The 144,179-nt window shown below is 47.8% G+C and overlaps 1 protein-coding gene across 2 annotated transcripts; it reads right to left on the bottom strand.

The window, feature by feature from the left end:
* Positions 1 to 16,239: 16,239 nt before the first annotated feature.
* LOC119163181 (uncharacterized) lies at positions 16,240 to 97,908 on the bottom strand. 2 transcript variants are annotated; one of them, XM_075884730.1, is made up of 10 exons: positions 97,558 to 97,908; positions 96,891 to 97,104; positions 92,656 to 92,718; positions 86,628 to 86,697; positions 84,476 to 84,542; positions 72,262 to 72,421; positions 43,585 to 43,657; positions 38,235 to 38,447; positions 32,998 to 33,269; positions 16,240 to 16,896 (listed from the first exon to the last, which is right to left on the bottom strand). In XM_075884730.1, the coding sequence occupies exons 2-10, from the start codon at positions 97,098 to 97,100 to the stop codon at positions 16,519 to 16,521; spliced, it is 1,506 nt and encodes a 501-aa protein (XP_075740845.1). In that variant the 5' UTR covers positions 97,101 to 97,104; positions 97,558 to 97,908; the 3' UTR covers positions 16,240 to 16,518. The 2 variants fall into 2 exon arrangements, with proteins under 2 accessions (XP_075740845.1, XP_075740846.1); XM_075884731.1 differs by lacking the exon at positions 92,656 to 92,718.
* Positions 97,909 to 144,179: the final 46,271 nt, after the last annotated feature.

The raw sequence follows: 144,179 nt of genomic DNA on the forward strand, positions 1-144,179 counted from the left end.
TGGAGGACCAAATATAAAACCTAAGACAGTCACGATGGCTACCAATCGTACGTCCCGTTCAAACATTGCATCTAAATTCGAGATCATACAGTGGAACCCTGGAGGCTTCGGGAACAGGCGAAAGCGTTCATATCTTTCCCTTACCCTCAGCTCACTTGGCTCTCAGCCGGCCGTCTTGGCGCTCCAAGAATCTTGTCCTGCTCCATCCCTTTCTGGATACTGCTCCTATGTAGGCGGCACCACCACATGCCTCCTCGTGCATAAAGCTTACACGGCGATACCGATTGACCTCGATCTGGATCTTCCTTACGACTACTGCATGATATAAGTGCTGTCTCAGCGGAGGGGCCAACCATCAATACATATCTTAAACGTGTACTGTCCCCCTCGCCTTGCGAGGGCTTCGATTGCGCATCTCTTCCATCGGGCGCTGCGTATAGCGGCCCGACAACCACTGGTGATTGTCGGGGACTTTAATGCCCCTAGCTCTCACTGGGGTTACCACTACGAGAAGACCCGGGGCAGAGAGCTCAAGGAGCTCATTTCCTCGCTGAGCCTGACGCTTCTTACCGATCCGGCACAACCCACACGTTCCAGCAACTCGGTCACGCGAGACACATGCCCCGACCTCTCCCTCACCCGTCAAATCCGCAATGCTACATGGGAAAATTCAGGCGAAACCCTAGGCAGCGATCACTTTTTACTCCGCATTTCGTTCACACCGCGGCAGAAAATGCGCCAACACTGGGGCCAAGCCCGTCTCATCGATTGGACTCAGTTCAGAATGCAACCATTCCCCGCCGGCCTCTCCTCGACCGAATATGCAGCGTGGGCATCATACGCTCTTCATATGAAACAAGTGAACACTCGCACCCTTGCAACCTCTAATTTGACTCCTGCAATCGATCCACACCTCCTACATCTTTGGTACACTCGCCGCGGGCTCACAAGGCGCTGGAAACGCAACAAACTTAATCGGAAACTTCGCGCTCGCATTGAGGCGCTCACTGCAGAGGCGGCCGCATACTCCACACAACTATCCGATGCTAACTGGGCAGACACCTGTTCGAAGGCTGCAAACCAGATGAGCTCTAAGAGTGCGTGGCGACTCTTTAGAAGCCTTCTGGATCCCTCCACCACCAGGGGAGAAACGCAACGCCAGCTCCACCGTGTTCTGCTTGCCTTTCAGGGCACTACGGATGAACTCGCGCGAGAACTTTGTGACTGCTACATCTGCCGCACAATTGATCCCGCAGGCCCAGCATATACGTATTCCGGCGCCCCTAACACCGACCTCGACGCCCCATACACGCTTTCTGATTTACGATTTGCACTCACGAAAATGTGACGGGGCACGGCCCCTGGACGCGACGGAATCACAGTATCGCTCCTGGCAAATCTTCCCGACCAAGCACACCTCTCGCTACTCCACCTTATAAATTCAATATGGGACGGTTCTCCGCTTCCAACGGAATGGACCACATCGGTCGTGACATTCATTCCCAAATCGGCAAAGTTCGTTAGTATTGAGGCACTGAGACCCATCTCACTTACGTCTTGCGCAGGCAAACTCATGGAAACCATGGTTCGCGAACGCCTTTCCGCCTACTTGGAGGCCAGGAGGACCTTTGCCGACACGATGTTTGGCTTTCGCCCGCATCTGTCGGCGCAGGACGTCCTGCTCCAGCTTCACCACGATATCATAGAGCCGACTACTATGCGCCATAACGATAAAGCCGTGCTCGCTCTCGATCTCCGCGGGGCGTTCGACAACGTCAAACACAGCACTATACTCACTAACCTGTCTACCACAAACTGCGGGCAGAAGACTTTCAACTACATTCGCGCCTTTCTATCACATCGCACCGCTTTCATTCGCCTTAATTCTACCGAACACGGCCCGTACTTATTAGGCACGCGGGGTACACCTCAAGGGGCAGTCCTGTCTCCTTTGCTTTTTAACCTGGCGATGATGAACCTCCCCTCTCTTCTAAGCGTGGTCGAGGGAATACAACACGCACTATATGCGGACGATATCACAATCTGGACCAACACCGGCTCCTTAGCGCAAATCGAAGAACGCCTGCAAAAGGCTGTCCTTCTGGTGCACACCTACGCAGGTTCATGCGGCCTGGAGTGCTCTCCAGCTAAATCGGCTCTTCTTTCAGTCTCTCCGCTACCGCCGCCTCAAATTTTTCTTCCGTCCGGGCCCGTCCCGTCAGTGCAAAATATTCGGGTTCTTGGCCTTCACCTCACATCGTCCTTGGATCCAAAGGGCACAATAGCAGGCCTCAAACGCACCAGCGAACAGGTGAGCCGCATGATACGGCGAGTTTCTACCAAGCGCGGCGGCCTCCGCGGGTCTCAGTCCCTCTGATTGGCCCATGCGTTTGTGACCAGTCGCGTCCTCTACGCCTTGCCTTACCTTCGCCTGCGTCGTTGACACGAGCACCAGTTGGACGTCCTTCTTCGTTCAGTATACAAACGCGCTCTCGACCTACCTATTGCAACTTCCAACAGCCGATTCACGGCTTTGGGGGTACACAACACCTTTGCAGAGATGCGCGAAGCTCATCGCGTTAACCAAATCAATCGACTGTCACAGACACCTTCAGGGCGCCGTCTTCTACACAGACTTGGCCTTAACCCGATATCTGACCAAGACCCTCTGCAGCCGGTACCAGAGCTCTGGCGTCAAAAGCTATGGGTGGAACCTCTACCCCGTAATATGAACCACGACCTCCATCCTGGCCATAGACTAGCACGCGCCGCGGCCCTTCATACGCGACACTCCGATCGTCCTGGTGTTTTCTACGTGGACGTCTCGGGTCCCTCCCCCTCGGGTCACTTCACGGCTGCCGTGATTACAGAGGGCAAACACGTAGATGGCCTCTCCTTTCGAGCAGACACAGTAACGCACGCTGAAGAGGTTGCCATAGCTTTGGCCGCCTCTCACCCTGCCTCACGCACCATCCTGACGGACTCGCACTCGGCCTGTTCTCAGTACCTTCAGGGTTCCATTGCCCCGCTGGCGGCTAGCCTACTACAGGCAGCCTCTTGGCGTTTAACCCTCATCCCATTCGTATAGTCTGGAAACCTGGCCACTCGGGCCTGCCCGGCAACGAGGCGGCAAATGCCGCTGCCCGCGCTTCTCCTGTCCGGGCCGTTGCCCCTCCATGTCCCGAGACGGAATCTGGCAATACCAACCTGACGCGCTTTCGCGAAATTTTGGCTTATTACCGGGCTTCGCGCCGCCTCTACCCGGACCCCGCACGCGGTTTGGAGAAAGCGGACGAACGACTGCTACGCCGCCTGCAGACGAACATTTTTATCAGTCCGGCGGTCGCCAGGCACTTTTTGCCGAAAATTAATTGCACCTGCTCGACCTGTCATGTCCTCGCCGACACATATCACGTCGTAGCATCGTGCCCAGTTAATCCCGTTCCTTTCTCATCCCCTTTTCCTATCCCAACTAGAGAGGCTTGGGAGGAGCACCTGCTCGGCTGCTCTATCTTGGCTGCACAACGCTCCTTGGTGGAGCACGCACGGGCAGCTTCCAGCTCCACTGGCGTCCCGGATTAGGGTCTTGCCACTCTAGCACGCTGATGGACCACGTCGGCACTCTCTAGTAGACTTTTTCTGAAATATATGTTTTTTACCACCACCACCACCTTTGCCCACTTTACTTTCTTCACGCTTTACTTCATAACTGCTGGAGATGATAACTCCTATACTTACCTTGGCTTTCTCGCTTCTTCGTTTAACTGAAAGGAAAGTATCAGAAATTCGAGCGCCGTGAGGGGAAAAAAACTGACAGATCGATCCCACGTATATATACAGTGTGATCTGCCAGAATCGATGATATGCGAAGCACGAATGAGGAAGTTTGATACGTCACTTTAAATCACCAAACCATTACGAGGTGGGGATAAATTATGCCATACACGACTTCCGTGTCATAATTATAATTTTTGGAGGTGTCGTTTACCTTCGTCATCTATTCGCGTCACGTGATACCGAATGGAGTATATGTGGGCCTAGTGAAACGGCCACGAGAATGCTATGAGCGTGGTATGTTGTCATGTTCTTAAGCGACACGCGTGTCAGGATTATAATGTTTGCACCAGTCATATACATTCGTCATCCATTGACGTCACGTTACACCGAATTCGGTATATGAGGAGCTAGCGAAACGGCCTCGAGTGCATCATGAAGGGCCCAATATATTCCAACGTAACGTTGACGCGCGCGCACACTGGAGACACGAACGCTACGTTTGCAAAACGCGAGCACTCTGTATAATCTGACGCCAGGCGCGACCGGCGCGACCAGCGTCCGTTGGCGCGGCCCGACAGCCATAGAGTTTCTTAATATTCACTAGAGGGAACTCTGGCTCTAGTGTCTATGGGAGCTGCAACATATGGCGCTTCAGCGATCATGGGAATGATGGGTAGTACACACATTTGCCTAATTTTCGTACTTCTGGCCTGCTTCTGACTCCGTGTGTGTTCGTGTGGCTTGGAGCTGATTTTTCTCAAAAACATAAATCAGCAAATGTTCACCGTTTGCGCTTCACAACCTTATTCTTTTAGGTTTACCATTTTGAATCAAGTCACTAAGTTCAAAAGGGTTCGTTCTTTCTTTCAAAACAAAACCGTAACCAGCAATAAACGAAGCCGCAAGTACAATTCGCCGCCCGCAAGTACGAAGACTAGGCAAATGTGTGTACTACCCATCAGTCCCATGGTCGCTGAACGATCGCAGCGCCATAGTGCCCTCTAGTTAATCTTGAGAAACTCTATGCCGACAGCAACCGGCGCGAAATGCGACATGCTGCATTTGACGCTGACGCGTTATCCAGACAGCACTGCGTCTGCCTCTTCTTGAGACGCAGGGACGCCAGATGCGCTGAAACGCGCATGCGTCAAAGAACCGCAGCACGTCGCGCGCCTATATGGCAGGACCGGCGCTTGGCGTTGCAACGCTGGCGTGACGCAACAAAATGAACGTTGGTGCGCACGCGCGCCGCGTCACGTTGAAGTGTATTCATGCCTTGACTGTGGCATGTAATCATGTTCTCACATGACACGCATCTCATGATTATTATGTTTGTGCTAGTCACATAAATACGTCATACATTGACGTCACGTAATGCCAAATTTGGCATATTTGAAGCTAGCAAAACGGCCACGAGCGCATCATGAGAGTGGCATGTAGTCATGTTGTTTCATGACACGCATGTTGCGATTATCATGGTTGCACCAGTCACATACCATCGTCATCCATTCACGTAGCGTAATACCAACTTTGGTATATGTGACGCTAGCGAAATGACCGGGAGCGCATCATGAGCGTGGCATGTTGTCATGTTGGTACATGCCACGCATGTCATGATTTTCATGTTAGGGTATGTCGCTTGTGTTCTTGTGCAATCACGTCATACCGTACTATTTTTGCAACATGCCATGTTAACGAAACCACCGCGAAAGCAGCAATGTCATTAAATGTAAATCATGACATTCATGACATACATGTGATAATTTTCATGTTATGAGTAGTTAAACATGCGCACAATACAGTCATGTTATGCCATACCAAGTTTGGTATCGATACCATTATCCAAACGACCAGGAGAGCTAAAAGCCGTAAGCGGCTAGATAGATAGATAGATAGATAGATAGATAGATAGATAGATAGATAGATAGATAGATAGATAGATAGATAGACATGTAAAGACCGCCTAATGTGGGGTCAGAATGACGGCGGCGTAAAAACCACTGGCACTCATTCACAACCGAACTCGGGGCATGGAAGCCTGCATAAGAGTCTCCACTGTTATGCAGTTGAACACCACTTGCCATTTCTAAAGCCGGCCGTGCTAAACGCCAACTTCCTTTATTTCGAAGCAGCTCCCGTGCGAAAGAAATCGGCATTTAGATGAATAATATTGACCCTGCAGCAGTACTTGCTTATAATAGCCCATAATTTAAAATAAAGCCAAGCGTTTCTTTCAAGAGTAAGTCAAGCCAACTGTTAATGTTGGAGATATTTTCAATTTTAATACATACAAAAATAGAAGACCTTTCACACTGGCTTGTGCCACATTGGCTGTTGAAAGTATTGAGTATGATATAGTAAGTATTGTTAGGTCGGCTTCCTGAGCAATAGCAATCGACCACGTTGAGTAGGCATCCGAAGAAGACGAAGATTTAGGGACGGCTCACTGCTCTCCCATAGTTGAGTACAAAGTACTCAAAATCGTTCAACATTTTTTTTCTAAGCACACACAAAGTGATCCTGGTGACGAACAATTCGTGCACCATTTCAACCGGGACACTCGTCAATTCAACGAGACAGTCAAGGCCTACTGCTGAATACCCAGCAAGGTGTCATACATCGACTATCAATTCAAGCAGTTGCCACCAAGACGCTTTCTTGCTGCGGATGGGCGTCATCCGCGTTTTATGGGTGTCGCATTAATTGCAGAAACCCTCAAGAGTGCACTCGGTCGCGGAGACCTCGAAGCCTCCACGAAGTGGTCGACTCAGCCAGTAACTCCCGTCAATATCCGTTCACCACAAGACACCCACGACAAGAACTCTGCATATCATCATATCCCAGGAGCCCATGACAAAAATTCTACGTATCAACATACCCCAGGAGCCGCGCACCCACCCAACATAACAGACGAGTTCCCGACGATCGTCGAAACTGTGACTCCGGCGAGCCACAAGCACCCCTCACCATCATCAACAGCGCACCACTACCAGGGGGAAAGTCTGCTGGACAGCGAACACGCGTCCCTCCGTTGCGGATGTCGAGACCAAAAGCACTACATGACAGCACCACTACCCAAGTCCTCAAAGCCTGTCGAACTATGATAGTGCGTCCCTCTATTGCCGACCCCGGGACCGGAACTCCCTACGAACAAGTTAGCCGGGATCCCAATGCCGACATCCTCCCTTCAACGACGAAGGCCTGCCGGACATAACTACAATCTGCGGACTTCATCAGTGCCATCCCCGCACCCAAAAGAAAATTGACCTCTGAAATGTAAGTCCAAATCATCGCTTCCCAGTTGCAGTGGCACCTTCCTTAATGTACGAAAACTTGCTGACAAACGAATTAGATATGAAATGCATAAATCAAGATTGCAAGCGTACCTTCGTGCTAGAATAGCCCCCAAGGGTATGACACTCTCCCTCAAACCAACCGCTGCAAACCTGGACGAACACGACCAAATAACATGGAAAAATGTCCTCCTTGAGGCATCTCTTAAATTAACAGAAATCGCTCTCAATCGCAGTGATAAGCAGGTAAAGAAACTGGTTGCTATGACCAACACCATTCTCCACCACAACACTTTATCGAACTAAGAAATCACCCGGTTAACAGAATTTGAACAGAATAAGTACCAAGCCATCATGACCACAAAAATTCATAAATTCAACAGAGACCATATCACCGCAGTACAGAAAGATATAGAACACGAATACCACAGACAGAAAGGAAAACGAGAAATTTTGACAAAATCTGAAAAAAATCAGTATGAGAAATCTGGCATCTAGGACAGGCATAACAATAAAGCCCGCCGACAAAGGAGGAGCAATTGTAGTCTTTCATACAACCAACTACTTACAAGACGCATACCGCCAACTAGACGACTCAAAATTTTACGAACGCCTCCCAGGTGATCCGACAGACGAATACAAACGTATCGTATCAACAGAACTAAATTTAGAAACTGTTGGATGCAGAAAATATAACCAACACTCACCACAAACTGATGTGAGCAGCATAACCTCGTCCAGGTCGCTTCTACATCCTCCCAGAAATTCATAAACCCGGTAACCCAGGTCGACCCATCATATCAGGCATCGGTGCAATAACTGAACCAATATCAGGGTACATGGACGAACTAATAAGTCACATTCCATGCATCCTCGCGTCGTACATAAACGACACCACACATTTTCTTTGAGACATTGCAGGTTTGTGTGTGCCGAAAAACTCGTACCTGCTTACTCTTGATGTCTCTTTATTGTATACAAGTATTCCTCACGATGACGGCATAGCTGCATTACAAAACATGTACACAGACCATAGACAGTCTAACACCCCAGATTTTTCTGCCATCGCAACTTTGACGAAGATGGTCCTCGACTTTTACCAAGAGCATTTTCGACCAATCAGCGGGACCGCTATGGGCACCAAAATGGCACCCAATTATGCCAACATATTTATGAGAAAGCTAGAACTTCCTTATGGGAAAGCTGGAAGCTAGAAGTTCCTTGCACAAAGTTCCTTTAAACCACTGTTATACAGAAGATACACAGAAGACATCTTTCTTATTTGGACCCGCAGCGAGGATGAACTTCTCAGCTTTATCGACACTTACAATGCTGTACATACGAACATACACTTCACACACACCTACTCGCAAGCAACCGTAAATTTTCTTGATGTTATCATAACGATAGAAGAAGACAAGCTTTCTACAACCCTACATCGCAAACCAACGGATCGACAAAGATACCTCTATTACCCAGGAAGGAAGGAAAATAGGGGAAAAAGAACGGCAGAGAGGTTAACCAGCCTATAGGCAGCCGGTTTGCTATCCTGCGCATGGGAGAGGATCACCCACGCCACTGTAAAAAGAGTATTTCATACAGCCAGGCTCACCGGTTTAAGCGAATCTGTTCAAGAGACGCTGATTTCGACACGAGCTCACAGAGGCTAATAATTATGCTCGATAAACAAAAATACCCCCCACATGTAATTGATGACGCCGTTCAAAAAGCGAGAAAACTGAAGCGTGATGACTTACTTGTGAAGCGACCACCGCAAGAAGACCCACAACGAACAAACCTCTGCTTAACACACAGCATAAAATTTCCCAATGTAAACAAAATCCTTAAACGACAACAACATTCTGGAACAAAGTGAACGTCTGAAACGCGCATTTATATCCACTCGGCGTCGTTTACCGACGACCACGCAACCTCAAAGACACACTTGTCCATTCTCAACTCAATACCTCGCACCCTAATAATTCATGCCGACCTTGTTTAAAGTCACGATATCTTGTATGTAAAGCAATTCGAGAAACACACAAAGCAACCAGCACACAATCCAAGTTTGCGATTAACATACGAGGAAACCTAACAAGCGATTCCTCTAATGTGGTATACCTACTCGAATGTAACGTGTGCAGTATGCAGTACATCGGACAAACAGAAACACCATTTAGGATTCGCTTCAATAATCACAGAGCCCATGCGAAATCAGCCCTAAATCTACCCCTATCAGAACATCCTAATCTTCCCGACCATGCATTCGACAAACTATCAGTAACGCTCTTAGAGACGGGATTTAAATAAAACCGAGAACGTGAACAACGAGAATCATACCTTATCCACCAATTTAACACCCTCGATAGAGGAATAAATGAGAATCCGGGTACACTTGCAGCAATTAAATCATTAGAAAACAATATCGGCGATAATGAAAAAATAACTGATTGCACGGCACTGCAGCTGCGAAGCGCACTGGACAACTCAAAATAATTCCAAGTGTAACTACTCTTCTTATGTACAGCTGTCGTCTGTTTCTGTTTTTACCTCACTATCCACTGAATTGTGCCAAACATGACATGCCCAACAGGAACCCTGTTTACAGTCTGGAGGCCCCTACTGCACGCGTAATCCAGACGCGGGCAAGAATTGTCATTGCACCCGATTGCCAGCCTCTGCCGCAATACGCAGCGCCCCTCTTTCCACGACGAGGTGTCGACGGGGCAATGAGTAGTTAAAGGCTCAAACTTCTTAAAAAAGCTCTTTTTCCCCCACACCGAAGCACTAGAGCCAGGAGGCGCCGTCTGGTCGGGAGCAATGCGCTGGTAAAGGAAGGATACACAGACGGCAGACATCCTAAAGGTGAAAAGTAGAAAAGGAAGAGAGATGGAGGGGAAGGGGAAGGAAGAGTGAAAGGGGCGCCCGAGGATTCCACCTTATGTTCTCGTTTTTTCTCTTTTTTTTTCTTTTTTTCCTTCTTTTTTCTTCTCTCTCTCCCTCTCCGATTCAAGATTGTGTAAAGCTGAGCACCAACAAATTGTACCCTCAATCCTGATGAAGGTCAGACTCTAGGCCGAAACGTCGAAATAAACCACGTTGTGACCGCTCACGGAGGATCTACTTGACTACTTGCAACACTACGGCCAGCAGTGAACCACCATGCCTATATATATATATATATATATATATATATATATATATATATAAACACAGGCACCTGTGTCTAGCATTTTTGGATATTGAGGGAGCGCGATTCAAGAGGACTTGTGGGAAATACTGGGCACACTAGGTGCGGAAAATTTAGTCACAAATCTTTTAAAGGATATTTTTAAAAGTAACAAGGTAGTTATAAAGTAGGAAAGACAAGTATCCAAGCCCACAAAGGTAAAACGGGGGCTTAGGCAGGGGTGTTCTCTGTCACCCTTGTTATTCATGATTTACCTACAAGGATTTGACGCGAAATTAGAGGGAAGTGAACTTGGCTTCAACCTCTCTTTCGTCAAACAAAGAAAACTGATTGAACAGGCACTACCAGCATTGATGTACGCATAATATATAGTGCTAATGGCCGACAACAAGGAAGATTTGCAAAGTTTTATGGACATCTGCGGTAATGAGGGAGATATGTTAGATTTCAGATTCAGTGAGGAAGAATCAGCAGTCATAATTTTTAATGACAATGAAGGTGGTGAGCTTAGGATACAGGAGGTCACGCTAGAGATAACAGATAAATACAAATATCTGGGCATATGGATAAGCAATGGGACCGAGTGCCTAAGGGAACACGAAATATACGTAACGACTAAAGGTAACAGGAATGTAGCAGTGATGAAAAGTAGGGCAATGTGGAATTACAATAGGTATGATGTTGTGAGAGGAATATGGAAAGGGGTTATGGTTCTTGGTCTGACGTTCGGCAATGCGGTCTTGTGCATGAGTTCAGAAGTTCAAGCAAGATTAGAAATTAAGCAACGTGGAATAGGTAGGCTTGCTTTAGCAGCTCACGGGAATGCACCGAATCAGGGAGTGCAAGGTTATATGGGTTGGACATCATATGAGGGCAGGGAAGCTAGTAGCAAGATGAAATTTGAGAAGCGATTGAGAGAAATGGGGGAGGAGCGTTGGGCTAGGAAGGTATTCAGCTACTTGTGCATGAAGAATGTCAATAGAAAATGGTGGAAGCGAACCAGAAGATTGACGGGTAAATACTCAGAAAACAACAGGGATCAAACCAAAAATAACTATTGGTTAAAAAGAAGGCGAAGGAAACGGAGACCGACATGTGGAGAATCGGCATGATTAAGAAGACCGCACTAGAGATCTATCGAACTTTTAAGCAGGAAATCGCCAAGGAAAGAATCTATGGTAATACTCGGGGTAGTTCTCTACTGTTTGAGGCCAGGACGGGAGTATTGCGAACCAAGACATATAGAGCGAAATACGAAGGGGTAGACAGGATCTGCAGTGCATGCAGACAGGAGGAGCAAACTGCCGAACACTTGATAATGTTCTGCAAAGGGCTTCACCCTATAGTCCAGGATGATGGCGCAAAGTCTTTCAAAGCACTGGGGTTTAGGGACAGGGAGGGCAAAATAGACTTTAAGCAGGTAGAAATTACTTGAAGGAGGTTATCTGATTGGTGGCTAAAGTCTAGGCACGAGAGAAAATTAAACCCTTCATTGCAAAGTACCAGTCCTCAACTTCACTCTTTAAATGAAAAAAAATGCCGCCATATCCACGAAGTGAATGATGATGAGTGGGCAAAGCTCCGGAGGTAAACCTGGTAAACCATGAATCCTCCGTACATTTCGCCCACTCGATTTTATTGCAACGCTCCCCCTAGCGTACGTCGCCGCACTATATCGAACGATGACACGCGCCATATGGGGCATCATTCCCATTTTATAACACCTCGCATCTTTCATAATCAACTACACGTACCGCCGTCTAGTTTATAACATCTTGCATCTTTTAGACGGACGGACGGACGGATGGACGGATGGACGGTTGGACGGGTGGATGGACGGATGGACGGATGGACGGACGGACGGACGAACGGACGGATGGACGGATGGATGGACGGACGGACGGATGGACGGATGGATGGATGGACGGATGGATGGACGGACGGATGGATGGACGGACGGACGGACGGACGGACGGACGGACGGACGGATGGATGGATGGATGGATGGATGGATGGATGGATGGATGGATGGATGGATGGACGGACGGATGGACCGATGGACGGATGGATATGGCTGTACGTAATACTTAGAACTGAACGAGAGGTGGCTACATACAGGGGACGCACAGCCCACGCTTTAAGGAACTTCGCTCCTAAAAAAAAAAGATAATTGTAGTTGTTGGTTCACTAAATATTAGGGCTTGGTGGCGTTAGCCGCCGCCCAATCTAAAGCGTACAACCGCATCAATTCACCCATCCATCCATTCTTGAAAATGTTGCCACTAGATGGCGTTATGGGTTTTTTAACAGTTACTCTGGCTAGGGCAGATTAATCTGGCCCATCCGATACAAAGAGATCAGCCTCAAATCATCATCATCATCATCTAATCACCATCATCATCATTATCATCATCAGTTGACGAATAAAGAGGTTAGATGGCGGTAGTATCTTAAGAAATTCACAGCATATATACGCAGTGAATGATCATGAGTGGGGTGCAGCGTCCGTCCGTCCATGTGTCACACAGACAGACCGACAGACAGACAGACAGACAGACGCTTCGCCCAACTCATCATCATTCAATCCATGAATATGCTTTCAATTTTTCGTTTAAATGCACGCTAATAATCGACGAGACACAAAAAAATACTCACCACAAATGTGCCAGTTCTGTGAGTATCTTTCTTCTGTCCCGGCAGTTACTTCACAATGACTATTACCTCTTGCAGTTGTGTGAACTCATAAATGTTGCTGTTAATTTTAAGTAAATAATTTTTTGTAATTTCTGTTAAAACTACTTGTGCACAGACATATGTTTCTCTGAGCCTCTTCGTTTCTCAACTAAATACAAGTAAAGTGTCTTTGTTACAAAAAATGCAGTGTAATCGATTGTGAACGAAAAGTTCTAATAGATGCAAGCAAAAAAAGTCGCAGCTTTGCCGCAGAGGCGAAGCAATGGACGCAATAGCAACAAATTGGAAGGTCACGCGCAGAATGGCAAGCAGATCTAAACGTGCCCCGCGTTTCTCACGCAGGAATGACGCACTAAACATACTCGCAGGCAAAGATGAACGCGAATAAGCGTCTCAGTTGTTACTTCGCTGTGTCTGAAAAGCGCGCCCTTTTTGCTAACGGAGGCTGTGGAACAATTGCAGTGAGCTTTGTGCGCTCCGTAACTACAACAGAATCGTTCCAGTGCAAGCACAACACCAGCCAAGACGTATGATCCTCCCCAACAAGAGATAAGGGCGCGCGAGAGATTGTCTGCTACCTCCTCTCCACAGGCCTAAGTACGCGTGAGAGATGAGAGCCGCCGCTCGCTAAATGCGCCATCTAACTGATAATGCTGAAAACACAATAGTCCCCCCCCCCCAAGATGTCCGCCAACAGCTGTAAGGGGGTAGATATAAATAGCTTGCCGTTTGCATGTTGAAGGAAGTACTCTTCGGTAGCTCAGTGGTTAGCGCCTCACATACATGAGGCGGAGGTCCAACGTTCGATTTCTCGCACCCTAGTCGTCATCTGGATTTTTTTCTTTCTTGCGTTTTCATAAATATTGATACGTATACATATACGGTGCATGACATCGACGCTGACGCCGGCGGCGAAATTCAGCCGAGAGTGTCAATGTAATTGCTATTGCAATAAAAACCGGAAGTTCGGGCTGCAATTGAACGTACGGGCTTTCTACACGTTGTTAGTTGTTCTACCCCAGAGGCAAGTGAACCTTGAAACTGGTTTGAAAAAATAACCTCACACAGGCGTTATATGGGCACCGGGCACCATATCATGTGAACTGTACCTCGAATTGGTGGTCGTAAGGCGTATTCAACACCATTGGTCGCAGCATCAACAAATTGTGCAGATGCGGTTTCTACATTAATTCATGAAATTCCGGAATACGGCACAGTAGGCACTTAACTTCACATTTTGAAATTGGTGTATACATTCCAGAAGAAACTTAAACGGCCAGCGTTAGGCGCACAGACTTCCAAAATCTGATAATATGGTTGCGTGTCCACGGGCCAGCTTAGCGGGGCGTGCCTTTCAGAACGTGCAAACAGGCTTCAATTTCAGTGACACGTCCGAGCTTCGAAGGCAAAGCTGAAGAAGCCTTCACTCACTTCCGTCTCATAAGCTGCTAATTTATATATCTTCTCTACATGTCTTTCTGATTCTTTTCAATTCACTCCTGACTTCTCAATGCGCTAACCGCAGCTTTCTCCGCAATGACGAGATAAGGCACTCAGAGGAGATGTTGCGCAGTTCCCTGATGCAAAATACCCGAAATTGTATTTTTCTGTTACATTGGTGCATAACCAGATGTTGCAAGAACACAAGCATTCTCTATTTCATGGAGTGAACTTACGTGGACTGATTGTGTTTTCCAGACAGTATCGTACAACGGAGCACACCGACCTTTTATGAAAGGATCGCTCTAAATTCTACCTGTAGGTCTAACACCGCTGGCGCACTAAAATAAATGCTGCTTCAGCTCTTAGACGAAAAGTCACTAAAATTTTAAGGCATAGGGCGTGAAAAAGCAGACAAATTTGAAATGAACTTGTTTTGCAGATGTCATCAGTGAAAAAAGAAGAAAAGACTGACAAAGTACAATGTGGTGAAGATCAATGAGTACGCAAATTTGTATTGTGTTTTTAGGAGCGAAGCTCCTTAAAGCGGCAGCCGTTCGTCCCTCGTAGTCGTAGTCGCAGTGTGTAACCAGTGTTAAATTTTGACCTGCAAGGTGGTGCCAGTAGGAGATTTCTCCTGTGCTTAATTGAACAATAAAAAGTTCGAGGCATGCGCGTTAACTGAAAGCTTAATGCTCCTGTCTCTCATTCCCCATTAACAGCCATTGGCATGTACATTAAGCTCTATCTGACAAGAAAGGGTTGCTACGTTATACTCGCTTGGTGTAACCTCCTTAGTTTTAGAAAGGCTTAGCCAGCGTTGGGTCACAGTGCCATGAATACAGTGAACTAGTATATAACATGAACTCGAGGTGGTTAAAGCTGGGAAGTAGACCCGAAGCGCAAGCCGTAGGAAAGTGTGCGTGTGCCACGTCTCGTTTAGTCCTTGGAATGTCCACTGGACGGCGGTGCTTCTATATGGGGAATATATGCTGAAAAGATGCGAGATGGTGGTACTTGGAGTGTTCAATAGATGGACGAACGGACACACAGACAGATGGATCTATTTTCATCGTAATTATCCACCTTCATCGGAACTGCGGAATAACTGCAAGCAGTTTGCTGTGCTTAAGCAAGTTCAAAAACCAACTTTCCCATTGGGCAGTTAGGCCAAACTGTGCTGATAGCAGCTGTGTATTGCTGCAATGGAGAACACGCTTAAATGCTGCAATATAACGCAACTGCCACGTCACCAAGACTATGTCGTTGCAGCTGTCTTTTAGAAAATGGATGTCTTTCCATTCTTGCACAAGCACCAGCAGGGTGGCATAAACGAGAATTTAAACAATATGCAATAGTGCCCAGCTAGAGCTCATAATCTGGGGTCATATCAACACATGACAACTTTTGGTGACACCATTTCATTGTGTGTTGTAGCATCTCGCTTGTCCAGTGATGAAGCACGTACTTGCCGACATATCCTCAACTTGCTAATGAGCATGCCCGAAAGGCAATATCATTTAAAGGTGATCATCTGAGAACAGAGCACTATACTTCGATCTAAACATGTGTCTACCTTAGGGTCATGGTTGTTGTGACACTGATGCTAAATGGCGTTTGAAGAAAACCCGTCAGCTGGCATGCAACTACTGGCAAATTAGTTGACGTATTCCCGCAGAGAAACGAAAAAATGTTGACGTGTTCCCGCACAAAAGAATGAATTCTTTTCTGGCCACTACGTCTAGCGTGAAGCCTATCTTTGACACTAACCACCTCAAGCGTTGTAAAAATGGCACAACATATTAAAATGATGCAATTACAAATAATGTAAGACAGAATGCCTCATTCAAATGATGCAATGACACATCATGTAATACACAATGTTACATTTAAATGATGCAATGACAAATTATGTAAGACACAATGTCACCGTTACAAAACATGTGCTCAGCCACTTGATGGGGCAAGCCAACTTGATGAAAAAGCGTTGGCTCCAGCAACTTTTTCTGTTAGGTGATTTCTAATCTCTTGAAGCCTTCATCATCCTAAAAAATTCTGTTGTATGGACATTAAAGTCAAGTGTCCCACCGGCACATACTTCAATCTATCGAAGGGACAGTGTGGTCAATATTGGGCGAGAATGGCCCGCAGCTTTGCGCAGATGCTGTTTTCTGCAAACCCTTTCTCCTTGTCGAATTTTCCAGCATCAGCCAGAGCAGTGGTGAAACGAGTGTATGTCTCCGAGTGTAGTGCCGATTCTGCACCAGTCACCGGCAGCTTTGTTTTATAGAGTAGAGCTTGGAGAAGGAGAGGCAAGTGTTCCGGCAGCTGATAGCGTTTCTCAGGCACTAGGTCGAGGCGATCAGGCAGCGTGGTGTATGGCAGCCTGGCCACCATGATGTGGCAGTAGTCACCGAGGGCTTGGGCGTGGTTCGACAGCAGTGCGGCATATGTTGTATGGTACAGCTCGTCGACGTTGCTGTCACTCACCAGGCCTAAATCCTGTAGTGGAAAGTAGTTTATCTCAGTACAAAGCTTAAAGTTTCGGCAACAGAGGTAAGCTAACAAACTTCCACCAGACATAGCTCTTATCTGGTGAAACATTACAGCCGCCAAAGGCCAATGTAGTACGTGCACAAATCAACACAACAAATGACACATACAGATAGTGAAACAAAGAAAAGAACAGCGGACATAATTTGTGATTTCTTAACTATAGTGTAATTTTTCTTAATTAAATAAAAAATGAGACCGGATAAAAATGAATCACCCGTTAGGTTGGTGAGATCCGAGCAGAGACACTGAACCAGTACCAGCAGTACAAACTTTGGTGGTAGCTTGTACTTGGTTGCGTAGGGACCTGAGAGTGCCTCGCACATTTTGGTGGCAAATCTGGCAACGATGTGAACGAGTGCCTTACGCACTGTGAATAAGTGAGCCAATACTACCAAGAGGACATGACGACCGAGCTGCCCAATGGGGTCTTCTGCTTGACAAAAAAGGCACTCGGGTGGTATGAGAGCCACAAGGACACCTTTATGCCATAGGATCACTTCATGTCTGAAATGGGGAATGGTTTCAAAGACTCTGTAGCAAAGAGAAAGGAAGTAGAACCAACGCCATTACTACGTGCCCATATTCCAAGAGAGACGTGCACGGCATATATCGAGACTGTCTTGAAGCTCTGAAAGACTGTCAAACCTTTACATGTTTGAGGAAGACATAGTTGGCCACCTATTGAAAAAAAAAATTGCAGAGAATGTACGTCACCTCCTCATCGACAAAGAGAGCCTTCGCACCGTAACCGACGTGATACCCCAGTGCCTCACATTCGAGACCCTGAAGATGTGACGTATGACTCCCAAGTTCGGTCGCGTACCGAATGTTACCGCCGTGGCGAATGTTGACGAATATTCGCCGTCTGATCTCGCGTCGGCAATACGCGAGATCGTTGGAGGAGAGCTCACTTGACGCGTTCGCTCAACGCCGCACGAAGCTACACTCATGCCGCTTCCCTGTCACCATCACGTGCCCATTGCCACAGCAGCCATCGATGACTACAAATACAGGTGGGGCTCTTCATAAAGGCCCGGCCTGTTGCGTGCCACCGAAGCAGCGTCTCCGGCATAGTTTAGCTCACACCCGCTGCCGATCCTGCACGTCCACGGAGAAGTGCTTCCACAAGCATTGGCGCCACAGAAACCCTAACCAGGCCACAAATAACACGTTTTGTAGCCACACATCACAAGTTCGATAAAGAAATTGTTATAAAAATCACCAGTTAACTGTTTCATGCACATAACTTCATTTCTGGAAAAAAGCAGGCTTTTATAAAAAATGACGGAATCTTTTGCAGAAAATAACTTTTTTGCCATAAACGAAAATTGGCAGATACCACATACAGTGGGAATCGATGATATGCGAAGCACTATTGAGGAAGGTTGATATGTTACTCTAAGATCAGCACACTGTTACGAGGTGGAGGTAACTGATGCCGTGCATGATTTACTTGTCATGATTATCATGTTTGGATGTGTCGTTTACGCTCGTCATTTGTTTACGTCACGTGATACGAAATTTAGTATATGTGGAGCTAGCGAAACGGCCGCGAGCACGCTATGAGCGGGGTATGTTGTCATGTTCCTACATGACATGCGTGTTAGGACTATCATGTTTGGACCAGTCATATACCTTCGTCATCCATTGACGTCACGTACGTACAACCAAATTTAGCATATGTGAAGCCGGCGAAACGGCTGCAAGCACGCTATGAGCGTGGTATGTTGTCATTTTCTTAAATGACACGCTTGTCAGCATTATCGTGTTTGCACCAGTCATATACTTTCGTCATGCATTGACGTCTCGTAACACCAAATTTGGTATATGTGGAGTTAGCAAAACGGCCGCAAGCGCGTCATGAAGGGCCTATATACTCCCATGTAGCGTTGACGCGCGCGCACGCTGGGCGCAGCTACGCTACCTTAGCCAAACGCGAGCACTCTATAGTCTGACGTCAGGCGCGACCACTGCGACCAGCGTCCGTCGGCGCGGCCCGACGGCAACTGATGCGAAATGCGACATGCTTCATATCGCCCCAATCCGTTACCCAGACAACGCTGTGCCTCCCTCTTTTAGTGACGAAGGGACACCGGACGCGCTGAAACGCGCATGCGTCAAAGCAATGCAGTGTGGCGCACGCCTGTGAGTACATGGCAAGACCGGCGCCTGGCGTGCCAACGCCGACGTGACGTGACGAAATGAACGCCTACCAGCACGCGGACCGCGTGACATCGAAATGCATTGGCGCCTTGATTTGTGGTAGGTAGTCATGTTCTCACATGACACACATTTCATGATTATCATGTTTGCACAAGTCACATACCTTCGTCATCCATAGGCGTCACGTAATACAAAATTGGGCGTGCGTGAAGCTAGCGAAACGGCCGTGAGCGCATTACGAGTGCGGCATTTAGTCATGTTATTACATGACACGCATGTCATGATTATCATGTTTGGATGTGTCATTAACCTATGTCGTCCGTTCGTGTCACGTAATACTGAGTTCGACACTTCTGAAGCTAGCGAAAAGCCACGAGCGCATCATGAGCGTAGCATGTAGTCATGTTGTTACATGACACGCATCTCATGTTTATCATGTTTGCACCAGTATCATACCTTCATTATTCATTCATGTCCCTTAATATCAAATTTGGTATAAATCAAGCTAGCGAAATGGCCACCAGCGCATTATGAGCACGGCATGTAGTCATGTTGCTACATGCCACGCATCTCATGATTATCATGGTTGCACCATTCACGTACCGTAATACCAAATTTCGTATATGTGACGCTAGCGAAACGGCCAGAAGCGCATCATGAGCGTGGCATGCAGCCATGTTGCTACATGGCACGCATGTCATGATTTTCATTTTAGGGTCGGTCTCTTGTGTTCGGCGTGCAATCACGTCACACCATGCCAGTTTTGCAACATGCCGTGTGAACGAAACTACCGCAAGAGCTACAGGACCATGAAATGTAAATCATGACATTCATGACATACATGTCATGATTTTCATGTTATGACTAGTCAAATATGTTCTTCATACAGGCATGTTATGCCACACCAAGTTCAGTATTGATACCATTTTCGAAACGGCCAGGAGAGCTAAAAGTCGTAGGCGGATAGATAGATAGATAGATAGATAGATAGATAGATAGATAGATAGATAGATAGATAGATAGATAGATAGATAGATAGATAGATAGATAGATAGATAGACACACTCAAAGTCGCCGAATGTCTGTAGGAAATGCTTCGCATTTAAAAAATTGCCCATTTTAGTTTGTGGGGTGCTGACGCCCCTTGTATTGTTGTTTGCGCCGCGTGGCGCACATGTATCGCCCAAAAGCCGCATTTAGGAGTGACAACCACCGGGTACAGTGTACTAGTACACTGTACACCGGGTAATAGTTGGCGTTGTATTCGCGTTGAGTACCACTATCATCATCATGGTTGTTACAGTGGTAGCGCTGGCAGTGACCCATGGCGGAAGCAAGCCTTGGTGGCAGGTAAGAGTTGAGCTACTCTCTCCCGCGCATGGCGGTTGCCGCGAACGGTTGTCTAGCGTGGGCCTTCGGCGCGTGGCACCGCGGTTATATACCGAGGGCCTGCGCGCCGGGGGCCCTCGTGGTAAGTCAAGCATTGGCGACGCCGCCTTGAGTATGTTATTGTATGTTCATTGTGTTATGTTGTTTGTATGGTAGCGTGTTAATTACGATTGATGTAACGATTCGGCGAATGATATCATCGTTGTAAATTGGTTAAATAAACGTGTGTATGTTGTTTGGTTTGTACCGACCGCGTCTACTGTGTCCGTTCGCTCCAAGAGCGTGGCGTGGCACTCGCTCGCCGTTTAGAGCCCCCAATATATATATATATATATATATATATATATATATATATATATATATATATATATATATATATATATATATATATATATATATATATATATATATATATATATATATATATAGTTACGGGGAAGATTTATTCACTGAGAGCTGGTCTTGCTAACGGCTTAAAGAGCGCACAGTCATGCAGGCCAAGGGGAGAAGCTCGAGAGTCCAACCCACAACAACCACGTTGTCGTCTTCTTCATTTGGGTGCCAATTCAGCTGTGTCGGGGCGACAGTTCCATACACGTATCATCACCCCTGCCCGTAAGGCACCGTCTCGGTGCCTGTTAAATGAGCGAGTCGGCGTTGTAGGGCTTGAAACGAGAAACATGGAATACTTCCGTTCTGGGTGCAGCAGCTGATGAGTTTGTGGTAGCGGCAATCTTGTAGGTCACAGGTGTGACCTGACGAATTACTCGGTAGGGCTCAGCGTATCGCGATAGTAGTTTCTCGTAGAGGCCAACACGTCGAGATGGGAGCCACAGGAGAACAAGAGATCCCGCAGAAAAAACGGCATCTCTATGTCGACGGTCATAAAGAGACTTCTGTGCTGTCTGCGACGCCGATAACCGAGCATGCGCTACCGTGCGTGCCGTGAGGGCACGGGTGATTGCATCCTAAGCGTACGAGGTGGAGGATGGGTGGTCTGATGAAAGCGGTGTGTCGAAGGGCAGTAAGGGATGACGTCCGAAGAGAAGATAAAAAGGAGAGTAGCCAGCTGTTTCATGACGCGACGAGTTGTAGACGAAAGTTACGAACAGAAGAGCTATGTCCCGATCAGTGTGGTCGGTAGATACGTACATGCAAAGCATGTCCGTCAATTTGCGGTTTAGGCGCTCCGTAAGGCCGTTAGTCTGAGGGTGGTAGGATGTGGTGAAGTTGTGACGCGTAGCACAAGATTGGAGTAGATCATCAACCACACGAGATAGAAAGTAGCGACCACGGTCTGTGAGCAGGTGAGTCGGAGCGCCATGCTGGAGAATAATGTCGTACAGCAGGAAGTCAGCAAAGTCGGTTGCGCAGCTGGTTGGTAGCGCTCGAGTGATTGCATACCGAGTGGCATAGTCTGTGGCCACTGCAATCCATTTATTTCCAGTTGTAGAAATAGTAAAGGGACCTCGCAAGTCCAACCCCACTCGATAAAATGGCTCGGCTGGAACTTCAATAGGTTGAAGAAGACCGGCAGGGGGAGTCGTAGGCTTCTTTCGGCGCTGGCAGAGGTCACAAGGTGCGACGTAACGGCGAACAGAGCGGTACAGACCCTTCCAGAATACTCGTCGTCGAATGCGGTCGTAAGTTTTGAAGACTCCTAGATGTCCAGAAGTTGGAGCGTCGTGGAATCGTCGCAGAACATCCTTTCGCAGGTGATGCGGTACGATGAGTAATTGATTGATATGATTGATTGATATGTGGGGTTTAACGTCCCAAAACCACCATATGATTATGAGAGACGCCGTAGTGGAGGGCTCCGGAAATTTTGACCACCTGGGGTTTTTTAACGTGCACCCAAATCTGAGCACACGGGCCTACAACATTTCCGCCTCCACCGGAAATGCAGCCGCCGCAGCCGGGATTTGAGCCCGCGACCTGCGGGTCAGCAGCCGTGTACCTTAGCCACTAGACCACCGCGGCGGGGCGCGGTACGACGATTAAAAGTTCCGCGCCGTCGGGTTGTAAGTTGCGGCGGTACAAAACGTTGTTTTGAAGCGGGTATCTGCTAAGAGAAGGGTCAGCATAACGCGATTGAAGGCGGTTAATGATGGTGAGCAGTGATGGATCTCGGTGCTGTTCGTCAGCCACGTTCAGAAAGTCAGTGATGGCTAAAACGCAGGCATCGGATTCCAAATCAGTGGAGCTAGGTGGATCAACAGGGTGCCGGGATAAGCAGTCAGCATCGCTGTGCAGCTTTCCAGATTTGTAAACAACCGAGAACGCGTAATCCTGTAATCGAAGTGCCCATCGGCCGAGTCTTCCTGTAGGGTCCTTAAGCGTCGACAGCCAGCAAAGCGCATGATGGTCCGTGATGACTGCGAACGGACGTCTGTATAAGTACGGACGGAATTTCGCAATAGCCCAAACGAGGGCTAAGCATTCCCGCTCAGTGATGGAATAATTTTGTTCCGCTTGCGACAAAAGGCGGCTAGCGTAGGCTATCACACGGTTGGTGCCATTCTGTATCTGAGCGAGTATAGCACCAATGCCATGGCCGCTTGCATCGGTGCAAAGCTCTGTTCGAGCCGCTGGATTAAAATGAGCCAACATAGGTGGTGATGTGAGGGCGGTAATTAGCGACGCGAAGAAATGTTCTTGGTCCCTTCCCCAAGAAAAGGCCACATTCTTTTTGAGGAGATCCGTGAGGGGCCTAGCAATATCCGCGAAGTTGAAGACAAAGCGGCGGAAGTATGAGCAGAGCCCAATAAAACTTCGAACTTCTTGTGTGGAACGCGGAACCGGGAATTCTCGGACTGCACGGACATTGTCAGGGTCGGGTTGAACACCAGTGGCGTCAACAAGGTGGCCGAGTAGTTTAATCTGCCGACGTCCAAATGAGCATTTCGACGAATTCAGTTGGATACCAGCGCAACGAAAACCGTCAAGAATTGCCGAGAGACGAGACAGGTGGCTTTTGAAGGAGGGCGAGAAAACTATTACATTATCCAGATAGCAAAGGGAAGTCAACCACTTGAAACCGCGAAGAAGAGAGTCCATCATACGTTTAAAAGCAGCCGGGGCATTGCACAACCCAAAAGGCATGACCTTGAATTGGTAAAGGGCGTCGGGTGTGATGAATGCTGTCTTCTCGCGATCGCGGTCGTCGACCGAAATTTGCCAGTATCCGGATCGAAGGTCAAGGGACGAGAAATAGTTGGCGCCGTGGAGGCAGTCGAGCGCATCATTAATTCGGGGTAAAGGATAAACGTCCTTCTTGGTGATCCGATTCAGGTGGCGATAGTCGACGCAAAGGCACCAGGTGTTGTCCTTCTTTTTAACTAAGACCACGGGGGAGGCCCAAGGACTCAATGAAGGCTCAATGACGTCTTTACTCAGCATTTTCTCGACCTCCGTCTGTATTACTTGGCGCTCAGCATGTGACACGCGATAAGGGCGTTTGTGGAGTGGACTGGCGTCGCCGGTGTCGATGCGGTGGGTTACGGCATTTATGCGGCCAAGGGATGGTCGTCAACGTCAAAGATATCCAGGTAAGAAAGTAGAACACCCCGGAGCGCAGCAACTTGGGAAGGTAAGAGGTCGCTGGATATCATTTTGTCGAGGAACGCCTTATTTTGCGACGTGATGACAGGTTTCGCCATGGTCTTAGTGTCGGGTGTAAAAGAACGAATCGAACATTCAACAAGGGTGGAAAGATCGGCTAAAGTGATGCCTTGGGGAAGCACTTGGGTCGACGTAGAGAAGTTCAGAACCGGAAGTAGCACCGTGTTGTTAGCCACAACCACTATAGCATGTGGTAGTGCGATGTGGTGCGTAAGGGTCAAATCAATGAGGGGAGCTACCAGATAGTCTCCATCAGGAACGGACGGGAAAGGCGACAGAGGAATGTACATAGCAGCCTGGGGTGGTAGCCGTAGAGATACCACGGATCGTAGCCGAGTGCGACTTGGAGGAGTGAAATCGGAGCACAAAGGCAATTCGAGCAGTAAGATACCGGTAGAACAATCGATGAGGGCGGAGTGGGCGGTTAAGAAGTCAATTCCAAGGATGACGTCGTGTGGGCAAGCATCGAGGACTGCGAAGAGAACGGAAGTGTGGTGGCCAGCAACAGTAACGCGGGCAGTGCACATACCAAGCACCGATGTTCGACTTCCGTTGGCAACTCGAAAAGTAGAGAACATAGCTGGTGTGAGAACCTTTTTCAGGCGAGATCGAAGTGTAGAACTCATAACAGATACTTGGGCACCAGTGTCAATTAGAGCAGTAACGGCGTGGCCATCAACGAACACCTGAAGTAAATTACGTCTTGAATTTGTAGCCGGTTGAGGGTTTTCGTTCCGAGTCGTCAACGCAGCGCCACCTCCAGGAGCTGCACTCGTCAGTTTCCCGGGGAATGGCCAGAATAAGCCAGTGACGGAGAGCGGCGGCGTTGAGGGGAGCGTGACGGCCGACCCTGAGGTGACGGCGAGCGGCTAGACCAGTTTCTTTGGGCGACGACGTCAGCGTAGGACGGTTCGGAGCGTAGAAATGAATGGCGAGCTGAAGGGTCCAGAATATGGTCATTCGGAGAACCGGGTTGCGAATAGTGTCCATGGTCCTGACGGCGATAGACATTACGAAAGCTTGGCCGGAAATACCACCTGTTGCGGCAATGGCGGGAGATGTGCCCAACTCGAGAGCAAGAAAAGCAGATGGGTCGATCATCGTGCGTGCGCCACTCAGATGGATTTCGGTAGCGTGGTGGAAATTGAGGAGTCGAAGCTGCCGAAGCGACAAGTGGAGCAGAGTGGTGGTCAGCGTTGTGGACGGGAGTGCTCATGGGCTGCGGCATAAGTCTGGCGGGCTGGGGAACCTGGACGCCCAGGTTAGCAAACTCCTGACGTACGACGGCTTGAATAAGCGAGACTGTTGTCCAGTTGTCTTGCGCAGGGGGCTGATAGGAAGCGGGTGCCATGGCTTCCAGCTCCTGGCGAACAATCCTTGCGATATTGGCAGGAGGCGCAAGTGAACGGGGCGCTGCAGAATCCTCGCAAGACAAAGTCGCAGCAGTGTTTGGTAGTCTCGCGATGTGGTGGGTCATTCGCCTGCTTTTAGCTTGCTCAAATCGCCGGCATTCAGATATGATGGAGTCGACAGTGGTGCAGTTCTTGCACATTTGTATGTTGAAAGCATCATCAGCAATGCCTTTCAACACGTTGCTGATCTTTTCCGCCTCGGACATGTTTTTGTCAGTCTTCCGGCACAGTGCCAGTACGTCTTGGATGTACGTGACGTACGACTCCGTCGATGATTGAACACGCGACGCGAGTTCCTGCCTGGCTGCCATCTGACGAGCAACTGACCGACCGAACAAATCACGAAGCTTTTGCTTGCATGTGTCCCAGCTGGTTAATTCTTCTTCATGCGTCTCATACGAGGCGCGTGCCGTACCCCGTAGGTAGAATAGAATATTTGCCAGCATAAGCGTTTCGTCCCACCTGTAGTGCTTGCTGACAAGCTCGAATAATGCGAGCGATTCTTCGACGTCCGTGCTGTCCGTCCCGTAAAACGTGCCAGGGTCGAGAAGATGGGGGGGGGAATCACAGGTGATGGAGCCGGCGCGGATGGCGAGGCCTGAGTGCCAGTTTCAGGCATCGCGGCTGGACAAAGCTGGCGTCCACTGCAGAGTTCCAGAGCCGAGTTGTGTGAAGACCCAGCACCTTCCACCAAAAGATGTTACGGGGAAGATTTATTCACCGAGAGCTGGTCTTGCTAACGGCTTAAAGAGCGCACAGTCATGCAGGCCAACGGGAGAAGCTCGAGAGTCCAACCCACAACAACCACGTTGTCGTCTTCTTCATTTGGGTGCCAATTCAGCTGTGTCGGGGCGACAGTTCCATACACGTATCAATATATATATATATATATATATATATATATATATATATATATATATATATATATATATATATATATATATATAATGTAACGAGGGCAGTGGGCATGGAGCTCGAATATAGAAAAGGAAGAAGACTTGCTGTGATCACAGGCCTGCGTTCAGTTAGCCCATGCGCTCAATAAAATTTTCGTTCGCCGAGTCAACTCCTGCTGGTTCAACACCCCGTTTCAAGTGGTGGAAGTGCTGGGATACATCTGGTCCTCACCCTGGAACTTCGTAGCCACACACTCCAATTACCTTCTGCGATGACTGATCCGGGACCGTCTCAGGCCACCACTCCAGGTCTCGCACCCATACCAGTCTTCTGCGCTGGCGCTCTCCGGCAGCGTGACCCCCCCCATATTTGGTGGCACAGAGGACCAAGATGTGGACAACTGGATTGCCGAGTATGAACTGGTGAGCGCGTACAATAAGTGGAACGCAGCCGATAAGCTCACAAATGGGAATTTTTACCTGACCGACGTGGCGAAACTATGGTACAGGAATCATCAAAGTGATTTCAGTACCTGGTCGGAATTGGCAAAAACCCTCTCGGAAGTCTTTGGACTTCCTGCTGTCCGCCGCCTTCGTGCTGAACAGCGCTTGCGTGGCAGAGCACAGAGAACAGATGAGACTTTCACGAGCTACATCGAAGATGTGCTCTTCTTCTGCCAGCTCGTCAACCCGGCTCTGGATGAGGCAGGAAAGATAAAAAACATAATGAAAGGAATCGACGATGGTGCATTCCAAATGCTTGCTGCGAAGTGTCCCCAGAGGTCGCCGAGGTGATTCAGCTCTGCCAAAGTTATGATGAGCTAAGTAGGCAACGTGCTTCTAGACGTTGCGCTGCTTAAGACACCGCGGACCTCTCATCCTTCGACTATCGCCATGACACTGATTGATATGTGGGGTTTAACGTCTCAAAACCACTATATGATTATGAGAGACGCCGTAGTGGAGGGCTCCGGAAATTTAGACCACCTGGGGTTCTTTAACATGCACCCAAATATGAGCACACGGGCCTACAACATTTACGCCTCCATCGGAAATTCAGCCGCCGCAGCCGGGATTCGAACCCGCGCCCTGCGGGTCAGCAGCCGAGTACCTTAGCCACTAGACCACCGCGGCGGGGCGCCATGACACTGCCGACCACTCTGCTTTAATGCCACTCATAAAACAATTCATGCGCGAGGAGGTCGCCCGGCAGCTATCTATAATCACCAGAACTACCGAGCCGATGACACCCTTATTGCCTTCGCTTCGCCAGGTCATTGAATCGCAAGTTGCCGAAGCATCGCCGCCAGCTCAGGCTACATCATCTGTTACCGCACCACTAACATATGCAGCCGCTGTTGCTCGGCCACGCGCTCCATCGTCTCCGGCTAACTACGAAGCAACTCGCCACGTTTATTCGTCGATGCCACCTGCCCGCTTGTTGACTGTCCCGTCTCCGGCTGTATACGAAACAACTCGGAACGTTTATATGAAGCCGCCACCTGCATGACCGTTTCCGGTACCCTATTCAGCGACAAGTGCCCCTGCCGTCAGCCAATGGCACTCTCCGGATAATCGGCCAATATGTTTTTCATGTGGCATTCCAGGCTACATAGCTCGTCACTGCCGCCGTCGCAGCTTCCCTTCTCATGACATCGCAGGGGCCTCACACTACATGCCCACTCAGCCACGATATCCCGTTCCTGTCGATCCACCTCTAGACGTACGCACAGGTCGCCACCCATCCGGCTCAAGCCATTCGCGTTCTCCTCGTCGCAGATCTATTTCTCCAATGTTACGCCGCAACAGCCCACTGCGAGGGGAAAAACTGATGGGCGCAGTTCCGGAGGCAAGAACTGCGTTGCAGCGAAAATTTCAAGACCTAACTGCTGTCCCCCGAACAGAACTCTATATTGATGGCATTAAGGTGCACGGACTTGTTGACACTGGAGCTGCCGTATCTGTAATTAGCGAGAAACTGTGCCGAAACTTGAAGAAAGTGACCACGCAACTTACCGACCTATCTTTGCAGACAGCTACGTCCCATCATATTCACCCTTCAGCTTTGTGCACTGCACAAGTCGTCATTCAAGGTGCGATGTACGTCGTCTCATTCGTAGTTTTATTCCGTTCTTCGCATGACGTTATCCTTGGATGGGACTTTCGTCAAATTCTGCTTTGGTCGACTGTGCTCGTTCCGAACTCCCATTATCTGTGCCGTGCTATGACCCCGACGATGGCGCTTCGTGTAGAGTGTTTGCTGCTTCTGACGTTGACATTGCGCCTTTCTCAGCTGTTGTTGTCTCGGTGTCGTGTGCCTCTCCCCCGAAATCACCTGTGTTGTTTATGCCATCGGTCCCATCTGCGTGCCGTCGAAATATCATGCTTCTGTTTGCCGTCGTCGTTTTTCGCAACGGTCACGCTGCCATTTATGTGTGCAATCCCTCGGACAGCCCGTCATCCCTACTACGTGGAGAATGCCTGGGAAGATACGAACCTTACGAGTGCATTCTTCCGGCTACTATACCCGATTCTACGGTTTCGCTCCCAATTTGTGCTGTCACTCCTACCAATACGCCTAATGTTGTTCTCGACGTATTCTCGGATGCCATCGACTTTGAGCTCGCACCAACTCAGCGCAAAGAGATTATAAATCTTCTACTCCGCTTTCGCTCTTCATTCGATCGTGACCAGTCAGGCTTAGGCCGAACCTCTGCGGTCGTTCACCGTAATGACACCGGTCAACAAGCCCCGCTAAGACAGCGTCCGTACCATGTGTCATCTGCTGAACGCCGTGTCATCAACGAACAAGTGGACGACATGTTGAAACGTGGCACCATCGAGCCCTCCAACAGTCCCTGGGCTTCACCGGTAGTTCTCGTCAAGAAAAAAGACGGATCCATCTGGTTCTGCGTTGACTACCGCCGACTCAACAAGATAACGCGCAAAGACGTATACCCTCTGCCGCGCATCGATGATGCTCTGGACTGCCTACAAGGTGCAGAGTTCTTTTCTTCGATAGATTTACGCTCCGGCTACTGGCAGGTGCCCATGGCAGAGGGTGACCGCCCGAAGACGGCCTTTGTAACACCGGATGGACTATATAAATTCGCTGTTATGCCCTTTGGCCTCTGCAATGCGCCTGCCACTTTCGAAAAGATGATGGATACCATCTTTCAAGGTCTGAAATGGAAAACGTGCCTCTGTTATTTGGACGACATTGTAGTATTTTCAAGCGACTTTGCGACCCACCTCAGCCGCCTCGAGCAAGTTCTTACGTGCCTTTCCACGGCGGGACTTCAACTTAACTTGAAGAAATGCCACTTCGGCGCTCGCAAGCTTGTAATTCTCGGCCATGTAGTTTCTAAGGACGGCATTCTCCCGGACCCTACGAAACTTAATGCAGTCGCGGCGTTCCCGAAGCCAACCACCATCAAAGAGCTTCGAAGCTTCATCGGCCTATGTTCTTACCTCCGGCGCTACGTCCGCAATTTCGCCTCCATTATCGCCCCCTTGACCAATCTTCTTGCCGGAAGTTCTGATTTGTCAGCGTGGTCGCAGGCGTGTGATGATGCATATCAGGAACTCCGACGGCTCCTCACCACGCCTCGCATACTCCGACATTTCGATTCGTCTGCTCCAACGGAGCTTCATACAGACGCTAGTGGTGTCGGGCTAGGGGCCATACTGGCCCAATGCAAGGATGGCTTTGACGAGTACGTCGTTGCCTATGCCAGCCGCACCCTCAGTAAAGCCGAGAAGAATTACAGTGTAACTGAAAAGGAGTGCCTTGCCATTATTTGGGAAATCGGAAAATTTCGGCCTTATTTATATGGACGTCCGTTTGATATTGTAACAGACCATCATGCGCTTTGCTGGTTATCTTCACTAAAAGATCCTAATGGTCGGCTCGCTCGTGGGGCATTGCGGGTACAGGAGTTCTATTCCGTGTTATCTACCGTTCTGGCCGTAAGCATTCCGACGCCGATGCCCTGTCACGTTCGCCACTGGCTTCAGAGCCTGTCGGCTCGCCTATCTCCACCAGTGCTGCCTTGGCCATCAGCATTTCGGACATGCCTTCCGAGCAACGCAAAGATGCTTGGATTTCTTCTCTTTTGGACTTGTTTCTAACCGGACGCCCGCTCCAGTTTCCAGAACGCTTCGCCGTCAAGCAGGACACTTCGCTATTCGGGATAACCTGCTTTACCGCCGAAACTACAGCTCGATGGGTCGTAAGTGGTTGCTCGTCATTCCCCGACATCTGCGCTGTGACATCTGTGCCACGTTCCACGATGATCCGCAATGTGGCCACGCTGGTGTGTTAAAAACATACACTCGCTTGCAGCTGTGGTACTACTAGCACGGTATGTACCGTTTCGTTCGCCGTTACGTAAGGTCTTGCCTTACGTGCCAGCGACTCAAAATGCCCACTCAGCATGCCACAGGTGTCTTGCAGCCGTTGCCATGTCCAGCACTAGCTTTCGATCATGTCGGGATCTACCTTTACGGTCCGCTTCCCTATACTTCGAGTAGCAGCCGCTGGGTCATTGTCGCTATCGACCACCTAACGTGGTACGCTGAAACAGCTGCGTTACCTTCTGCTACCGCAAAAGACGTTGCATGTCTTATACCGCAAAACCTGGTTTTAAGGCATGGAGCACCTCGAGAGTTACTAAGCGACCGCGGCCGCGTTTTTCTCTCCGATGCCATCAAAGCGTTGTTGAGCGAGTGTCGCATCATACACCGCACTACCACAGCCTATCATCCGCAAACGAATGGGATGACAGAGCGTTTTAATCGTACACTTGGGGATATGCTGGCCAAGTACGCTTCATCCGACCAGTCAAATCGGGATAGCATACTGCCTTTTGTGACATATTCTTACAACACTGCAACGCAAAGCACCACAGGATTTTTGCCTTTCTTTCTTCTTTATGGACGCGAGCCATCATCAACAATGGATACTATTCTTCCTTATCGAGCGGACCCTTCAGAGATGACTACCGTTTCTCGAGCAGCAGCACACGCTGAAGAATGTCGGAAGCTTGCTCGTGCGTTCACGTCACATGACCAGACGCGCCAAAAACATCGCCACGACGCGTCAACAACGCCCATGAGCTTTGCTCCGAACTCACTGGTGTGGTTATGGATTCCTTCTACTCCTCCAGGACTCTCCCCCAAGCTTTCGTCCAGGTACCATGGCCCTTATCGAGTTGTACGCCAAACATCCCCTGTCAACTACCTCGTCAAGCCGCTTGATGCATCTCCGGACAAGCGCCGTCGGGGACAAGAAATCGTACACATCTCGCGGCTCAAGCCATACCATGACCCTTCTTTGTACACCTGTCCTTAGGTCGCCAGGATGGCTCCCTCATTGCCCGGGGGTGATTGTAACGAGGGCAGTGGGCATGGAACTCGAATATAGAAAAGGAAGAAGACTTGCTGTGATCGCAGGCCTGCGTTGAGTTAGCCCTTACGCTCAATAAAGCTTTCGTTCGCCGAGTCAACTTCTGCCGGTTCAACACCCCGTTTCAATATATATATATATATATATATATATATATATATATATATATATATATATATATATATATATATATATATATATATATATATATCAGGCCCACCATCTACCGCGCCTTGAGGAAGACGGCAGCCGAAAGGCAGCGAACGTTACATGCCACATTGAAGTCCGAATTAAGTAACGCCATCTCTGTCGGATTGCCGAAAGCTTCAAAATGTGCGCCATTAAAAATACGACACGCTGGGCTCACGTGTCTCAAAAGGCAAAAAAATGAAGAAAAGATGTTTACCTGAGGGGTGAACTCCGTGCTGGAAAAAGGTAAAGCAATAGCAATAAAGAGCTTTTCTTTTTGTAGAAACACTGGCGCCGGTTCTGGTGCGGAGGTCCTTGGTTGTGAGCGATAAATCATTTTGTCTGACACAAAAACCGAGAAAGATCCAAACAAAATAAATAATAAAAATTGCCGGGTCCAAGAGAGGATAATATCTAGGCGGTTTACGTGGCAAGCAGGTATTATATCACAGAGGCACACGTCGGCTTGGAAAGACAGCGAAAATAACTTCATATGCTTGAAAATGCAGAGACAAGAACTTTCATGCTATGGAGACGTCGCAGAACAGGTATGCCAGTGCACCTTATAAACGCTGTATGCTGTTACCATAGAGAAATATCAAATGGGCAAGTTTGTTACCATGCGGAAGGTTAACCCTTGCTTCAGGGAAATCGGGAATTGAGAAAAGAGGGGGCAGGAAAGAATACAAAGAGTGAAAAGGAGGATAAGAAAATGACACCGGCCAATTTTACAAGGGCGTGTCAATACAGGGGTGCCCTTTAAGCAAAGAGGGAACCGCAGAGATGCACTTCGTGTTGGCTGTAGTGTCGAAATACTCAACGTCAACTGGAGCGCCCAGTTTCCCCTTTCCTACAAAACAAATATTTCACATTCAGTTTCTTTTGTGAGACATGACCATAAAATAATGCATTGCTATGTCAGCATTTGTCTATATGCCAAGTTGTACAAGCGAATGAATAGGCGCACCTTGTGATTTCGGTAGGCCTTGTGCTTGAGCAATGCCCCATCCGACTCGATCACCAGCATCTTGACCGTAGGCGCCGTCTTGGCAGTCGAGTTGAATTGGGGACAAGAAAGCTGGGCCATGGCCATGGCCCAGTCAGGTGTGACGTGCGCCAGGTGCATGGCTGCCTCGTCCCATTCCACTCGAAAGCCCAGCTCTCGTCGCAGCAGTTCGCACAACCGGGACACCGCCGCCACGTGGGATTCACTGTCACGTGAATACACCACTTTCACCACTGCACAGTTGAGATAAAAACACACACTGAACTCCGAAACAGAAAGGTTTCCAGCTCAAAACTGACACTCATGCTTCAACCTTGTACAAACGTTGTTTTATTGCAGTAGAATTGTCGTGGTGATCTGTGTGAACATTTCCGAATATATTCTATAAGGGTGGCTAGGCAGGCTTCTTTAGTAAGTACGCATAGTTATTGGAAACAGTGCGTAAACAAGATACATGAAAGACCACACAACACAGGGCCCATGTTGTGTGGTCGTTTCCGTGTACTGTTTATGAGCTGTTTGGAATATAGTTTACAGTACCGAGCTATAGTAAGATACAATTACCTTAAAAAAAAATCCGGAGAAGCTCTGCCCAGACGGCCGAAGCGTGGCAGCTGATCGTCTCCGCGATTGAAGAAGTAGTTCCACTTATGCGTTCAGCAATCCTTTACAAATGCGGGATTAATGGTCGCCGCGATCACGATGTCGTTCCGGAGCGCGGGCCCGCGATCTACAGACTGGAGCGCCACCAGCGTACAGCACGGTATCTGCAACCACCAAAGATAAGGCGGCCTCCGTGCCGCTATGGAGACTAAGAGATGTTACTTGACTCGTACTTGACTCGTTCTTGACTCAAGACAGTCTTGCCGCTCGCCATAAATAGTTCTCGAACTTGCGGACGACTTGAAGGCAACTTAACTCGGTCGAAGTCAGGGCAAGTTTCAAGTCAGCTGTGGGGCTAGCTTGAAAGCGACTTCATGCGTTATTCCAACATGGCCACCTCTCGAATGGATGTCGCGCGGAGGGTGGCGGCTTTTGAGTTTGCTTGCCTCGCCATAAGCGTAGCATTTTCTGAGGCGCACTGCCTGCCGAAGATTCTTGGACCCGCTTTACGTGACCGAGTACATCCGATAGAGCTGTACGACGAGGAACGATTTTACGCACGATACAGATTCACGAAGAACGTCATGCGGCAACTGCTGGGTATGTTGCCGCTCCGTGAAAGTGGGGACAACCGAGGACAGCCTGTGCCTCCAGTGTTACTGCTACTGATGGCTCTCGGGTTTTACGGCGCTGGCACATTCCAAACAGTCACCGGGAATCTCGTCCACATTCCGCAGTCGACAGTTTGCCGCGCAGTAGGAAAAGTTGCGCTACTTATCGCAAAGCACCTGTGCGCAATGCCGGTGCGCTTTCCGCAGCCGGCAGCACTTTCTATACTTATGCGGGACTTTTATGAAGTGGCTCAGTTCCCTGGTGTTACAGGCTGTGTCGACTACACACACGTGCGTATTAATAGCTTCGGTGGGGACGACGCCGAAGTGTTCCACAAACGCAAAGGCAATTTCTGTTTTTTTATTAAACACGATGACAATTTCCGCCTCTTTCGGTACAAAATTTACTCAGTGCTGTGTCTGTGTGCCTCGTCTATCCTTTCGTCCTGTCTAGGGCACTTATTCTCGCTCAGAAAGACATCGCTTGTAGCACAACGCTACGTAAAATTCCGCACATATAAAAAAGAGGTGACCATATCACGGGTTTTTTTTATCCGCTTCACCATCATGCAGCGAGACACTGCTGCACTCCGCGAAACAGAATTCTGCTGAGGGCAATGTCCTGACACCCGCTTTTTCTCGTGTTTACCAAGCTCAACGAAAGGATACGAATAACATTTGTTCCCAGAACTTGTTTTTTTTTTCATATATAACTGCGACCTAGCCCACTACAGGCATGCACACAGGCGAACAGAAAGGCAAATACCATGAAAATTGCGTCAACTCGTGAGCCAGGTCAGCACAAATACATGCCAAGGCGTTCGATTGAAAAAAAAAAACGACGGAAGAAGGCAACGCGATTCTTGTTTCACCTCCAAACAAGCAACCATGGAGAAACACCCCGCATTTGGGTGGCCACTAAAACCAGCGGGCAAAGAACGCTTTACAGAAGCAACACTGCGCATGGCTGTGACGGCAGGCACCACGTGCCACTCGTTAGCCGTAAAATGGCAGGAATATGCTTGTGGCCCTTCGTTTTTATAGTTATTTTAAAACGTATGGTCTTTTTTTTGATGTAATGCATGCCTTACGCGAACAACTTCATTATTACCCTCGTTAGCAGGCGAGCAGCGAGTTTCTGCTTTGAAGCTCGTTCTTGACTTGACCAAGCAAGACAGCCTGAGCATCTATGAAACGTGAAGGCTGACTTGGGCGTTTTGAAGTCCACTGCTTGCTTCACGTCGACTTGCTCTAGTTAAGGTGAAGTCGCGAGCCAAGTAACATCTCTTTACTCCTACCCTTTTATCCCTCCTCACCCCCATCCCTTGTGAGCTACTGTTGAGGTGTCGCTGACTGAAGCAGACAGTTACTGGGCTCACTTTTCTCTTCCTTTCTCTCTTAAGAATCACTTCTCTATAGAAAGTACTGCCGGCTGCGGAAAGCGCACCAGCATTGAGCACAGGCGCTTTGCGATGAGTAACGTAACTTTTCCTACTGCGCGGCAAACTGTCGACTACGGAATGCGGACGAGATTCCCGGGGACTGTTTGGAATGTGCCAGCGCCGTAAAACCCGAGAGCCATCAGTAGCAGTAACACTGGAGGCACAGGCTGTCCTCGGTTTTCCCCACTTTCACGGAGCGGCAACATACCCAGCAGCTGCCACATGGCGTTCTTCGTGAATCTGTATCGTGCGTGGAATTGTTCCTCGTAGTACAACTCTATCGGATGTGCTCGGTCACGTAAAGTGGCTCCAAGAATCTTCGGCAGGCATTGCGCCTCAGAAAATGCTACGCTTATGGCGAAGCAAGCAATCTCAAAAGCCCCCACCCTCCGCGCGACGTCCATTCGAGAGGTGTCCATGTTGGAATAACGCGTGAAGTCGCTTTCAAGCTAGCCCCGCAGATGACTCGAAACTTGTCCTGACTTTGACCGAGCCAAGTCACCTTCAAGTCGTCCGTAAGTTCGAGAACGATGTATGTTGACCGGCAAGACTGTCTTGAGTCAAGAACGAGTCTAGTACGAGTCAAGTAACATCTCTGCATTCGTGGGTTACCCCCGTATTCTAGAACGTCCCTTCAGTCAACGCTTCACCTTCACTTGAGAAAGCCGATGGAAGCGCCATCTGTAGTAACGGCAAGTCACTGCATATAAGGAATAACCTGCTGCGATTTTTTGAGTAGCGCAGCGTCATTTTCAGCCGAACAGTGGCGCACTGCTCAACTTCGTCAAGCGAAGGGTGAAAGTCGAGTCGAGGAGCGTTTGTGATTACGGGGGTGGGAGGGTAATTGAAAGGTCGCCTTTGAAAATGAGAACAACTAAATGCACGCGCGAATGCACTGGAGTTGTGAGAGAAGCTCATGTGTTGAGATGGACCCTGGATAGCTGTGACACAAACGCACGAGCAACGCCTGCTAACTTATTGATGTTTCTTTGTGTGAAATAAATTGTCAGCAGTGAAATTGTTCTACAGATGTAACACAAAACATTGTTAAGGTGTTTAAAAAGCACCACAAGGCCATTGCGAAACGGGCAGCACAGTGACAGCGAAAGCTGGAAGAGAAGCCTTTTTGGAGCCTTTTTAACAAACTATTTGGGTAACTGCTACAAGTAAACTCTCAGGGTACCCACCACGCCATAAATAAGAATTATTGTGTGGTGGGGCAGCGCCTACTATGCCATTATTTGTCATTATTCGGAAAAGCGTGGTACCTGCTGTGCCATTGTAAGACATTTTGTGCACAAATATCTTCGATGGCGGCAGTGGTGGACAACTACGGCATCAGAATCCAGCTTTATTGTGATCTCACAACAGCTTTCACTGTAAAAGGCCTATTAAGTGAACACATTAACAGAAGCAATGATGCATTGCGCCAGCCGTATACCAACAGTAAGAACACCCCATTATGGACGCCAGTGCGAAAAGCCAATGTGGTTAGACTGCTGTTGCATTTAAAAGTGTTCATAAATGGAGCACAGCTTACAGTGCTGTTACTGGCATGCGTAGTATTTGATTTGTGTAAAATTTTGTGTGAAATTTGTTCAGTTACATGAAGTTTTTTTTGCTGTGCCACTGCCGTTGCTCGCACCTCAATATCATCCATTGCAAACGCTCCAAAGATACATACAGAAATGCTCTAAGGCAAGAACTGTCAATACTTATACGCACTTCACTTCTTTCCTTTACTGCATAATAATTTTACTTTGCATGCAGCCTAAAATACGCTGTAGTAAGGCTTGTTAGTGCATGTCCCTTATAGTTGTTTGCTAAAATTGAGGACAGTTACGCTCATTTGCAGGGCAAGTTTCAGGGCACGGTGTGGTACTCTTTATTCAGGTGGGGAAGATCAACGCTTTGGTTGATGCATGTGACTGGCGTGTTGGGACAGTTCTATTTAACCTTACCGCCGCATCATAAGCTTTCTGGAAGTTTCAGAGTTTCACGTATACTTTCCAACATCATTCAGGCGTGAGAATTTTCAAGCATAGACGTCTCGCATATCTGCAACCTAAGGGAAGAGCTTTAGATACCTTGGAGCCGAACCCTTGGAAACACGGATAGGTGACAGAAAGTTCATCTTGAAGGTCATGCCTTACCATGGCGGTCCTGTTTTTTGTTGTTTTTTGTGTTCTTTTTTTAATGCTCGTGTTTAGGAAAGCTGTTTACATTATCGGAGTTTCTGGGTAAGCCAACAATACATTGCATAAACCGCTGCCGAAAATAGGTTTGCGGTGCCCCTTTGGCTGCCCTCTGCCCCCCTCGCCCTACAATGAAAATTGAAATTGCGCCTGGAATTCACAGCACCACTGTGTTCGGGAAAAATAGCCTCCATGTGTCCCGATTTAGACACTGCATCCACCACTCACATCTGCGATTATTTTCCTTACGGGAAATATAATGTATAAGCTTAATTTTCATAATCAAAAGTACTTTTCGCGAACATTCTTATTTTTTTAGCAGTTTCACATGCCGAACAACTACTGACCAGGTGGTCCTGCATCCACTCGATACTTGCGGTACGTAGCAAGAGGTGAGGCCAGGATGAACGTCTTGTTGCGTGCCAACCTGTACCGACGCCGCACCCAAATGGCACCCAGCGCAATGAACACAGCTGCAACGAACAGCAGCGGGAGCAGCAGAAGCCACAGCAGGCGACTCCACAGGGCTTCGCCTGTCGGCTCCCCGGAACCTTCTAGAGCTGCACAAAACAAAAATTTCAGGTACACGATGATGGTGAAGATGCCTTCCAAATCAGCTAAGAAATTCTACCATGCTGCTTACTTAACACTGATTAAAAAAGAACCACGAAAACAAGCTCAAAAGAACCAATTGTAAAAAAGAAGATTTGTAAAAAAGAACAATACAAGAAGAACAACACAAGAACAGCTTACAATGTAATCCAGTGTTCCAAAACATTTACATTTATGCACGTCCGATTGGGGTTGGGCAGACAAAGAAAAGCATGAAAATTTTAGTCTGTGCTTAGAGACCCTCTGCAACATTTTTTTATGTTTCTGTAGTTTTGTCCAAAAAGATTCGAGAAAACTTTTGAAAAATATTGAAAAACTACTGGATTCAATTCTTATGATACTTTCGTATTAAAATTCGCTTCATATCCAGAATTTTGCTATTCACACAGCTCTAGTGCTTGCCCATCACGTGTTCCGAAGCAAAACGCATGAACAAAAATATTGGCCTCGCATCTTCTCAGGGTTGAATTCGAGTAAACACGTCGCAGAGGGTTCGGTTATAGCATGAATGTTGCGTATTTGGGTATGGTTTTGGAATGCTCAATTGTTATTTTTTCTTTAATATTCTTATTTATTGAAATGAGAAAAAGTGTTGCCTTTAACGTCAAGCGACAGAGAAGACGCCTTTGACTGAATCCCTAACTCGCGATCCAGTCCCCACATATACGGGGTGGCCAGTAAACAGTTGTGCAGAGCGATCAGTCGTTTTTTAAAGACGATAGTCTTTCTTGGGGACCTTCAACGCAAAAATTTTGGTCTGTCTCTCTGCCTGCCTGCCTGCCTGCCTGCCTATCTGTCTGTCTGTCTGTCTGTCTGTCTGTCTGTCTGTCTGTCTGTTCACTTATAACGGCCCCGTGTACTTGAAACGGCTGACCCCATCCGCAGCGCCCACCAATGTTGCTCAAGACTTAGCGTTCATACTTGTGCAATTGTTAAATAAAAAAGCAATTATTGCGCATGTCTGGGACACCAAACAACACGTATATATTCTGCATGTGCGTCTTTTACTAGAAAAGGCATACATAAGTAATTTCAAAGATCATAACGCTTATCATGCTGCGCTGACCATTGTTATGCCTGCGAGTACGCAGCGAACGTCCATGCCTCGGAAAAAGGAAATCTGTGTCAAGGCCAACACGCGAGCCCGCCTGACGCGATAAACAACTTAACGGCGTCATCACGCGATGGCGCCTTTCTGCTGCGCACGTGTAGTGAGTCACCTAAGCCAGGGAGCCCGTCGAGCAAGCAACCGGCGCCTTCCTGTCTGGCGGGTCTGACGCATTGCCTGGCGACGTCACTCGTCCTTGGGTGCAGCCACCTGCAGCGCAGCCTCTCCAGATTCGATGAGAAAGAATGACGCGGCCCAGCGGCGACCCCATTGGAGGAGTCAGCCCTCATGAACAGCGGCGCTTCTGGTTGGACATTTGTTTTCTGAAAGAATCCACCCGGTGCATAGAAAATAAGCCCTGCGGCGCGTCGCGAGCAGCCGTCCTATGTGAGAGCAGACATGTGTGTCGCAGTTGAGCTATGTGTTAGCAGTCCCATGTGAGAGCAGACATGTGCGTCGCAGTTGAGCTATGTGTTAGCAGTCCTATGTGAGAGCAGACATGTGTGTCGCAGTTGAGCTATGTGTTAGCCGTCCTATGTGAGAGCAGACATGTGTGTCGCAGTTGAGCTGTGTGTCAGAGTTGAGCTATGTGTTAGCAGACCCATGTGAGAGCAGACCTATGTGTTAGAGAGGAGAGCTCGGCTCTTCGGTTCTCTAAGCTGTCGGCCCCAGTGCCGAATTTGTAACGCCTCTGTATATATGCTGTACATAAACCTTGTTTAATTCACCGTCGTCTCGTCCGCTCGTCTATCGGCTCTGCGCAGAAGCAGTCGCGAGCTGAGAAACCTACGCTACCAAACTGCTGGTGACCTTCCCGGCGGAGTTCGAAGTAGTGGCGCCTTCGGGACCGTGTTGGCGTCGCCGTCTTTCGAAACAGTGGTTGCAGCGGTGAGAGTCGTGGCGCCCTTCGTAACGTCATCGGAGGCGCGCTTCGCAACACCATGCAACGCTTGCACGAAAAGGCGAGTGTTTCCAACGCTTTGCTAAGACGAGACGGTGGAGGCACCTACCCGTCACCTTGCGCTCTACCCTTTATCACCTCTGAGACGGGCTCGCGCCTGTCTCAGAGGTGATAAGGGGTAGAGCGCCACGTGCTTCGTTTTCGAGGAGAACTGCCAGATGACGCTCATGTCTCAAGTGTGACGTGACTTGAGCTCGTTCGCTTCCGCTGCACGCTCGAGGCACTCTAACGCAGCGCCTCCAGAATACCATTCACCGACTTTCTTGCGCAGAACATCGAATAAATGTTTTGTTCACTCTCTCCACACGCAAGACTATCGTCTTTTGACGTCATTTGCAGATTAACATGAAGATACGGGGCCATTTTTTTACTAGCAGATGGTGCCTGCGTCGGCCTTGCAAGGCGAAAGAGGGGAGGGGAGCGACAGTTTAGCGGGTGCCTTCCTGGGTCAGCACGAAACGCGAGCATGCGCAGTGTGGGTTTGGACGTGCGACTAAGAAATGCTTCGCATTTGAAAGAATTCACATTGGTTCTTTTTTAAGGTGCGAAGCATTTCTTTGCGAACTTCGGTGACATTGACCACATCCCTCTATCTATCTATCTAGCCACCTAGTACATTTAGCTCTCCTGGTCGTCTTCATAATGAGATTCATGCAACAATTGGTATAGCATAACATGACTGTATGAAGAGCATAAGTGACTAGTCATAACATGAAAAATTAGGACATGTATGTCATGAATGTCAAGATTTACATGTCATGGTGTGGCTGTGCTTGCGGTGGTTTCGTTCACATAACGTATTGCAAAACTGGTATGGTATGAAATGAATGCATGGCGAACATGAGTGACAGGCCCTAACGTGGAAGTCATGAAATGTATGTCATATAAGTCATAACCCATGACTGCACGCCACGCTCATGGTGCGCTCGCAGTCGTTTCGCTAGCTTCACGTACCAAAATTTCTATTACGTGACGCGAACGGACGACGAAGGTCATTGAAAGGTCCAAAAATGGTAATTGTTAAATGCGTGTCATGTAAAACATGACTACGTTCTATGCTCACAGTGCACTCACGGCCGCTTCGCAAGCTTCACATATACCAAGTTTGGTGTTACGTGACGTGAATAGATGATGAAGGTAATATGACTGGTGCAATCATCATAATGATGACACACTTGTCAAGTAACACTATGACTACACGCTACGCTTAAGGTGTGCTCATGGTCGTTTCGCTGGCTTGATATACTCGTACACAGAACTTAGTTTTACGTGACGCGAATGAATACGGATGTATATGACTGGTGCAAACATGATAATTATGATATGTGTGTAATGCAAGAACATGACTACATGCCACTCTTTTGATGTGCTTGCGGCCGCTTCGCTAGCTTCCCCTACACCAAATTCGTTATTACGTGACGCAAATGCTTGATGAAGGTATATGACTGGTGCAAACATGATAATCATGACATGCGTGTCATGTAATAATATGACTACATCCCATGTTCATGGTGCGCACACGGTTGTTTCGCTAACTTCTCAGATAACAAATATAGAATTACGTGACGCGAACGGACGAAGGTAAATGACACGCCCAAACATGATAATCATGACATGCCTGTCATATAAAAGATGACTACACGCTAGGCTCATAGCGTGCTCGCGGCCATTTCACGAGCTTCACATATACGAAATTGGGTATTACGTGACTCGAATGGACGACGAACACAAATTCCAGGCACAAAAATATAATAATTATGACATAAAAATCATGTATGGCATTGTTTAAGTCTGTCTCGTAACGTTGGGCTGATTTTATAGTTGCACATGAACCTTCCTCAGTCGTGCTTCCCATATATTCGATTCCCACTGTACGTGGTACCTGCCAATTTTTTTTCTTGACACAATTAAACGCAGTGTTACTTTGCTCCCTGTATTGAGATGGCTCCCTAATTGCCTGCGTATGGAATCAAGCATCGGAAAGTGATTGCACGACAAGGACAAAAAACAAACAAGACCTGCGCATTTCTACCGATAATGCTGTTACATGCGGCGGGCTTTAATTACACACGAAAGAAAACAAGGTAAATAGTGCTTGCAGCCATGGAAGAAGGAAAAAGAAAGGAGGAATTACTACGTCACACGAGTGAATCTAAGTGAAGCCTGCCATGCCGGCCCAACACGTGACGTCTGAGCATGCTCTAAGCTCTAGTCCTTTCGGTGGCGTTCCGCTTTCGAACCTTCTGCATGAACCGGCCGGTCTGCGCCGAACAAGCGCGTTTCGATTGAAAGCTACCGGGTGCGGCACCCCGAAATCTCGTAAAATATCGCTGCTTGCGTGATCTGACCGCAGAAGGTCATGTGTTGGGCTGACATGGCTGGCTTCAAAGAAGGTTGGCTTACCAATGTTGGCAGCGTGACGTAATGTTCCTTCCTTTCTTTTAGATGCGAAGCAGCCTTCAGAGTCCCGTGTGTAACACCGTACGTACGTGCCTGCGTACGAACGCGCCTCAATGCGTGCTGCTCACCGCAGGTGTTGGAGTGGTGCCAAGTAGGTTACGTCACAGCGGCGCGTTGCCGCCACGCTCTCCTTGCACACTTCCCTCACAGGCGCATGCTGACGTCACTCTCTCTCTCAACCCCAGCACTCTCGCCCCAGCACCCGCAGCTGCCGGCTCCTCCGTCTCCTCACAACACACTTTCCTCTCGCTTCACCCTCTACACCGCCCACACCACTCGACCGCACGTCGAGTGGAAACACTGTTCCGGCTCGTTGATCTGCGAACGCTACACCAACTTTCGCTTTAAACCATTTTTCCAGCATGCGCGTTGACACCCATTTTAACAAGGTCAATGCCGTGCGCACCGCTGCTGCTTCGCATCCTATCAGGGTTCCCTTCGGGGAGAAGGTCCAATTTTCGTCTCTTCTCCCATGCTCACAGCACTAACAACAGATCGTTCTCTACGTTTCGAACATCTTGTTAGAGCTACTGTAGATGTATCCACGTGTGCTCACCAGAGGGCAGCTCAACCACTTTGGAGTAGATGGTGATGTACTCGACACCTGGACCACACTGTAGGGGAGTTACCTGCACCATCGAGTCAAGGCAACAACAGGGCACGTGCTTTGAATTTACCGATGGTCGATTCGCCATATTGTGGTACACGTTTATCTTTCGGTATCTGCAGCACTTCATTAAGCGGATGCTCTTTCGTGCAAAAAGCTTCCTTTAGAGCTTCACATACTGAATATGACTTCACAAAACAAGGTACATAAATTTCATTCTGTAATCCTATGGCATGCACGATTCACAACATATATTCATTGGTGTTCTCTTTTTTGTGCGAAATGGTGACGCAGGTTCCAGTTAACATTTAGTCTGCTGGCACGCATCGTGTATAAGAATGTCATCGCCACCGCACTCTCCTCACCGCCGTCGATCAGTCTCCAGAGGCGACGATGAAAACAGTACGGAATATGGAATAGCGGCAATTCACGGCATGGCAAAGAATTTATATTCTCCTGAGCGGGGATTCTGAAATTGACGCTGCACTGAGCAGCGATGAGGCAGCTGGAGACGCACGCGTGAGCCCAGCTGGCTGGTAGGACGTATGGACGCCGCGTTCATGCTCGCGATAGTCGCAGCTTCAAATGATCACATTTGCGCTCATGACTCCACAGTGAATCACCCGAAGCGGCACAACGAAAACGCAAGATTGGTCTGAATATGCTCACAAACCAAGCAAAACAAAACGAAGGAAGTAGTTGCCAGGCAACCAGGCGTCACCACCAGATGGCACCACGTGCAGAAACCGCGATACTCGGGGTAGTTCTCTACTGTTTGAGGCCAGGACGGGAGTACTGCGAACCAAGACATATCGGGCCAAATACGAAGGGGTAGACACAGTATGCAGTGCGTGTGGAGAGGAAGAAGAAACTGCCGAACACTTGATAATGTTCAGTGAAGGGCTTCACCCTATCGTTCAGGATGATGGCGCAGAGTTTTTCAAAGCACTGGGGTTTAGGGACCGGGAGGGCAAAATAAACTTTAAGCGGGTAGACTTAACTAGAAGGAGGTTATCTGATTGGTGGCTAAAGTCAAGGCACGAGTGAAAATTAAACTCTTCACTGCAAAGTACGAATCCTCAAACTCACTTTTTAAGGAAAAAAATAAATATAGTTTTTGGTTCATTAGGTATTACGGCTTGGTGGCGCTAGCCATCGCCCGATCTAAAGGGTACAGCCATATCCATCCATCCATCCATCCATCCATGACAACACTAAAATTGTTAAGGTCATCGCTGCTTATTCAGCATCACTTGGCGCATGAGGCGTGACCTAAAAGTTTGCTTAACATGTCAGAATGCTGCCGATGCCTCATGGCCGGAAACGCGCCCATCAGCTTTGGGCGCTCTTTGCGCTTGAAATAGAAAATATTTTACGTAACGGATGCCAGTCACATCTTGCCTAAAACCTTATGCATGTCAAATAACTGAATGAACACCGCATCTCGAGTTTGAAATTTGGTGTCACTATTGAGTCGTGTGAGTGCACTGGCTGCAACGTTTGAGCGCACACAAAAAGCCTTCAGTCTATAAACTTCGTGTCTTTGCACGAATATATATTGAAATGGCTTTGCATTTTTCGAACTAATAGTCAGCTTGAGTTGATTAGTGCATGGAATCCGTGCTACTGACGAGGACCAACAAATATCTTATATAACTTTTCCCTGCTTTTATAAAAAAATCATTGATATATCTGCGCGGTGCTCTGCCACGCTTCAAGTCGTATTGCTCATGCTATACTTTGTGGCTTTTAAAGTCGATCTTCACTGTTCTTAAGCAAAAGTTTCAGATGCCTTAATAAATGCGACAGTTCATTATCAGCCACCTCTATACAAGGGATGCAAAAAGTCATTATCACGTGAATACGATCAAATAGGACGTCAAGATAAAGACACAAAAATTGTGATGTCTTTAATACTTGACATATTATGACTGACTACTATGACGTCATCACATGACACCGTCGTTCTGCATTGGTTTCGTAATTGTTGGCCCATGATGGAGGCGGTGCAGACAGCTTGCAGTGCCTCCGGTCCCTGAGGTAGTGCCGAACCGCGTCAGCTCCAGACAGCTCTGAGAGGGGGCCGGTGTTGCAGAAACACTTTGAGGTGTGCCAGCTTGTGCAATTCTCCTCTATTGTATTTGTTTTTAGTGCAGCCATAAATAGAATTACACGAGGTTGCAGAGAATGATTAATAGATTGGCTAAAGAGACCTGGAGTCTTCTTAGGCGAATGCACCAGAGACACTGAGGGTTTGTGTCGTTATTTAGTTGTGACTTCCAGTAGATTATTTTAGGGGTGAAGCTTCTTAAAGCCGCACCCGTTCGTCCCTCGTCGTAGTCGTAGTGCGTAACCAGTCTTACGTTGTGACCTGCAAGGTGGCGCCGGTGGGAGATTTCTCCTGTGCGTTGTTGAACAATAAAAAATTCGCAGCGTGCGCGTTAACTAAAAGCCGAATTCTCCTGTCTCTAATTCCCCATTAGCAGCGATTGACATGTACATTGAGCACTATCTGACAAGAAAGGGTTGCTACGTTATACTCGCTGGGCGTAACCTCCTTGGTTTAGAAAGGTTCAGCGAGCGTTGGGCCGCAGTGCCATAAATACAGTGAACTAGTATATACCATGAACTCGAGGTGGTTAGAGGTGGGAAGTAGACATGAAGCGCAAGCCGTAAGAAAGTGTGCGTGTGCCACCTCTCGTTTAGTCCTTGGAATGTCCGCTGGATGGCGGTGCTTCTATATGCGTAATATATGATTAAAAGATGCGAGATGGTGGTACTTGGAGTGTTGACTAGGTGGACGAACGGACACACAGACAGATGCATGGACGGATGAACGCATGGACGGACGCAGGGGCGTATGCATGGACGAACGCAGGGACGAACGCACGAATGGACGTGCGGACGCATGAACAGATGCACGCACGGATGGGCGGGTGGAAGCATTGACGGTCACACATACGGACGCACGGACGGACGGAAGCAACAACGAATGGACGGACGAATGCTTCGCCCCACGCTCCATCATTCAACCTGTGGATATGCTGCCATTATTTTCATTGTTTCGAACGTTCGTTAGCGTCTCAGTTTTTATCAGGTGATGATTACACATATGGTTTGTGTCTCTGAACGAGGCATGTTTTGCTCGAGGGTAGGAATTCTTTATAGCTTTGCCAAATTAAAACCTTGTGAGACCAACACTCAGAATCAAGTAGTTGTTTATTTAATTCAGATGTTTCCTATTATAGGCATGCACAACACATACCTTTGTAAATATTTTACGTTTTCGTGAGTGAGCGGACAAACTCCAGACTTTTTTTTTGCATTAGACAAGTACATTGGTAGGCCATCAAGCATTCTCGGCCTATCACCCGCTCAAAGTTTCGGAATATTCCGCTGGGACATGACACGAACACTTCCGATTCTCTTGTTGTCGGAGGTGTTGAAATATTTTGCGCTGACACACACAGAGGAGAGAAGTGCAACATAAGACCACCCGTTGCTTGCCATCAACGTTTCTAGACTAGGTAAGTTGCAAAACTGAGCGATGTTGCGCGGTGGGGCCGCTGCCAGCGACAAATGTGGCGCTGCTGTCGCATCCAGATTCACTCACTGCATGCTCGCTCACAGAACACCTAGCTCTCTCGTGTCACAGCCGTAACGTCCATCGCTGTGCATGTTGCAGTGCGTTGGCCCCGCCGCGGTGGTCTAGTGGCTAAGGTACTCGGCTGCTGACCCGCAGGTCGCGGGTTCAAATCCCGGCTGCGGCGGCTGCATTTCCGATGGAGGCGGAAATGTCGTAGGCCCGTGTGCTTATATTTGGGTGCACGTTAAAGAACCCCAGGTGGTCAAAATTTCCGGAGCCCTCCACTACGGCGTCTCTCATAATCATATGGTGGTTTTGGGACGTTAAACCCCACAAATCAATCAATCAATCATGTTGCAGTGCGTCGATATCTGTGGAGGCTTCTTTCTGCGTGAACATTTTTGTGCTTCAGCGCGCCCTGTTCTGCTTTGAATGTGTTGCGTGTTTTCATCATGCCCGGATGTTGCGTTCTCAGCTGTAGAGTAGCTACGGGAAATGAGAGACACCACGACATTTTTTTTTTGTGCCCACGTGTACTTGAGCAGTGAGAGGTATGGGACCATGCTATTCCTCGTGCGGATAAGAAACTGCCCAGCACCTCACGTGTGTGTGATATGCATTTTAATGAGAAGGACATCCTGAAGACTTTCACTCACGTCATATGGTAAGAAGGTACAAATCGCAAGAGGAAAGTGGGACCTCGTCGAAGGATGCGTTCCACGAATATTCCCGAATTTGCCCGCTTACCTTTGTCGCGGGGCCCGCGACAAAAAAGCGAAAGCTTCCCGATAGGAGTGGGGTATTTTCCAGAATATCATCGGCGAAAACGAATAGACTACCTCCGAGCACTCAGCTCGAAGACAGTGAATTAAGTCTCGACATGCCGTCAACTAGTGGCGCGTCATTTCGCTTCAAGAGATAGAAAACGTTTTTTTTTGGATGCTGGTGAAACGTTGTTGAGAATGGCGATACAAAACGTCTTGTGGTGTTTCTAGGGCTCAAAGAAAAAAAAGAGCGCTATTTGTGGAGACGAAATGCGTTGTCGCAGAAGACATGACAGTCACCTTTAGCACCCGTAACTATCGCTCAGCCAAGTAACCTGGCAAAGCAGATACCATCATTCAATGGACAGAACTTCTGGAGGACATAGAAAAGCTGCAAGTGTGTTCATGTTGTCCCAATGCGTCAGCAGGCAGACTCGTGAGTAATGACTACGAAGTGCTCACCGATACCCGAAAGGGCGGTCTCTGCTCGAAGCTTTGGCTGCAGCTGTGTTAACAGGTTTCATTAGAGGAACTCCAGAAGAAGCAGAGGGAAGACATGCTCGAGAAAATGGCCGCACGCGTAGCTTTTCGACGGTCTAAGTTGCTAAAGAATGTGACTGACATGGAAAAAAAAGCTGACTACTTAACCAGACAAAAGCCACAAGATTGCGCCACATAGTTGTAATTTATTTTCAAGCCCGAAAAACACAGCCACAAAAGAGGATGCGAGACATTGTAATTGGGTTTTTCGCGTCTAAAAATCTATTGCGAACGTACACCAACTAGCAACTAACCGACAGACTCGTATGTTATGCTATATATATCAAGCATTGTTTATTCTCGGCAGTTTTGAAAACCATAATGATACAGTATTTGCCTTACACCACTAAATATTACGCAGTATTAAGTTTCTGCGGCAGCACAACAAATGTCGATAATATACTGTTGGCAAAGCTCTTTCAGAACGGTCGCCACGGCGTCTTGCCACGACAACCACGTGTTTTCGTCTGCTAGGCGGAAGCTTGTTGCGCCGCCAGTGCCACCAAACTGGAAGCTGTCCCGGCGCCGTGTGACGAGTAGTCTGACGCGGGGAGTTTTGCAACTAACCTAGTCTAGAAACGTTGGCTTGCCATGATATGGCACGCTCACGCGTTTCCCACCGTTCGCTTTCTCAAGGCTGCCAGAACGTCCGCACTTTTTTTTTGTAATTTCTCTAGTGTCCTGGTATGAAGCAAGTACATTCACTGCATCTTTTCCGACATTCAGGCTCAGGACATGTGATGAAAACTGTTGGTTGACTAGCACAATTTTTTTTCTTTGCAATTACACCGGCAGCCACCTTCGCTGCCTTCCGCCCGATGCAATGAATGGGTGGATGCTATGGGCGTCCCCTTAATAACGGGGCGGCGACATGTGTGCCACCAGGCTCGCAAGAAAAAAACAACCAAAAGGAAATATTTCTTGTTAAGTTGGTCTGATGCCTTATCTACTTCGATTAAATCGATGTTATTATAACAAAGTAAATTATAAATTAGTGTTCCATCTCTCTGCCTCTTAAGGCAGAATGACCTCATTTGACAACTATTACAGTCCCTTATCTCTACTTTTCTGCCACCAGTACTCCAACCGTCTCTTATTTGCTTCTATCGCAGAAGCACAGACCGGGTGCCGCTTGCAACGCCGAAAGCTTCCCATAAAGATATGGCAAAGCTTCATGGCGACGAAAGATATTGAAGGACTGGGGTACGCCAACTGTATTAACCTTTCACAGCTACTGCTTCAAATTTAGATTGTCATCCTATTACTGCAGCAATAGTAACGACTGCAGTCATTATTTTAGCATACCTATTTAAAGCAAACATGCTGAACACGTGTAGAAAGCAGTTGCGGTTATACTTGTTCAACAAACATTTCTATGCGAGAAATGCAGCCAACTATACTCATTGTGATTAAAGGTTTCAAATGTGCAGTTTTGGTTCTCAGACAAAATCTGCCGGACGACTTCAGTTGACAAACAGAAACAGCAACGGTTGTTAAGTGGAGGTGCCACATCGGCAACAGCCATTCAGAGCCAGCCTTGCCAGTTTCATTGTCAAAGCTACCACAAGACGGTGACCAATAGGAGGTGCGGAGCAATGGAACTAAGGCATGCTGCTTGATTATAAGACCTTCATGGCCAACGGTGATACTGTGGTCCTCTACTGTATGTGAAGGCACTCTACGGTTCTCGCTGTACTTTATATTACTGGACTGTATTTTGCTGTATTTTACTGTACTGTATTTTGCTGTTTTTTACTGTACTGTATTTTTTCCAGGTGTATCAAGAAAACATATGTAACAGCATCACCTTTTGGTTATGCGCAGTACTTGTGATCTTTCAGTGGGCATGGTCGAGCAGCAGCTATGCAGTCGACTAAGAACCCGTTTTTTCTTCTACTCCAGTTGCTGACGATGCTGGCTTCCGCCCCCTGCAAAGAAGCTCTAACGGACGGCTTTCACCTACCTTCGAAGGGCGCTTCCAACTGGAGCGACACGGCGAGGTTCTCTTCGTGGTGCCTTGCGTCACGGGTGCATGTTGTTCAGGGCGGACCGCCAACGCTTCTGCAGTCTTCTTCTTCGGCTTGGAATCATGCTTGGCAGTGCCCCGTGTTTGATAGCACAACAAGCCTGCCTGTTGTCACTCCGATAATCTCCGAATGCTCATCAGCATCGTCATCACCCAGCCACAAGTTTATAAGCAGCCGTCATCCCCCGCGCGACTTCAGTGGGCATGGTCGAGCAGCAGCTATGCAGTCGACTAAGAACCCGTTTTTTCTTCTACTCCAGTTGCTGACGATGCTGGCTTCCGCCCCCTGCAAAGAAGCTCTAACGGACGGCTTTCACCTACCTTCGAAGGGCGCTTCCAACTGGAGCGACACGGCGAGGTTCTCTTCGTGGTGCCTTGCGTCACGGGTGCATGTTGTTCAGGGCGGACCGCCAACGCTTCTGCAGTCTTCTTCTTCGGCTTGGAATCATGCTTGGCAGTGCCCCGTGTTTGATAGCACAACAAGCCTGCCTGTTGTCACTCCGATAATCTCCGAATGCTCATCAGCATCGTCATCACCCAGCCACAAGTTTATAAGCAGCCGTCATCCCCCGCGCGACTTCAGTGGGCATGGTCGAGCAGCAGCTATGCAGTCGACTAAGAACCCGTTTTTTCTTCTACTCCAGGTTGGTAAATTTCACTCATGCCACTCTAAAAAGTCAAACAACCTGTGTCTGCTGCTTGTACCATGCCCAAGTGTACTTTTTTTATGTATTTGCGAATGTGTTCATGTTGTGAAACTATTGCTTTTGAGTGGTGACGTCGAATCCAATCCAGGTCCCAATAATTCTTCTAGTCTTCCTGATGAGCTGGCTGAAGTCGTGAAGGCAATTAATGCGCACGTTGACGCACGCCATAAAGAATTAAAAACAGTTCTTGATGAATTGAAGTCCAGTCAGGCGATTTTGGAGCAAACTGTGTCAGATATTAACTCAAGATTGGTTGCTGTAGAAGCTCGTGTAAATTCCTTCGACAAAATGCCTCCAAGTAACCTGCAGCAAACTATAAGTGATACTGTTCGTGGGGCGAACGCTGAATTACGTTCACGCCTAGATGATTTCGAGGATAGGTCACGGCGAGAAAACCTTCTATTCTTCGGAATACCTGATGCTGCAGCCGAAACATGGTCGCAGTCCGAAGATAAGGTTCGCGAGATTATGTCCACTCTAGGTCTCCAACTGCCGACCGATGCCATTTCACGTGCGCATAGGCTTGGTTCATACGCAAATAAGAAGTGCCGTCCTGTAATTGTAAAGCTTTCTAATTTTAAGGTTAAGGAAAGCATTATGGCAAATAAGGCCAAATTAAAAGGTATCGGTGTCAGCTTAAGTGAAGATTTTTGCAAAGAAACTAGGAACACGCGTAAAAAATTGTACGAGTACGGAAAGTCGACTGGTCAACAGTTTGCAGTGCGTTACAACAAGTTATTCATTAACAAAAAATGCTTCGTTTACTGCAGTCAAACCGACAGCGTTTGTGAACTTACCCGTGAATTTACTTCTTCACTTTCCCCTTCAAGTACCAATATTCCTAGCAGTGTTCTTCCCTCTTCCTAGCAATCCCAACCTACTAAACGTGCCGCAACACTTGAACCAGTTTCAGTCTTGTTTACAAATATTAGAAGTGTGCTAAGTAAACGTGACGAGTTATCTTCTATAATTGATGACTGTTCTGCGGACATAGTAGTGTTAACAGAAACTTGGTTGTCAAGTAAAATTCGCAACACTGAGGTTTTACACTGCAAAAACACCTACAATTTTTACAGATCAGATCGTATAACAAGAACAGGGGGCGGTGTTCTTATCGCGATATCAGATAGATTTTCCTCTCATATTGTTCCCATAAGTTCGCCACTAGAAATTGTATGCGCGTGCGTTCGATTTGCGTATCAGGACGTGATTTTGTGCGTTTGCTACCGACCGCCTCGCTGCCCCTCAGACTTTTGCGAAAACTTCCATGACTGTTTGCACGCAGTTTCTGTCAGGTACCCAAATTCTCATATATTTGTCATGGGCGATTTTAATTTCCCAGAAGTTACTTGGGGCAGTGGGGATGGAACGGCTAGCTGTCTTTCAGCGGAAGGTAATTGCTTTTTAAACATATGCAATGATTTTAATTTAACCCAAGTAATCCATGAACCCACGCGCATCACAGCATTTTCTTCAAATATACTTGATTTGGTTTTCACAACTAATCCTTCGGTCATTTCATCGATTCACTACCTACCCGGGCTTAGTGATCATCGCATTGTACACTTCACCTGCGCAATGCAACCACAGCGTCCTATGCACGCAACTAAAGTTATAAAAGATTATGCGAAAGCTGATTATGCATCTATATGTACTGAGTTGGAAGTTTTCACTGAAAAATACATTGCATGTGCCGCTGATAACACTGTAGAGGAGAACTGGGTATCGTTCAAAAATAAGTTTAATTCACTTATAGATTGTTATGTTCCTTTACGAACTGTTCGAACGGCGTTCCGCTCTCCGTGGTTCACATCAGCACTTCTTCGCTTACGTAATAAAAAAAAACGACTTTACCGCAGCGCTTCATCATCTGACACCACGGAGAGATGGGCGGCTTATCACAACGCAACATTAGAATACAAAAAAGCTTATGCAGTTGCTAAACATAGTTTCTTCAGCGATACCCTTCCCTCTCTTCTACAGTCTAACCCTCGTAAGTTTTGGTGTCTAGTAAATGGTCCAAAAAATAAGAACATTGATCTTTGTGACGAACTTGGTTTGGCGATTGCAAGTGACAGGTGCTGCGAGGCTTTGCAAGACGTATTTAAAAAATCATTTTCCGTTGACAACTCCAATCATTTACCAATTCAAGCCGATCCTGGATATCCCCGAATGGAACCAATCATCATTGATCAATTGGGGCTATTTCACCTCATATTAAAAATGAAAGCCTCGGCACCTGGCATAGATGGAATCGCTCCCCAATTTCTCAAACAAACTGCCACTTATTGTTCAGTCATTTTTTCACAGCTCTTTTCACAGTCATTACAAAATGCCTCATTGCCCAGTGACTGGAAGGCGGGGAAGGTGGTTCCTGTGCCTAAACCAGGTGACTCATCTAATCCTTCTAACTACAGGCCCATCACTTTGACTAGTATTCCATGTAAGCTTCTCGAACACATAATCTATTCTAACTTAATTATATTTCTCGAAGAAAATAACTTCTTTCACAACAGTCAGCACGGTTTTAGGAAACACTACTCATGTGAAACCCAACTACTTCTCTTCACCAACGACTTATTTTCAGCTTCTGACACTGGCTCCATTATCGATTGCATTTTCCTTGATTTTCAAAAAGCTTTTGACACCGTTTCTCACCGTTTACTCCTACTAAAACTAAGCATGCTAAATATTGACTCAAACACATTACGATGGATCGAATGCTTCTTATCTAACAGAACCCAACATGTAACAGCTAACGATCATGACTCACGCAATTGTTCAGTAATCTCTGGTGTGCCGCAAGGTTCTGTCCTTGGACCCTTACTCTTTCTAATTTATATTAATGACCTTCCATCCAGCATTACATCAACAATCAGGCTATTTGCCGACGATTGTGTCATCTACCGCATAATAACTAACTCTCATGATTCATCACTACTTCAATCTGATCTTGACAACATTACATCTTGGTGCTCACACTGGTCAATGAAACTAAATATTGGCAAGTGCAAAATAATGAGGATCTCTCGAGGAAGTACTGACTGCACTAGCCCTGTTTATTCAATTTCTAATTTTCTGTTGTCGTCTGTCAATACTTACAAATATCTTGGTGTTCACATAGATAACAATTTAACATGGAATAATCATGTCAGTTATGTGATTAACAATGCTAACCGCACTCTCGGCTTCTTGCGCCGTAACTTTTCATTAGCACCTGTTTCATTAAAACTTCTTCTTTATAAAACACTAGTCAGATCTAAACTCGAATACGCCTCATCAATCTGGGATCCTCATTCTTGTTCACTTGTTAATGCACTGGAAGCCATCCAAAATCGCTCAGCTCGCTTCATTGTCGCTAATTACTCCCGTACCGCTAGCATCTCATCAATTAAAAATTCCCTAGACCTTCCTACCCTTTCTAACAGGAGGAAACAGGCCCGACTCTGTCTCTTTCACAAAATTTTTTTTATGAATCCTGAAATAAAGGGCACATTGTTCTCGTCACCTTCTTACGTTTCATCTCGCATCGACCATAACTTCAAAGTCCATGTGCCACTCTGCCATACCAACATATACTTCCACTCCTACGTGCCGAAGACTTCATCCGAATGGAACCACCTTCCTGCCTCCATCGCCAGCAACCCTGATCATGCATCATTCAAGACTGCCATCTCTAACTTGTAACCACTCCTCTCTGTAACGCCGCAAATGGCATTGAGAGTATTTAAATAAATAAAATAAAATAATCTTGATTATATTGTCACGTTACTCTCGACAAACTTGATAAAAAATGGGCTCGTTTAGTCGACTACTCAAGCAGCGGCTCAGAGAGATCGTCTTTGTCTTCTTTCACTCTTCGATCTTACCCAAGCAAACCATGTGGCAATAGTCCCCCCCTTTGAAAGCATCGACTCGATGCTCGTAAATAAAAAAAATGAAGGTATACACACGCAGATATAGAGAACCAAAAGAGGGAGAGTGCCACTACTCGCAGCGCAAATGAGGAAGTTTCGCCAACGCTTCCGCCAAGCGCAAAAAGAAAGGGCACAAAAACACACGAGAACACAAACAGCAGCGGCAACGCAATGTCACGGCATGTCGTAGCACGTGAAACCACAAGGGCTACTGTGTGAAGTAGGGCTTCAGCCGAAGGACATGCACGGTTTCGGGTCGAAGCTGTCGACGAGAAGACGCTGCGCCGTCCGGAAATACCTCGTAGGTAAGATCTGTGATTCGTCTAAGAACCTTGTACGGTCCGAAATAACGGCTTAGGAGTTTTTCGGATAAGCCTGGTCGCCGGACAGGGACCCACACTCGGTCCCCAGGGTGGTAGGTGACATTTCGATGGCGGAGGTTGTAACGTCGCGCGTCTGCATCTTGTTGGTGCCTGGTGTTTATGCGAGCTAGCTGACGAGCTTCTTCGGCGTATTGAGTGTATTGCTCAGCATCTTGAGCAAGTTCATTGCTTTCGTCGCACGGAAGCATAGCATCGAGCATGGTTCGCACGTTGCGTCCGTAAACAAGTCGGAAAGGCGGAAATCGCGTTGTTTCTTGCGTTGCCGTATTATAAGCAAACGTGATGTATGGAAGAATCTCGTCCCAGGTTTTATGTTGTACGTCCACATACATTGACAGCATGTCCGCTATGGTCTTGTTAAGCCTCTCTGTCAGTCCATTGGATTGCGGATGATAAGCCGTTGTTTTTCGATGACTTGTGCAGCTCAGTTTAAAAATGTCCTCCATCATTCGTGCTGTGAACGACGTCCCTCTGTCCGTAATCACGCATGACGGGGCACCATGCCGTAGGACGATTTGGTGCACGAAAAACTGCGCGACTTCAGAGGCCGTGCCACGGGGTAACGCTTTTGTTTCAGCATAACGCGTGAGATAATCTGTCGCAACTATAATCCACTTGTTCCCAGAGGACGACAAAGGGAAGGGCCCGAGAAGGTCCATTCCCACGAGGTCAAACGGTGTCCGTGGTGGTGCGATCGGCTGGAGCAGGCCCGCGGGTCTCACAGGCGGAGTCTTGCGGCGCTGGCACTCACGGCAGCCTTTCACATATCGATGTACACTAGTTGATAGTCGCGGCCAGTAATACTGTTGGCGTACTCGGGCGAGAGTTCGCGAATAGCCCAAATGTCCTGACGTGGGCTCGTCGTGGCACGCCAGAAGGATTTCATCACGCATGTCGGTAGGAACAACGAGTAGGAAAGCCTTGTCGCTACCACGGGCGTTTTTCTTGTAAAGAATGCCTCTTCTTAGACAAAAAGAGGACAGTTCGCGAGCAATGTGTTGAGGGACCTTAGAGTTGCGGCCTTCCAGGGAATCAATGACTGGGCGTAATTCATCGTCTGCCCGCTGCTTTGACATAAATTCGGAGTCACTAACTGCTCCGAGAAAGGCATCTTCATCTTCGGAGCCCCTGACAGCGTTCCCCACAGGTGCTCGAGAAAGCGCGTCGGCGTCTTCGTGTTTGCGCCCTGACCTGTACACAATCGTAATGTCAAACTCCTGCAAACGCAAACTCCACCGTGCGAGACGGCCGGATGGATCTCTGAGATTTGCCAGCCAGCAGAGCGAGTGGTGGTCAGTCACCACTTTGAAGGGACGACCGTAGAGGTAAGGCCGAAATTTGGTCGTCGCCCACACGACTGCGAGGCATTCTTTTTCTGACGTAGAATAGTTGGTCTCAGCTCGAGAAACAGTACGACTGGCGTAAGCTATCACATGCTCAACGCCGCCGTGTCGTTGTACAAGGACAGCGCCAAGTCCGACGTTGCTGGCATCTGTATGAATTTCTGTAGCAGCGTCCTCATCAAAATGGGCAAGAACAGGGGCTGTTTGCATTCTCTGTCGTAACTCTGTGAACGCTGTATCTTGTTCTACGCCCCAAGTAAAGGGTACGTCATCTCGGGTGAGTCGCGTAAGAGGTTCAGCTATCTTAGAGAAGTTGGCGATAAATCGGCGATAATACGCGCACAAGCCGAGGAAACGGCGTACTGCTCTTTTATCTGATGGGACAGGGAAGGCGGCGACAGCAGCAGTTTTGTCTGGATCAGGTCGCACTCCATCTGCACTAATGACATGTCCCAGAAATTTCAGCTCTTCATAGCCGAAATGGCATTTTTGGGGTTTCAGCGTAAGTTCAGCTGTGCGAATGGCTTCCAGAACCTTTCTCAGACGCTTCAGATGTTTTTCAAAGCTCTCGGAAAAGATGACCACATCATCGAGGTAGACAAGGCAGCTTTGCCACTTCAAGCCAGCGAGAACTGTGTCCATCATCCTCTGAAAAGTGGCTGGTGCAGAACAGAGGCCGAAGGGAAGAACTCGGAATTCGTAAAGTCCGTCTGGAGTCACAAACGCGGTTTTTTCTCGGTCTCGTTCATCCACTTCAATTTGCCAACAGCCACTCTTTAGATCGATGGACGAAAAATACTTCGCACGTCGTAACCTGTCGAGGGAGTCGTCTACTCGTGGAAGCGGGTAGACGTCCTTTTTTGTGACGCTATTAAGCTTCCTGTAGTCAATACAGAATCGCAGCGTTCGTTCTTTTTTCTTTACTAGAACGACTGGCGAGGACCAAGCGCTGCTGGATGGTTGAATAATCCCGTCATCGAGCATCTCTTTTACTTGTGTCTGAATAGCCTCGCGTTCTTTGGCAGAAACGCGATAAGGCTGCTGCCGGATGGGGCGGACGTCATCGTCGGTAATAATTCGATGCTTCGTGAGGTGAGTTTGACGGACTTTAGAAGAAGAGGCGAAGCAAGATCTAAACTCCCTTAAAAGGTCGTGAAGTGCAGCCTTTCTCTCGTCTGACAGCGTCGAATCGATGTCGATGTGGTCTAGAAATTCCTTATCCTCATGCGTTTCCTCGGACGCGAAGCACTCCGTGACATCGGCAACAGGTTCTCCATAGGCTAGGGTGGTTCCACGGAAAAGATGCCGGTGCTCGTAATTGAAGTTCGTAGCTAGTATCGTTGACTGTCCGTCACGGACGCGCACTACACTTCGGGCGGCGCATACACCTTGGAGCAGCAGAAGTGATAAGTTGCTTTCAGCCACCACGTCGCCGTCTTGGAAGTCTTCACAAGTGACTTCGATGGGAACAGTTGCTCGAGGTGGCAGCGTCACACTGTCGTCAGCAACACGCAGCGCAAGTCTACGGCAGTTATCGGCGTCTCGATCTGTTGCGCCTTGAGTCGAGAAGGTCACGATGCGCTCACGGAGATTTATGATGGCACCGTATTCCCGAAAGAAGTCCATGCCGATAATCAGCTGACGCGAACAGTCGGGGAGAACGAGGCAGCTGAGCACAAACGTTGACGCACGAATTTTCACTCTTGCGGTACAGCGACCCAGCGGTGTTACAACGTGTCCTCCAGCTGTTCGAATTCGCGTTCCATTCCACGGCGTGATCACTTTTCTGAGATCTTTCGCTGGCCTCCCGCTGATGATCGAATAGTCTGCACCAGTGTCTACCAATGCACTGACCTGAAGACCGTCAACCAGCACAGGTATGTCGAGCGACACGCGGTCACTAAGTTCAGATGCGGATGTCGGCGTTTCTTCGGCACTGCGATTATTCTCTGACGAAATGCCTTCGGCGTTGCGTGCAAGCATCGATGGGAGGTCTTCCGCACTTTGAGTCCCAGCGACCTTGCCCCCGAAGGCCGCTGCCTTCAGTTTTCCCGACGAGGGCTCGGGGAGCGTTCCCGTGCCGTCACCCCGAAACGTGGCCCAGTGGCTGCGGGTCTCCTCGGAGATGGTGACCGCGATTGCCGTCGTGTAAAGGGTGCACGCTGTTGCGCGAGATATTCTTCGATATCCCTTGGCCTTTGACCAATTCGGGGACGAGGGGAATTGACGGAAAATCCGCGCAGTCCAAGTTGCCGGTATGGGCATTCGCGGTAAATGTGACCAGCCTCACCGCAATGATAGCAGAGGGGTCGTCTGTCTGGCGTACGCCAGAGATCAGACTTGCGCGTCGGTGTACGGCGACTATCGATGTCCAAATCAGCGTGCGCTGACTGAATCGCGACTGACGGCATCATTGTCTGGATCGGGACGTATGGCATTGTCTGGATCGGGACGTGCGGCACTGTCTGGATCGGGACGTGCGGCACTGGCTGGATCGGGACTCCTTGACCCGAAAGAGGAGTGGCAGATCGCAAGGCTTCCGCGTACGTACGACGGCGACTGTCAGTAGACACAGGAGCCGTTTCCAGATCAACCGACGTGGGCGGAAAACGATGGGCGTGCAGCACCTGCTGGACCTCGTCGCGGATGACACTGGTGATAGACCCAACATCGATTTGCCTTGTCCCGTACATCTTTTCCATTTCTTCCCGGACGACAGATCGAATGATCTCGCGAATCCATTCGGGGCTCTTGCTCCCAGGGGTGGCGAAAATCTCGGGAGTTGAGGCAGCATTCACTTGACGGTCAAACTGGGCAGACCGTTGGTGCAGTACTCGCTCCATTGTTGCCGCTTCAGTAAGGAACTCAGCAACACTTTTGGGAGGACTACGCACCAAACCAGCAAAAAGTTGTTCCTTCACACCACGCATGAGGTGGCGCAACTTTTTTTCTTCTGCCATAGTAGGATCCGCTCGCTTGAAAAGCCGTGTCATGTCCTCGACGTACATCGAGACGGTCTCGTTGGGCATCTGGATGCGTGATTGAAGTGCACGCTCCGCCCGTTCGCGGCGGTCGGGACTCCTGTAGGTCTCCAGGAGGCGACGCTGGAACTCGCGCCAAGATGTCAGAACATCATCCCTGTTCAAAAACCACGTCTTGGCACCGTCTTTTAGGCACGTGTACACGTTCCGGAGCTTCGCGGCATCATCCCAGTAATTGATCGCTGCGACACGTTCGAACTCACTCAGCCAGTCGTCAACATCTTCATGCTGCGCTCCGTGAAAGGGGCTAGGCATGAGCAGGTTCTGGACGGTGCAGTAGATCGGCGTGGAAGGTGTCGGAGCTTGCATGGGATCTTGTGTCGAAGTCATAGTCGCTGCGTCAGTGGTTGGTGTCTCAGGCGGTAGGCCTCGTTGGCGGCGGCTTACTCTATGAACAGGAGTGTCCACGGGTGCAGGGCTTGTGTTCCGGCTGCTGGACGGGGTCTTGGGCATCGGGTGGATTGCGAGACGTTGTACCCAGCACCTCCACCAGTCTTGTCACGTTACTCTCGACAAACTTGATAAAAAATGGGCTCGTTTAGTCGACTACTCAAGCAGCGGCTCAGAGAGATCGTCTTTGTCTTCTTTCACTCTTCGATCTCACCCAAGCAAACCATGTGGCAATATGAGTGATAACGTTTCCAGCGATCAGCACTTGTCTGCTTTTCTACACTACTTGTGCCGGCATACTACCTGTTTAAAGAACTTACCCGAACACAGTAGTTCCCTGCCTTTAATTGCTCGAACTTCGCCACCACCGAGAGTTTGTGCAAGAAAAAAAACGAAGAAAAACAATAAAGACAACCGTGAACACCTGAGTAACGACCAAACGCTACTACAGCTAAAAACATTCATGGCATGACCGCTTACAGCGCAGGTTCGGCTATAATGGAAGTTTTTCATACTCCCTTTTCCCGTCCAATGGAACTCCGTGTATAAACATAGTGATTATGGTGATTCACCCTCAGAACAATGACAAGTTGTAATTCGGCTTCCGTAAAGTCTCATAAAAGCAAAGAAAAAAAAGATTGGCAGATCCCACGTACAGTGGGAATTGATGATATGCGTATCACGAATGAGGAAGTTTGATATATCACTTTAAAATCAGCACAACATTACGAGGCGGAGGTAAACTATGCCGTATACAGGACTTCTATGTCATGATTATCATGTTTCGACGTGTTATTTACGTTCGCCATCTATTCACGTCACCTGAAACCAAATTTGGTACATGTGGAGCTAGCGAAACCACCCCGATCGTGCTATGAGTGTAGCGTGTAATCAAGTTTTACATGACACGCATGACATAAGTATCTTGTTTGGACGTGTCATTTACTTTCGTCGACCATTGACGTCACGTATTACCAATTTCGGTTGAGCCAGCAATACGGCCGCGAGCGCGCAATGAGCGTAGCATATAGTCATGTTTTAGACGATATGCATATCATAATTATAGTGTTTGGACCTATCATTTACGTTCGCTGTCCATTCACGTCACGTATTACCAAATTTGGTATATGTGGAACAAGTGAAACGGCCGCGAGCACGCTATGAGCGTAGCATGTTGTCATGCTTTGCATGACATACATATCATGAGTATCATGTCTGGTCGTGTAATTTACCTTTGTCGTCTATTCACGTCACGCGAAAGCAAATTTGGTATATGTGGAGCTAGCGAAACCGCCGCGAACGCATCATGTATATGCTCGAACGTAACGTTGACGCGTGCGCACGCTGGGTGCAGCGACGCTGTGCTAGCAAAACGTGAGCACTCTATAGGCACCGTCCGCTGACCAGAGGGAGTTGCGTTGCTGGCACTAGACAGTTATAGTTTAGCGTTAGCGTGATAGCGTAGGTTAAGGAAATGACGCTACCGTGCAGCAAACGTTCGTTGTAGGCAGCGTCTTATATTTTAGCGAAATAGCGCTTACGTGGCTTACGTGCCCCCAAGTGGGATGGTGGCGCCACCTATTAGATGGTTAATAAGTTAAACAGTGAAAATGAAAAGAAAACGAGAATGTTTGCCTATGCCACCGTGCGAAGCATGATTAGAAGTTTATTTTTGTGATATTAAAAGTAAATAAATATGAACCACGTACAAAACGCGAAAACATCTACGTTGCCGATTTGTTTACATTGATCTTGTAGCTAGGCCTAGGCGCGTTCGAAATGGGAAGCTATCTCAAAAACTACGCCAACTTATCCGTAATACTCAGTCATCGAAGCTAACTGAAGGCAAGCGAAGCCATTTTGAACAGTAGTTTGCTGCGAACAAGGTGAATCTTTCAACAACTACGGCAAAATCACTTCGAAGCGGGCGTCCGACAGCGCGGCCGTGTTTACGTACACTACGTGCAGCTACGCTACCTTAAATCTTAAAAATACCGCGGGTACGGTAAGCGGTACGCGTAACGTACGTATCTGCGCATGCGCACTTCGATTCCGGTATAACGGTATGCACAGTATCACGGTAAGCCCGGTATACTATAACTCTCTACTATATCCTAAGTTCGCTGACCTTGGCCGTTAGGGGCTCGCAGAAAACACACGCACGCACGCGTTAACGTGTATCCCTGCATCGATACGCGCACTCACGCGGGCAGGGAGACGCAGCCATCACGTTTCTTTGACTGACCCCAACCTATTATTGCGTTTGTTCTCCGCTATAGGCATTGCGTTCTGGTGCTGCAGTCACACTGGAAAACTCGACTGCAAGGTGCCTACACTCTGACGCCAGGCGCGACCGGCGTGACCAGCATCTGCCGGCGCGGCCCGGTGGCAACCGGCACGAAATGCGACATGCTGCATTTCGTGCCAATGACGTTACCCAGACAGCACTGCGTCTGCCTCTATTGTGACGGAGGGACGCCGGGCGTGCTAGAACGCGCATGCGTCAACGCAACACAGGCGCGGAAGCAGATCGGCACCTGGCGTAGCATCGCCGGCATGACGCGACGAAATGAACGCCTGCGCAGGTAACGTCGTAGTGTACTAGGCCTTGAGTGTTTCATGTAGTCATTTTCTTACATGACACCCATTTCATGATTATAATGTTTGCACCAGTCACATACCTTCGCCATCCATTCATGTGACATAACAACAAATTTCGCAAATGTGAAGCTAGTGAAACGACCGCGAGTGCATCGGGAGTGTGACATGTAGTCATGTTGTTACATGACACGCATGTCATGATTATCATGTAAGATTCTGTCACTCGTGTTTGTCATGCAGTCATGTCATACCACACCAGTTTTGCAACATGTCATGTGAACGAAACAGCCGCAACAGCAGCAAGATTGTCAAATGTACATAATGACATTCATGACATACACATCATGATTTTCGTGTTATGTTTTGTCCCTTATGCTCATCATAGAGTCATGTTATGCCATACCAATTTTGGTATCAATACCATTATCGAAACGGGCCAGGAAAGCTAAACGTCGTTGGCGACTAGACAGACAGACAGACAGACAGACAGACAGACAGACAGACAGACAGACAGACAGACGGACAGACGGACAGACAGACGGACAGACAGACAGACAGACAGACAGACAGACAGACAGACAGACAGACAGACAGATAGATAGATAGATAGATAGATAGATAGATAGATAGATAGATAGATAGATAGATAGATAGATAGATAGATAGATAGATAGATAGATAGATAGATAGATAGATAGATAGATAGACTCAAAGTCACCGAAGTTCGCTAAGAAATGCTCCACATTAAAAATAGTGGTGTATGTTGTCGTAGAGGGCAGATATCGAACGTGCAACTAGAACGAGTGACAGTAATTAGCGACCAACACCACACGGATTCAGCAGCTTAGAATACGTTTTTAAGATAGTGCCGCGCTGGTCTCCGAAACACGAACAGAAACATTGTTTCACAAGTGCTGCATCATCGGTTTAGCTAGCGAGTGAAATCTCTTGTACGATCTCCGTGTTGCCAAGTGCCAGCCTCACGTGATCACATGCCAAGTGGCAATCCGCATGCTAGGCCTAACGCGCGCTAGATGCCTCATCGCAAATGGCCGCACACTGTCAAAGTTGTGGTTTCGAGCCAAAGGAATTACCAACCATTTCAGTTGCATTTAGAAGACGTGGTGATCTGTGACGCAGGGGCGTGCGTGTACAAAATGCAATTGGCGATTCGTGGGTGCCGGTGCTTTCGGCATCACGCACGACCCCGAAATGCAAAAAGGGGGTATTTGGAGTGCATAGTGTAGTGCCATTGTGAAGTTCACTTGAAGGGCCTACCTGCGTTTAAAGCTGAGGGGATAATCTTGCATAGACACAATGCATTCTCCTTGCCCCTTCGTTCTTGAATGCACGTGAAAAATATTGTCACGTGCGTCCCGCGAAAAAGACGAAGGCGACAGCGCATACGCGCATCTGCACGCTTTTATGCAGAACGCAACAACGACAAAGATGAGGAACTCTCTCTCACGCGGTTAACAAAAAGACCGACCCGCTGCTGTTTTCTCAGCGTCTTCTAGTACGACCTCTCTCTTGACGTCGGGACACTGGTGGAGGTGCTGGGGCCTGCAACCTGATGCAAGAAAGCGTTGTTCGGGACCGTACACCCAGTCCGGAGCCTCAACGTCTTGTTGCGACTCCAGTACACCGATTCAGCCGGCGCCTATTAGGCCTAAGCCCAGAACTCTTGACGGCATCTCCTGTTACCAACATGGCGGCCCCTTCAGCGTCTGCGAATCTTCCCCCGGCCCCGGCCCAAACGACTCACCCTTACCAGGTAACTTTTGAGACTCCTCGTGTCCCCGAAGTCTTCCGTGGAGAACCGTATGAAGATGTCGAGGACTGGCTCGACCAGTTCGAGCGGACCGCTGTGGTGAATCGTTGGAGCGTGCAAGAAAAACTTGGCCGTGCCTACTTCGCAATGGAAAATAGCGCTCGCACATGGTACGAGAACAGGGAGCCTACTTTCCAAACCTGGGACGATTTCCGCCAAAAGCTTCTCGAGACGTTCCTGAGTGCGGACCGACGGGATCTCGCACAACAGATGATCGAAGCCCGCATGCAAAAGCCGAACGAAAGCGTGGCCATGTTCGCTGAGGATATGGTCCGCCTATTTCGCCGCGCTGACCCTGACATGCCCGAGGCAAGGAAAGTTCGTCATCTGATGCGAGGAGTTAAGGAACCGCTTTTCGCCGGCCTTGTACGAAATCCGCCAACAACAGTGGATGAATTCATCAAAGAGGCGACTGTCATTGAGCGGGCGCTCCGGCAACGATGCCGCCACTTTGACCGCCTGCCCGACCAAACGCCTGTTGGTGCCGCCGCTCAAAACGCTGCCGTTTCCGAAAACTCTTTACGGCAAATGATTCGACAAATCCTGCGGGAAGAGCTGCGGGCCCTCGGCCTTCCGTCTACCGATCCCCCAGTTGCTTCTGTTGCAGAAATCGTGCGCCAGGAACTACGGCAAGCCTTTCCATCACCGGCGCCACCACCCGAACCACGTCCACTGACCTATGCTGATGCCGTGCGCCGTCATCCGCCTGCCCCAGAAGAACCACCCTTTCAGCCGCGGCCCGTTACCTTGCCGTGGTGGCAGCGTGAACCTGTGCGGCGACCACCAGTACGTCGGACCGACTTGTGGCGCACTGCCGACCGTCGACCCCTTTGTTTCCACTGCGGCGAACCAGGCCACATCTCGCGCTACTGCCGTCATCGAGAAACCCGGTTTGGAAACTTTTCTCGGACCGCTTCTTTTTATTCTGAAGAATCTCGTGACCATGGTGCTGATCACCTACCGACCAACCAAGCGTCTTCACCAAGTCGTCGCTGGCGGTCTCCCTCACCTGCACGATGTCAGAATTCCCCGAATCGCCAAAGATACGCGGACGCCATCAGAAACCGCTCCCCAAGCCCGTGCCAGGGAAACTAACTGCCGCGACCTCCGGGGGCAAGGTTGCCAATGGCCGAGACGCCAAAAAGACCCCCTTGCCTCTACACAAAGATGACGTGACGACGGTGATGACGAAGACGACAACAACCACGAGTACTACTGCCAATGAATTTGTACGTGCCGACCTCAGCGTTATTATAGACGGACACCACGTAACAGCACTGGTTGACACTGGTGCTGACTTCTCTATTATGCGACAAGAGCTCGCCGACCGCCTTAAGAAGGTTAAGACGCCGTGGAGTGGGCCGAGCATAAGGAGTGCTGGTGGGCAGCTAATGACGCCAACCGGTAAATGCACCGCTCGGCTCGTAATCGATGATTCGAACTTCGTCGCCACATTTGTCATTTTACCGGACTGTTGTAAAGAGTTGATTTTGGGTATGGATTTTCTGCGAGAGTACGGTGCTATCATCAACATCCCAGAACGTATCGTCACCTTTTCCTCCCATCCTTACGTCGACGCCACCACTGAAGAACAACTGCAACGTTTACGTGTAGCCGATGATGTGATGCTCCTGCCGAGATCTTGCTGCCTTGTGTCGGTGTTGTGTGAATGGCCGTGCCGTAATGAGGTGATAGCGGAGCGAATAGACACGCTATTGCTTACGCAAGGTGTTTCAATAGCGAGAGGCATTCTGGCACTAATTGATGGGCGGGCAGAAGTCCTCATCACCAACTTCAGCAACGAGCGTCGTCACATCCAGAAGGGCACCGCGATTGCCTACTACGACGACGTGGACCAAGCCAGAGATTGCTTCGCTTTGCAACCGGACGAGGCGACCATCCCAGCCTCGACACCTTTGTCTGTCAACATTTGCTCAACCCAGTCAGCCTCGGAAAAACAGCGCCTACTAGAGCTGATACACCAGTTCAAAAATTGTTTTTCGTGCACGTCGAAAGTCAAGCAAACACCACTGACACGGCACCGATTCATCATTGAAGAAAATACGAGACCGATCCGTCAAAACCCATACCGTGTGGCTCCGAAAGAACGTGAGGAGATCCAAAAGCAAGTTCAGAAGATGCTCCAAGATGACGTAATACAGCCTTCCAAGAGTCCTTGGGCATCCCCCGTGGTATTGGTTAAAAAGAAAGACGGCAGCTTGCGTTTCTGTATAGATTACCGCAAGTTAAACCAAGTAACGAAGAAAGACGTCTACCCACTGCCACGTATAGATGACTCTCTTGATCGGCTGCGGCATGCACGCTATTTCTCATCGATGGACCTGCGAAGTGGCTATTGGCAAATAGAGGTCGACGAGAGAGACCGTGAGAAAACTGCTTTCGTGACGCCCGACGGTCTTTATGAATTTAAAGTGCTTCCATTCGGGTTATGCTCAGCGCCAGCCACTTTTCAGCGTTTAATGGACACTGTGCTATCAGGACTTAAGTGGCAGACATGCTTGGTTTATCTAGACGACGTTGTCGTCTTCTCAGCTACATTCGAGGAACACCTAAGTCGATTATTCGCAGTTCTACAAGCTATACGTTCGGCTGGCCTGACTTTAAAGCCAGAGAAGTGCCATTTCGGTTTCAACGAACTTTGCTTCTTAGGCCACGTGGTGAGCCACGAAGGTGTTCGACCTGACCCGGACAAAATCGACGCTGTCGCAAAGTTTCCCGCACCGCATGACAAAAGAGCAGTGAGACGCTTCTTAGGCCTCTGCGCTTATTACCGACGATTCATCGCCAACTTTTCGTCTATTGCGGCGCCTTTGACGCGGCTCACACGAGAGGATGTCCCCTTTCTTTGGAGCGAAAAGGAACAAACAGCGTTCAACGAATTACGCCAACGCCTCCAAACACCTCCGGTTCTGGCACACTTTGACCAGGAAGCGCCAACAGCACTTCACACCGACGCAAGCAATGTAGGCCTGGGCGCCGTACTGATACAATGGCAAGATAACTCCGAGAAAGTGATAGCCTATGCCAGCAGAGCTCTCTCTCGCACGGAAGAGAACTACTCGACTACCGAGAAAGAGTGCCTCGCCGTGGTTTGGGCGGTTCTCAAATTTCGACCGTATCTGTACGGCCGCTCATTCAAGGTCGTCAGTGATCACCACTCGCTTTGCTGGCTCACTAACTTGAAAGATCCATCCGGCCGTTTAGCACGCTGGAGCCTTCGGCTTCAGGAGTTTGATATGACCGTTATTTATAAATCAGGGAAGAAGCACACCGACGCAGACTGTCTCTCGCGGTCACCCGTTGAGCCTGCCGCTATTAATGACGAGTCTATGGACGCCGCATTCTTGGGAGTCATCAACGCGGCCACTATCTCACAAGAGCAGCGCCGTGACCCTGACCTGCTTTCGCTTATTGATTTCTTAGAAGGACGACGGGAAGACGTGCCGCGAATTTTTGCGAGAGGAGTGCCATCTTTTTGTTTAAGGAACGACGTCCTATACAAGAAAAACTTTTCTCCCACCGGCAGCCCATACTTGCTCGTCGTCCCTGCATCACTGCGAAAAGAAATTCTGGAAGCCTGCCATGATGAAGTCACCTCTGGTCATCTCGGTTACACTCGAACATTGTCCCGTCTGCAAAACAGTTACTACTGGCCTAACCTACCTGCTGCTGTAAAACATCACGTCCAAACATGTGCCGACTGTCAAAGACGCAAAGCACCACCCGGCAGGCCGGCAGGCTTATTACATTCCGTTCAAGTACCAGCAAAGCCATTCGCCCAAATCGGAATGGATTTCCTGGGCCCATTCCCAACTTCTACCACATGAAACAGATGGATCATTGTCGCCACTGATTACTTGTCTCGCTACGCAGAAACTAAAGCCATGCCGAGGGCCACAGCAGCAGAAGCGGCTCATTTCTTCATAGAAAACGTCGTTCTTCGGCATGGTGCTCCAACAGTTCTCATCACGGATAGAGGAACTGCGTTCGTGGCAGAACTTTTGGAGTCGGTTCTCAGGCTCAGTGGTACAGCTCACCGGAGAACAACGGCGTACCACCCACAAACAAACGGACTAACAGAGCGGCTTAATAAGACCCTCGCAGACATGCTCTGCATGTATGTCGACACAGAACACAAGAACTGGGACGAAATCTTGCCTTATGTGACCTTCGCCTATAATACTGCCCGGCAGGAAACTACCGGAATGACGCCGTTTAGTTTAATACACGGGCGCGAAGTCACTACAACGTTGGACGCTATGCTGCCGCACGAGTGTGACGACACTCACGCTGACGCCGAAGAATTTGGTCAGCGTGCCGAAGAAGCCCGACAGCTAGCCCGCGTGCGTATTTGTCACCAGCAACACAAAGATGCGAAACGGTACGACCTACGACATAAATTGGTAACCTACAAACCAGGCGACAAGGTATGGGTCTGGATCCCAATACGTCGACGCGGACTTTCAGAAAAGCTATTACGACGATACTTTGGCCCATATCGAGTCACCCGACGATTGAACGACATCAACTACGAAGTTATTCCTGACGGCAATTGCAGTTCCAGTCGCCGAAACTGCGCACCCGAAATCGTGCATGTCATCCGGATGAAACCCTACTTGTCCAGCTAACTCTCGTTTGTCTTGTGCGTGCCGGTGCATATGTGCGTTTTTATAAGTAGAGTGCCTTGGCTGCGCATCGGGACGATGCCATTTTTGGAGGGAGGCAAATGTCACGTGCGTCCCGCGAAAAAGACGAAGGCGACAGCGCATACGCGCATCTGCACGCTTTTATGCAGAACGCAACAACGACAAAGATGAGGAACTCTCTCTCACGCGGTTAACAAAAAGACCGACCCGCTGCTGTTTTCTCAGCGTCTTCTAGTACGACCTCTCTCTTGACGTCGGGACAATATCATCACTAAGCGCTAGAGCCTAACAGGATTTCGCGCTTCTCGTCTGCACGCTGCCGCTTCTGGAATTGTAAACACACACAAAAAATGAAGATTGATCGGTCGATTGTGCACGATATTCATGCGAGAGAAAAAAGAACGGTGGGCGGCTGCATGGCAAAGAAGTGCAGGAGACAAATCCCATGTGATATTGCGTATATCATCGAATCGAGAGCATGCTTGTTGATGTCACGGGAACTACTCTCTATATCACAGTAGTGTGCCAAGAAGGACGAGAAATATCAAAAAAGAATATTGCACTCTTTTTTTGTATTTTGGGAGCCTGGTGAGTGGCCCTTGAAGCGAGGAGGTTGGAAACGTTAGTCGACAACTTGCCGCTGCATCACATTTGTTTCCATGTGCACGTTCGTTAGGTCGGCACCGCTGGTCCACACGCGTTAATTACAAACTTGAGCGGATGCAAACTTACTCCCTATAGTAGCCTGCCTGGACTGTCAGCCGTCATGCACCCTTCGAGAAAATCTTGTTTTGGTTACATATTCAGTGGAACTTTGATGATACGATCACGACAAATTTTTCTGTTGTCCTGGCTAGGGCTCACTAGCCTGCAGCGTAACTAAGTACGGTTGTTTCGAACCGATTTTCACTCACGTCGTTTGATGCTAACGTACACTAGAGCGCAGGTAAGCAAAGCTGTTGCTCACGCTGTTGTTGCCGCTGTTGCTCACGCTGTCACAGAATATGTGGCAATCGCACGAATGCGAGAACCCAAGTGCGGGCATCATAGCCTCCGGGATAGCGCTAGCAAACTTTGGAGGCCTTAATACGCCTTGGCGTCTAGATTACACATGACCTTGGCATCATGATTTTTAAATAAGTAGCCGTGTACTGCTGGCTTCGAGGTGGAGTACTTGTACTGTTTACGCGTGCCTTTCATGTCGATGCAAACTATGTCCTCGCACTCAGACATGCTATGGAAGGTGAACGGAGTGCGAAAGAGCAAGAAGATAGTGGTATTAGAGCCTTGCAACATCATAATGCGCCGAGCGGTTGTTGGGGACGCGCACACCGGCCGACTCTCCAATTTGCATGAAAGACTGCCGCATTGGAGACCTCCCGATTGTTACGGCCATAAATTTCCCTTAAATCATTCGCGACATCACCGCGATAAGAAAATAAGAGCTAATGACAGTGGTTCTATATATTCTCGCCTCAATCAAGCACGTGCAAGCGCTCATTAGGTCACTTTCTTGGCAGTAATCTGCAGTTTTCCCCAAAAAAGTGTACAAAGACTAGCAGTGGGCTACACACCGTCATGGGTCACAACGTCATAGATTCATTAATTACACATGCACGAACCCACCGTCTATTTATAAGTACAATTGTTTATGCTTAAAAAGTTTGTTTTTAATCATTCAGGACCATTATGGCGTTACTGCGGCCCCGAGAAACGATAAATGAAAGCGTGGGCCATCTTTGTTTTGTCACATATAATAATTGTCGAGGTTTTTGGGTGATATGAATTTGGTATGTTGCGAATACTTCTGATGACCTCGTGAGATTCATGTCAACAATGTTTCACTTTAGTTCAGATATCCATGACTGCCGTGAATTACGTCATAAGTGGTCTGTGCTGTACTTGGGCTCATATATATACACTGCCTGGCGGGGAGTTTCCATTTGGGCACTCTGCAGAAACACATGGTGCCGGATCACATTGTACATATTATGCGTGGTTAAAACGTGTGGCATTAAATACACACAACCCGCGACCTACCAAAAAGCAACACTTGATTGGGAAATGTTCTGGAAATAAGGGTAGCGCACATAAGCGGCCGAACGCTGACGTCATTGTGGCGGTTACTCACACGAAGCAGATGAGTAGGATCACATCTGGACACTTGGTCACCACTGCAGAAAGGGGGGACATCTATCTATATAGGGTATGTCAGGTAAGCCACAATTGGGGCCAACAGTGAACAGAAAGCATACACTTTTTTAGGCTACCAGGACAATAAGGACACTGGACAGGGCCTTATTTTTTGTTCTTTCCTTTCCAGGTGGCGAAGAGGTTGCGAGGGCCTTGGTCGCGTCCAGAGAACTAGCATCTCGGAATCCTCAACAGGTAGAGTAACTGCCTGAGAAAGGCTATCATACCAGGTTTAATACCCATACCACGAAGGCTATCTTAAGCTCGAGAATGCTGTATAGATTTATTCTAGACTTCACGCTACAAAACAGATGGTTGTTAGTATTTCCTCTAAAAATCCCGGTTTTGTATGCAATATGAAACTACGCTTTAGTTGTGGACGATAACTGCCTTAATCTTTCGCATATAACCCGCCTTTGCATATAGCCTGCGCCCTCAACATCGCCCTTACAAATGGAAACAAAAACATAAATCGACCACCATATTTACCTCGCACCTCTACTTTTGAACCACATTTTCCCGTTTACGTACGTGGCTTATATGCGAAACATTACGATACATTGTTGCTTGCCTTCTTATTTTGAAACACCGATGATGCATGTGAACAAGCACTGCTCCGTTTCCTGCTGCTACTTACCGCAATGGTCATTGTCTTCTCCGCTACAAAGAAGATATCCTCGTTACATCGGACTAACTGGTCGAGCCCACTGCTCTTTGCCTCCCACAAAGCCACACGCAACTCCTTGCACTGGGGCAGCTCGTTTTCAAACAGGTTCCCTCTTGTTTCAATGGTTCCGCTGCAAAATCAGGCAGCAATTGGCATGCATGGCTGATCAAGCGCACAGTGTGACTTTATATTCAGGCTAGAGTAGACGACAGCAATCACAAAATTGCTAAGTAGAATGAGGAAATAATAACAGCCACTGAAAAAAACTAATGATTTCGTCAAATAGTCACTCATGCAGCTGCTTTCCCTTGGGGACACTGGGTTGGGTAAAATAAAAAAAATCTAACTTCCCTTTCCACCTTATTTGCATTGATAGGGATTTCAGAATGGTAGGAACCCACACATTTTCGTGCAGTTTGATTTCTAAAATGTATTATTTTTGATATATTTTTCTGACAAAAATTTCGGGATCTACTCTACACTGACGGGCAGTCGCGGCCGAGCTCTCGACGAGTAAAGACTAGTCTCTTGGCTCTTGGTCTCGTCTCTGCGGGTCTCCGGGTCTGCCACTACCCGGAACCCCACAATTCCCAACGAAGAAGCCACGCCCACCGATTGCACTCATTGGCTTTCTGACCGACTACCGGGTGATCTCGCTCACGATGAGCTGCATGAGCTTCAGAAAGCCCTCTTCTACCTCGATTTATTCGGCTTCATGGACCCACACGAGATGAGGAAGCTGATCTTGGCGCTGCTTCTCCATCACCCCTGTGGTCGCAGAAGCTCCGACGAGGTCAGGAAAGTCATCGTGGCTTTTGGGCATTTCGGCCAAGCCATCGGAGTGGGGACGAGCAGCCCGAACACGAGTGCTGAATCGGGTCTCAAGGACAATGAAGGCGCATCGTGGGAGAAGGTGGCTCGCCCGGGATCGCCGACGGCTAGACCGCGAGCGGTGAGAGAAATGTCGAGACTGCTGATGGGGATCTTTCTCGTGCTTGCCGGGACCGAGGCACACACTGCAAAGTGCATCGATGTGCATGCTGGAGGCACCGAGAACGCAGTGGGCTCTTGCGACGACGTGGCATCGAAGGACGATGAGGTACATGGTGACAAGTGGGCGGAGAACGTGAATGACGCGGAGTACACGGCGGAGGACGATGACTTTCTTGGGAATATGTCAGGTGATTGTGAATACAGCGAAGAAGAACTCGGTGGGTCTCAGCACTGTGGATAGTGGGTCGGGAGTTACAGCTTCGTGACAAGGAGGTTGGGAAGTATAATGATGGTAAAGCGGTGGAAGGGAAGGAAAAAGAAGACAAAGACAACGCAGGAGGTGGCGTTGGCGAAGAGAGAGATGAGAAAGTTGGTAAAGGAGCAGTGTATTGACCAGCTCAGACCCAGTCGTCCTGACAAAGGTCGTGGAGTGGGCCACACAGATCACCACCAAATTTGGGCAGATGGCCATTTAACACGAAATCATCCACAGTTGCCTTGTGACGAAATGAAGTTTTACCATCCATTGTGAAGGAATAGAGTTAGGAAAAATACAATGAAGCCAAAAAAATCGCTGAGAAAACAGCCACAGACTTCCTGGAAGGTTTTCTCTGAACGAAAGCGTGATAAAGCAGACATCGAGATCGGCGGCGAGCAGCACCCGCATGGTGCGTCTACTTCTCAAGAGATTGCCGCTGTAATCGATGAGAAAGCTGATGAGAAACTGGATGATGCGAAGAATAACTTTAGAAGGTAAAAGAAAAAAAGGATGGAAATGGGGAGAAGACGAGTAATAAGAGGAAAAACCAGAAGGAAAAGAACAACAGGAAAGGAAGAATATCAGACGAATAATGACAGTGTGGTACTAAAAAGGTCTAGGAGTGCAAAGACTGGGCAGAGAACAAGCAGCCCTGATATGACTAGAGGGAGGTAGCCTAGACACGAGAAGAGACTATTGAGTGAAAAGTGATTGTGCTTGAGGCTGGAAGGCAGCAGCCGTCGGAGTGGATGGTGAAGCCGAAGAGCGTGTGAAGGACGCCGAGTATCACGCGGAATGCCCAGGCACGACATGAGGTGGCTAGTGGGACAAGAGGAAGTACTTTGACGCCGAAAATTCTAAAATTTGGCAGAGCCTACACACCATGGGAATTGATGTCATACGATGCATGCCGAGGGAAGGTGGCTGTGGTGCAAACTTTCGTTGAGGGAAAGGTTGAATATATGATGCTGAACATAAGTATAGATGTTATACGCACAGACGTGTGTGTCGAACAGTAGCATACGTTTTATATAGCCAATTGTTTACAGTTGCGCAATGATTTCTGCTACAACATGGGCATTGCAAACACCAGAAGCGGTTAGTTGAAATGTAGCGCTTGTGCTTGCGAGTATAGAAACCCTGGAGAGTGCTACACGCACCAATCTCTGTGGATGGCGCTTAACTAGAATTGACGCCAATTTGACATGATATTGAATTAGAGATGTAATGTTTAAAAATTAGCTTGGCAACACTGCTATCGCAGGTCACGTTTCACTAATATTAAGGGCGTGTTCACACTTGGCTTCGAAGAGCGCGAAAGTGGCGAAAGTCTCCAGAAACTGGCTCGCTTTGCCGCCCAAGCGGCTGGAAAGCCACGTCACGTAGCCGGCGCACAAGAATCGGTCCGAGACCAATTTTCCCGCCACATGAAAGCGGATCCAGTTTCCGCTTCATTGTTTTGACTGCGCTAGATCAGATTACGTGATCTAGCCAGCCGGCCGCTGATTCAACATGGTGGGGAAGGCGTCGGCGGTGGCTCGCATCGGCTTAAATCATGAACTACACGTGCAGCATGACGAAGCTTGACGGCCTCAGCGAGGACGCGTTCATCGAGAGCCTGGTTTTGAATTACGATCGCTGAGAAGTGAGAACACTGGAATTACATGGCGAAGCTGGAGCGAGTCGGCATGCCCCAACGTGTCTCAGTTTTGTGTACACCTGGTTTAATGCGCTGCCGTTGCGTTCGCTCATGTCGTTTCTACGGGAATATCTCCCAAAACAACGTTTGAAAGGGTGCGAACTGTTTCTTTTGAGTACTTTGCGTGAATAACGAGAATTCTGTACGAAATTTGGTTCTCAGAAAGCAGGCCAAAACGAATAATTGTGAAGGTAGCGGCGGTGGGATGGGGCGGAACTAATGTGAACACCTTCAACGGGCGTGGTTGCCGTTTTCCAGGCACTTCGGCGTTTTTATTTTCACTTCACTGCTCAAGTGTGAACGCACCCTAAAGCTTCATAAGGTTTTCTTTCCAAAGCAGTTTCTAGACCTAGCGTTGTAGAATATTTCATTGTCATGCAGAATTGTTGGAACCGATTCCTGCAGGAACCATATCATCTATTCATTGAAATCATCGGGTCAACGCTGCCAATTTCAGTTTTTGTTAACGCTCTCACATTTCAATTTCTGATGTATGTTCTCACCGTTCCTCGGTAGTTGGAAACTGTTGAACACCTGTGACGCGTACCCGCACAGCACAGCCCGTGATATACAGGTATGTATCACACGTGTCTGGAGGAAAGGGTATAACGTCATGCGTGATGGCAATTTAGTATTGTTCATGTCGTCCCCCAACAGTCATTGCCAAAACCGCTTATCCTCCCATATTAACTTTGGTCTATCTCGAGATGATCACGAGAGCACCCGGACGTGGGTGGCTAGAGAGATAGATTATTAGATACGAAACGCTAGAACTGTCCGCAGCAAGCAAAGAAATGCTTCGCATTTCACCGAATAAAAATGGTGCCGCGGGTGCCGAGAACGAGAAAGCCGTCGCAGAATATTCGGACAACAAGAACGACAAAGCCGAGAACAGTGAAGGAGGCAACCAGATGAGCAATCCGGAAACACAGTGCTAAGACCGTGCAAGGGACCATCTCCGTCGGAGACATTGCTTTGGACCATAATTGAACCGACACAAGCGATTCTACAACAACGAAGAGGAGGATCAGAGCAACGTCGAGGATCAGTATGAAATGAACATGGCGCCAACTTGGGAAGTGAGTGCCGGAGGCACAGGCAATCAGGCAATGTGCTCGTGTTATTGCCGAGTTTGTCAGCGTCCAACGACGCGGAGGAGTAGCCGCCAGCCACATGTGAATGGTCTGAGTGGTTACAATGACGAAAGGTGACAGAGCAATCCATGTAATGTGACGACGCTGCCACGAAACAGCGTCAGTACTTGAAGGACCACCTCGACTACTCCAACCCCGCAAGCGCGGTGGAATCAGTACCGCACCATGTGAGCACCAGCATTCCATCATGCTCTCACTGAGGACCATGATGGTCAACGTGGGAGAGTCGTTTGCGCCTTTTCCAGGCTGCGCGATTCAGCTGTTACGGCGTACTCTTTTGAAGCCGTCAGGGATGAGTGAGAAGGCAGGAGGCTGTGTTACGTGGACAGAGATTTATTCGAAAACCACGTTCTAGTCTAGGAGTTCTGCCACGCGCCACGCGCACCTCGAGCACACGTGATCAACAGCTTCGCCTGGCTTGTCCTAGATGGCAGCATCTGCCACATCTCCTAATGCAATCGAGCGACGTTCGCTGCAGCAGGCGGCTTCACGCACCTGCCACTTCTGGTATGCCCGCGGGAAGTGTCCTGGCAACGTGAGCGAGTGTCTGTAGCCCAATCACTGGTACGGGCACTATCTGCGTTGTTATGAATTCGGGAATATGGGACTAGCTCCGTCCGGTTTCTATGCACAGCATCAGTGTCGGTGTTAACCCAATAAGATCGAGGTTCATCGGCTGGGGCTTGTACTGTCCCTTTACTCTTGAGGTCTGTCACCCACACGGCATCTCCATAAAGAAGTTCCGGCAAGTCGCGGACTCCGTGACGTCTGTCTAAGTCTTTCCTTTGACGTTGTCTGTATGTTTTCTTTAAATTCCGAAAGCTGTCTTGATCTCGCAATTGGGGTGTCAGCTTGGTGGAACATAAAGGAAGCCTGGATCTCAGCCGACGACCCATGAACAGTTCGGCAAGGCTATATCCTTTCTTCAAAGCAGTCTACCTGTACGCTAGAAGTGTCGGGTAAGGTCCTTGGTCTTCCCCATAAATGTCTTGATGATTTTCACTCCAGCCTCTGCAAGCCCATTACTCTGAGGATAGTGAGGGCTAGATGTAATGTGCTTGAAAGCATAGTCTTGGGCGAATAGTGAAAACTCGGTCGACGAATACTTCGGGCCATTGTCGGAAACCACTTCCTCGGGAATTCTGCGGCGTGCAAAAATTTACTTGCAGTGGTTGATTACAGCTGCGCAAGTGAGCTTCTTAAGTCTAACTAGTTCGGGGTATCTTGAATAAAAGTCGGTAGCTATCAACCACCACTGGTTCTTGTAGTGAAACAAATGCATCGCAGTGCGTTAACAAGACGTCTCAAAGTATTCAAAGCTTATTAGCGGTATTTTTTCTGTTTACTCTTGTTTCGATGCATTGCTGACATCGCTTCACCAGGGACGAAACATCAGATTCTATGGTGGGCCACCAGACACAGTCTCTGGCTCGAGCTAATGTCTTTGTTATGCCAAAGTGTTCTTCGTGTAAGAGTCGTGGGATTTCTTTTCGGCATGAGTTGGGGACGGCAACTCGTGATGCGTAGAGGAGTAAATCATTCTCGATAGTGAAATAGGGTTGGTGGTCGTAGAATGGTGTTGGGTTATGTCCTAAGTCTCTCCTAAATGACTATTTTTTCTCGCGCAGCAGACGAAGTTGTGTGCAAATGGGGTCTGCTTGTTGGGATGCCTTTAACCATTGTAAACAATGTTGCTTTATCGGAATAGATGTTGTCATTAGGCACAGGAAAACTTCCAACGCTTTCTTCGAGCTTGCTGGGTCCCGTATCTCGAAGAGGCACTCTCGAAAGTGCATCTGTGACTATAAGTACCTTGTCTGTTATGTATGCAACCTCATACCAATATAACATCATTCTCATCTTTAGCCGCTATAATATAGGCGTCAAGTCGTCAATCCTCTTCGAGGTGAAGATTGAAACCAACGGCTTGTGATCCGTCTCTAGCTTGAACAGCTAGCCAACAATGTAATCGCTGAAATCATCGCATGCCCAGACTAAAGCAAGAGCCTCTTTTTCAATCTGAGCGTAGCGCTTCTCGGTTTCTGGGAGTGACCTTGAGGCGTAAGCAATGACAGAAAACTTGCCATTGGTTTGCTTCTGCCGAATTAGTGCTCCCAGTCCGAATGATGATGCGTTGGAGGTGCCGACTGTTTCTTTTGATGGGTCGTAGACTCCAAGGATCGACTTTCACCAGTTGAATGCCTGCTCTTGTGGAAAACCCCAAATAAATTCTTGCTTTCTGACAACAGGAGTGAGTGTGAGTGGCTGCAGAATATCAGAGATATTGGGGACAAATCTTGCGAGGTATGTAGCCATTCCGAGAACTCTCTGCAGCTTGGTCCTGTTTTTGGGACTCTCCATTTTCATTATGGCTTCAACCTTCTTTTCGTCGAGTCTTATTCCGTCTTCATCGAGCAAGTGTCCTATGAATGTAAGGCGCTGAACCTTAAACACGCACTTGCTGTCGTTCAGTGTCACTACAGCCCTTGCAAGTGCCTGCAGCACGTTTCGGAGTGTCTCATTGTGCTCTTGGCTGTTGTAACCCCAGATGAGGATGGCGTCCATGTGACAGACAACTCGACTGATGCCTTGTAATGTGTACGCCATCTGCTTCTGGAAGTGTCCAGGAGCTGACGCAATGGCAAATGGTAGTCGGTTGAAGTAGAAGCACCCAAACGGTGAGATGAAGGTGGTGAGTTTCCTTGATTCTTAACATATTGGAATTCGCCAAAATCCAGAGTTGGCATCGACTTTGGGGAACACCTTAGCTGCATGAAGAAGTCCGAGAGTGGGCTCCATGGAAGGAATAGGATGCCATTTTCTGAGAACGTGGTGGTTCAGCTCTGTAAAGTCGACGCATATTTTCACGTCTCTGGAGGGCTTTGGGACGAATACCATTGGTGCAAACCACTCGATCAGCTCATCAACAGGTGATATGACACCGAGTTTCTGCATCCTTTGAAGATGCAACTTTGTCTTCCCGTACAATATGATTGGGATGCGCCTCGGCGAGCTGATTGCGAAAGCTTTTGCTCCTGGTTGAAGCTGAATCCTGTGTTCATTCAGCCGCTTGCCGAGTACTTGGAACACCGCTGGAATTTTTCCTTTCGGTTTCACTTTGCCGGCAATGGTATTCACAAAGGTCTGCGTCTGTAGCTTTTTGATGGCTGGCTTGCCTAGCAACGGAGTGCAGATCTGATCTAGGACGTATATATCCTGAGTTGTTGTACGGTTGCGGTAGATGAGCAGGAGTTGTGCCACTTCTGCTGCTGGAAGAAGCTTTCCATCTGGGTCATGTAGCTGACGAGGAGGAGCTGATAGAAGCGGCCTGTTCTTGAGCGCCTGGAATATGTGCGTCGGGAGGATTATTTCGTCGGCATCAGTGTCATTTATGAAGTCTACAGGCTGGCCTTGAACCAAGACTCGCTTCCCAGTTTCCAGCATCCGTCGTCTTAACTGCTCCAAGAAATTATGCTTCTAAAGTTACGTGCTCAGTTTCGACACAATAGAGGCGTCATGACTTGCCTATGGAGGCATAGTGACCTTTCTTCCGGCAATTCGTGCAGACTTCCGAGCGAGCTGGGCAGATAGTACGAGAGTGACGCTCTTGACCACACCAATGGTATGGTTTCTGCTCTCTTTTTTTACTGGGAGAGGGGGTGAAGATGACTTGCTTGCCCCATGTAGATAACTGCCGCTTTTGTCTTGCATTGAAGCACGTCGACTGGTGTGTGCACTGGATGCAACTTTGTTCAAAGATAGCACCTCCTGGATGAGCTCCTCTTGTTGCTGACGGACACTTTCGATCTGGCGAACGGAATCTAGAGCCTTTTGTAGTGTGAGCTCTGCGACGAGCTGTAACCTGGCGGACAGCTGCTTGTCTTTTATCTTAACCACGAGGTGGTCACGCACGAACTCCGCTCGAAGAGCACCGAGCTCGCAATCTTTCGAAAGCGTGTGAAACGCAGTGATGAAATCTTCGGCCGACTCACCATCTTGCTGCAGCCTGGTGTTGAATCTGGCTCGTTCGAAGATTACGTTGCGTCGTGGAATGAAATACTTGTCAAACTGCTCCACGACGGCGTCGAATTTCTTGGGGTTCTCTTCGGATAAAGCGAAGGTGGCGTAGATTTCCTCGGCTTGCTCACCCATGATGTAGAGTAGGGCGTCTACTTGGTGGTGCTCGGGCTTCACGCACAAGCCTGAAGAGGTTCGGAAACTATCAAAACGCTGTTTTCTCTACGGCCACTCGTTCGGCGACGAAAAACTGGAGGCGTCCGGCGGTTGAATAATGAATGACGCCATGATCGGCGCTTTTCTTGCTTGCGGCGTCCTTCGGAAGGATGACGACTAGAAGCCGATGTCCACTGGTTGCACCTGTTTTTCTGACACCATGTTGAAGTCTTCATGGATGAACGAGAAGGCAGGAGGCTGGGTTACGTGGACACAGGTTTATTCTAAAACGGCATTCTAGCCAAGGAACCCTGCCATGTGCCACGCGCACGCGGTCACCAGGCACTCTGCCGTTTTTATTTTCACTTCATTGCTTAAGTGTGAACGCGCCCGAAAGCTTCGTAGGGTTTTCTTCAAAGCAGTTCCAAGACCTAGCGTTGCTTTGGGGTAGAATATTTCATTTTCGTGCAAAATAGTTGGGTCCGATTCTTGCGGGGACCATAACATCTATTCTTTGAAATCATCGGGTCACGCTACCAATGTCTGTTTTTGTGAAGTGAGCGCCGCAGGCACAGGCAATCAGGCAATGTGCTCGTGTAATTGCCGAGTTTGCCAGCGTCCAACGACGCGGAGGAGTAGCCGCCAGCCACATGTGAATGGTCTGAGCGGTTACAATGATGAAACGTCACAGAGCAATACATATACTGCGAAGACGCCGCCACGAAACAGCGTCAGTACTTGAAGGACTACCTCGACTACTCCAACCCCGCTAACATGGTGGAATCGGTACCGCACCATGGGACCATCAGCATTCCATCATGCTCTCGCTGACGACCATGGGGGTCAGCCTGAGAGAGTCCGGTGCACCTCTTCTTTCAGGCTGCGCGATTCAGCTGTTACGACGTACTCTAGCTCATAGAGTCCTACGAAGAGTTGTGGGTGCAGAGCGCTGTCATCAACAAGTTGTCGTGCGTACCACGTCCGGCTCATCGTGGTCAGGGCCAGTTGCTGCCGTAGCACCTGCTTCTCACAAATTTCACCAGAGGTGATGTGGCAGAGTGGGAGCACTCGATGGCTGCGACCGTTCCGACCACAGAAGAGGACAATGGTGATTACGAGTGCGTGGGCAGCTCGTGCTCGAGAGATATTGATGGGCAGTCACGGCTGAGCCACGTAGAGTGGAAACGCTTCACTTTGTGTCTTGGTCTCTTCTCTGAAGAGCTAGTCTTCTGACCAGCCGCAGTTAAGAACTCTACAATTTAGAAGTTAGTTGCATGAAATAAGTTGTCGTGTACACAAAGTGAAATGAGCTGTTTAGGAGCACATTATGACCAGAAATTCACATGATTCGGCTCCTAACAAAAGCAAGACAAACGGAGCACTGTTGCAACAACTCCAGCAAGAAGGTTTGGTTCTCATTGCACGTCACCGCATAAAAATGTTTACTTGCATGCAGAGATAGTGGCTAACCCCCGTTATTCAAGAACGTTCCTTCACTCAACGCTTCACCTTCACTTGAGAAAGCCGATGGCAGCGCCGTCTCTAGGCTGGGCAAGCGACTGCCTATCAGTGGTAATCTGTTGCGGTTCTTGAGTAGCCCAGTGTTATTTTCAGCCGAGCAGCGGTGCGGTGCTCAACTCTGTCAAGTGAAGGGTGAAAGTCGAGTCGAGGAGCGGTTGTGAATACGAGAATAAGGCTTGACTCTTATGTAGCTTCTACGCGCCAACGCAAATGCAAAATGTTACCTGAATGGACGCTAGCTACGGTTTGACTTAGAGCGTCTACAAAACGTGATTACAGGTAATTCTGTCCGCTTAGAATGCAGAGGAACCAGGGCACTCGTAGAGAATGAAATTGATTGCGCTTCGTTGCAATAGAAATCTTCACCACCGCCCCCTTTGTGACGACTCTAACATTTAACAATGGCTGCATGTATAAAGTGACCAGACGTATCAATTCAGGTGGTACATGTCCCAGTTTTATGGTTGGTGTCCCACTGTAACCCCAATGTGCTTGTAGGGCGGTGTTTTTCCCCGCTTTAAGCTGGGAGACAACTCGCAGTAGTAGTCAGTTAGCCCGGCCACCAAACCATTTTGCTATGCAAAACTATACATAGCTATGGTCTGATTTATTTCTCCTTCTAACTGCTTTGTCCGTTTTTATTACTTTTTTATATACACCTTTTTGTTTTCTAGCCAACAGAAACATATAGTTCCCACAGAGACTTCCTCAGCTACCGCGCCTTGGTAGCCGAGTGCTTATGACGCTCATTTTGCGGCCGTGAGTACACGGTTCAAATCCGCTTCCGCGTGGCGGGAAATTGTATCAGGCCGATTTCCCGCCACGCGGAACCGGATCTGGTTTTCGCTTCACAGCGTTGGCTGCACTCACGACCGTGGCTGCGCTAGACCAAACAACGTGACCTAACCAGCCGTTCACATAATCAGCTTGGCGGTGAAGGCGTCTGCGGTGACTCGCATCGACCAAAATCGCAAACTACCTGCGCAGCACGATGACGCTTGACAGTCTCAACGAGGACGCGTTCATCGAGAGCCTGGTTTGAATGGTTCGGATTACGATCGCCGAAAACACTGGAATTAGGCGGTGCAGCCACAGTGAGTCGGCACACCCCAACGTGTCTCACGCGCAGCCAGCTGAATCCGCCGGTGCCGGTGCATTCGCTCGTGTCGTTTCAGCTGGCTTACCTCCAGAAACAACGTTTGAAAATGTGCGTGCTCTTTTCACTACTTTGCGTGAATAACTAGAATTTGGTAAGAACTGTAGTGCTCGAAAAGCATACAAAATTGATTCAATTCTCAAGGTAGCGACGGCAGTGGCAGCGTTAGGTACAGAACGAATGTGAATTTTTCTAGCGCTTGTGCTCATGGTTTTTCTGCCACTCTGGCGTTTTCGTTTTCACTTCACTTCTGAAGTCTGAGTGTGCCCTAAAGGAACCAATTACAGCGCACGACAAACATTTGCAACTTCGCTCGACCTTGATGGAGTTCAAATATGTTTGCTACGGTCGAATGGGAATGCGACCGTCGAGTCGACCGTAACCACCGAACTGCCACCGTTACTGACGCAATTCATTGGGTGACATAGAAAAGTGTAGGGCCCTTTCGAAAGAGATATTTTCTGTGTAACAAATGTTTTTCCTTCCTTCACTCCGCAAACTTCGACTTTATATCGTTTCCAATCTTCGGTCAACGATGCCCCACATCTCGATTGGCAAGGGTGAAAGAACCGATGCGCACTCGGCATGATGTTTTGCTTGCTGCCACGGCGGCAGCATTTCTTTACATTTACGTTGTCTCAGCATTCAGTTTTGCAATATTTGGGTTGTCTCGCCATTTTGCACGTGATCCCGATATTGTTTCCTGTCAGGACATAAATTAGCTTACGGACCTCTGGCCGAAGCGAGCTGCCAGAATTTCGAAAACAGAAGAGTGTCTGTACGCCTTCATTTTTTTTAATGGACGTTTTTTGCCCTTGCCCTTTATTATGGGTTTGTCAGCCTCAACTTTCACTGAATTCCAATCGTACGTTTTTTGTTGGTATGTTTATTTTTTATTTTTTGAGTACGTATCAACCAGACTCTATATACTATATTTATGTCAACATTAGTATCTGTTTCTTGTCAAAGCATACTAAAACAATTTACTAAGCAGTGTTGTACGCATAGACACGCATTTGAACTTAATTTTAGTCGGAAGTTTGTCCGTTACGGTTATTAGATTTCCTTAATTCACAGCCGACAGAACATTGCGAGAGAATGTTTTTGACTACATTTTTAAAACAGACACAGTTCGTAATTACTTGTTGCTCTTTTTTGTGTTATGAATGAACTCACATCAGTGTTATATTTCTCATAACAAAGAAACCTTTTAGCAAGAGGTCACTCACTCTGTATATGATCCTTGCAGAAAAACTGTGGTGTTCCAGCTGGCTTCGCTGCGTGCCAGAAAGCCTCCTGGCAGAGCATAACGTGGAAAAAAAATGGCTCAGTGAACAAACTGCAATAAAAGACTGCAACTCCTAAGCTATAGCGATTCAACTATTATACAATGTCCGTGCTCCCTGCGTTCTTTTCTGTTCAAAATTTAAGAAGAATGAGGAATAGGTATCCCATTGTATTGTCGCAAAACAGCCATTCGGGCTAGTCGGTAGCGGTTCATTATGAAAGGTGGATGTGGGACGCTTGTATTGTTCTTCTTTTCTCTAGTTCCTGTTTTGCACTGCGCCATACTTTTATCTTTCGTATGGTATCAAAATGTTCCAATATAAACGTATAATTTCTTTTCTTTTGGACCTATTATGTATTCTTCGTATACAGGCAAGTAACAGACCTTAAAGCCTGCATGAAAAAAATGGGAAGAACCTGCTCAAAGTGGCGAAGCATGCACAATTTAGCCACAAATGGTTCGTTAAATGTAAACGTTCTAGACACTTTTCATAGATCGGAAATGTATTAAACATTTCCTCCTGTAATTTGTTGTAAACAGTGAATACCTAAAATATTTTGAGGTAAATTTGTTTTCGGCGAATGGGAGCCTTCGTAACTTCACGTGATATTGTTAGAGTGATGTCATTGAGAAACTGTGTTTTCAGAGTATCGTTTGTTATTTTGATGCCACATTTGGCTTACATACTAAAGGAAGGTCTACGAATCAGATTTTCGAAACGCAATAAGCATTTTTTCTGCCATACGTTCCTCGACAAAGTCTTCGATGTTTTTCAATTTGAAAGATACGTTCACATTTTTGCTCGTACAAATATTTTCCACAATGCCATGAAGATATTGCCAACTTTTTGTAAATCTTTGATGAATCACAACTTGTGCCATGTGCCTCAAGCTTTCATATTTTTTCATTACACGTGTTCTTACCAGTTAGTGCACCCGTCATCTTTTCTCCTTGTGTTATATGTCTCTTACATCATCATCGTCATCACCCGCCTGACTACGTGCACTGCAGGTCAAAGGCCTCTCCCATGTTTCGCAATGCATGCATGTCTCTTACATATGACAAGCCAGGATGGTTCAATTTTGGTAATAATTTGGGAAGTGGGGAAAGCAACAACTGTTAGAATGGTGTTTCATCGAAGATCCATAAACAGCTATGTTGCATTTTCATGTCCCCACAAGTTTCCAAGAAATGCATACCAATAAGACAAATAAAATCATTATCGAACGTTCATTTACGCCCTAAATATAATTCACACCCTCGTAGAATAGGAAATATTTCGGAGTCGTTCAGACATCACCGATCACATATTGTCAGTACGCGATTTTCAGCCTTTCCCCGCCCGAGTGAAGCAGGAAATTTTGTTTGTCTTGTACTTACTGTGTGTTCATTTTAACAACCACATTGCCTTTAGCAAGACGAAAAGGATAGCTTGAATTCATTTTCGATAAAAAATGTGCTAAGCATACTGCGACAAAATGAAGAAGGCACCTGAACATATGGGCTGGCCCTTGTGTCTTATTCATGTTGTGTTGGTTTAATGTGCTCACTTGGATAAAAGAAATGAGCACCCTACTTGTTCTTGTATGTGCTTAGCTAAGGCACTGATTTTTAGCATCATGTACTTGAGGAAAGCTGACTTATGCAGGGTGCCTGCCTACTGAGTATGCAGCACCTTTTTAAATCTTGGCAATTTCGTGCAGAAAGACGGAGACAAACAAAAGCAAAATAATTATGAGCTTAATGAATAACTAATTTATATTTTTGAAAGAGCATTAGCTTAAAACGCCTTTCCACGGCATGATCTGGGGAATATGACTCGTCATTGGACAAATGGTTTTCAATTAGGCCGACTTGCAGTACTGCCTTTTCGGATTAAAGAAAAAATCTCTTTCTTCTTTAACGAATGCTGAAAAGTGTGTGTAGCTGAAAGCAATTCTTTCCACCGAGAACGAACTTTCACTATGTTGTTGCCAACTACGTAAGGCTCGATCGGCATAATTTGCAGTCACAAACACTCGTACACGTCATGCTCTTTCATACACAAAGACGCACAGAAAGCCATGCAGAGGTGGCCGCCATTTTCACTTTACCATTATCAGGATGTTCGTCCTTGAGCTCCAGTGGCTGCTGGGAAGTGATATTTCCGCTGTTTGATACCACCTGGACAATGAACAGGCTCATCAAGAGTGCACTGTACTGGCACTGAGTGGTACGAAGCATTCCTAAACATTTACAGTGGAACCTGCTATGAGAAAAGAACTCTGGTAATGCATTGTTCTCCGCCGCCACTGATGTCCTCAACCAGATAGCCCAAAATTAGAAAAAAAAAGTAGCCCCAAAGACACAGTAAGGCTCGAAACCCGATTCCGTTGGGTGCCAGCACAGTATTCTATCACCGAGCTTCGCTGGTGCTTGTGTGACTTGTTCGCAAACTTGCCTTAGACAGGCTTGATGTCGGGAAAGCAATAGCGTTAATTCGACCTATAAAGTGTTTTAAAACAGCGGTAGAACAAAGAGTCGTCACACAATGCGAATAGCGTAATGAGTGAGCCATCCGATGCTCCAACCCATTACAACAGGTTGTTCTTGTTCCCCTATTAACTGTGGCGCATACCTATTTCAGCCTTCATTCCTCATCGTCATCAGCCACTGCATGAACAATTGGCACCAAATTCCTTGCCAGTGTTTAGCGGATACCACGTTTCTCAGAAGAATGACGAAAAATAGCATAGCAAATGCTAGCCTACTACCCGAAAATTTATTATTAATGCCTTAGTGGGTATCAAATAAGTGTGCTTGCAGCAGTTAACCAGAGAGTATTTTGAAAAGGCTCTAACATTGTGTCAAGATAATCCCGCCAAGTCAAAACAAAGTAATCCCATTTCCCTAGCCTGGATAGTCCTAAGGTAGTGACTTATATTAACCGCCCACTTCTTGGCTAATCCCCCTTAGTGGTTGAGAGCCACGAAAAAAGATCAAGCAAGCAAGCAAGCAAGCAAGCCGTTCTTCTAGCTTTAGCTGGGACAGTACTGCGCCAGACTGCGCCTTCCGCGCAAAACGGGCGTTTTTTTTTTTTTTTTGCAGTAGTCAAGTGGGCGAGTTCACAGCAGAGCTAGTGGAATGCTGAACTGCTTTCTGCTTTTAAGCACTATTTGGCCTGCTTCGCCGATCCTATCATCGACTCATCCAAATTTCTTCGCCCGGAAAGCGTTGAAATAAACCACCCTTCTTCGAGTGAGTTTCGGCACGTGAACATTTCGGGTCTTTAGAGCGTGATCAGCCCTATCTACGTCACTGGAGATAGTTAAGGCCTATTCATCGCCTCGTCAGCTGATGTTCCAAGTGCCTTCATTTGTGATGACGACATCCTGACTGCTCCAATCTTCGTCCTACCTGAATCGGTGACATCGTCAGCAGGGCATATAAGGACATCGTCAACGCCTCCCTTCTTCAGTGGGCGAGTTCACAGCAGCGCTAGCGGAATGCTGAACCGTTTTCTGCTTTTTACGCAGGTTTGTTACCTTCCGACTGCCAAGTGCATTTGTTCAGATAATCGCTTCCTGCTGCTGTTGTCTCGCCCACACAGTTTGTCTTGTACGTCTGATATTTTGTCTTTTTGCTTTGACATTATAGTCCGCGTTAGCAGGCTTCTTTCGTCTGGCGATGTAGAGATGAATCCAGCGCCTCCTAAGTTAAACAAGACTAACACTTGTTTACATGGTTCATACATTGCTCATGAGACAGGTGATTCTGATTCGGCGCATGCTGACTTCAATTCAGTGACTGAAATGCTTACCGAGATAATTCAGGATTAAAAACGTGTATCGCAAGATATAGCTGCTATCGAAAAAATTCCATTAAATTGTCAATTCTAGGTTTGATGTTTTAAAGACTCGTGTCTCCGCATTGAAATTGCTTCTCATCATGCGTTCACCCCCAGCCACCAATAATAGTGCGAACAGCGATATTCAGCAGCTACAGATTGAGATCAATCAACTCGCTATGTGTAATGATGATCTTGAAAATTGGTCTCGCCGAAATAACTAGCTGCTCCATGGTCTCGCCGAGACACAGGATGAAACCACCGACCTTCTTTTGTCGAACCTTTTTGAACGGTTAAAAGGAAATCTACAAATTGATTGCCTGAATAGTGAAAAGTGCCACAGATTGGGACGTCGGCAGGCCGATCGACTGCATGCGTCTCATTATCATGAAGCTGCTCGACTATCGCGAGAAAACAATTGTCCTTAAGAACTGCAATGAACCTAAAGGGTACAACTTTTGCATTTCCGAAGACTATTCATCGCGCGTAACAACTATCAGAAAGAAGATATAGGACGCCTCAAAGTCCTTTCAGGATAATGGCTCCATCGTATGCTTGAGCTTTGATCATGCGTTTGTAGATCAAGTTTGGTACAACTAGGACAACAACACTAATACCCTCGTTAGGACTCCTTCTCGCCCAGCAAGAGCCGCTTCTAAATTCGCCTCTAATGCTTCTCGACGCATCTTAAATGATCCTAACGAACACGCGCGCATCTTAAGTGTTTACGCCAGAAGCTAGTCAATAAGTTTTCGAATTTTCTTTCGCTTATAACAGACCGTTCACTGCACATAGCTGGCGTAACCTTGGTAGAATGAACATATATATGACAGCGAACGCCTCCTGGTTTCACGGTCGTCAGAACTAACAAACAACACCACAGGGTGTTGCGATATGTCTACGGTCTGATCTTAAATTTTACGTTATCCCCAGTCCGCCTGATACCGAATCTGTTTGGCGCGAGATCTTTTTCGCAAGTGTTTCTATAATCTTTGGCGTGGTTTACCGCTCACCATCATCGAACATAGGTCATCTGATCACTAACAACCTTCATGCACGAGCGCTTTTCTAACTTGATATGCCTGGGTGATCTTAACACTCCCGTTATTATACTGCCATATCTTTCGCTCACAGGCTATACCATGCAAATCAAGAAGGTTTTGTTATATTTTTCGCTATATTTTTGATTGAAACGCATTGTTCAAACTAACACATGAGGAGATACAGTTTTAGATTTAGTTTTCGTTGATCTTTTCCTCTTAAACAACGGTTATGAAAGCCAAGTTTCTAGTGGCATCTCAGACCACAAGGCCGTTCTAATGTCTATTTCGGTTCCTGTGCGTAGGAACAATTTTGTCTATTCTACATTCTCCGATTTTTCACGAGCAGACGATGCATCTGTTCTTGATCTTTTATCCAGTTCTTTTGATGATTTCGAGCACCTCAACGAATGCGAGGATGTTAATTCCATTATGGCTTTTACTTTTTTTGAAAAAACTTTGGCAACTTGTATTGAGCGTTTCGTCTCAATAAAGACTAAGAAGAAAAACTCCAGCTTACCTAAATATCGCCTGTCGCGTCGTGTTGCTAGATTGAGGCGTCTAAAAACGGCGATCGCCTTAAAATACAGGAATTCAATCTTGCCAAAGAAGAGCTTCGGATTAAAATTAACTCTTCCAAAGACTTTTATTTTGAGGTTACGTTGCAAAATTTAATGAAAAGTGACGCTGAAAAATTTTGGGCTGCTATTTTACCTGCCCCAGCTGCCAAAATACAGTTGTTATAAATAACGTCCCCTGTAGTGACCTTCTAACTATTTCCAACGCGTTCAATGAATACTTTCAGTCGGTAATCACAACTGAGAACTAGGATATCCCTAGTTTTTATCATGGCTCAGATAACTCAGTGATATTTCCGTGTCCCTCGACGGTGGTGTGAACTTAATTTTATATTTAGGAAATAAGAAGTCTCTTGGTCCTGATGGCATTCCTAATACTTTTATTTTTAGATAATATGCGTGAACTAGTCGCTATTTGACCGTAATTTTGCAAAATTTCTTATTCCCCTCAACAGTTCCTTCATCTTGGAAACCAGCCAAAATTCTTCCTATTCATATATCTGGCTGCAAGCAGTCACCAGTAAACCCATTTTCCGATTTCATTGACATCTCAATCATGTAAGCGTTTAGAACACACCATCTTTCAACATATAATGGAGTTTGTTGAAAATAACAACATCCTCAGTGATTCTCAGCATCATTTTCGTCAAGGATATAGCACAATAACTCAACTCTTGGAATTCTCGCATGACATTGAGAACGCTCTAGACTCCGGTCACGAAATCGACGCGTTTTTATCGACTTTTCAAAGGCATTCGACACTGTTACGCACTATGAACTTCTGCATAAACTTCACGCTATTATAAACAATTCATCAATTGTTGACTAGATTGCTAGTTTCTAAACAACTGTTCTCAGTATGTTTCTTTCAGTTCCTCAAACTTGTCTGTTGTGAATGTGACATCAGGTGTCCTCCAGGGCTAAGTCTTTGGGAACTTTTGTTCTTACTGTACGTAAATGATTTGCCTAATTATATGTCTGCCGGAATCCACCCTTACGCTGACAACTGTTGTATTGTAAAGTGTCACACATGGCAAATGAACATAAATTTTGTTAAAACAGCTACTTTGTTTTTGCAAACGCACCTCTGTATCTCTGGTCGATTACTCCTTCTATGGTTCCTCTCTGAAACGTGTGCCCGACTATAAGTACCTAGGTCTCATACTCACAGCCAACATGTCTTGGTCTAAACATATCGAATATACTTGCAATAAACCTTTAAAAAAACTGGGCTATCTAAATCGCACATTAAAAGATGCTTCACGCGAAACAAAATTGCTCACATATAAAGCACTCATCCACTCCATCAAAGAATATACCAGCCCTGTATAAAACCCTCATAAAGTATCTGACATCCACATGCTAGAATCGGTTCAAAAGAAAGCCATCCGTTCCACTTTTTGACGTTACGACTGGAACTTCTGACCTTTCTCTCAGCTTGCTAAGTTATGTCTACAAACTCTGCCCGAGCAACGCTATCTCGAAAGCCCAAAGTTGCTACATATTCTGGTCAATACCTCACGCTACACATTAACTAACGAATATTTGTCTCCCGACAAACAGAAGCCCACGAGAAATAGTCACAAACTCAATCTGACACCATTTTGTCCACGTACTAACTTATTTAAATTCAGCTTATTTCCCCACACTATAATAAATGCATGGAATACTTTGCCTGGGTCAACCGATCCTTGCCTCTACATGAATTTTTGAATGAATGTATGCAATCGCGCTTTGTTTGCTAAGAGTGTTATTACTGTTTTTTCTCTGTTTTTCTTATTTTTTTCAGTTTCAGTGTTCCATTGTCTTGCTGTTTGTATTCTCTTGTTGAAAAGCCCCACTCCTGCGACAGCCTGAATTGGGCTGCGGTATGTGAAAACGAATAAATAAAAAAGTGAGGCCATGGGTGCCGCCGACACCAGCAGAGTGCAAAGACGGTTACGGCTCTCCCGCATGCAGCATTTGGGAGCTGTGACGTGGGGCACAAAGCACCATGACGGAAGAGCGGACGACTTAGCTGTCTGCCTCCCACTGTAGCGTCACTGTACAAAACAATGGCCCCACCTCCCCGACGGGAATCGTGAGGAATGCATTTCTTGCGCCGAGAGAGGGTACCGTTGCCGTCAGACATTCACCTTCACCCACTTCTGCCTTCGCTTTGAGAGGCCCCCAGCCAGCGAACGGTCGAGAGTGAGGAGCAAGCAGACGGGAGAGCGAGGTGCCAGAATTCTTGACTCCGCGTTGGCGTTTCACAGCGGCGTCTCGAGCGAGAAATTTCTGAAGCAGACGCATGGCTGTATGATAGAACACTCACTTGCCACACAAACTACTCGGGTTTGATTCCACTTAGACACAAAATTTTTATTTGATTGCATCTTTCTCAAGTTTCTAGTCACGCACAAGACGGTTTTTGGCTCACAACTAACGACAACGACGCTGACGCCAGAATTTACGCGAAACAAGTTCTTTAACGCTGTCGCGCTAATAGACCTATTGTAGATGTGCTTTGGTGTCTCTTTATCACGCAACGAATGGTCAGTTTTCTTTTTCCCGCTTGGACACCAAATACCAAGACTTCAAGGACCGCCGAAAATGAGCTCAGGGCAGCACATTATCCACACATTCATGAATAGGGCTGTTCAGATGTTCGCAGTGAAATGAAAACATGGTCACTCACCAGCGCGCAGTATCTGCCCGGCCCTAGTAAATATCGTGAATAGAACGCCGTCATGTTGGCACTCTGCATTAAAAATGCAAAAGTTCACCACAAATGTTTGTCTTCCTGTGAAAACAAGATAGTAAAGCTGTCTTCTACGCGAGGCACGCAAAACCAAATGTCTGTTTTTGGACAAATACACGACTGCGATTTTATTTGTAGAAATTCAAACTAATATGCAACAATACATACGAATAGCGAAATATTTCACAAGCTCACAGACTGGCATTTGAATCACACAAAAGCAGCTACATATAACAAATGCAAATATCTAGAAGCTTAAACCAAGGCGGCAATAAATGAAGCGGACACATTGCACTTCATCCGAGAGTAAATTTTTCTGCTCTTGCCTTTATCTCTGAGAACACTTCATGCGCTATACTATGCCGATCTTAAATGCTGGACTTTTTATCTGTTTACGTTGAGTGCCATGACCAAATGTAAAAAGAAGTTTTACGTTGACACACAATTTATTTTTGGAATGAATATTCTGAGCCTTAAGAAAGCTGCGAGAAATTTTGGTAACTACAAGCACGCCTGTTTCATGCTGACAGAAAAATGACTGAACCACCTGCTATTTTTTAAAGAATAATATTTTGCCCCTATTAGAAAAATTTCCCTTTAGTGAACATTCTTTTCGTAAACAAACATGGTATTTCTTTTGTACAACATTTTCACACACTATCGAGCGAAATGTTGCCAACAAGCTATCAAGGAGCAGTGTTTTGAGCAAAAACAAAGAAAGCTCTTTCTATAGCTACGGTTGGTGAAAATCTTATCTGATGAGAAAATGACAGGAATACGTGATAGTTCAGAAAAGTGGACATAAGGCATGAATAAATGAACAGTGGTAAATGAAGAGAATGTGTGAATGACAATGAATGAACATGATTATACACTACTTAAAGTGGCGCAATTTGAACACTTCACTTTTTCAATGTTCAAAATGTACGCAGATAGAACCTTTATGATTGTGTTGCAACGCCTAAACAACATACGTACTTGAGCAGTGCATTAAGCCAAATGCCCTTCGAACACAACGCACTTTGTAAAACGTCACATGCCTGTCAACGCACGATGCTTAAAAACTGCAACCATGTCATGGACAGAAGCCCGAATCATTGGGGCGGAAAAAAGTGGCTTTTCTTTATCTGCAAATCATAGCACGAAAGATGGATGGGATATGGCAAAAATACAGCAATTCTGTACTCTTAGCAATAAAAATTCGATAGAATGCTTTCACTTCTTAATACAAAGCTTAACACCTTTCTGTGCAGAAGTCGTGATAGAAAAAAGTGAAAAATAATATAAAAGAAAATGAATCAGAGGGTTATTTAAGATTTCTAGAAGTTGGTGATCCCCAAGAATGTCCATGAATAATAATGTTGTCACTGTATATGCTTCGTTTCACACTGCAGGTACAACACTTTAAGAGCTAGTGATACTTCGAGTCAAAATTTACATTTGACTTTCTTCTTTAAAGATGATAGTCGATCTTGGGATACTTGAACGCAGATGTTTTGGCCTGTATGTGTGTGACGCGACTACATGATTAAGCCACTCGGCTCAGGTTGAAGCATTTGCTGAACGCCCAGTCATCTTGATCCAGTGGCTGCATTCATACTTGTGATCATTGTCAATAAAAAAGCAGCTATAACGCATATCTGAGACACAGCATCAATTGTGTTTTGCTTTACTGAAAACTACATAGATACGTAATTCTAAACATCCCAGTACTTCTGAGACTGCTCTGAAAATGCGACGCTATGCGTGAAAGAGCGGGCGTTTCTTACGCGTCACTGAAGATGCGACGCTGCGCACCAAGAAACGCTTTGCTGACTAGAGTGCCTCGATGCACGCGCCCCCGCAGTGGAGGCGCGCGGGCATCAAGGCACCCTATTGCTGACGACATGGGTCTGCCACCTGGCGGTGGTCCTTGGTTTTGCACAATCGCCTGTTTCTGGACATTGCGGCCAGATGGCGTCCTGATCCCATTCAGTCACAGTGTGTACAAGCAGACGATAACTTCAATTGCACGTCACACACCGCTTGTTTCATCAAGTGGCTTAAAACTTAGTGCGCACATTTGTGCAGGCCTCTTTAGTAGACAACTGCGAATAATTTACCTTCCTTATGCTGCGTATTGCTGCAGATGACCTCTTTATAGGATGCACTACCATACTCGACGATTGTTCGACATGACGCATTCCAAGATCAACGTGAAAATTATTTTTTCTTCACTCGAAACAAATACATCCAAACAACAAACTGTGCATGCGTTTTGGATCTAAAAGCAAATTATTTTCATGCAAGTACTGACGCTGACTGGGAACAGAATAATTAGATCAGTGACACACTCATTACCATAAACCTCCAAAACTCACAGGGAACAACACTTCTTTTCATTTCCTTACTTGGAATGTAGGACTGAGTGCCTTAGAATTATGCCACACGAACTTGACGTGTTTCTGAAAGCGCATTTTAATTCGTGACTGAAGAGTTATCTCAAGAAGCTCTTCAGACGGAAAACTATTGTCTTTCGGTGACTTTTGCAGCAAGGCATGCAGATACGCGGCTGATTTTTTTAGGTTAAGTAATACATGAAGATGTTACTACACAAAGAACAAACACCATTGTATGGTTCTCAATATATTGTGCCGGGTCATTTTCTACTTGATTTTCCTTGGTTTGTGGTATTTGAATTGCAGAAAGTTTCGATGCCTAACACGCTGGCTCGCACTTGTCTTGCACGAGGATTTACAACCACGAAAACCGACCACGATGTAAGCGTAGTTCAAATTTCGCTGACAAAACTCCTGCACAGCTTCAGCAACATATTAAAGCTCATGTGTGACACAGGCGTGTCAGATGAGCCACTGCAAAGAGATCTGGGCAACACTGCCGAAAACCAGTCAGACTTAACCTCTCTCGTGTTGCTGCAAAGAACATACTGTAAGAATATGCACTGTTTTGTGACACAAAGGATCATTTAATCAAGTGATGGCCTACAGAAGAGTAACCCCAGCGGCCAGGAATTAAGAAGAGCGAAAGAAAGATGACTAGGGTAGGAAAAGGCGGGTATGAAACTCTGGTGCGCAGTCAAGGTGAAAGAGTTATTAAAGTGCCCGTAAACCACCCAGAGGTCGAAATGCAGCTGTTGTGGGGAAATTGTGCACAAGTGTACGACGAACACGCTACCACAAGAGTTTATCGAAGCGGTGCTGTAATAGCGGAGTTAGACGCGTTTGATTATCGAAACCGTGACGACCACACCATTTGCTCTTTCCTGCGCTTCCCTCCACTGGCATCCTCTCCAACGCCTCTTTTCCCTCTCACCGAATGCCCCTCCCGATCTCACGTGGCATACGTCATCGCTGACGCACTGCTTCAAACACCGTCTACTTCCGGTTGCCGTGACTTTAACCGTCGACTCCGTCAGTTGCGTGCTGCTTATTGGCGAACCATGGCTGCCATAATGGTGCCGGTATGGAACCTAGCTGCGTTGCGCACATGCCTTCAAAGGATTGCCAACGCAATGAACCTGTACGGGGACACGCCGTGCCCCGCACCTGTTACGCGCATGCAGGCAACACGACGAACAACAAAAGCAGCGGGGAAAGCTGCTTGCAGACTGACCAGAAGTTGTACGCTCTTGCTCGACAGCATATTTGGCATATTTGACTCGTTGCGCCAGAGATGTGGCACGGCATGTCACGCGGAGGCCCGAAAGACCCGGAAAGGAGGAAGGATTGTTTCTTGGTATTTGCAGTGCGCCGGCGGCTCGTAGGGGCAGGAGCGTTGATCGCTTCGCAATTCCGAACATGTGCGTGTTTACTTGAAATGCTTGAAATAATATTGGAGGTGGTATACGGGCCCTTTAAGGTGGCATCCACCAGGGAGTCTACATCTCCATTTGCGCCCTCAAGACGCCTTCACTCTTAGATCACATAGCTTAGCTAAACACTGTTACGCATGGTGCAAGAGTAAAAAGTTCTGTCTACTCATGGCGACACTAGTCACCGGGTTCCTGCGGAAGTAGATGGCCTAACCAGATGGCCCTATTATTAACGTTTCTGTTCTGGTATGTGAAAAACATATTGATACACTTTATGGAGATGTCCACTTCAGCTAGAGATTGCTTCTCATTTCAAACAACACAGTGAACCGTGTGATAAGATTATTTTCACGCCACTCACTTGGATCACAAGCTCTTGTTCTACAGTTGCAGCTTCTGTGTCCATACAACCGCTGGCGTCCGAAGGAAGCCGTACCAGAAGCATAATGGAGTTTGCTGGTGCATTGACAATTTCAACCACTAAGCTGTCTTCCTCGTATGTCGTCAACACCACTCCCAAGGCTGCACAGCAACCCAGCAGGGTCACTAGGAATGTACCAAGAAGTAGCATGCCGCTGTAAAACGAACGGCACCACCTTTTTCAATCCACAAACAAAGACAGATTAGTTACCGGTCAAATTGTTGATATTGTCAACAGAGTAAAAGCTTCTGAATTCAAACTTCGTGGGACCTGGAGAAAATGTAATTATTAACCAAATGCCGCATTCTCAGAAGTGGGAGAATAACAATAAACTTCTATTCCACCGCTTTGACTCTATACGCTGCTGACACGATCAAGAATACAGCCATGATAGCATGGCTCTATCAAAATAAACCACACGGAATGAGCTCTATCGCAACAAATGTGGGCGCATATATGGCGGGTGTCCAACAACTTGGCTGAAGATGTCACATTACCACTCATTCATAAAGCAAGTGAAACAAAAACAATAACTACTCTGTAACAAGGCTAATTCCGAGTGACGCGTGCTGCGATTAGGCGAGCACTTGTTGATTATAACACTCACCTCGAGATGGCGGTCCGCTTCCAGAATACGTATCCTGCCCGGGAGTGCTGGCTCTTCTACAAATAAAGCACAACTTGGCGCAGCTTCTACACTCATAATTCACTCATCAAACATCAATTGCTCGTTGTTCGCCAGAGCTAACACTTGCGACAAAAAAAAACACAATTATCAGCGTTGCCGGAAAGTGCACTGGCTTTTTGCAGCAATGCCACTAGTGGAACTACTGCAAAAAAAATCTAACTGCTTGATGAGTTTTTCAGAGTCATTGAGCGAAGTCTATCGTGTGACTGCGCGTGAAAAGAGCGCGTTGATTTCTTCCGGGGCCCGCACTGTGTGAGCCACAGAAGCGAAGCGAATCCAGGAAACAGGTTCGTTCGCGTTACCATTCCTCTGTCGTATAACGCTGATACGGCGTCGCTATCGCAAAGCCACGGCGGCAACAAAGCTCTTATCACAATCGCGCCCATTCTTTTTTTTTTTCGTGCATCCACGCAACTACTTATATACGAAACGACGGAAATGCCTCATATCGGACATCACTCGATGGCCAATCGCTGCTAAAAGGGAAAGAAGTGCCCTGATAAAAACTCGTCATGTTAACCTCAACAACCTGCAATTTCAAATAATGGTGCTTGTTGGTGCGTATTCATTCCAAAAGCGACAAGGCATGCAAACACGCGCACAAGAATAAAGTTAATTTGATTGATATGTGGGGTTTAACATCCCAAAACCACCATAAGATTATGAAAGACGCCGTAGTGGACGGCCTCGGAAATTTCGACCACCTAGGGCTCTTTAACGTGCACCCAAATCTGAGCACACGGGCCTACAACATTTCCGCCTCCATCGGAAATGCAGCCACCACAGCCGGCATTCAATCCCGCGAACAAGAACAAAGTTAGTACACCACAAAGGCCTTATTTCCTTCCATTCTTTCCGGGTTTGCATGCCCTGTCTCTGTTGGAGCAAAGAGAGGGGAGCCGCCCTTTAGATGCGAGATATCTGCGTCGTACGCCCGAGACAACCGTGCGGAGCCTGGCAGAGCATGACGCAGTTTCACAGGTAAAGCTGCATTGCAACACCTTTCGCTACTCTCATAACAAAGGTAGTGCTACTTACTAACTTTTTGGGTAGTAAAGTGCTGTCACAACATCCAATACCCAAGTAGTAGCTGCAGGTAGCAAACCAGAACCAACCAGAGGTAGTAAATGTCCGTGGTCTATTACCCACAGTGTTGCTTCAAATCTACTACCTGCACGTAGTACTTGGGTATTGAATGTTGTGACCGCACATTACTACCTCAAAATTGGTGAGTATCCTATCTTTCTTTTAATAGTGTAGAGATGCCGCGTTGATATAGGTTAGCACGCAAACAAGTCTGCCGTGGTAGGGTAGCGGCTGGGTTGTTCGGCTGCTTACCCGAGGTATCCGCTTCGATGCCGGCCGCGGTGGTCCCATTTCGGTGGAGGCGAATCGGTATGAGGCTCATTTACTATGCGATGTAAAGTTTACGTTAAAGAACACCAGGTCGTCCTGATTTCTTGGAGCCCACCACTACGGCGCGTCGCATAATCATACTTAGGTTTCGGGACGTAAAACCCCAAATCTAATATTATACAATGAGCATTGAAAAACCTCTTCGATGCAGACGCGCGGGCACCAGCACCCTTCACAATATCAATTCCTTTGGAAAACCTTATGCAGTTGCGACATCTTTCTGTGGCTAACGCGTAGAGTCAAAGCGCACACTTTCTTTTTTTTTACTGCGCTGGTGCACGTTGTACACGAACACAAAGTTCTTGACGTTACATTGGCCTCGAGGACATACCGTGGCGCCACCTACGTGAAGACCTCACTCATAGGATGCCGGGTTGACTGTCTGCTAAAACACCGCATTTTCGGCGCCTTGCTGTGGACACCACGCATGCTTCCCTTTGTTTTAAAGCTCAGTGCTTAAAGAAGCGGTAATACCTCACAATACATGCAAGCAAACTACGTATTGGTGGCCCCGGTAGCACTCTCATGTCTAATTGCATCGTAAAATGGCGACTAAAAACCGGTGCAATCATGGGGGACGATGCAAGTGGTGTCGCGAACGCAAAGCTGTCATATTCTACAACTACGCATCTTATCTGTGTCGTCAAAGCGATCGTAGCGCTGGCCTCTCTAGTGGAGGCCCTCGCGGCCAATAGCTTCAAAGAATGCTCACTCAAATTCTTTTTACGTTGAAGCACAGTTTCATTATGACTGAATAAAGTTGTTCGGGGACGTGTTCCTTTTTGGTGTTTCTTGTCTCTCAAGAATTGCTGAGCAGCTGGGTTCAAACAAGTGCAAATTAAGTTTGCGAGTGTTTTCGCTGATCTTCAAAAAGGATTAACGTGCCGCGTGCTCGCATTCACGTGGACTTGTAAAGCTGGTAAACGCGGTTTAAGCAGGTTTGCCAACACCCCTGTAATTACCCACTAGTAGGGAATTTCGACATTTTCGGCAGCGTGACGTAGTAAGGCGGGAATCCAATATTCTTATCAGACGTGGTGCAGAATTTTCATTTACAAAAAAAAACTGAAGTTGTCCTGTGAAAAATGCCGTCAATCGACGTCGCATCTTAGGTCACGTCACATCTCAAAGTCTGTCGCCACCTTGACATACGAGATCAATCGTGTGTGGAAAACGGGTGACTCATTGAGCACCAGATCATCGATAGCAACACCAGAGGCGTCCGGAGTATAGTGGCACTGGACCTTGAAAAGGCTTTCGATTATATTTCGTTTAGGCACGTTCTCAATTCCATTTCACACATGGACCTTGGGTGCAAGTTGCATGGGTTCGTAGCTTCGTTCCTTCGGGACAGACGCGCCACCGGCAAGGTTGGCGGGGTTGCGCCTAATCCCCTTGAGCTGGGGGTGAGGCGCGCTCCTCAGCTAGGAGCCTGTTCTCATCGCTTCTCTTCGTCGCCATTTGCGGCCTCTCTACCCGTCTCTCTAAAGTGAACGGCGTTAATCACGCTCTCTACATCGAAGACATCATGGTGTGGTTTGACGGTGGCAGTGAAAGTAGAGTCGACGAATCGCTGCAGGTGACCCTGAGCTGCACGGAGGAATTCTTGGAGGCCACAGGGCTCTGGTTATCCTTGTCTAAGTTCAAACGAATTTTCTGTTGCCCTACCAGAAAGTGGCGCATTCTGAAAGGACAGGTTCCTATAGGAAGGTTGATATGTAATGCCCATGTTGGACTTTTAAGGTATTAAAATGAAATGAAAATGAAATGAGAGGTGGTGCGTGCTGGACGCGTAGACGCAAGAGTTCATCATGGTCTCACTAATCCCGAATAACGTGCCTCCACAGCACAATGTTGGATGACGAAAGGCCAAGGTGGTCATACTTCTCAAATCCGTCGCCGGCGATCGTCAGTCCGTCACGTTCGTCGACGCCGCCCCAGTGTGGTTCGTCGGACCAGTTCGTGGCGGCCATCGTAGATTACGGGGGCAACCTCCTTAACGCCGCTTCGGTGCGGGTCTCGTCTCCGGTGCTGGCGGAGCAGAGTGGGGGGAGGCGCTCAAGTGCTCCGACCTCGCCGCTCATCTACGGGCTGTCCAGGGGGCCCATGACGCGGCGGTCAGGCACCACTTGCCCGTTCCGACGTAGAAGCTGCCTGCGGCGGCTCCTTCACATAAGGGTACTCTCCTAGTCGCCCCTCAGACTCGTAGTGCCCACGAACAGTTATGCCTTCCGCAAAATTGCGAAATAATGCTGACTGCTTTTATTCACATTGTGCTGTTCATTTTAGGGAAAATATCAATGACATTTTGTTTGAGGCATAACCTGATTAGTAATATTTAGAGATTGTTATTACTATCCCATAATATGTATGTCACTGTACCTTTTTCATAACTTGTGAAATCTGCAAAAGCTGCTTATCGTGACACCAAAAGTAGCCTTTAGTAGCTTCATTGAGGTATTAAATGTATCAAATATGATACAGTGGACATGCAATCAAGTTTATTGTTTGTCCATATGTTTGTTTGTCAAGCGAACTGGCTCAAATACGACCTCATTAACAGCGCCCATCAATATTGCTCATGTTTCTGTGTTTATTCTTGTGCAATTGTCGATTAAAAAGCAAATTTGGCGCATACCTGAGGCACAATACTAACAAGTCAATATTCTGTGGTGTGTTTCTTCATACTAGATGAGGCATACATAAGTGATTCTAAGGACTCTATCGTTTATCACGTTGCGCTGATAATGCAGCACAGTGCACCAAAAGGCGAGTTTTCTACGCTTTGCTAAGGCGATGCGGTGATGTTACCTACCTAGCAATATACAAAATATGTCCTCCAAGATTGTGCGCGCATGATGCGGGCTCACCATAATGGAGCTCATTCCTTCGTTTTTTAGCTTACCGCCAGATGGCGCTCATGTCTCGAGCAGTGCATTTAAAATCCCGTTCACTAATTTTCTTAAGTAAAACATAAAACAAATGTTCTATTCTATTCACTCTCTCTAGACCAAAGACAATCGTTCTTCGCCGACATTTGTGTTCGAACCTGCAGATACGAGGCCAATTTTTTCATTAAGTGGCATGAGACACGCTTAATATAAAATCGCTTACGACAATTTTGATATGTGCGCTGCCTCAACAAGATCACGTGCTTTTCGCCTTTTTTACACAGAGTGGAAGAGGAAGTAAAAATAAAATCGCCAGATACCACGTACCTTGAAATTGATGTTACGTGAAGCATGTCGAGGGAACGTGACTGTGTTCTATTTTTTTCATTGGGGGAAACGTTGCCCAATTGTGCTAAAGATATAGCCACGTACCCTTCTCACATTAATCACCTCATTACAGGTGTAAGTGCTGCTTTGCGCAACTACGCTGATTGACAGATAATCATTGAAATAATCGTAGAACCTTCCTATGCGATTAAACGCACAACGCGGATATCACAGATTCTTCTAGAGCTTACGTATAGCCGTTAGTGATAACGCGGGGATATTCGATGACAAGTGCCAACATGCGTCACCGCTTGTCAGATTACCGATGGCTGAAGCCTTGTTCACCACTATTGTTGTACTCGGTGGCTTTTGGCCTAATCTGGCTTACCGTTATCCGGCCACAAGTTCGGCCAAATAATGAGTGTCTTCTTTGACACGCCGATTGCTGCCTTCGTTGACGTCACGGCTACGTGGCAATACGTATGCGCACAAAAATATGTTGGACATTCGCGTATGTTTTATATAACCTGTTGTTTACGGTTGTGTAACGATACCAATAGCAACACAGGCATTAGCAACACCAGAAGCGATTCGCTGATATGTAGCATTTGCGATCGTGAGGATTGTATGACGGGACACTGTTGCTACTTCAGTCAACTTCAATGGATGGTGCTTAAATACAATCGACGTTAACCCGACGGGACGGCTGTATCATAGGAGCCATAACTCAACAAAATGCCGATATAAAGGAGCGCGGTCGCTGCAGCGAGTGTTGTGCTCTCCATCACTTAATCGCTAGTGTAGCGATGACACAATTTCAACGGTATGAACCGTCTGCTAAACCATCCACTCATTCCTTATAGAACACGTGCAACGTCAGCAGTAAGCGTTGAGCCAGTTGGGATTTCTTGCTTTTCCACCGCGCGCTGCTACCTCTTCTTGCGCAGTCGCAAACGCAGAAATAGAAAATATCAGTTAACCGTGCACAATAGTTATGCAATTCGCAACTCCAGAAAACGCTGTGTGTGTGCCCGCAACGCTGGTCGAAAAAACAAAGACGGCCCTGCTTAACAGGGTGAACACGGCACTCTACTGATGCTTCTAGGGGCGAAGCCCCTTAAAGCGGCACCCGTTCGTCCCTCGTAGTAGTGCGTAACATGCTTTGACCTGCAAGGTGGTGCCGGTGGGAGATTTCTCCTGTGCGTTGTTGAACAATAAAACTCGCAGCATGCGTGTTAACTAAAGAACTCCCAAGAATTTCCCCGAGGGTGAACATGGTTAAGTGCGAATGCACGGGGTGATGCTATGAGGGGGAGTAAAGTTAAAATCCGTTTGCATTCGCCAGGGAGTTAACGTTAGTAAGCTCCCCCATGTGATCACATTGCGATTCACAGGAACCATTAGACCCTCTCGGGAAATCTTGGTGAGTTTACGCGTTTATGTTAGAGCGAATTCGCATTATAATGATGTTTATTTCCGCGGCCCGCTTCGCCCGCTTGCGCTCGGCATCACGGGCCCTTCACCGCGTGGCCTTGTCTTCAACCGGCATGACATCTTCAACGACGCGTGCAATGCTCACATTCGATTGCATTGTACTCGTTGTTGGAGGTATCGCAGTCGAGGTTGATGCCTGCGATGGATCCACACTTTTTACGACTTGCCGATCTCGAGCAAGTCGTGGTGGCGCGCGCAGCCACGAAGTGGAGGGCGGAACGCGAGTAATCACGTGGTGTGTGACGTTGCTGCGCCGCTGCTACAGACGCTCCTTTCCGCTCCTCACGCCGTTGCTAAGGGAGATGAGGAGGCGCAACACGGACGGCGGATTCGGGGTCGCTTATAAAGTTCACTCGAACTGAGAAGCCGAATTCTCCTGTCTCTCGTTCCCCAATAGCAGCCATTGGCATGTACATTGAGCACTATCTGACAGGAAAGGGTTGCTACGTTATACTCGCTGGGCGAAACCTCCTTTGTTTTTAGAAAGGTTTAGCGAGAGTTGGGCCGCAGTGCCACGAATGCAGTGAACTAGTATATACCATGAATGAACTCGAGGTGGTTAAAGGTGGCAAGTAGATACGAAGCGCAAGCCGTAAGAAAGTGAAGGCCGAATTCTCCTGTCTCTTATTTCCTATTAGCAGCCATTGACATGTACATTGAGCACTATCTGACAGGAAAAGGTTGCTACGTTATACTCGCTGGGCGTAACCTCCTTGGTTTTAGAAAAATTTAGCGAGCGTTGGGCCGCAGTGCCATAAATACAGTGAACTTGTATATACAATGAACTCGAGGTGGTTAAAGGTGGCAAGTAGATACGAAGCGCAAGTCGTAAGAAAGTGGGCGCGTGCCACCTCTCGTTTAGTCCTTTGAATGTCCGCTGGACGGCGGTGCTTCTATATAGAGAATATATAATGAAAAGATGCGAGGTGGTGGTACTTGGATGTTGAATAGATGGACGAACGGACACGCAGACATATGCATGTATGGATGCATGAACGGACGCCGGGGTGGATGCATGGATGACCGCAGGGATGGACGCACGAAAAGACGCACGCACGGACGCGTGGATGGACGCATGGACGGACGGAAACAAGAATGAATCGACGGACGAATGCTTCACCCCACTGTCCATCATTCACTCCGTGAATATGCTGCCAATATTTTCATCATCAGCGACACGTAATAAAATGACGCTAAGTATATGTACAAATTTTGCACACACAGACATATCTTGAAGAGTTGCAGATGTTTCTATATCCAGTTGTTTGTACTAGCACAACGATGTCAACTGAAGCATGCGTATTAGCAACACCAGAAGCTGATATGAAGATATGAAGTGCTGATACTCACGTAGATTCTGGCCTTGAGCAATGCTATGTAAATCAACTTCAGCGCACGGCACCTAGCCACAATTGACGTTAACCCGACGTGACGGCTGTACCAAAGAAGTGCATATGTAATTTTGATTAAATTAGGTATGCAGCACTGCAACCACTACTGACGTTTCACGAAGATTAGCGTGTATATGAAAAGTAGTTCTGAGGCCGGGCGTAGCTCTGCGGTAGAATGCTTCAATGTCACGCAAAATGCTTGGGTTCGATTCCTGCTGGGACCCTGAAATATCATTATTTGCATTCATCAGGGGGTCCACGCTGTATATGTCAGGTTTTTCTTAACACTGACATTTGTTGAATGCCATCGTTAGGTCGACACTACCGATGTTGGGTATTTGTTAACGCTTACGCGTTAAAATTGTTCATGTGTGTTCTCGTCGTTTCTAGGTTAAGTGTCAATCACCCCTGGCACATACCCGCATACCATAAGCCCATACCCGCCCATGGGTATGTGCCACAGTCTGACGAGAAGTGTTTGATGACGTATGCGACTTGATTGTAAGATCATTCATGTCTTGACCAGCGCGTCATGTTCGTCAAACCATCTTACCCTTCCATGTTAATTTTGGGTTCACGCCAAGTTAAGGGGGTGACCACGAGAGCACCCAAACAAAAGCGGCTAGATAGATAATATAGATAGATACGCTCAAAGTAGCCAAAGTTCGCAAAGAAATGCTTCGCATTTAAAAGCCTAGCACTATCATAATAGTGAAGTAACAATATGAACTTACCACAAGCACAAAGCCTTTATATACTTGGCGACTTAAATGAAGACATTATATACATGGTTCTGTCGTCGACACTTTGTGTCACTTTGTCACTCAATTCACATTATAAATAGCAATGCTCGGGTAACTAACTTCCGCCATGGTCGAAACATATGTGTCATACTAAAAAAGTTTATTAATAGACTAATATCAATCATCATTGTGACGAAAGCATATAGATCACCTCCGAGCAAAACTGCTTTATACTCATGGGCGACTGCAACGTGAAAATTATGGACGTTGGCACTTAGCTTTGTTGTTGACTTTTCATGCTACTTTCTGTCCCCTGATGCCCCTCAATACAGGGCAACGCTTGGGTAACGTAAAGTTATTCACTCTTACAATACCCGGCGCTTCGCGCGGTCGTCACGATTCAATTCGCGGAAACGTTTTTTGTGTATGACTGTCAGTAATCCATTTTTAGTGACCAGTGTCATGCTTAATTTTTTTTGTTGTCAAATAAAAAGGCTACTTTGTTAAAAAAAACTCGGCTTGAGGGCAGCCAATTGTCTTCACGGACTCTATTGGATGTTGTTTGAAAGGCGCGTCTCTTTACCTCACTATGTGCCACCGCATCAGCCCAGTGCAGACAGTCGAATCCAGCATTGTGCCAGTATTCTTATAGACAGTCATGCAAGGGATTATTACTGTCGTAGCAAAAGACTTCATGCAAGCGTCACGCCGCGAAAGCACCTAAGGTTTTTGCAGAGTTGGCTACCCGTTTTCATGTAATTATCATGACATATCTAAAGTACGACTCCGCAAGTTGTGTATAGTCAAGTGTTGCTGAAGCACCAATGACCCCTACTTGCGACTTGACATTTAAATATAGCGTCAACTCGGTCCCGATAAAACGGACGTCTATGACCTAACGCGACTACATACATTACGTCAGGCAATAAGCTGCACCTTTCTACACCTTTGTCAATGGCCAATTTTGTGGGAAAGCTCTGGCCTATGAATGTTTCACCTGCCCCGCCGCGGTGGTCTAGTTGCTAAGGTACTCGGCTGCTGACCCGCAGGTCGCGGGTTCGAATCTCGGCTGCGTCGGCTGCATTTCCGATGGAGGCGGAAATGTTGTAGGCCCGTGTGCTCAGATTTGGGTGCACGTTAAAGAACCCCAGGTGGTCGAAATTTCCGGAGCTGGTGGTGGTGGTGTTGCAGCAGGCGGGGTTAGCCCACCTGCTGCCACACCACCACCCCGCTGCCCTCCACTACGGCGTCTCTCATAATCATATAATGGTTTTGGGACGTTAAACCCCACATATCAATCAAATCAATCATGAATGTTTCACCCACACGAGAATGAGGAGCAAGACACTGCACCCTGTGCTCCGCATTCAAACGAGCACTGTTGCTTTTTTTAGGCATTCATAGCGGTGAGGCTTCTGAAGTGAATAAGTGGCCTTATTTATAACGTATATGAAGATGAGAATACCACGTTTACTTCCACCTTCTTAGGAACTTTCTTAGAATCGTATACCCATATGTCGCGGGATCAAATCCCGGCTGCGGCGGCTGTATTTTCGATCGAGGCGAAAATGCTCTAGGCCCGTGTGCTCAGATTTGGGCGCACGTCGAAGAACCTCTGGTTGTAGAAATTTTCGGAGCCATCCACTACGGCGTTTCTCATAATCATAAGGTGGATTTGAGACGTTAAACTCCAGATATCAATCAATGAAATCAATCAATTCCGTTAAGCATCACTCTGCAATAAGTGGAAGTGTCAAGCGTTCTTTAGACTGACAACTGTTTTAAAGAACCGTGAAACCACCACCCGGTAATAATTCGAAGCACTTTTTATTCTGCCACTGGGTTTAGAGTGCAATAGCGCTCCTTTTTTTTATTTGTTTGGCACTGGAATTTCTTTTCTTTTCAGAATGCGCTATCATGAGTTCGCCATGATGTTAAAGTTGCGCTGACTGCGACGCATTCGTGGTGCACACTTCTGGTCCTTAAAAAAAGTGAAGTGAAGCAATAAATGATGCGGAGAGCAGCGCAGTGTCCCGTCTTCTTTCAAGTGATGTCGTTTCGTGCTAAGAGTAATCACTGCAGACTAATACCCAAACAGTGGGTCAACACCTCGCGGGTAAGAGCAGTCGAGCAAGAAGAAGATGACACATGCGAGGGGCATGAGCCGAGTCGTTTCAGGTGACAAGGCAAGACAAGGCTCTGCATTGGAACTGACGGTATCCCCCTTGCATCGCTGCTACCGACGTCGTTCAGGTCCAGAGGCGCCCGCGGACTTATCGTGTGCCGAGTCCGCACTCCGGTACGGGTCGTTCGTGGTCTTCGCGGCATTCTCCGCGACCGCGACGTTACTTGTGACGCCCGCGTTGCTGTTGCATGTCGCCGGAAGCGCCGGCTGCGGCGACAAGTGCTTCTCACTCGAGGATGAGCTGCTCGCCTCCATCGACCACAGCGTGCACCCGTGCGACGACTTCTACCGGTGCGGCACTTCCCCGTTATTCCATTTTGATTTCCCGCTTTTAAGCGAAATGTTTACTGTGGCATATATTCATCCTCATCTTTCAATCACCATTGGTTTTGGCTGATCATCCTAATCTTTTTTTCGGTGTGCTCATTATCACCGGATCCGTGGCGCTTGTTTACTCCAGAGTTTACGGCCATGTCTATGGCCAAATAAACGTCAGCCAAATAAACCCGACCAAAGAAGCGGCCAAAGAAACGAGTTCACGGCCAAATGAACGTCACCATGACCGAGTCGTCATACGTTGTAGTGGTTAAAAGAGGAGAAAGGCACCTAACTTCTGCAGCCCGGTCGGGAGCACGGCGCAGTGCCTGCCATCATACGTGGTGGAAGTATATTCACGTCCTCGGTCCTCTCCTAACCTCACCTGTTCGGTGGAGCTCCATTCGGGCACGCCTTGCACTCTTTGTCCTCCAACATGTCGCAGAAGTAAGGTGCCTGGCCTCTTGCATAATCGCCTTGAAGAGGGAGGGGGTTGCTATCTTGTCGTCGGTTCCATATCACCAATGACCGGTTGTTCTGCTCACCACCACATGACGGAAATAGAGAATGTGGTTGCTATCGCTGCCGCTTTAACGCGCTACAAGCAGCCACTGGAGTTCACGGGCCACGCGTTCGTGTGTTTCCTTTCATAAAACTTTATACTGTACACTGTAGTTATTTATAAAAGTGAATGCGTGTGCTGCGCTCTTCGGCGGCTGCCTACAGCAACATCAACCGACAAGTGAAGAAAGCACGTTCGCTCTTGGCGTCATCTATGGTCAAGCAAAATATCGAGTCATAACCGATAGACAAGCGCTGCTAGATTACGTTCCCTCACCGCTCGCATGACCAGCGATATTGAGTGATTACTGCGGTGTGCGCAATGGTGGTGGTGGGGGTGTTGGTTAGAAGAGGAGAAAGGCACCTAATTTCTGCAGCCCGGTCGGCAGCAACACGCAATGCCTGCGCCGTGGTCGCGCACAACGTTTGGTATGTTGGCATTGAACTACGCATTGCAGGCCTGAGCAGAGAGGGAATGCAATCTAGCATCGCTTGCCTACCGACCACAACTCGTTTTTTTTGGCAACAGATGATGCTGAAAGCGAACGTGTTTTCTTTTGCTGTCACTTGATGGTGCTGCAGGCAGCCGCTGCAGAGCACAGGCCACGCGTTCGCGTTTTCCCTTCCATAAAGGACGACAGTGTACATCTGAAAGGTTTTAAACACTATGTCAGGGCACTTGTTTTAGCCGGTGGTCGGTTGCTTCTTGGACATGTAGCGTAGCGAGTATGCGTCGAACATGTGTTTTCCTAAGCAGTCATCATCGAGTATGTCGACTTGGAAGGATCTCGTCAGGATCTTGTCGACGTTCTCGTCGAGCCGCTACTGCTCGAGCTTTAGCAGCAGGGTCCTGTTGGCGTTGTCGACGAGCCACAGCTTCCCGCCCTCTAAGCTCCGAGTTAGCTTCACGTAGTTGTTTTACCGCCGCTTTTCGATCACGGAGCCCGGGGTCAACCACGTTAAAGATGCAACACGCAAATATATTGCCACGTTCCTTCCTCAAGTTCTCTTATCACCCCGTTACGCTGTACGCGATTCTCAGCGCGAACCGCGCCTACAGTGTTCGAGAAGATTCAGGACTGCAGTAGATCATTTTGTTAAGATTACGCCACTTCGTGAGCATTTGAGATTATTCTGGAATCTACGTCGCCGCTATAGCGATAACGTTAGAATGTTCGATGGCGAGTGTATAAATGCCATCACGCTTCGTCGCTTGTCAGTTGATCGACGACTGACGCTGCACTTGCCGCTATCAGTGCAAGTGCGCTAGTGTAACCCGACTTTCCGTTTACCGGGCACAGGATCGACCCAAATAAACACTTTGGTCTAACAATCCAATCTCCTGCCTTCAGCACGTCACAACCCCGTGACAATATGGACATGGCTTACAGTAGAATCAAAACTTGAAATGCCCCCTTTATTTTTTTTTGCAATGGTTCACCTTGTCGTGCGCACTGCTCAACATCGCCCCTCCATGGTGGCCTAGTGGCTACGGTACTCTGCTTCTGACCTGCAGGTCACTGGATCCAATCGCGGCTGCGGCAGCTGCATTTACGAAGAAGGCAAAAATGTTGTAGGCCATGGTGCTTATATTTGAGTGCACCTTTAAGAACTCCAGGTGGCCGAAATTTCCGGAGCCCTCCACTACGGCGTCTCTCATAATCATATGGTGGTTTTGGGACTTTAAACCCCACATATCACTCAATTAACCACTAGTAGCGGATTATCATGTGGAGGGAAACAGTCAAGGCATTACAAGTTGCAAGATTGACACTGCCCAGGAAATCAAGGCCCGAGTTATACAGATAAAGTACTGGTTCGATAATGAGAAGCGAATATAAGCATTTTATGAAATACCGGAAATGCATTGCTGCCAAGTTTCACGTGTGACGTGCCTTTGCTTGGCGAAGCGAAAAAGTCTTCTTTTTCTCTTAAAGGGGCCCTGCAACGCTCTTTGAGCATGGTCAGAAAACGCTGCTGATCGGTATAGAGGCTCCCGACAACACGCGAGTGAAATATTAAAGCACAACACGCGGCCTGAAATTCACAATAAGTTATCAAATTCAACTAAAGATTGCTCACTTCTCTCTACAAATGGCGGAATATGCCCAAGAATCACACCTGAATTACCCATCTATCAGCCATCGGCTGATTTGAACACGGCACGCTCACTCGTTACAGAGATCGCCGCGGGAGGCGGCAACTCGTCCACACGTGCACGCGCGATCACACCAAAAAAAGCGGCGCATTCGAAGAAAAAAAAGTACTCGAGGCCACGAGGCACGTGTGACGTTCTTTTGTGGCCCTGCCACCCCTCCCTGCTTAGCTTCCTGCGCTTTTGTCGGGACGAGAGAAGAGAGAATGCAATTGCAGCATGCGACCAGCCTATGTAACTCCACTCTCACTGAATCAATTCTTAAAATTTTTGCGGCATTGAATTCGTGAGGCAATAAAATATTCCAGTGAATTCATTCCATGGTTACTTGAAAATGCGCTTCAGTGCCCCTTCAAAAAGTAGCCAGCTCACTTCCGGTTGAAAATGTAACGAGATTCCCGCGGCCTCTGCATTATCGAGATATAATCGATACATCTTAAATGTATTCCACTACTGAGATACAAATGCATTTTGAAAATGTATCTGGATATAGAAACAGAGATACTCGAAAGTACCTCTAAGTTACTATTGCGATACCGATGTGTCGCAATAGTGCCGAGTCCTGCTTACTGACTTCTGCTTCACACGCTTCATCATTCAGGCACGTTTGCGGCGGCTGGGAATCTGTTCGTGGGCGCCGCCATGACGTGCCGGTGCACAAGTACCGGCGCTACGCCGACCGCCAAGTGATCAACACGCTGCTCGGCCGCGCCATTCCCCGACAGCCCGAGAGCGCACTCGACAAAGCGGCCGTGTTTCTCCTGCACTGCTTGGGACAGGTATATACGACGCTGCACCCTGAATTACTCGGCCGCTTGCGTGTGTCGATGATGAGACGCGTGAAACTCATTTGTCGTACAATCATCGCTCATAGTGATGTTACTGTTCGACGAATATGTTTTTCATGCCGCATGCTGCTTTTCGACTGAGCTGAAGCCGTTCAGTTTTCTTTCCATCGCGATGTTACGCCGTTACATTTGTGACCAAACGTGCGCAATGTGTGCATTTGCGTGTGAGTCGTAATATCTCCTATTATTGGCATGCAGCCTGCAAAAGAATGCGAGAATGATTTGTTGCCGCACACTATAGGTTCTTTCGCACGTCTCAAAATACCAGAGTTGCCACTTGCCATGTCGACTTGGCGCAATAGATGCACACCTTGGAAGTCCACAACAAAATGGCGTCGGAGCGCGAGAGTATGCTGCCGGGATTCTAGGTAGCTTAGTGCAAGATGAGCCTGCTCTGGTTTGTCATCATGGGCCGATATAAGGGTTACAAAAATGCTGAAGGGGAGTTCATAGAACCACAGGTTGGACAGAAAACGTGGAGCTCTCTTTGATGACTCCGACAAATGTATTTGGCTTTTGGGGCTCCTCTCACGTATACTGACCAGTAAGCTCCTCAACAGGACTCACTCGGACTCTGCTTGAATACATGTTTTTTTTTTCCGACGGGGTTTGCTCGGACTGAAACTTACCCAAATTTTACTGACACGGACTCGCTAAAACACAGACACATGGCCCGATGAGTCTGATGTGTCAGGGTGAGTCAACTCATCAGTGAGTTAGTCGATATAACTGTTACGCCATGTATACGGCAAACGCAGGGCTTGCACGAAGGAACCTCAGACATGAAGGACTTCCTTCGTGAGCTCGACCTGACGTGGCCCAACCCTTCGGCCGCCACTCGCGCTAACCTGCTGCGCTCGATGACCAAGTCATCGCTGGGCCTCGGGCTGCCGTTGCTCTGGGGTTTCCACGTGGGCCGAGACCCGGTGCTGCCGACACGACGAAACACCCTGTACGTGGCGTTCGACAAACGCGTGCTCGGCTGGATAAGCGACGTCCAGAAACTCGACAAGCGTCGCACGTTCCGACTCTTTCTGCGCCGCGCTGCTGAGGTGATCGGTGGCGTCGGCCAGTCGTACGCTCTCATGATCGCCGACGTGGCTGCCGCCCACAAACAACTAAGCAAACAGGTAACTGCGATTCAGATTGCTTGAACATGTGGTAGTCTATGTGCTGCGCTGAGTATATACAAGGTGGCTGAAGGTTTGTTGCACAGGAAGATACATGAAATCCCGCAGATCCCAGGCAGTAGCGATGCAAAGTATCATGTGACTACATTCGAAACCTTGAAGCAGTGAACGGGCTGTTGGCTGGAATGACTCTGACTTTATCATTGTGCACAGCAACCTGCCTTCTCTAGATAGAATGTTAGTTACCATGCTAATAATAAAATTACCCTGTCAGATGCTAAGTGGGCCGGCTAAGTCTCGTAGACTACTGCAGAAAACGTCATTACGAAGGTAGCAAACAAATATTCCACTTTCTTTAATTTAAAGCGTTTCCGAACACAATTCTTGAAGGACCCTGTGCATTGAAGGTGTCATGACATGCAATTTGCGACCATAATATGAGTTCGTCGGTTAGTCCTTGACTATTCCGAAATAAGTGGGCGAAATTTTAGCGCACTTCATTCACAAATAAGCTGGCGAACATTTAGCGTAGTTAGTCAACCACTTAATTATTTTGAATATTTTTACAAATGCGAGCATGCACGAGACCCGTGTGCTTTCCAGCGAATGATATTTTTACGCGCTCAGCAGCGTGTAAAATCCAGATTTCTTACCTTTCTTCTGCTTGGCAGGAGAAAGCCGAGCAGAACATGTGGTAGGCGATGACGGCAGCACTCCTTGCTGCACGTGACGTCACAGGCGTCTTGGAAAAATGGCGGTGGCTGGTGCTAGCCGGCATTGACAGCCGGTGACTTCTAGGACCTGTTACGCACGAAAATATGAATTTACAGCCTACTTCTAATATCTGCATAGACTTAATAGATTCTCTAAATCTTGTTTTGGCTGAAGACCACAAATTGTTGGGTGACCGGGTCATGGCCTTTTAAATAGGATGTCAGCAGCCTATGAAATGTATGGTGCTTTATGTGTATCACGTTTCCTATAGGTTCACCTTCTATGATTTATTAGCCCATCTGTATATGTCAGCGGTCATGTTTCCTATGCCAGCTTATATTCAGAAGTGTGCACGAGGACGTCCAGCACTGGCATGCTTTGCAGTGAAGCATGTCAGCAAAACAAAGATGTACGACTTCCGAAGCATAGGTGAGAGAAAAATTGGCCCCGTATCTGCATGTTAATCTCCAAATGTCGTCGAAAGACGATAGTCTCGCGTCTGGAGATATTGAACAAAGCGGTTGTTTGAGGTTGTGTGCAAGGAAATCGGTGAATGGTGTTCTGGAGGCGCTACGTTAGAGTACCTCGAAAGTGCAGCGGAGGCGAACGAGCGCACCATGTCACGTCACACGTGAGACATGACCGCTATTTGGCAGTTATCTTGAAAAACTAAACGCGCGGCTCGGAGACGGGCGTGTGCGCCCGTCGCAGAGGTGATAAGGTGTAGAACGCAAGGTGACAGGTAGGTGCCACCACCGTGTCGTCTTAGCAAAGCATTAGAGGAGGAAGAAGAAACTTTATTCAGAGAAAAAAAAAAATTTTGAAATGCAGGCAGTTTGGTCAGGCCCTCAGTCCAGGGCTCCGCTGGCACGAGCGGCTCGCTGGACCTGGTCAAGCAAAGCTATTTGGCTCTGCTTGTCCTCGTCCGCAAGCCATGCCTCCCACTGCCTGTTAAACATGTGTGGTTGCTTCGTGATGTGTGGGGCTGTCGATGTGTGTGGGCCTCTGGGTGCACTCCCATGTTATGTGGCTGAGTGTTGGTACTTGTGAACACCACGGACAGGTGTCTTTATATCTTGCGGGATATATTCTACTTAGATGGTACAAATTGGGAAAGCTATTGGTTTGTATGCGTCTCCAATCCCTGCTTTGCTGGCTATCCAAGTCCTTATGTGGAAGCCCATATTCCTTTCGTTGCTTCCTTTGTTGGAGGAGGATGTCACGCGAATTAGAAAGAGGTTCAACGTCGTGGCCTGCCGTCGCTTGGTTGGTGATGCCTCGAGCTATACGGTCTGCCACGACGTTCCCCTCCAAACCTTCGTGAGCAGGACACCATATAATGTGATGGTCTCCTGTTATGGGTTTATTTAAAAATTTATACGCTATTTTAGGTAGCGTTCCTCGGAGAAACATTCGGCATGCCGCCTGTGAATCGGAGAGCACAACTACTGATTCTCCTTGATTTCTGCGTTGGATATGGCTATGGCTATTGCTGCCGCCTCTGCCACTCGTGTGAAACAAGTTTTAACCGACGCCGTTGTGGTGTGGTTTTGTGCTACAATTGCCACTACATGTGACCCTCTGCTCGCTTTACTTACGTCTGTAAAGACGGCTTCTGAGCTATTCTGAAATGCTTTGCGTAAGGAGTCTGCTCTCGCTTTCCTCCTTCCTGCGGGATACGTCGGATGCGTATTTCTGAAAATAGGCGCCACAGTTAAATGTGTGCGTTTTTCCGCATCTATTAGCACCGTTTCCTCGTCACAATATAACGGTCGCAATGTATATCCCATCTTTTCCAGAATTCTTCTCCCATGATAGCTTGAATTGAGCCTTTCCTTTTGAGATAAAAGCACCGCATTCGCATACTCCTCAAAGGTATTGTATATGCCCAATTTCTCTACCCTCTCGGTTTTGGCATTTTCCGGAATCCCCAATGCTGCTTTGAATGCTTTCCTTATTATTGTGTTTATTTGCTTTGTCTCCTGGTTTGTCATTGTCTGGTACGGTAGCGCGTACGTAACTCGGCTGATCACAAATGCATGAACGAGTGCAATGGTTTGTTTCTCCTCTAGTCCCATTTCGCTATTTGCTATCCGCCTGATCATCCGGGCCACATTCGCCGTGGTTCCCCGTAGCCTTTGTAGTGTGTGTGACGTTCCCGAATTTCCTTGTATCCACATGCCAAGCACGCGTATTACATCTGCCTCCCTGATTTGTCTCCCATCCAGCAGTACTGCTACCGGTATTAAGTCCTTTTTCTTTGCGTATCTTGCCCTAATTCTAACCATTTCAGTTTTTTCCGGCGAGCATTGCATTCCTGCAGCTGTCACGAAAGCTTGTATTTTATCTACTGCCTCCTGGAGGGCGTTTTCTTTGTCCGCATAAGAGCCACCCTTTGTCCATAAGGTGACATCGTCTGCGTCAAGAGCTGCTCCTAGACCTTTTATATTTTCCAGCTCACATGCGAGCTTTCTCAGGCTGATATTAAATAGTATCGGGGATAGCATGGCTCCCTGGGGGGTGCCTCTATTTGGGTAGTCGAAGGTTTCAGATGTAACCGAGCCTAAAGAAATGGTAGCTTTCCTGCTTGTCAGAAATGACCGGACATACTCATATATTCGTTGGCCGCAGTTAATCGATTCGAGACCTTCCATTATCACCTTGTGTGATATTGTATCGAATGCTTTCTTGATATCTAGTGCTAGTACGAATTCGTCGCTTGAACCTCTGTTTGGGTTCATGACGTCATTTTGCAACAGCAGGAAAACATCCTGGGCCGATACATGTGGTCGGAAACCGAACATATTCACCGGTAGCAGACCCTCTCTCTCTACATAGTCTGTCAATCTAGTCAATATTGTTTTTTCAAAAAGCTTACCCAAGCATGAGGTAAGGGAGATTGGTCGGAGGTTCTTAATATATCTTGGCTTCCCTGGTTTTGGTATTAACATGATGTTTGAGTCCTTCCATTCTACTGGAAGGTTTCCTCCATCTACCCATACCTTTTCATTAAAGAAATCCGTGATTCGTCGAAGGGCCGCATCACTCAAATTTCTAAGCATAGAGTTTGTTATTTGGTCTCGTCCTGGGGCGGTATTCTTTTTGAAAGACTGGGCCGCCGCATAAACCTCTTCAAATGTTATGGGAGCGTCTAACTCTGGTTGTTCTTTTCCTGCATATTTGCCATTTACCACTTCACATGCGTCTTGTCCGACATACAATTTCTTGACTTCGTAGATAAGTGCGTCATCGTTACCTTTAAATTCATTCTCCAGAATTCTTAAAGCCCTGTTCGTCATTGTTTTTGTTGCCCCTGGATCGATCATACTCCTCAGGTTGTGCCAGGTCTTTTTGGTTCCTAACGTCCCTCAAGGTGAGTTACTAAATTGCCTCCAGTTACTGTTATTTAGTTGACGTGCGTAGTCATTGGCTTCCTGTGACAACTGAGCTATCCTTATCTTCAATTTGCGATTAAGCTTTTTGCTTCCGCCATCGCTTTGTGAGGCTTCTCCGCGCGTCCCACAAATGTAGCAGGTGCTTGTCGACTGCTGGGATTTCCACGCTTGTTTCTATTTCCTTTGTCACTTTCCTGTGTGCCTCCTTTATCTGTGTCACCCAGTTACCTAGATCTATTATTTCCCTTTGGTCTCCTACGTTCTCCCTAAATTTGTTCCAATCGGATATTGTCGCTTTCCCCATTCTTCTTGTCGTGGCGGCATTAATAGTTATTCCGAGAATGTAGTGGTCGCTTCCCAAGTTTTCTCCGAGGTGCGCCCATGAGACGTTTCCTTCAGAATTCGTAAACGTTAAGTCCGGTGACGTGTCTTTTGTTAAGCTATTCCCGACCCGTGTCGGTAGGTCTGGTTGTGTAAGTTGGCAGAGATCATACCGTTCAACAAGGTCTACAAGGAGTTTGCCCTTAGGGCTGTCCTGCTTATATCCCCAATTTCTGTGTGGCGCATTAAAATCCCCCATGATAACTAACCTGTCTTTCTCTTTCAATAAACCCATCGCATGTGCTATAATGTTCTCAAAGTCGGCTCGTCTCTCCTTAGGTGGGCTATATATATTGACCAAAGTATTAGAAACACTTACCTTTTCGTGCTAGCGTTGCATGGTCAGCACCGCGTGATAAGCCCTACGGTCCTTAGAGTAACCTATGTATGCCTTTTCTAGTAAAAGACGCACATACAGCATATATACGTGTTGTTATGGTGCCTCAGATATGCGCGATAATTGCTTTTTGTTTGACAATCGCACAAGTAGGAACACTGAATCTTGAGCAACATTGGTGGGTGCTGCTGATGGGGTCGGCCGTTTGGGGTATCTGCTGGGGCCATTTAAAGTGCCCGGTACTGTTAAGAGTGGACAAACAGACAAATGGACAGACATACAGACACACCAAAATTCATGCGTCGAACGTCCCCAAGAAATACTATCGTCTTTAAAAACTGTGATATCCCTCTTTCGAAATTCGGTAAGCCTATGAAATGCTCGGTCGGATTTGCCCAGTGAGGCACGCTGGCCTTGATTACAGGGCAGTAGAATAAAACCTGGCTTATTGTTGGAGCACTGCATGGTTATATATTTCGTGTATTCTTTTAAAAATTCCTGTTTTGCAAAGTTCGTTGCGCAGTGACTGTTCTATTGTATAACGTCATATTAACAGCACGAGGGCCGCAGTCTAACTTCTTTGTCTAAAAGAAGGCGGGTGTAGGTTCCACCGAAATTTGTATGTGCTTGTGCGTGCACTTGTAGGCATGCGTACATATATGGACATGCAAAAAAATAAAAGGTTGGGTAGAGGGGGGCTCCCCTTCTTGGCTAAGCCAGTCACTAGCGTTACGAAAAAAAAAATCACAGCATATCCACAGACTGAATGATGATGAGTGAGGCAAAGACTCTGTCCATTCGTCCGTCTGTGCGTGTATCTGTCTGTCCGTGCGTCCGCCTATTCCTCCGTCAGAGCGTCCGTCCGTGCTTCCATCCATGCTTCCATCCGCCTAGTCATTCGTGCGTCCGTCTTTCGATCCGCCCGTCCGTTTGTCCGTCTGTTCGTTTGTCTGTCTGATACGGCTGGTTCCGCCTGACGGAGGACAATTAAGTGAAGCTTCACCTCTAAAACTGACTAAGAGTTTAAATACGTGCTCTCTGGGCTGGGCCTCCATAGCTGTAGACATAGTTATTTTGGGACTTTTACCACAGTGTCGGAATTGCGCCAAGAAGCACACTTGGGAAAATTCTACGCAATTGTCAGTCGATGGAAGACTTCGTGCTTCGCGTATGCGCGCTCAGGTGCAGCGCCTGTGGGACGAGTTCTCGCCACCAGCGTACCAGGCGCTCAACGACAGCGACCTGCGGCTGGCCATAAACAGCGAGCTGCCGGACGACTCACAGCTCTGGTACGACGAGGCCGTGGTCAACCTGCAACCGCGCCTGTATAGAGAGTTCGAGCGCGAGCAGCTGTGGGCCGACGATCTCAGCCGCAAGAGGCTGAAGCTCTGGCTGGGTGCCTACGCCATGTGGACGGCGGCCCCGTTCGCCTCCAGGTTCCTCTTCTTCTCTCTGCTCGATGACATCGGGTACGTCGACCTGAAGGTCGAACGACAAGAGCTTACCCAAAGAACGGTTCATTTCTCAACAAAATTTTACAAAAGATGATCTTCAGCCTGACTGCGCCCACATCAGGTCAAATGATTATACCGTGTTAAACGAATAACACAGTCATGTTTACTGGGGTCTCATGACTTCCGTAGACTTCGTAATCTCCTCCTTCGCTCTCTCCTCCCCTAGCGTTTTGCCAGAAAGTTAGAGGGACATGTTACTTTCTGCCGTGATATCAACGAACCTCCATTTATGTCAATTTAGGAACTATCCCGAGGTAGAGGGCCGAATTAGGGCTAATATGACGTCATGCGAATTTTTCTTTACAATATTTTAAAATATCGACATTAATTCGCGTTAAGTTCTTGTGTTTCGTAGAACGTGATGAGTGATTACTATTGCCATCGTGTCGATGAGAGTGGACATATATACGCCACTTGAAACTTCAGAAAGCGATTGTGTGCTTACAGCTACTGTGCTGTCACTCAAATTTGAGGAATCTAAGAACACTGCAACAGACAAGTACTCGTGAAGTATTACATTGTGGGGTCTCGAAACGGCAAGCACCACGCCACGCTCTTGGAGTGAAAGGACACGGCAGGCACGGTGGGAACAATTTAAACATTACACATTTGTTTAACTAATTTAGAACGATAATATCGTCCGCCGAATTATTATAACATCAATCGTGATCAACACGCTAGGACATTCTTATTCATTATTGAACAACACTCAACATCATTACAAACAAGGTGGTGTCGCTAACGCCTGACTCACCACGTGGGCACACCGTAGGCAGCCCATGTTGCCGTCCACGGCAGACCCACCGCTGGAGGACCGTCCGCGCCACCGCCCCACGCCATAAGAGACTCGCTCAACTCTATCGCCTACCACCAAGGCTTACCTACCACCAGGGGTCACCGCCAGCGCTACCGCTCTAACAGCCATGATGATGATAGCGGTGATCTACGCTCGCGAACATAACGCCACCTACCGCTCAATAATTGTGCCCCAAAATACGGCTTCTGCGCAGAAGAGATGTGCTACAAAGCGCAAACAACTTTACAGGGGGTGTCAGCACCCCCACGGCAGACAGTGCTTAATTTGAGCAACATGTAGTGTCAAAGAAAACACCATACAAATGTGACGTATAGGTATGTGTAGAAAGTGCAGTTATAGACCGTGTCGATCACTGTAACGCGACAATGATGAGAGCTGTGTGTGTGGTTTTCACCAGCTCTTATCTGTGACACTGTTTTTACCTTTTTAATGTCCGAGCAGTTTGTCCAAGTTTCCAGCCTTCATTTCTCTAGTATGCGGAACTGACATATCTTACGGCTCTGATAATTGAATGAACCGCGAGAAGTATCTTTTTTCTTGTTGTTGACAAGGTTGTCATCCAACATGGCTTTCGACTGAGCTTCTATTGTACAAATGAAGCACAATGAGGGCAGCGAGGCGAAGAAGAACGTGGCAAATTAGAGTAAATGTGGTACTGCTTGCCTTCCCCTATGGTGATGCCACCGTTTTCGTGCTTAAATGCTACCACTCATTGTTTGCCTAAACTTGTCACATAGACTGCTTGCGAAGCTGCAGAAAGCATCTTTTCACAGCAGAGGGCAGCATGATTGATAGAGAAGTGATTATGGAAGGCGCTATGTCGCGAGTTGAAGCGAGCACAGCAGGAACTACTTGAAGCTTGAAGCACGTAGATTTTCGCGCTTCATTATCACCAAATGTTGTTTGCGTTTGCATTGGTAACAGCGGTGAGCACTGCATATGACTAGCTGCAATTTCAAAATAAATACAGGGTTCCTTAAAAATTTCATTAAAATGAACTTTTTTTCGGACCATAAATTATTTTCTGATTATATCACAAGTAAGACAGTTGCTGCGCGAAGAGACGTGCTAAGCGAGAAAATGCAGGAAAACAAATGCTGGTGACGATGCCACCATGAAGTTCCTGCAGAATCGCCATGACGTCGTAGATTTTTCTGGCGTCTATCGTAGCCGACTACGTGTCCCACATGTGGTAAAAATTAAGAAGTACATAGTTCTTTAGTAAAGCTCGCTGTCGGGCTATATTTCATAGATGCTTCAAGGTTATCTACTTAAAGGTATGTTCGCGCATATGTTTACACGGGTGGACCTATATCTGCACATGAAAAATTCAGACATTACAACAAAAATTAACCTATCACCACCTACAGCCACACATACCTTCGCTAAGCCAATGGGCGGCTTGCTTGCTTCATTATTTGATGACGATAGTTATAGCGCGAGAACATAACGACGACACAGAGACAAGAAGGACACGAAGGACACGAGCGCTAACTTCCGACTTCGTGTTCTTCTTGTCTCTGTGTCATCGTTCTGTTCTCGCGCTATAACCATCGTTATGCCACACCAACTAGCCCAAGCTGCCACACTTCATTATTGGAGTTTTGGTGCCGAGGATATCAACTCATTGAAGTACGCACGCTGTCGCTTTCTTTTGCAGTTCTAGACTTATCCATGGAGAATACAAGTTAGCGCAAGGGCTGCCGCACGCAAGCTGCTTTGCGGAGTCGGCACTGAAGCTCTCTTTAACATTGGACAGATATATTTGGCGTCCACTGCAACTGCGCGAACGCAGCCTGCAAGCCATTTCCTATGGCAGTCTGCTTTTTCAAAGCTGTTGCGGACGCTTGCCCATACCTGTCCGTTAACATCGTGCAGGAAACGTGGCGCGCGCGTGCCGAACGTAGTCCGAGCTTGCGTCAAATCCGTGGACTTAGTGCTGCCCCTGGTGGTGTGGAAGATTCAGACGGACACTGTGCCGGACTTGACGCCCGCCTGGACGGCGCTGCACTCGGTGCGCAAGTCCATGCAAGCCCTGATGGCCGTGTACGCACCCAACATCGCAGCCCGAGTTGGTGCAGTGACGCGCTTAGTGTCAATCAACGCTCTGAACATGAGCGCCAGCTGGCGGGTGTTGGACGCAATTTACTCGTTTTTGACGGTAAGTTGATGGTATCTACGACGAAATGTGCGTGTCTGTTTTAGCATGTTTGAAAATAAAAAGAATGGTATTTCAAATGCAATGCAGCTTTTGCTCGGGGCTGTGTCCGTCTCCCGGCAACCATTCGCTCCCCCGCTGCGCATGCGCCAACTCTTCTCCTCTCTTTGCGCTCACGTAAGGAGGTGGGAGGACCGCAGTTTTGCGTGAGCGCGAGGAGGTGCGATGAAGAAGGTGGCAGGTGCTGTCTTACCCTCTCCCGTTTATACACGGGAAAGGGGAAGGCATTATATACGGTTGCACGGCAGCTGTGCAACCGTATAAAATGCTGCACGCGCTCGCTCCATTGCACTCTCCTAGCAGCAATGGGTGTTTACTTTGTGGCACACACATGGTAATATACACAAAAAATGGGACTAGGGGAGTAACATAAGCGGTACATGCCATTTTCGCAGCTCATTAGAAATAAGACACAAACGGAAAAATACAACTGGAGACACACGTGAACACCAGTGCGACTTTGCATGTCCACATGGTTCCCTTTAATAGGAGGTGGTGTAAACTTTAACGTATCTGAAAAAAAAACACTTTAAAAGGCCGACTGGTGGTCTGCAGATTATTTGCCCTATTTTTGCGACTAAAGTAGTACGTGTAAAATAAACCATTCTAAATGGTGATGATGTGTGCCATACATATTATTCTATTTTATTACTATTTTACGTTCATCTCGGGAGTTTTAAATATAACCTTGGACTGGTCAATCGCCCTTTCGTGCCTCTTGCGGATTTAGGTTTTTTTTCGGATACATTATGCTGTATCTGAAAATCAATTTCTGCAGTACTTAGCAGCTGCTTAAGCACTTGTGCATTGTATCATGATTGATCACACCCAGTGCTCTTTTTCGTTTCTCTAGTTTCTTTTTTTATTTGCTGTTTTTGTGGTACCTTGAAAGTTCAATTTATATAGCTATACTTTTTTGGATATTTTGAAGCTGATAAATGAATGTGCAAATGTTTATTATCTATCGTCTGTGAGTTTTTTTGCTAACGAAATAGTGGGAGAGTCTTGTTAAGCTTGCCGCATTGCAGGTTTAGGTCTCAGCCACACATTTTCTCTCCGCAATTCTCGTAAGAAAAATGCTGAAAAAACTTGAAGTTGATAGTAAAATATAATGCATATTCCGTCTTCTGATTCTGTAGTACAACTACGGCATATTCATAAAGTTCGACACCTATGTTTTGCAATGCAGTTGAGCAGTAAATTACTGTCACGCTTGAGGAATATCTGTCTGTAACGCCCTCCTAATCTGCCAGATTTAATTGTGACGCCCTTATACTGGAAGGAAAAAGCATTTTGTCGCATCAAAAGACTGATATCAGAGAGGGAGGCGCATTGCAAATAGCACCTGCGGTAGTGAAGAACAAAAAAAAGAACACTACAGCAGAAAGCAGAACTGCAGCGGAAAGCATGCCTTCCTGGAGTCCCGCTTGTCAGAGCATCTGCACGGCAAACAGCGGCACACTGTCTCATGCTCTATTACACTGGCTAGTCAGGCGGGACACAAAGTTTTCAGTTTATCATCTTTAAATATTGCAAGAAAACATTGAGGACGCAAGACTCGTCTTTCATTCGCTGAGACTGAGCTTCACAAGCCAGGTCAGCGTGATGACGATGGCTATGTACAAGTGAATAGATGGAGCACATGAATAGTGCTCACTATGAGCCCTCCCCCCCCTCCTCACCACGCAAGCGGCTAGCCCGGCCGCGCCTTTGATGTAAACGAGACGTTGAACTAATGGTTTCATACACGAAACATGAACAATCTCAGGACCATGACAGTGACGGTCCGAAGAAAGCTCGGTGGGAGTTAAATGGGGATGTTTGTTGACTGACTATAGGGCCAATAAACCATGACTGTTGTTTGTCGCACAAGCCTGCAGTATGAGTGGGCATCCGAAGCAGCACTTCATCCCAAGGACTGAAGGAGGGATCGCGTTGATAGCTGTCGTAGCGTTGTTTCCGATCTTGCTGACTAGTATCTGCGTTGAGGCGAGCCCGATACCGGTGTTGGTCAAGTCTGGAAAACAGCTCGGATGAGATTGCCGAGACGTCAGCGGAAATATTAAGGAAAGAGACGTCGATGGTGAATGTTTGCGAACAGCCGTACACGAGATACGGAATCGTAGAAAAGGCAGAATTTTATCCCACGTGTCGTGGTGTGGTCCGATATACATCTATAATATGGCTAGCAGTATGGAATGAAATCTCTTATTCAACCCATTCGTTACAGGGTGGTAGGCTGACGTCGTCTTGTGCACTGTGCCCCGATTCCTCAGTAGATCTTCAATGACAGTGGAGAGAAAACTTGCTGCGATCTCTCAACAGGGCGCGAGATGCACGATGACCAAATATCGATGGAGGAAAAAATGCTGTAGGCCCGTGTGCTGAAATATGGGTGCACGTTAGGGAACCCCAGATGGTCGAAATTTCCGTAGTCCTCCACTATAGCGTGTTTAATAATCGTGTGGTGGTTTTGGGACATTAAACCCCACATATCAATTGATAAACTAATCAATGATGACGTAAGACATTGCCACATATCAATTGAAAAACTAATCAACGATTACGTAATACAATGTCTTTAAGGAAGAAATCAGCGACGTCTGAAGTAGAACTTGTACGTAAAGGAGCCGTCTCTGCCTACCGTGTCAGATGATCAAGAGCTATCACGACCCATCGATGACCTGTTGGCTTGATGGAGGTCTATCTCCATGGTGGCGAAAGGTGTCTCGGCACGCGAAATGTGTTTTTCATTAGGCCAGCCGTACCCGAAGTTGGTCGCTTCCACTTTCACATACAGGACAAAATGAAACGTGCTTGAACACAAATAAAGAAAGACCAGACCAGAAGAAATGCTGCTTAGCGCAGCTGCGAGTTTTGCTAAATCCCACGTAGCCTACAGACGGGTCGTCGTGAACGGTTTCCAATACTTGTTGACGTAGAGAATGAGGAATAACTAGAACACAGTGGTGTCCATCCGTATAGTGTATACGTAACGATGTAGCACTTTGTTGTTGATCCTAAATGGTAGTAGTTGTCCCGTTCTGGCATCAGGAAGGGGTTATCTGTCACTTAGATGTTCGTTAATGTGCTTGTAGTATTGATGATCACTCTTGCTCAAGGTGAACTGAGCCTGGAGATTGGAAACCTGCGTGTCAGAACCCGCTAGCTAGGATAATGTATGAGGTGACGCAGCGTCGAGATAACGTGACGAGAATGGACCAAACTGTCTCTATGGCAACAGTGTCAGAGGGCAGCGAGAGAGAGTGTCCACAACTTGGTGATTTTTGCGATATTTGCAGATGACATCGAAATGGTACCCTTGCAGGCGGAGTACCCAATGAACCAGACGACCAGACAAGTTTTTCAGTGAAGATAGCCAACATAAAGTGTGATGATCTGTGACAATTGTGAAGGGATGTCCTTAACAATATAGTCGAAGTTTTTGTATGGCCCAAACGAGAGGAAGACAGTCCTGCTCAGTGATGGCGTAGCTCTGCTCGGCAGTGGTTAGAGCACGACTCGTGGTTATTTTTTGCGCTACGTATAGACGGACGAAAAGAAAGGCATCATGAGCAGAAACTCGCAACTTATCTATTGAAAACAACAAAATGCACTTTTATCTTCGAGAATAACGAACTCACCCTGACGCTGGTCCTGAACACCTACGAGATAAGACTAAAGATTTCTGTTGAATCATACATTATGAAAATAACACACTAACAAAATCTCAGGCTGACGCCACGCACGTAATCAGCCACCATTACAAAGCGTAGGCTATGAACATCGATATCTGAAGAAAGTGCAGTTTCTGTCATATGAATGGCTCTATGTCAGCAACACATTACCGCTGAAGCTGAGGAGAGAAAGTCCCATATCAATATCCGTGACTGTGGTAGGTTTCTTTGCTGCCAGAGCATCTAATGCTATGGCGTCAATGCCTCTGAGCAGATGTCGAACGCGGCCATTCTCCGCCATCGAGCAGTCAACGCGGTGGCAAAGAGCGAGGACGTCTTCCATATACAAGGTATAGGACAAGGCACCGGACTCGCCTGAGTGCTGGACCTGCACAGCAAGCTTCCATTTGGCATTGTCTGAGTGGACAGAAGAATGTGCAAGGACGTGACAGAGGAACTGCTTAAAGGCGGCCCAGTTGGCGAAATTTAGCTCATGGTAGACAAACCAAGTCATGGCAACCCCTGTCATAGAAAGCAGGACACAAGATATTTTCGCAGGATTGTCCTAGTGGTTCAGCAAGCTCACGCAGTCATACTGCTCAAACCATTCCTGAGCATCTTCACCGCAAAGGACAATGAACTCCGGGGGATCCTTTTAAGGCGTGGTGGCAGTCCAAGAAGGCACCCCGTGGGCACTGGTGGGGCTCATGAAGGCGTTGTGCTCTGCTCATTGTGTGACATGGCGGAAAGCTGGTTATAAAGGCGGCGACCCGAACGTAGCCCCATGGATGTTTTGTAGCGGTAGCAGATGAGGACCCAAAGTACGGAGTCGACTAGAGGATGGGAAAGAACTTTCCACCACATGTAAGGCAACATTGAGGATGCAATACTCTTCTTTTATTTGCTGAGACTAAGCCCCACAACCAAGGCCAGCATGGTGATAACGAGTATGAACAAATGAGTAGATAGAGCGCATGAACATTTCTCACACTATACACGCATTGCGAGGAACGCATGCGCGAATATACATGAAATATTGTTAACCTCCTCCGCCTCCAGACAACCCTCTGCTGAGAAAAATTGCCCCCGCCTCCCCGAAGGGAATTATGAGGAAATGCGAAGGCATTTCTTGCGCCGAGAGAGGGTAACCTTACCGTCAGAGATTCGCTTTCACCGACTTTTCCCATCATCTTGAGAGCCGCCCAGCCAGTGAACGCTCCATGATGATGATGACGATGTTTGATGTTGTGTGGCGCAAGGGTCATTTCACGGCCAAAGAGCGCCAGTTCATCTTACTAAAAATATGGCCAATGATTGTGAAAAGCGGCTGCATAAGGGCCATAAAATTTCTCGCGGTAAGGCGGGTAAAAACATACAAGTAATAAAATCATGACCATCCCGTGAATGGTGTGTGTGGATTGAATAAATCACAAAAGTTGGTGGTAATAGAAAACGATGGTGGACATGTATGGCATTAGCACAAGTGCCTCAGTCGTTCATACCCTTGCGTCCAAGGGCCTTGAGGCAAGTGCTTTGTTGAGTGTAGCCACCGCAGCGAAAACCTCTCTGGAGAGGTCGTGCTACGGAATGCCCGGGTATATATGAAAACTACGAATTTCTTTTAAAAACGCTAACAATGATTCATGACTAAAAAGTGGTTCTCTACCGACGAACATTGCAGGGTGTAAAGGCATATGTTTTCGGTAGGGTAATGGAAAGTGTTGTTGTCTTAGAGTTTCTAACTGTTTGCACTGGATTAAAATGTGAAGAACTGTTAGTGCTTCACCACATCTGTCACACAATGGTGGATTGCCACCGGACAAAAGATATTTGTGTGTCGTGTATGTGTGTCCTATCCCGAGCCTCGTTAGTATTACTTCTGTAGGACGTGGTTTTGATACTGGTGGCCAATGGCCAAGGTATGGATTAATGATGTGTAGTTTGTTTTGTGTGTGTCTATCCCACTTGCTCTGCCAGTAGTTCCTGAGCATTCGTTTGAGAGACGGCTTCAGATCAAGGGCTGGGATTGATATGGGTGTAGTGGCAGTGCTTTCGTGGACGGATACAACAAGCTGATCCGCCATCACGTTGCCTTGAATCTCACGGTGCCCTGGCACCCAGCACACTACAACATGTTGTTTGAGTGTGTATAGTGTGCATAAAATGGAGTAAAGTGAGACGAGGACAGGGTTTTTTTGTTTTTAAGGGTTTGCACGGCCGTTACCACACTGATGGAGTCAGTATAAATTACTGCTTTTTGTATCTGTAATTGTTTGATGTGTTTAGCCGCCACAAGTATCGCGTAAGCTTCCGCTGTGAAGATACTTGTGTCTGGATGTAGAGGGCCAGCATCCGAAAAAGATGGGCCGACAGCAGCGTAGGACTCAGAGGAGTTAGACTTGGAGGCATCTGTAAAGAACTCAGGACGTGTGTATTTGTGAAGTTCCAGGAAGTATGTTCGGATATGAGCAATAGGCGCATGTTTTGTAACTTCTAGGAAAGACACTCGCAGTCTATAGTTTGCCACTGCCACGGTGGCGGATATGCTATAAGAGCCATTAAACTGTGTTCAAGTGACACTCCAGTTTCCTCAGCTAGACCCTTCAGGCGAACTGAGAAGGGCTGCCTAATCGAAGGCCTGTTTTGAAACAGAAGGGAGCTCGCCAAGTCATTAATAGTAGAGTATGAGGGGTGCCTCTTGTCTGCTTTCACCTTAAAGAAATATACAAAGGACATGTAGGTTCTCTGCAGATGAAGCGAACACTCATTTGACTCAACGTAAAGGCTTTCTATGGGGCTGGTACGAAAAACACCCGTAGAAAGGCGGATACCAATATGGTGCATGGGGTTCAGCATCTTCAAAGCACTTTGAGTCGCAGACTGATAAACAACAGCCCCATAATCTAAGTGGTTGCGAATGAGGCTTCTATACAGATTCATGAAACATTGCCTGTCACTACCCCACGTAGTACGTGACAACACTTTTAAAACATTCATGGCTTTTAAACATTTTATTTTGAAATACTTGATGTGCGGTACGAAGGTCAACTTTTTCTCCAAGATTAAGCCTAACATTTTATGTTCCGCATCAACAGACAGGCGCTAACCGTTCAGTTCTATGTGTGGTTCCGTGTGCGTGCGTCTCTTTCGGGAGAACAAGACACACGTGATTTTTTGTGGGTTACTCGGAATTCGTTTTCTTCTGCCCATTTGGAGACCTTGTTTAACCCTAAGTGAACCTGCCGCTCACACATTGCTAGATGGCAAGATCTAAAGCCAAGCTGGACGTCATCGACTTATGTACAAAAACCTATTGCGAGGGATGGACATGCGCAAGGAATTCATTTTGATGAGAAAAAGAGTGCAGCTAAGTACACCACCTTGCGGCGTGCCTGTTTCCTGGACCAATCTTTGGGAAAGAACGCTGTCCACTCGGACACGGAATGTCCGGTTTGACAGGTAACTTCCCATTATATGAAACATTCTTCCACACACGCCATGGTGGGACAGGTTTCTTAGTATTCCAAAGCGCCATGTTGTATCGTAAGCCTTTTCGATATCGAGGAACACAGAGTGAAAATATTGTGTATGGACGAAAGCGTCTCCCATCTCTGCCTCGATACGAACAAGGTGGTCTGTAGTGGATCTACTCTCTCGAAACCCGCACTAAAATGTGTTGAGCAAATTGTTTGTTTCAAGCAAATGTACAAGTCGGCAGTTTATCATTTTTTAGAAGACTTTGCACAAGCAGATTGTAAATGCAATAGGCCTATAACTCGAAGCTGAAGGAGCGTCCTGGCCCTCTTTTAAAATGGGAATATTAATAGTCTCTTTCCAGGAGGTAGGGACAGCGTCAGAAAGCCAGATAGCATTGTACAAACAAAGTAAGGTTTTTTGTGTTTCGATTGGTAGGCTTTCTAACATTTCATACACCACATGGTCAGAACCTGGGGCAGAAGTACTGCAGGAGTTTAGAGATGATTGAAGCTCAGCTAAACTGAAAGCTTGGTTATATGCCTCGTATCTAGTGCATTTGTGTTCGAGTTTCTGCTTTGCTATTCTTGTTCTGTATTTTTGAAAAGTGTCAGTATAGTGTGACGAGCTGGACACCCGTTTGAAGTATGCACCGAGGAAGTTTGCCTGATATTTACGAGTGTTTTCAAGTGGAAGTGTGTGTACTTGTTTTCCTGCTGTCCTACCAACCATGTTCCAGACTTTAGCCTCCTGTGTATATGAATTGATCCCTGACAAAAACTTCTGCCAGCTTTCTCTTCTGGCCTGCCGACGCGTTCTTCTGTCTTGAGACTTTATTTTCTTGAAGGTGTCAAGATTTTTCGGCTGTCAGTGAGTTCCGTAGCAAACTTCATGCTCTGTTTTGCTGTTTGCGCGCGTTTCGGCATTCAGAGTTCAACCATGGCACACGCGACTTTCCAGGGTGTCCATTTGTTTGTGAGATGCATTTTGTTGCAGCATCAATCAAAAACGCTGTGAACTAGTTGACAGCAACATCAATGTTCAAAGTACATATGTCACTGCAACCTAGACGAGTGATGGTATAAAACTGTTCCCAGTCGGCTCTGTTTATGAGCCATTTAATTGGGAAAACGTGGTGGACACTCAGTTGCTGTAGTTGTGCTCAAAACTACGGGGAAGTGGTTACTTTCGTACAGATTACTGACGACTTTAAACTAGGCACAAGAGATGGAGATAGTATGCTTAGGTCTATGGAGGAGTAGGTATTAGTAGCGAGATTATAATAGATTGGTTCTTTTCGATTTAGGAGACATGCGCTCGACGAGAGAAGAAACTGTTCAATCAGTCGACCTCGCGCATCGCAACGACAGTCACCCCTTGGCCTGCTATGCACATTAACGTCTCCAAGGAGAACATAAGGTTCCAGAAGTTCATGAATTAAAGAGTGTAAATCACGTTTTTGCAGCTGATAGCTTGGAGGAATGTAAATAGTGTAGATTGTGATCAATTTATCAAAAAGAACCGCTCGAACAGCCACTGCCTCAAGGGATGTTTGGAGTTGTTTGTGCATGCAATACCTTGATTCACTATAATGGCAACACCTTCGGATGATGTCATGGCATAATCATGGTTCTTTCGGAAAATAACGTATTTACGATGAAAGTTGGTGTGTTTTGTATTAAGGTGTGTTTCTTGTACACACAGCACTTTTGGTGAGTGTTCGTGTAGAAGCTCTTGAACGTCGTCAAGGTTTCTGAGAAGGCCCCTGACGTTGCATTGTATAATTTGAGTGATCATGGTGAATGTAAAGTAGTGCTGTGTGTACGAAAAGCGAGTGGTTGTTTAGACAGGGAGTTTAAGTTCACGTAACAGGGCCATCACCAGGCCCTGTTATCTGCTTTTTTTGTTTTCTTGGCGTGCTCCAAGAAGCCACGCCTCTTTCGGCACTAAGGGGTACCGACGTATTCATTCCCTCCTCGGAGGCACTGGATGCCTGCACGTGCGAGCTGTTAATTAGAATTTTGGGCCTTGCCTGGTGGGGTGAGGCCTTCAGACGTGAGGACTCTGGAGTCTCCGGTCTCTGTTCGGCAGTAGGCGGTGTAGTCTGGACTACAGCCGCCTTGGGGGCAGGTGCCACAACCGCCGGCTCGGAATGCGCGAGCCGAAGGAGTGGCGAAGGCTGGTGCGGTGTTGCTCCCTGACGCGCCGCATCAGCATATGTAGGTTCATAGAAGGGTGAGGCTCTTCGCCGTGCTTCCTTAAATGAGATGTTCTCCTTCATATTCAATGTATTTATCTCTGTTTCTTTTTTCCAGTATGTACAGGAGCGTGAATATGTGGCATGGTTACCTTCACAGTTTACACAGTGTGACGGTTGTTTGCAGTTCTTAGACATGTGGCCTAAGGCTTCACATTGTGCACAAATCTGGCGACCACGACAGGTTTTAGAACCATGGCCATACCTCTGGCATTGGAAGCAACGACGAGGGTTCGGTATGTACGGTCTGAGAAAGGTCTTCGTGTACCCTGTTTGAATACTTTCTGGCAGATCACTGGAAGTGAACGTGAGTATTAGGTGTTTTGTTGCTGTTACCTTGTTGCCTCTTCTGATGATGATCCTTTGTACATTGGTCACATTCTGACTCTTCCACCCCTCCAGAAGTTGCTCTTCGGTCAAGCCAAGCAAATCAGCATCAGATACCACTCCAAGGCTTGTGTTCATAGATCTGTGTGGTGTTACAGTGATTGGAGTGTCACCAAAAGTTGAAAATTTGTGTAGCTTCTCCAACTGTTTTTTTCTCGAATTTCGAGGAGGAGGTCTCCACTGGCCATTTTAGTAATTTTGCACCCGGCCCCAAGAGTTTCTGTCAGACACCTGGCTACTACACAGGAAGATACGGTTCTGGCTTGCTTGCCACTTTTCTCACAATGTATAACGTGAAAATGGGGGAAGTTTTCTTTTGAATGGTTGAAAAAACCCAAGTCTTTGGTACGTATGCGCTTTAAGGCGGTACGATCATTTAACGAAGGAAAAGCTCTATGCATGAGTGTTTCATTTTCTTCAGAAGCGTTGGCGGCCACCCACCACGGAGCCCAACGAGGGGACGCTACAAGTTTGCGGATGCTAAAACCTGCAGACGCCAGCCGTACAACGCAAATATAACCCAATGCGCCTAAACCAAGGTAGGCTATTTGCACAGGGTTAACCCTTGCCGCCAGGAAATTTAAAAGTAAACAGAAGGGATAAGTAGACAGGACAGACTAAAAGTGAGAGATAAAGACGAAGTTGTAGGGGAGAAAGATAGGAAAAGGCGACTGCCGATTTCCTCTGGGTGGGTCAGCCCAGGGGTGCCGTCTACGTGAAGCCGGGGCCAAAGGGGTGTGTTGCCTCTGCAGGGGGGCCTTAAAGGTCTCATCACCCGGCATCGGCTCAATCCCCAGGATTCCCTTTTCCCCGGACACGGCAAAGCCACGCACGGCTAGGCGTGGCAGGGAGTCAAAACTCCCCCGTTAGCTTGGGTCCGTGGTGTCGCTACACACCAAACGCCTTCTCTCACAGGTGCCCCTGCGGGGGAGTGAGCGGTCGAGAGTTAGGAGCAAATGTACGAGGGAGTAGGTGACCAGAGTCTCCGGCTCGGCGTTGGCGTTTCACAGCGGCCTATCGAGCACGCATTTCTGGATGCTCTTGAGAGGCGCCCAGCCAGCGAACTGTCGAGAGTGAGGCGCGAGTGGACGGCAGAGTGGGGTGCAGGGAGAAGAGAGAGCGAACGGTGAGAGGAGTGGTGAAGCACTGCACCCACCATCTCCTACACTCTTGCCTTACATGCTCTGGCTGCTAGGGACAAGGATAAGCGCGCTTGCTTGCAGCTGTGGGTATGGGAGAGAGGTGTGAGAGTGTAGAGGTGACACTTGCCGGCGCGCGGACACCACCGCAGACAACGCCGGATGCCTAACATAGCCCGACTAAGAAATGCATTCACATTAAAAAAAACTTTGTAGCCATGACCCTTTTCTCTTGGTCTTTCTTGCCCATGTGGCCGGCACACGACAGGAATGATCTTGACGTGCACGTGCACTCTTTCCCGCTGCTTTAGCTGCGGACGAAGAGAACAAGGTGGGGAACCATTCAAACCACACAAGACATGTCCGTTGCTATAAGCCGCAAGTGCGAGAACATGAAGCTTCAATGCCAAAAGATTGCGCGCACACGTTTTCTTGGCTTTTACCAGAGAACATACTTCTGCCCACTTTCACGCTGTGATAATCCTTCATGCACAGCACTTAAAGACAGACATGAGGTTTATTGGAGGCCAACGAGTGACAATCTCGTTTCCGGCAGGTCAAGGCGGATGGCAGCTATTTCCGCGTGCTCACCCGCGCCACCACGAGCTCAGTGCGCTTCTTCGTGCGCTCGCTGCATAGACCCAAGAGCAACGTGTACCACGTGGCCGGCGTAGCGCCGATACGCACCTACCGACTGCTGGTTGCACGTGAGCTGGTGGTCAAGGACTTCCTCCTGCGGCCGCCACTCACGGAGGAACGGCATCCGCCAAGCGTACTGGCCGCCATCTTGGGAACACCAATGGCACAGCAGATGTTCGCGATGATCTACATACTGTTCTTCGCTAACGAGCGTTTCGAGGTGAGTTTGTTGTGCAGTGGTGCGTAGAAACTCGAAGCATCCTAGGGCGCGCATGTGAAACAGGCTTTAGGCGACTGCCTAAGGACCGTTCCACGCGCTACCCGTACAGCCGCAACGCATGTGCCGGCACATCTGCCGCACCCAAGCTGGAGAGAAACGAGTGAATCGGCGACGCTCTCCGAATCGACACCCTCCATTTGGGTGTGGCCGGAGTTTCGGCATGTGGGTTGCGACTGTGCGGGCAGCGCGTTGAACGGCCTTTATGCAGCGAGCGACTGAGTGCATGGTGGCGGTCTCAGCGATGAGCAGCAGCAGCACGTGCGAGTGCGAATTCGTTTCATATGCTGTTTTTGTGCAACGCCCGCCGATCTGAAGGGATGTGTTGCCCGTGCTCGGTGGTAGGAGCTAGTTCCTTCCGACGGTGCATGCGTTCCTCGACTCCGAGTCTGCCGTCCAGTGCTCCTGGCGTTGCTGCTCCCTCGTAGGCCAGACCCTAAGCTGCAAGCGAATTTTTCGAGCTCTAGTGATGTTTAAGGCTGCGTCTAGAACACGCTCTAGAATCCTGTTTCGGGCTCGTTCGACGGCTGCCGCTACGCTCTTGGGACAAAATCGCTCTCGTCTGAAACAAGCTTCAGACGACTCGAGCACGAAAGCCATAATCTTTTCTTATAAGGTCACGTATTGGCCCTCTCCCACCCCTCCTCCAAAAGATTTCTTCACCTAACCATGTTTCTCACTGCCTTCGAGATCGGGCTATCTTCGACCAAGCGATATTGTCATGTCGACGGTGTCATAGTAACGCAATAATCATGTCACAAATGTATACAAGCTGTGTCGTCAGGCTATGTAGTTGTGATGTGATGACGTGATAATGAGCTTTATCGTCACTGTTGTTCATCCAGCTAGAAGTTCCACCTTCGCGTTTGATCAAGCGCTTGAGACGTTTGCCCTAAAGTGCATCAAACAATATTTTCAAATTGGCAAGAAGTAGTGCATGATTTCTTGAGAGATGTGCCGCAAGGAGTGTCTCTCTTAGCATATATGTACGCCATTACCAAGCACAAAACAGTTCTTCCGATATACTTCAGAAAGTTACAATTTTGCTGAAATCTGCATGAAAGTGTCACAAGTACACCGTAATAAACGACGGCATGTACAAAGCGTCTAGGAACATAGGTGTCTTAGCAGTTACCTAGTTAGACACTGAGAAAGGCTGCCTGGTTGTTATCGCGAATTTTGCCAGTTTTACTAGCTGCTGGGCAGTATTAGGTGAAGGGAGCTAGTAAATATAGTTAGCTACAAGCAAAATGCATGCATGGGCTGACCGTTTCCTAATAATTTCAAAAGCGTTTTCAGTGTTATTGTTATAGAAAATATATTGTATATCCACGCAGTTCCATCTACAATATCAGTATGACGTGGAATTACTGGAGCGTTATGCCCGACGTCCCTGTAGAAAATGAAGTTGCTATAGGGTCTCCGTTGAAACTGATTTATCATTTTTTATTGGCGTGCCTAACGTTACGATGAACTCGCGGTGGCACTGTGCTCTGCAGGTGTAGGGATCGGTGGACATAACAGAGCAACCTCCTCGGAACGTCAGGGGTGTCGAAAATTAAATTTGGAACCACGACAAACTCTTTATCTGTAAAGCGATCTTTATGAGAAAACCACAAGAAATATTCAGTTATTTTTTGTAAATTGTTGTCTAGGGTTAAGGAAGACGCGTATTTCTGCAAACTATAAGGAATCATGACGACGCTTTGCCGGGGTTGATTGACGAAACGAAAAAGACCGGGAAAAGACTCTACCTTGTCGAAGTGTGTGCACAGGACCGATATACCAGGTCACTGTACCTCACTCTAGTAAATAAGCAGGGTTGTGAGTCAGTTGGGTGGCAGATGCTTTGTCTACCGCTTGGCCATTGTACCGTTTGGCCATTGTAGCTTTAGAACTCAGAACACGTAGATGAAAAATAATTTGAGACTTGTGGATGACCCAGTTTCTTCATTTCAAGCTTCCTAGAGCTGGCGGTTTTCTGCGAAACAGTTTCTTCAGGTTCCCTAGTAGTAATGCTCTCGCACAGGACAACTGCAAAACGTGATTGTACCGCAGGAACTTTCGCGGGCTGACCTGAGCCCCGAGCAGATTGCCATCGAGGCCGAGCTCCAACGATTCAGTTCGCTGCTGGCGTCCACTACGAGTGGACTTGGGATACTGCGCTTGAGCGAGATCCGGCTGCTGACCACGCTAAGTCTCGGGGCCGCCGCTGCCAGCCACGCAGCGTCCGACCTCGAAGCGGCCAGGTCGCGGCTGGCAGCGGAGACGCGTGAAGACGGAGGCAACGCCACGTTCGGCGGCATTCCTCGCGACAAGCTCTTCTTCCTCGCGGCCTGCTTCCCGTCGTGCGGTCTGTCTGGCAGGTCGCTCATTACGCAGGTACGTCGTCATCGATCTTGAATTGAGCGTGAGCCACTAGGGTTCTCCAAGGGTGTTCAAAACTTGTGGTCACGTTAATGTTCTATTCAAGTGTGTTTAATAGGTTCACACCGTATAGCAATAATTTTGGTAAAGTTTCGGTTAAGAAGGAGAAATCGACAAGCACCCGTTTGTAAGATGAAGCGATAAGATGAAGAAATGCATGCACTAGGATTTCTGACAACGAAGGCTTCATAGCTGTCGAAAAAGTGACTGTGGTTCGGAGATCGCACGCAGGACCAGGGCCTTTGTGGGATGGTCCCTATTTCGATTGAGCTAACCAGGAAGCTAGCAATTGGTGGTTGTCAGTCTGCTTTTATTTTTATTTCCGGCACTTTGCGGGATTCCGTGGAACTCATTTACAAGTTCTTGTTGCGTTGGTTAGATCGCATGTTCTCTTTTGGTCGTCGATACACATAGCTTGGAAGGACTCCTGAATGTTGATAGGTCTGTCCAAATTCTTTGACATTGCAGCAGCACTGAATTGTTATGTAGTCTCCTGAGTCAACTTTAGCGGAACGCCGTCACTCGGTTGAAATTATTTCAGAGGCCACGTAAGAACCTTTGGGTTTGGCCGCAACAATTACATTGGCTTTATGAAAACAGAGTGCTGTTTGAATGAACCCATTCAATTTTCAATAATTGTGCTTATATGTTCATTGGCCCTTACTCTTGGTAAACCTATGCTCTGATGCATCAAATTCAATTGTTAACTTGGTCCATTACCTCCCTTGGTAATGTATTTCCGGGTTTTCCCACACAGCTGGAGATATCAAGTTATGGTTGATGAGAAGTGCCCCGGAAGTTTAAAAGCGAGGAATGCAATGTAGCTAGAGCTAGTGCTACGAAAGCCTATGTCCCCTAACCAGTGGCTTATTTGACGACTATATTAGCGGCAAAGAAAGTGTTCAGTAAGGGAAATGGTATTGCGAAGCAACACTGTGCTCCAAATGAGTTCATACCAAACACTTTATCTATATTGTAACTGCACTTATTATAATGGTTGAGTTATGGGGCTCGACTTCCGACCAAGAGATCAGGGGATTGAATTTCGGCCACGGCGGCCGCATTTCCGTGTGAGGTGCAGATTCTTTAGGCCGTGAACTTAGATTTAAGTGCGCGTTAAAAGAGCCCGTGGTTGGTCCAAATTTCTTAATCCCTCTCCTTTTTCATCTTTCATAGTCATATAGTGGTTCGAATCGTTAAAGGGGTGGTGCCACTAAATTTGTGGCATGCGTTTTTTTTTGCTGTAAGCGTTTCCTTCGGCTCCAGGAAGCATGATACACGCACCATGATTCGTTTATTTTTGCAAAATAATTTAATAGTGTTCTACTTATGTGGACCATTTTCGATTTCGGTTTCGCGGCGCCTAGTTGGGCAGTGACGTCAATGCATAGGAGGCTTGGTCACGTGACCACACGAGGCTGTGACGTACATCGTGCTGAGTTTCGTCTGCCCTCACAGACGTGCCACACAAGCACCAGCAAGAGAAACGCGCTGACAGTCGTCGTGGCCACCTGCAGTAGCATCCAGGCACTGGCAAGACAAAAGGCAGCCAGAAGGAAACAAAGCGTTTATTTTTACAACGTATGTACAGTAGGCTGAAGGAGGAGGGGGCAGCCCCGCTGTTGGACGCGCGCAGCGTCTCTGACAGATGCCTTCGTTATCCGTAAAGGACGCGTAGAGTGAGATTGATTGATTGATTAAAACTTTATTTTTGTCCTGAGAAGACGCAGGGGAGACCCCACGCCACCCGGCTAATCCCTCGTTGGGACGGTCAAGCCGAGCTTGGCGGCTCGTTCCCGGGTACTCTGGACGGCCAGGGTTTGATCCTTAAGTTCGGGGCTGCGTAAGAGAGCAGCCCACCTGTCCTCCCTGAGGGCGGGGCCGATGGCTTCACATTCCCACAACACATGATCGAATGTGGCTAACAGTCCACAAGCGGGGATATCCGCACTTGGATACCGTTCAGGGTAGATGGCATGAAGAACCGCAGGGTTAGGATACGCACTGGCTTGCAATAGTCTTGGGTGACTGCCAGCGCCCTGTACAAGGCCGTGTGTGGGAGAGGGAATACCCTTCTTGACAGATTGAAGTGCTTTGTTATTTCGTTGAACGTAAGTAAGGGTTCCCAGCGAGGCAGAGGCACTGTGGAGGCGGCGTGGTCAGTGAGTCCTCGCGCGGCCTCGTGTGCGCCCTCGTTCGGGTTAAAGGTAGAGCCCTCAATCGACCTCAGGTGAGCGGGAAACCAAGTGAGAGAATGGGGCGTGATACTATTGACGCTTTGGAGAATGCAGAGGGCCTGAGGGGCTACCATCCCAGTTTCGTAGGCTTTGATAGCCGCCTTGGAGTCGCTGTATATTGACTCTCTGCGACTATCTAGCATAGCCAGCGCGATTGCAACCTGTTCGGCTATCACGGGCTTCGATGTCCGTACTGTGGCGGAGCAAGTGAGCCTGAAATTTGAATCGACGATGGAAAAAACGAATGCCTCTTGTTGGACATATGGCGCAGCATCCACGAAGCTTGCATCAGTGGGGTTGCTACGGACGTGCTCGAGCAGAGCTCTACCCCTGGCCCTACGCCGACCGACGTTGTGCGCAGGGTGCATCTTGCGGGAATGGGTGCGATGCGCAGTTGAGACCTGATGTTTCTGGGAATCTGCATGGAATCGGGGCACTGGTCAATAGAGCTGAGGCCCAAATCATCGAGTATCTTGCGGCCAGATTTGGTTCCGGAAAGCCTGAGCAGCTGTGAGCGCTCTTGCACCTCGATTATCTCTTCGAGTGTATTGTGAACACCGAGCTTGAAAAGGTTTTCAGTGCGAGTGCTTACAGGCAAGCCGAGCGCGAGCTTGAAGACCTTTCTTATGAGGGAATTCAGCTTACTTCTCCCTGCAACATGCCAATTACACATGGCCGCCGAGTACGAAAGGTGGCAGAGTACAAACGCATGTATGATGCTGATGAGATTGTCTTCCTTGATTCAGCGGTGTCTTTTGGTGATCCTCCGGATGAGGCCAAGAGCGATTTCCGTTTCGGCAGTGATCTGCCTCAGTGCAGCTCCGTTAGCGCCGTTGGACTCGATATACATTCTCAATATTCGGAGCGAGTCCACTCTGGGCACTGGGGACCCGTCACTAGTGAAAAGCCGTATTTCACTTTGAGACGCAGGTTTCCAGTCACGGTGGCCGCCGCCTCGGGGTCTTTTCTTGTAGAGCAGAAGTTCAGATTTCGATGGGGAGCACCTGAGACTGGTGGGACGGAGGAAACGTTCGGTCACGTCGATTGCGCACAGCATGGCTTCCTCAACTTGACCATCGCTCCCGCCGGTGCACCAGATGGTTATATCGTCTGTGTAGATGCTATGATTGATTCCTTGAATCTTCGCGAGTTCCTTGGAGAGCCCGATCATCACAATGTTAAATAGTGTTGGTGAAATAACTGAGCCCTGAGGCGTGCCGCGTGAACCGAGGTTGATCTCTCGTGAGAAGTACCCTTCGATCTTGAGCTTGGTAGTTCTCTGGTAAAGAAAGGATCTCACGAAGTCGTGGACCCTCTTCCCCAGCCCTAGGCTGGCAATAGACAGGAGAATGAATTCGTGAGAAACGTTGTCGAAAGCCTTCTCCGGGTCTAATCCAAGGATGGCTCTGGTATCTCCTGTGCTCCGGTCGATGATCTGATGCTCTATCAGCCTCATGGCATCCTGTGTCGAGAGACCAGCTCTGAAAGCAATAATATTGTCGGTGTACATGTCATTGGTCTCGAGGTGCACCTTGAGTCGGCTCAGAAGGGCGTGCTCTGCGACCTTACCGACACAGGAAGGTAAGGAAATCGTTCTTAGATTATCTATTCCTGGTGCTTTACCAGGTTTCGGGATTAGAACTGTGTAGGCCGTCTTCCATTGTGCGGGAACCTCCCCACTGTGCCACACCTCATTAATCTTTTCCGTAAAGAATTTGATGGAGTCACCATCAAGGTTCTTGAGCATCTTATTGGTTATGCCATCAGGGCCAGGGGTGGATTTGGCATTTAGGGAAAAGAGAGCCTGCCGTCTCTCGGTCACAGTATAGTCCTGGTCCAACTCCGGCACGTCGCACCCCTCGTAGTCCGGGAACTGTGTGGGTGCAGAGCTATCCGCGACTCGCAGATACCTGTCTATAAGCTTGTTGACAACCAATTCGTCCGGGGTGGAGTCAGTAGCAAAATGGATGGCTCGCGCGATGGATCGCCTCTGGCTGGACCTGGTGCTGCCCTGATCGAGAAGATGTTTGAGAAGACCCCACCTCTTCCCAGATCTGAGTTGACCCTCGATGCTCTCACAGAGCTCATGCCATTGTTGTTTACACAAGGTTTTGCAGTGCTCCTCGATCGCCCTGGTAAACTCGGAAACTTTCTTCCGGAGCCTCCTGTTATGCTTCTGTCCCTTCCACCTCGTGAGTAGGGCTTGCTTGGCTACTAGTAGGTGTGCCAACCTGCTGTCCATGTTTTCAAAATCGAGGTCAGTGACGACCTCCTTGGTCGCTGCCGTGGTGTCATCTTTGATTCCTTTGTACCATCCTTCAAAGTCTGTTCCAGCCGTCGGTGCTCTCTCAGCTCTGACTTCGCGAAAAACTTCGAGTCGACCACCTTGAATTTTTTCGTCCTAAAGCGGGCAATTGCGAAGGATACCTCGATGATGTAGCGGTCACTTCCGAGGTCTAGAGCCATGTTGACCCATTTTACCCCATCTATATTCTTCACAAAAGTCAGGTCCGGGGTGGTATCCCAACGTATGGAGTTACCCCTCCTAGTGGGGAAATCCTTGTCAGTTATAAGCGTCAAGTCGGCTTCTGTCACAGTCTGCCATAGCTCGCGTCCCTTGGGGGTATCATACATGTATCCCCACAGGCTGTGTGGGGCGTTGAAATCCCCTACGACTACAGGGGGGTAACTACTGGCCATGCTCATAGCCCTTTTGAGGAGAGAGTTAGCTTTCGCCCTGCGATAACTGGGACTGCAGTATACGTTGAGAATAAAAAGGCTATTTCTTCGAAGACCCTTCTTGGTTGAGTTCATTATAATTTCAGTCATTACGTACTCAATGCCATCGGTAACTGCGCCGAGGTCACGCGATAGGTAATTGTACCTTTTGCTGATAAGTGTGGCAACTCCCCTACCCCCTGAATGTGATGACGCTACTAGGTAACCCGGGAGTTTGATGGGGGTGCCAGACGCAACTTCCTGAACAGCGATGATTTGGGGCTCAACATCGAGAGTTCTTAAATATTGCTGTAGAATGGGCTTTTTGCGAGTAAACCCCCCACAGTTCCATTGCCAGATTCTGAAGTTTTCGTCCACACTATCCATGTTTAGGCTGAGGGGTTGGTTGAGCAGCTATAGCGGCCCGGAGGATCGTGCCCTCAGTCGGTGGCGCCAGTACATTGCGTTGTGCTGGGACCTGCAAAGGAGTCGGACTGAAGTTTCTCCTCGCATCGACCTTTTCTAATTTGCTTATGCGTTCACTCAGTGCCCCTAATCCCATCTTGGGGTGCGCCATGGCTTCTTGAACTTTCGCTAAGGTAGCCTGCATGTTCACAAAGGAAACCTTGAGTTCCGACCGTAAGTTTACCGCCTCTTCTTCTTGTGTTTTCTCAAGCGCTCGGCGCTTGGTTCCGCTAGGCCTATGAAGTACCTCAGACGTATCCATGGCGACCGGGGTTGGGACGGGCTGCGCCGAAGGGGGCGAGGACGCGAGCTTTCTAATCTCCGCCATCTCCGCGGCTTGCCTGCTCATTTCTTGCTTAAGCTGAGCGTTTCCTTTCCTCAGCTGCTCGTTAGCTCGTCGCATCTCGTTGAGCTCACTCGCGTAGGGAGAACCGCGATTCGTTTCGTCGCCTCTAGGAGACTCACGTCTTCCTAGGGCCTTGTCGGCCCAGGAGAGCGTCGGCTTCTTGCTGTTAGAGGTGGTGAGCGTGCGGGAGCGGGACCTGGTCGGCCCCGACGAAACGTGCCCCGGCTTTGAGTTGGAGCGAGGCTGAAAAGTGGAACTTCCCCGGGCACGTTTTGTCGACCTGGAGCGTGAGCCAGAACATCCCTTGGAGGCACCACGGCACCTGGATCCGGAGCGGCCTCCCGAGCCTCCCCTGGAATGGGGGCGTCCTCTGCGCTGAGCATCCGTCGTGGGTGACGAAGACTGGAACTTGTCCGCAGTGTCGAGGTGACGTTGCGGAGACGGTGACGCAGCATCAGCCATTCTGGCACACTTACTGCGACGACGGCGCACAATGCACGGGATCTTGAACCTTTGAGCACAATCTTTGCTAGCCGTGAGATGGTGGCCACCACCGAGTTTGCACTTGGGAGGAGTGGGGCACACGTCAGCGCGATGACCAAGACGGCCGCACGCATAACACACGTCGATTTGCTTGTGGTAGAGTGAGCACTGCATCAGCACTGGTTCATACCTGACAAAGTTCGGTACACAATACCCTTCGAAAGCGATGATGACCGTGCCAGTTTAGGCTATTCTCTTGGCTGCTAAGTCAAGTGGAATATTTGTGTTGACAATCTTCGCATCAATGACGTCAGGGCCGTCTGGAAGTGGGACGTTGCGGATCACCCCTTTGCAAGTGGAGTGCGGGGCAGTCTCATAGGCAATTAGCTCGTGCACCTTGCCTGAAATGATAATTTGCTTCATCCGAACGTATCGGTCTGCGTTTTCGCGCTTGGAGTACTGGCAGCCAAAATATTTTGCTGCAGATTTGTGCATAGAGTATCCTGGCACAAATCTTCCTGGCTTATGCCAGCGGCAACAAGTATTGTGTCTGCCACCGTAGCTGCGCCAATTTTCGAGATATTGAGTCCACCTCTCGGCCGGATCACAATCTTGATGTCATCTTGAGGAAGGGAGGGCATCTTTCCCGCCCTTATTACTTTGGACTTCAGCGCAGCGCCTCTCGATTTGCCGCGGCGTGCGCCCGGCTGCGACGATGGCGCGTTAGAGTCAGCAGTGCGTGTTTTGGCGCCAGCTCTTCTGGCCCCAGCGGACTGCCAACCTTTATCTTGAGTAAACTCTTCTTCTGAAATATCCTCTCCGTGCACTTCATACTCCATCGTGAGCATATAATCCCGCGCAGCGGGTCTCCGAAGGGACGGCCGCAGGTGAGAACAAGCCCAGCAAAAGCACGGTCTCCCGAGCCACTCGTTAGGGTTAAAGAGGGCACCGCTCCACAGGAAAAGAAATTGTTTTTAACTTGACAAAAACTCACTCACTGTGGTCAAATATGGTATCGGTAGGATCCTGATGACTTTTTGGAACCGATGCGAGCAACAGTTCATGAACACTTGAAGAAAAAAACTCTAGAAACACAGATTTAGTTGCGCGTCCACAGGAGCCGTACGAACGCAGCCTCCCATTCCGCGTCTCCCCCTCATGCGGTGAACTTCCCCCGACACAA

This window comes from Rhipicephalus microplus, unplaced genomic scaffold (genome assembly GCF_043290135.1).
Source record: "Rhipicephalus microplus isolate Deutch F79 unplaced genomic scaffold, USDA_Rmic scaffold_45, whole genome shotgun sequence".
Lineage (NCBI taxonomy): Eukaryota > Metazoa > Arthropoda > Arachnida > Ixodida > Ixodidae > Rhipicephalus > Rhipicephalus microplus.

Excerpts from the sequence above, each read along its gene's own strand:
- LOC119163181 (XM_075884730.1), bottom strand. The coding sequence starts at position 97,100 with ATGCTACTTCTTGGTACATTCCTAGTGACCCTGCTGGGTTGCTGTGCA. Across the intron at positions 92,719-96,890 it reads AACAAGAGCTTGTGATCCAA|AGTGCCAACATGACGGCGTT; the intron begins GTGAGTGGCGTG and ends TTTTTAATGCAG. Across the intron at positions 16,897-32,997 it reads AGGCCTACCGAAATCACAAG|GATTTAGGCCTGGTGAGTGA; the intron begins GTGCGCCTATTC and ends TTTCCACTACAG.